Source organism: Artemia sp. Qi Xiang Cuo, chromosome 10 (genome assembly GCF_049724085.1).
Source record: "Artemia sp. Qi Xiang Cuo chromosome 10, ASM4972408v1, whole genome shotgun sequence".
NCBI classification, from domain to species: domain Eukaryota; kingdom Metazoa; phylum Arthropoda; class Branchiopoda; order Anostraca; family Artemiidae; genus Artemia; species Artemia sp. Qi Xiang Cuo.
This window is the reverse complement of record NC_142803.1, coordinates 19,464,742-19,608,920: the sequence shown is the minus strand read 5'-3', so window position 1 is coordinate 19,608,920 and position 144,179 is coordinate 19,464,742. Positions and strand designations below refer to the sequence as shown.

At 35.4% G+C, this 144,179-nt stretch overlaps 4 protein-coding genes across 6 annotated transcripts; 1 reads left to right on the top strand and 3 right to left on the bottom strand.

The window, feature by feature from the left end:
• Positions 1-3,741: 3,741 nt before the first annotated feature.
• LOC148947551 (NFATC2-interacting protein-like) lies at positions 3,742-44,701 on the bottom strand. 2 transcript variants are annotated; one of them, XM_089096148.1, is made up of 6 exons: positions 44,597-44,701; positions 28,450-28,756; positions 22,154-22,415; positions 20,495-20,581; positions 14,066-14,213; positions 3,742-6,783 (listed from the first exon to the last, which is right to left on the bottom strand). In XM_089096148.1, exons 2-6 carry the CDS (start codon positions 28,752-28,754, stop codon positions 6,494-6,496), a joined length of 1,092 nt encoding a protein of 363 aa, XP_088952274.1. In that variant the 5' UTR covers positions 28,755-28,756; positions 44,597-44,701; the 3' UTR covers positions 3,742-6,493. The 2 variants fall into 2 exon arrangements, with proteins under 2 accessions (XP_088952274.1, XP_088952273.1); XM_089096147.1 differs by having other exon boundaries at positions 44,570-44,699.
• Positions 44,702-50,234: 5,533 nt separating this feature from the next.
• LOC148947550 (uncharacterized) lies at positions 50,235-62,643 on the bottom strand. Its single transcript, XM_089096146.1, has 4 exons — positions 62,562-62,643; positions 60,057-60,467; positions 54,638-54,780; positions 50,235-50,461 (listed from the first exon to the last, which is right to left on the bottom strand). Exons 1-4 carry the CDS (start codon positions 62,616-62,618, stop codon positions 50,365-50,367), a joined length of 708 nt encoding a protein of 235 aa, XP_088952272.1. The 5' UTR covers positions 62,619-62,643; the 3' UTR covers positions 50,235-50,364.
• A 5,096-nt stretch (positions 62,644-67,739) lies between these two features.
• LOC148947549 (uncharacterized) lies at positions 67,740-68,063 on the bottom strand. The gene has a single exon (XM_089095931.1). It carries the CDS (start codon positions 68,061-68,063, stop codon positions 67,740-67,742), a length of 324 nt encoding a protein of 107 aa, XP_088952057.1.
• An 8,062-nt stretch (positions 68,064-76,125) lies between these two features.
• Positions 76,126-126,433, top strand: LysRS (Lysyl-tRNA synthetase). 2 transcript variants are annotated; one of them, XM_089095301.1, is made up of 9 exons: positions 76,126-76,268; positions 97,422-97,542; positions 99,813-99,978; positions 102,828-103,108; positions 106,208-106,616; positions 109,671-109,930; positions 113,258-113,470; positions 117,050-117,193; positions 126,294-126,433. In XM_089095301.1, exons 1-9 carry the CDS (start codon positions 76,237-76,239, stop codon positions 126,369-126,371), a joined length of 1,704 nt encoding a protein of 567 aa, XP_088951427.1. In that variant the 5' UTR covers positions 76,126-76,236; the 3' UTR covers positions 126,372-126,433. The 2 variants fall into 2 exon arrangements, with proteins under 2 accessions (XP_088951427.1, XP_088951426.1); XM_089095300.1 differs by lacking the exon at positions 76,126-76,268 and adding an exon at positions 76,295-76,664.
• Positions 126,434-144,179: the final 17,746 nt, after the last annotated feature.

Sequence of the window (144,179 nt, the reverse complement as noted above, 5' to 3'; positions counted from 1 at the left end):
CTCTTGACTATGAAAAAGGGCAGTAGCCTTTTCAATTTCAAATTGAATCGGTTCTTTTTTAAGTTTCTACGACAAATCTTTTTATAAGAACTTTACATGCCCCCAGGGCATAATTTACAAAACTTATCCTGAGGGTTGGAGCAAGGGACGGGGGGAGGGTCATCCTCAAAGACCTAATTTAGAGAATTTTCACTACGTTGTAAAAAGTGAATATCTAAAAATTTTGATTGGATGTGTTTGGGGGTTAGTTGCCCTCCAATCACTTTCGACTATTAAACAGGGAACTAGCCCTTTCAATTTCCAATCGAATGAGCCCTTTTTGAAGTTTCTACGACAACCCTTTCAATAAAAACCTTATATATCCCCAGGGTATAACTTACAACCCCTGCTCTGAGGGCTGTGGGGGGATTATCATCCTCAAAGACAGTATTTACAGAATTTTCAACTACGTTGAACAAAATGTTTTTCCGAGAGGATGTTTATCTGAGAGGACGTTTATCAAAATGTTTATCTGGTGTGAGATGAGGGTTAGTTGCCCTCCAATCACTTTCGTCTATCAAAAAGGGCACTAGCCCTTTCGATTGAATTAGCCCTTTTTGAACTTTCTACAACCCATTCTATAAAAACCCTATATGCTCCCAGGGCATAACTTACAACCCTTGCCCTGAGGGGTTCGTCGTCCTCGAAGACATAATCTCCAGAATTTTCAACTAAGTTGAACAAAATAGTTTTCTCAAAATTTTGATTGGATGTGTTTGCGGAAATGGTGGGCGTGAGGAGCGGGGGTTGGTTGTCCTCCAATCACTTTCGACTATTAAAAAAGGCACTAGCCCCTTCAATTTCTAATCAAATGAGCCCTGTATAAAGTTTCTACGACAACACTTTTTATGAAAACATTATATGCCTCCAGGGCACAACCCTTGCCCTGAGGGCTGTGGGGGTGTATCCTCCTCAAGGACATAATTTCCAAATCTTTCAACACCGTTGAACAAAATAGCTATCACCAAATTTTTATTGGATGTGTCTGGGGAAATGGTGAGCGTGTATGGGTTGTTAGTTGCTTTCCAATCAGTTTCAATCGACTATTAAAAAGGGTACAAGCCCTTCCAATCAAATGAGCCCTTTTTGAAGTTTCTGTGGTCACTGCTTTGATACGAAGTGTCCTGGTCTAACAGAAAAAGCAAATAAATAATACATTGTGCCAGCATCGTTCTTCACTTGGGCAGTGCTATTGCACTGCCTATAAATAGAGAATAAGTGATATTTTTACAGCGCTATTTGGTCTATTTAGCTACATTAATTAGGCTAAAAAAACAAGATATTGTTTTGCCTAAGGGAGAAAAAAGAGAAGAAAAAAAAAACACACATGAGGAATTAATAAATTTGGATTCTGAACATACCACTTTTGTTACATTTGATATTTTCCTTTATTTCTAGTTCAGAATAATTAAGGGCTGCCGCAGACAGGGCCGGATTGACTAGGTGTGAAGCTCGATGGGAATTTTTTGTGGGGTTTCCTCTATATATTAAATTTCAAGCAAAATTCAAATCCAGCATATAAATGGATAAATAAATATCAGTCGTAACCCGACAGATTTCTAGGAAAAAATATTGCGAGACACAAACCGCTATGCTAAAGGTAACATGAAAATGCAATATATATATATATATATATATATATATATATATATATATATATATATATATATATATATATATATATATATATATATATATATATATATATATATATATATATATATATATATATAACTATCGTGTGTTGATTTGTATTTAATACACGCATTGAGTCAGTAAGAGAGTGGCGCTCTGCTCAGAAGGTTTAACGGACAAAACTTTTGCAAACGAATCATATACAAATTTAAACAATATTTATTTACTAAAATAAATAAATGATGTTGATTATCGACAGGAAAGAGAATTCACTTCAAAGCACTGGTGTCAAATATGGCGTTCTGAGGCGTCAATTTTTCTTTCAAAGCGCCTCTAGAGGTTAGGGTTTCACTGAACATTTTACTTAACAGATAAATCGTTAAAAAGCCGGGTACAAGTAGCTTTTCGGCGCCGATTTATCAAATCAACGTCAAACTGTACAGAAAACGGCAGCGATTTGAGCTTGAAGAAATTTCTAGTCTTGGGATTACAAAAACGGCGACGAATCTCATCGTGATCATAATCATAAAAAAAAAAACAAATCTTATTAGACCCCAAATCAGTTTACTTCAATCGTTTACTTCTCTTCATCAGCAAAATCCAAAGAACTTCATAATTTGATAATGAAAAAAAAAACAAAATTCTGTAAAAAGTTTATAATCAAAAACAATTTTAAAATTTAAACTTAATTTTAAATAATAAAAGAACTTGATAACAATAATAATAAAATAACTAAATAACAAGTTGAGATCAATCACGCAACTATTGATAAACTACAGCCGACTATTCGTATACATTATGTTTAGTTTTGAAAATCTCGCAAAAAGGGCACTGTTTTTGTACTGCTATCGTTTACCCATTGAGCTGCTGAAATCGGTGCCGGAAAAAAGCTACGTGCGTCCGGCTTTTAGACCCCAAATCAGCAAATCCTTAGTTTCCACGTAAATCTATGACTCATTGTCAAACCTAGATGGCCTTAAGTATAATAGAAAAAAAGAAGAAAATTACCATTTTTGAGAACTCAAATATGTCATTAAACAATAACGTCAAAATTTGTGATTTATATAATTGTATAATTCGTTAAAGAAGCTTATCTTCAAGCCAGTGTACAAGCAGGAACTAATTTTGTCCTAAAACACCCCTCCCTTCTCAACTGCGTAATATTTAATCTGGAATTCCATTTTACAGCAGGAAGTCAATGTACAGCAGGAACTTATTTCGTACTAAAAAACCCCCTCCCCCTCTCAACAGCATAATGTACAATCTGGAATTTCATTTTAAATTCCTTGTTAATTATTTATTTTATAAGCATATATTGGTGTTAATATTAACTCTTGACATACGATTAGAATTGTTTATATGGTTGCACTGGTGTATTTGTACGAAGTCAATTTTAATGCATTGACGGCATCTATCTTACTTCAGATCCTTGTAAAATAGATGGCATAAAACAAAAAACAGTGGTCTTAACAAAAGTATATTTAAAATCATGAATATTCCAAGAGAGAAATATATAGTATTCTGATACAATCAAAGAGCTATCGATGAACAGTAAAATAAATAAAAAAAAAGACGAAGAAGAAAAGTTTCGCAACTTAATATAGCCTAGAATCTAATTTTTGTATAAACAATGCAATTAAAAAAAAAAAAAAGAAAAAAACTGAAATACATTTTGCTATTTTTGTTTATTCAAAACCTAATTTCTTTATGCAAAAACTGATGCAAAAATAGTGGAACACAAAAAAAACGAAATTTTGTACACAAAAAATATTTACTTTCCTTCTAATAATAATATCACACACACATCTCTCTCAGTCTCTGTTAATCTCTCTCTCTCTCTATATATATATTATATATGTATATATATATATATATATATATATATATATATATATATATATATATATATATATATGTATATATATATATATATATATATATATATATATATATATATATATATATATATATATATATATATATATATATATATATATATATATATATATATATATATATATATATATATATATATATATATATATATATATATAATGATATTTTCGCTTTAGGTATCTAATATCTCTACTAGTGGTAACTAGAATCTTAATTTTCAGATCAGACGTTATTTAAGATCAGAAAGACACACAGACAGAAATAATTCCATTGAAAAAAGAGGATCTGTATAAAAAAAAAAATAAACAAATACAACTTTAATAACGGTATATAAACAAGAAGGCTTTAATTATTTTGACAATTTTTTTCCAGCCATATTAGCAAATTTTTCTATTTTGATTTCAAAGAGAAGCAAAGCTAACATTCACCCCCATCCAAGGGTGCCAACTGACAAAAATGGAGGGGAGATGGGGAGTATTTTTTCAACTTTTTTAAAATGAAAATACCCAAACAATCTAAAGTCTACGGGGAGGGGCTGGGAAACATTTTTGTCCCCTGCACCCCTTCGCTTAACTGACGCGGCCTTAATTTTCCTGAAGATATTTTTCCCACCAGGAGACATAAAATCTAGCTCAATAGTTAGACATCGATAGCGTCAGAAGCAACCCTTAACCAATATATATCAACATAAATGCAAAAGAATTGCATATAGAAATATATGGTCCTAGCAACAGGAAATATTTTATAGAATGATTTGTCAGTCTGAAGGAAGTCACCCAGAAGACCACCTATCTCACACTAAATTAGAAGTTCTTATTTTAATTATTACGGTCAAAGTCATGTCGGGAGGGGGTTAGTGGGTTGAAAAAGCCCCTTCTCCCCCCCCCCCACAAACAATTTTTACCTCTTTTCGTAAAAGTAACAAAAATACACGTAAACAAATTTTGATGGGTTTTCTAAAGTGTTTTTTTTTTGTACCAGCCCCCCACCCCCCTATTCCATCCTAAAATCCTGGATACGCCCTTGATAATGGTTGACAGGGAAACAGGTCATGTCGAATTGGGTCTTGGCTAAGACAGACAACTTAACCCACCCTTCTATGATTTGCTACCCGTTCATCATAGGTCGAACGTGCACTGTGCTAGAATCACATCTCTAGAGAACGGGAGTTAAATTTTAGGAGTAAGAAATTTGATATCCAGGCGCAAATAAATTTAAGAATTTAATCTAATGAGCGAGACAGTATTTTATCTTAAAAGCGAAAATTCAACAAAATTTATCTGTTCTGGATCCATCTTAGGAATCGTTTTCAACAGAAAGAATTTAATTTGAAGAATGAGAAACGAGACAATATTTTATCTTAACAGGAAAAATTAAAAAAAATTTTTTTTGTTTCAGAATCAATCATAGGAACCATTTTAAAATAAAAGCGACATAATTCACATAGGCCTACATAAATGCACACTAAAAACAAGAAGAAAAATATCACAAAGTAAAGACAAACGTGAAACCTCAAATTAACATTAGCCGCAAAACTCTGATTATAATTATTATTTCTATTATTTTTGTTTATTAGTGTTTTAGTTTTGGTTGAAAATAAACATAGCCATTTATCAAGAGCTAGGATTAAGTTTCTTTTCCCGTTTGTTAGAAATGAGGGATCAAGACTAAGTTTAAGATATCAACTTCCTCAGATTGCGAATAAATACAAGTTATTTGAATTAGTAAGTGAACCACCGTCACTATACATATATAAAAATAAATTGAAAAAGATGGTCCCTTCAGCCTACAGTAGCGGGGATTGATTGTATTATTGATTTATTTATAAATTTCTAAGTAAATCCCATCCCTATCTCCGTGAGTTGATAGTTAAGTTATGTTTTCTTCGTTATTTTTTTTCTTCTTTAAATTTATTTTAAAAATTGTTATGTTCTTATCAATTTTTCTCTTTCTTTTTTGAAGCTATGTTAGCGGGAATTGTAATTTCTTTTTCCTATTATTTTTTGATAAAGGGGACATTACGAGATTCCTCTCATCTAATTTTTATAAAATGTATGCATATGTTTTCGTTAAATAAAAGTCAAGTCAAGTACCTGAAATGTTTTCCACAAAAAAATAGGGTTCAAAAACACATTGACCAGACCAAACCCAGAGGGTACTAAATTTACCCCCCCCCCCAAAAAAAAAAATTGCCCAACTCGTAAAAATGTAACAAAATGCATAAAAAAATTGAAGTGCTTTTTAAAGTTTTTTTTTGTTTGTAACCGTACAGAAACTGAGTCTAGAACAGTACCAGGTCTAGTACATTAGTGATAAATTCTTCTTTTCTTTTTTTTTGGGGGGGGGGTGGTGTCGAAGGTTATAAGCCTCTAAAAAAAGCTACCACCCGTAAATGGATTTAGCAAGACCCAAGGTAAATCGGTTAGAGCTTCGGAGAAGTTGCCAGTAAGAGGCTTGGATTGACTATTACTAACAAAATTACAATAAATGATAAGATAATGATTGATTTCAAAGATATTGATATTGATTAGATGTTGTTACTGATTGGTTGATTTCAAGAGTTATGCCGTTTCAAAGGGTAAAAATCTGAACACTGACATGAACTAAGATCAGAATTTGGAAAGGGTTATTCCATTCAGTCTTACCACGATTTCATTGTCGATAAAAAAATCGGCATCAATCAATTGATTGTGCTGTAACAGAAACAAAAATTTTGCCATAACAAAGACAGAAAATGCTGTAACAGAAACATAAATTTTGCCGTAACAGAACATTAACAGAGATAAGACTTGCAAATCTAGTCACTTTTGATAGAATCTAAACCTGAAACACACAATTAATTTTGGCACCATCAATCTGAGTCGCTCAGAGAAAATAGGAAAAGCGCAGCCCCAACCCAATCCCTTCCTAAACAACACTAAAACTAAACATTATATGCATCAATGCATTCACCACCATCAAGTTCAAGGTCATTGGCAGTCAAATGTTCATCTATTACTTCTCCGTCAAATTCAAACTTCACTTTTGACTTTTGTTTTCCAGTCACTTCTAAATATTTGTTTATGAGCACACTCATTTTTTCGTATTTAAGCATTTTCACTTTTACCTCTTGCCTTCTTTGGCCACATTGCACTTTCAGTTCAATTTCATCAGGATCCCTGGTATCAGTTTCGGCTCTTTGACAAGAAATAGGTTCATCGATCACACCAGCAACTTTGAAAAACGAAACAAAAATTAGGCTGAAGAAATCATAGATCAACATAAACTACTTTAAGACAGTGGCCACTTTCCAAAACAGTAATGATGATGATGAAGACTGTGACTACTTTCCAAAAAAGTAATGATAATGATGAGGACAGAGGCTTGGTTATCCCCCGCTAGTAGCTCTTATATTATTGCTGCTTATGCTACTACTAACAAACCACTACAACACCAATGCACATGAGGTCAACTTCAGTGGTGGTTCTGGCCTCTCTTGCGCCCGCGGAAAAATCTTGATTAGTACCCCCCCCCCCTGTATAAAAAAAAATTTCAGGCGAAATTAAAAAAAATATATTTATTAACACAATTTGAATACTAAATATCACAAAAAATTCAATTAATTAAATTAATTTTTAAGGAATGGCGATGAAGATATGGGAAAAAAAAAATTGATTTGAATTTGCTTATAGTTACTGCCAACTGCGCACTCTACTTTATTTTAATAAAATTGAATTTCAGAAACTACAATATTTTTATAACCGATAGATTATTTATTTCAAATATTGCGCCCCTAAAATTTCTCCGTGTGGGGCAAGTGCCCCCTCTGCCCCCTAAAACCGCCTCTGAGCTACATACATCCCTCGTCCAGCCCAATATATTCAAAATCTCCCTTTTTACAACCTCCCAAGATGTTCCGATTTCCCTTAAATCTTCCCTTACGATCTCCTCCCAACCTCTACAAAAAGTGTAAAAAAAACGTATTAAAAAAACTCTAACATTAGTTACCTTAATTCTGAGGCATTTTGCAAAATGGGCCTAAGTGCACTTTTCCTAATTTTTCAGGAGAGCAAAATGAAAAAAAAGGGACAATGAAAAACTCTCTCTCACAAATCAGAATTTAATAAAAGTTAAAACTTTGAAGAGTGACTCCTAGTTAACTTTTTGATCGGAATTGACTGGAAATATCCTAATTACTGAATTGTTCATTACCTATAAGATAAGGGACTTGCACTCTTTTTTACGCCCTTTTGGAACAATTTATAACTCGGTCAGAATGAAAGAAAAGCCCATTTTGAATAGAACAATCGATAAATTTCTGAGTTCTTTCGAACCATATGCATAACTTATTTTCAGATAGGGTGTACTTCGGTTATTTTTACAAAACGCCACAGAATTCACACTTTGTAGCGAAAATAGATCCGATTCTGAATCTTTTCCTAAGCAGTTGTACTAGAAATTGTCATTTTATCTGATAATCTTTACAAGAAGAAAACAACAACAACGAAGTGTACAATAGAAATTCTACTAAGCCTTGAAATAATAGTTGGTTATTTTCTTTTTCTTCTTCAATGTCAAAGGTCAGTTTCAGTTTCATCATGGTATTTGCGGAGAAGAACTTTCTGCTTATTCTACTGGAACAATCGACTCTTTACTTGTTTCTTAAATACATACAAGGGGAAATGAAAGAATAGCGGAGAGACTAGCCTCCTGGAATACCGAAATTTACAGAAACCAAAAAATTTACAGTATTCAGGATAATATATTTTTCTAAAAACAAATTTTTATTCAAAAGCTTACAATATGAGGTAAGCTCCCAGGCTGACTGATTTAATTTGGGTATACACAAAAATACTATGATATCCTTGGCCAATGTACATCTGCCGGCAACCAAAGTTTTGCTTTGAAACAACATTTTTCTGGGTCTTAAAAAAGTACTTGTAATTGTGAGTACAAAAACTTTTCGAGCAGTTGAGTAGCCTTCAGCTTAAATAATAATAATAATAAAATCACCCTGGTTAAATTGGAACAATTTATGTTTCCACAACTTTGAGAAGAAACTTGGTGTCAGCTGTTAATTGTTTACCAGTCGTTAACTGCAGATTCTGGGGAGACTTAGTCTTCACGCTAAATACGGTCGTGTTGATTCAACATTTTATGCAGGCATTCGAACTAGGAGTTTTGTTTGGATTAACACACATTTGGAGAATTTATTATGCTGATTTACTCCAGATTTGGAGCTTGAGTAAAATTAAATAAAAAATAACAAATTTTATTAACTGAAAGTAAGGAGCGACATTAAAACTTAAAACGAACAGAAATTATTCCGTATATGAAAGGGGTTGTCCCCTCCTCAACGCCACGCTCTTTATGCTAAAGTTTGACTCTGTCTCACAACTTTATTTTTTAAAACAATAAAAAACTTTAGCGTAAAGAGCGAGGCGTTGAGGAGGAAACAGCCCCTTTCATATACGGAATAATTTCTGTTCGTTTTAAGTTTTAATGTCGCCCCTTACTTTCAGTTTAAAAAACTTGTTTTTTTTTATTTAATTTCTGATCGTTTTTTAGTTAATGCAGGGGATGTTTCCCCCCTCTTTAAAAAATCGAGTAAATTTTCTCAGGCTCGTAGCCTTTGATGAGTAATACTAAACTTAATAAAATTTATATATTTAAAATCAGCATTATAAACACATTCTTTTGATACATTTATTGACATCAAAATTCCGTTTTTAAAATTTTCGATTACTATTGAGCCGTATCGCTTGTTTTTTTATTGTTTTTTTTTATTACGTATATGAGGGGGTTCCCCCCCTTAGTCAATACCAAGCTCTTTACGTTAAAAGTAAAAAAAAAAATTGATTAACAAACCCCTGAATCACAAAGGCCGTTTAATTAGAATAGATAGCTCTTTTGAAAGCACTAAAAAAAAAACTGTAGCGTAAAGAGCGAGGTATTGACTTGGGGAGAACCCCCTCACATACGTTATAATTTCTGTTCGTTTTAAGTTCTAATATTCCTTCTTACATTTCAGTTGAAAAAACTTGTTTTTTTTTATTTAATTTCTGATCGTTTTTTAAATAATGCTTGGAAATCCGGCGCCCCCTTCATAGAAATGTCCCTTACCCCAAAGAAACATCCTCCACGGAAATATTCTCCAGATTAACCCCCTCCTCTAGCCCCCCCCCTCCAGAAAAATTCCTTCCTGAAAATGGTTGTATACTTCCCAATAACCAATAAATAATGCTGGCAAGTCCGGCGCCCCTTTCATGGCAATTTCCCTTCCCCCATGAAAACTTCCTTCATGAACAGATCCTCCAACATACCCACCGACCCCCCCTGACCAACCCAACCCAGAAAAAAAACCAACAAAAAAATTATGTATAAATAACCAAAAACAATACTAAATTTTTAAAATTGGTAAATTTCAAAAAATTTATCCCACCCTCTGGTTACTTCGGGGGATTAAGTCATCATAAAAGACATATTTATCATATTTTCGACCATGCTGAACAAAATGACTATCTCAAAATTTTGATCGGGTGACTTTGGGAAAAAAAATGAGCGTAGGAGGGGGCCTACTTGCCATCCATTTTTTTTTTGTCACTTAAAAAGGGCACTAGAACTTTTAATTTCAGTTCGAATGAGCCCTCCCACGATATTTTAGGACCACTGGGTCGATACGATTACCCCTGGAAAAAAAACAACAACAAAACAAACAAACAAACAAACAAATAAACACGCATCCGTGATCTTTCTTCTGGCAAAAAATGTAAAATTCCACATTTTTGTAGATAGGAGTTTGAAACCTCTACAGTACGGTTCTCTGATGCGCTGAATATGACGGTGAGATTTTCATTAAGGTTCTATAACTTTTAGGGGGTCTTTCCTCCTATTTTTGAAAATCAGCCAAATTTTCTCAGGCTCGTAACTTTTGATAGCACCAAACTTGATGAAAGTTATATATTGCAAATCAGTAATGATATATGATTCTTTTGATGCATCTATTGGTATCAAAAACCCGTTTTCTAGAGTTTCGGTTACCATTGAGCCGGGTCGCTCCTTACTTACAGTTCGTTACCACGAACTGTTTGAAAACTGAATGTTTGCGATACTCAATTTGTAGAGAAACTTGCTAAGGAGAATCAAGCACATCCAATTTCACAAAAGGTTGTCATTGATAACTTGCTTTAAAAATGTTTCGTCTCTGAAGGGTTCATGCTTACAAATAAACAAAATGCTGCTTTTCTGCGAAAAAATACAACTGTTGTCTACACAACACAAACAAAGAATAATATGATACGGCCATAGGGGTTGAAAGAACTACTAGATCTGTCTAGCCTTTAAGTTTAGTCATGAAAGTCTTGATGTGGCAACATTGAAGAGGTAGTTAAGCAGGGTACGCAGCTGTGTTTTTGTGTTAAAACAAATTTATTTTTGTGTTTTCATCCGTTTCAAAATTTAGTAAATTTACAAAGACAGACCAGAGTGGACAGTTTCGGCAAAGAGTATGGATATCTTGTAAGAGTGGAAACTGGCACTATTGTCAACAAAAAAATATCAACGCCATCTACCATTTGGTAAAACTCCGCATTTTTTCCAGTGTACTAATAAGAATAATTGATTTAGTTGGTGACATTGGTAAAACTAGAGTAGTAATAAGTGCATTATCAAAGTTTCTGGAAAAAAGGTTATAAAGCTTAAAAAAATTCTGAGTAGCCTACTGCCAATGCTAAATGGCGGTGAAAGTTTTTTTTGTCAACATTAGGGCTAATTTCCACTTTTATAAGTTACTCATACTATTTGGGTTTCGGAGCAATCAATTGTAGTCATGAGAAGGTTCTAACATTTAATTCTAAATTAGTTCTGTCGTGAGCAGACTACTACTACTGCCAACAACTCACCGCAGCACCAAGCCGCCTGCGGTCAGCACAGCTACGGAAGTTCCTCCATGACTCAATAATAGTAGGTAGCCTTCGCTTCGAACTTAGCTCTCTGTTGGCTCTGTCTGTAAAAACAAAGCAGCGGAAGTATTTAGCTCTCCTCTCCGATCTACCATGCTCCAACCTCACATGAGTTGGAGCATGTTGTTGATCCAACCATTTTAACTGGATCAACCCCGTTATGATCAAACACCAAGGGTTCGATTTGATATTCAACTGAGGCATATGAAACAAAATTCTTCGTGCTGAAGTAAATAGGCATAAGCGGTATTCACACAATCCAAAGTCTTAATATGATGAAGTCGTAGAAAAGATAAAAGCCAGTAATAAAAAAGTAAAAAGCTAAAGCAAAAATAAATGAAGAGAAAATATAAGGCAGCTGGCAGCTCGCACACACGCCGGGATTCTATTACAAAAAAAGACGACAGGATGTGGTTCTTCTCTATCAACTATGTTTGATGACCCAGCATCAGGTGAAATCCTGCTAAGGCTAAAGGCAAGTTAGCTACGAGTCTAGCCTTCTCTCTATGTATGTTAATAAAAACAAAGACGCGGGAGGATATAGCTCTCCTCTCCGATCTACCATGCTCCAACCTCACATGAGTTGGAGCATGTTGTTGATCCAACCATTTTAACTGGATCAACCCCGTTATGATCAAACACCAAGGGTTCGATTTGATATTCAACTGAGGCATATGAAACAAAATTCTTCGTGCTGAAGTGAATAGGCATAAGCGGTATTCCCACAACCCCAAGTCTTAATATGACGAAGTCGTAGAAAAGATAAAAGCCAGGAATAGAAAAGTAAAAAGCTAAATCAAAACTAAATAAAGAAATATAAGGCAGCTGGCAGCTCGCACACACGCCGGGATGCTATTACAAAAAAAAGACGACAGGATGTAGTTCTCCTCTATCAACTATGTTTGATGACCCAACATCAGGTGAAATCCTGCTAAGGCGAAAAGCAAGTTAGATACGAGTCTAGCCTTCTCTCTATGTATGTTAATAAAAACAAAGACGCGGGAGGATATAGCTCTCCTCTCCGATCTACCATGCTCCAACCTCACATGAGTTGGAGCATGTTGTTGATCCAACCATTTTAACTGGATCAACCCCGTTATGATCAAACACCAAGGGTTCGATTTGATATTCAACTGAGGCATATGAAACAAAATTCTTCGTGTTGAAGCGAATAGGCATAAGCGGTATTCCCACAACCCAAAGTATTAATATGAAGAAGTCGTAGAAAAGATAAAAGCCAGTAATAAAAAAGTAAAAAGCTAAATCAAAACTAAATAAAGAAATATAAGGCAGCTGGCAGCTCGCACACACGCCGGGATGCTATTACAAAAAAAGACGACAGGATGTGGTTCTTCTCTATCAACTATGTTTGATGACCCAGCATCAGGTGAAATCCTGCTAAGGTGAAAGGCAAGTTAGCTACGAGTATAGCTCTCTCTATATATATATTAAAAAAAAAGATGCGGAAGGATATAGCTCTCCTCTCCGATCTAAGATGCTCCTACTTCACACGGGTTGGAACATGTTCTTCATTCACCCATTTCACTTGGTTGAATCAGCTGAAAATACGTGTACATATTTGTATGCACGTGTCGTACGTCCTGTAAGGCCATTGCTGTCTCAAAACTTTTCAACTGATTTCGCTAGTGACACCAATCGATACTCTGGTTTGTAATATGCATCCATAAAATAGTTTTTTTCGCAGTTAATGTATTTATAAATTTTTCGATTAACTGGTTATTGAGATAGCTAAGAAATAGACATAACCTTAGAATCAGAATTACATCCAGAAACCAAATATAAAATTCATTTCCGTCGGAATGTTTCTTTACCCCATCCCTTAATGGTCAGATATATACCCTGAATTGAATATGTGCAATGAATTTTCTATTGTTTTGATGAACCGCTAAATCAATTGAATAAAAACGACATATGGAAGACTCGGTATATATAATTTAGGAAACATATCTGACCATTAGGGTGGAATAGGAAGGTTGGAAACAGTGAATTTCCAACGGAAATGAATGATATATTTAGATCCAGGATAGAATTCTGATTCTAAAGGTATGTTTATTCCTTAGCTATCTCAATAAGCAGTGGACCGAAAGATTTACCAATTTGTTCTGGTCAAATAATTTAGAAATAAATACAGTATACAAATAAAACATATGTCCTTTGCATCAAATTTATTGTTAAAGTAATCCCCAGACCGGTGGTTCGACTCCCACTAAAAGCAGTTTTTTTTTACAGCACATTTCCATTACTTGTTTGGATATAGGACAGCTACCCTACTACAATCATTTATTTCTTTAATAATTTTGGTTCATTTCTGGGTATGTTTCTAGTATTTCTAGCATAAGCATTGCTTCAAGATTAAAAAGAAGTATAGTTTTGTATACCCCCCCCCCCCCACATGCCTAGGCACAGCAGAGGGGGAGGGGCTCTTTTCTTAAGTTTGATCTAGGTTTCTTTTCGTAATATGCTCTATGACATTAAAAATATGCACAAAACCCAAAGTGATATAAGCCTATTATGTTAAATAGAATCAGACTTACCCAATATATCCAATACTGGCATAAGACCAATCGATTGAGGCGTATCAGTGGCATTAACAATTGTGTCTTTCAAGGTCATCAGAATTCTTGAAACTGGAACAGAGGCTTTCTCCGCCAGCTCGGTAAAGATGTTTACAAAAAAATCAGTCTGCAATAAAAAATGTGAAAACTAAAGTAAGATTTGGTAAGATTAAAGATGGCGAAATTCAATTATTCCAGAACTCGATAAACATCCATACTCTAAAAATCAAACATAACCTGGCTTGACATAAAATCCATTTCCAATTAATAAAAAAAACTTGTCTTTTTGCACAATGGAAAATTTTAAACCAATTGGAAAAAATGTACAGCACGAGACTCAGAGTTCAAACTCAGCTGTAGCAACATGTTGCAGGGCCCTTAATTTGCTTCCGGTAATGAGATTATACTTTTGCTTATTAGTTCAATATTCTTGCATATTTTTGCATTTTGTGTTCCAGTAACAAACAGACAGAAGAAGAAGACAGAAACAAACAGACAAACAGAAGAAGAAAACAAACATAACAGAAGAAGCCATCAAACAAACAGAAGAAGAAAATGCCAAATTCAAAAATTTTAAATAAGACCAAATATTTAGATTAGATAAGAAATTACAATGAGAAATAATAAAAATTGAAATTTCAGTGTGTAATCGAAGAGCCGTTCTCCTGTTTACGTATTTTTGTCTAAATTTGTATGACATAGAGCTCTGCTTTAAGCACTGACAGACACTGCTCTTCTAAGGAGAGGAAAGCCTGATTCCTACGTAACATTCCTGTTATAAACCCAATGAACATGAACGCCAAAGCCGAGGGAGAGGGATTACTCAACCCCCCAAGAACCCTTGTTTTTTTTGGGGAGGGGGCGTCAGTGAATTGGGTCTTGACTGAAAAGGGTTTATCTGAAAATTTTCATTTCACGGCAACAGTTTATTGCCGTTCATGGCAACGCAACAACGCAATTTATTCACGGCAACAAATCAAGAGCTAAGTTTATTGTGATAATGCATCTGCCATACTACATATTCCATATCTTGTTTTCGATCCATTGGCTAGAAGAAGAAGAAGAAGAAGATCATAAGACCCCAAGCAAAGTCGAGTCATAACAAACATTCCTTTGTGGGTGCTAGCATTCCATGGCTTGGAAGGTTATATATTATTATTCATGTTATATATTACAACTATTATTTATTTTACATACATTTAATTATAACTGTTATTTATATAATATGTTATTCTTATATATTACAGCTTATCATAGGCAGCGCAATAGCACTGCCTAAGTAAAGAACGAGGTTGGCACAAAGTATTATTTTTTTTCTCCATACCCGGGCACTTCGTATCGAAGGAGTTGTCGTAGAAACTTCGAAAATGGCTCATTCGATTGGAAATCAGGAGTGGCTAGTGCCCTTTTTAATAGTCGAAAGTGATTGGAGGGCAACTAGCCCCCCCACGCCCATCATTCCCCAAACACATCCAATCAAAATTTGAGATAGCCCTTTTGTTCAGCGTAGTTAATTTCCTGATAGAAAAAATGTTTTTGAGGAGGACACTCTCCCACAAACCTAAAAGGGTTTTAAGTTATGCCCAGGGGGCATATAAGAACGATGTTGGCACAATGTATTGTTTATTATTTTTTTTCCTTTAGACCAGGGCACTTCGTATCGAAGAGGTTGTCGTAGAAACTTCGAAAAGGGCTCATTCAATTGGAAATTGGAGTGGCTTGTGCCCTTTTTAATAGTCGAAAGTGATTGGAAGGCAACTAACACCCCTTCCAATCCCACCATTTCCCGAAACACATCCAATCAAAATTTTGAGATAGCCATTTTGTTCGGCATGGCTGATTTCCAGATAGAAATTATGTTTTTGAGGAGGAAACTTCCCCACAGCCTTCAGGGCAAGAGTTGTAAGTTATGCCCTGGGGGCATATAAGGTTTTCATAGTAGACGCTGTCTTAGAAACTTTAAAAAAGCCTCACTGGATTGGAAATTCAAAGGGCTAGTGCCCTTATTAATAGTCGAAAATGAGTTGGAGGGCAGCTAGCCCCCCCCATGTCCATCATATATATATATATATATATATATATTAGAAAGTTTTGGAAATTATGTCTTTAAGGATGACAACCCCCTCCCCAAAGCCCCCAGGGCAAGGGCTGTAAGTTATGCCCCAGGGGGCATATAAAGTTTTTATTGAAAGCGTTATCGTAGAAACTTCAAAAGGGCTCATTCAATTGGAAATGGAAAGGGCTAGTGCCTTTTTAATATTTGACAGTGATTGGATAGCGACTAACGCCCCTCTTACGCCCGCCATTTTCCCAAACACATCCAATCAAAATTTTGAGATATCCATTTTTTTCAGCGCAGTTGAAAGTTCTGGAAATTAGGGCTTTTAGGATGATAACCCCCTCAGAGCCCTCAGTGCAAGGATTGTAAGTTATGCCCCGGGGGCATATAAAGTTTTTATTGAAAGTGTGGTCGTAGAAACTTCAAAAGTGCTCTTTCTTTGAAATTGAAAGGGCTAGTGCCTTTTAATAGTTGAAAGTGATTGGATAGCGACAAACGCCGCTCTCACTCCCACCATTTTCCCAAACACATCCAATCAAAATTTTGATACATCAATTTTGTTCAACGTAGTTGAAAGTTCTGAAAAATTAGGTCTTTTAGGATGATAGCCCCCTCAGAGCCCTCAGTGTAAGGGTTGTAAATTATGCCCTGGGGGTATATAAGGTTTATGTAGAAAGTTATTGTATAAAACATAGGCAGCGCGATCGTGCTGCGTTCTCATTCGATTGGAAAAGGTCTAGTGCCCTTTTTAATAGTCGAAAGTGAATTGAGGGCAACTAACACCCCTCTCTCGCCCACCTTTTCCCAAAATACATCCAATAAAGATTTTTAGATAGCCAATTTGTTCAGCGTAGTTGATTTCCAAATAGAAATTAGGTTTTGGGGAGGGGACTCTCCCACACCCCTCAGGGCAAGGGTTGTAAGTTACGCCCTGGGGGCATATAAGGCCTTTATAGAACGCGTTGTCGTAGAAACTCCAAAAAGGCTCATTCGATTGGAAATTGAAATGGCTAGTGTCCTTTTTAATAGTCGAAAGTGATTGGAAGGCAAATAACATCCCTTCCATGCCCACCATTTCCCCAAACATATCCAATCAAAAATTTAAGATAGCCATTTTGTTCCACGCAGTTTAAAGTTCAGGAAATTCTACCTTTGACTAGGACACACCCCCAACAGTCTTCAGGGCAAGGGTTATAAGTTATATCCTGGGGGCATATAACGTTTTTATTGAAATCTTTGTCATAGAAACTTGAAAAAAGGCTCATTAGATTGGAAGTTCAAAGGGCTAGTGCCCACTTTAATAGTCGAAATTGATTTGAGGGCAAATACCCCCCCCCTTTTCCCCAAACATATCCAATCAAAAGTTTTAGATAGCCATTTTGTTTCACGTAGTTTAAAGTTCAGGAAATTATACCTTTGAGCAGGAGACTCCCCCCACAGTCTTCAGGGCAAGGGTTATAAGTTATGCCCTTGGGACATATAAGTTTTTATTGAAATCTTTGTCGCAGAAACTTGAAAAAGAGATCTTTCGATTGGAAATTAAAGGGATAGTGCTCTTTTTAATAGTCGAAAGTGATTTGAGGGCAACTAACCCCCCTCTCGCACCCACCTTTTCCCCAAACACATAATTTGCACTTTACTGAAAAAATACAAATGAATGTGCATTGTTAGTTTAATATACATATACTGATATTTAGTAATCAAAATGTTAATATTATTTGATTTATTAAAGTTATAAAAGTAAGAACATTTATACTTTTTTCAGTAAATTGCAAATTATGTTCTGGCCTTGGGAAGGCATAGTTAATTTCTGTTCGTTTTGAGTTTGATTCGGTTATTTATTGTAATTTCTGTTCGTTTTGGATTTCATTTATTTATCAATGCTGATTTGCGGTAGTTTCACGCTTCGTAGATTATTTGATTTTATTTTTGCTCATTTTTTGTTTAATGGAGTTTTTTACTTTTCTTTGAAAAACTTATTTTGTGGAGAAAGTTTTTTTTAATTAATACTATATATATGACTATTTTTTATATTACATGTTACAACTATAATTTACATTATATATATATAATTAAAAAATAACTTAATTAATTCTAGTTTATTCTTAATTCTCCTTAATTACAATAATAATTAATTACAACAATCCTTCTTAAATTATTCAGTAAAATATATTAAATATCACTCAAAGGTTAAGTTTATTCGGATCCAAAAACGAAATTTTCCAAAAAATTTTACCATTTCATAACTTAATTAATTATAATTTATTCTCGATTCTCCTAAATTATAATCAAATCAATTACAACTATTCTTCTTAAATTATTCAATACAAGATATTGAATATCACTGAAAATGAATGGAAATAAAAAAAAATAAAAATCTCGAAATTATATAACATAAGTACAAATAAAATAAAAAGTAATAAAAATTAATGGAAAAAAAAAAAAAATTCTCTAAAGTATATAACATAAGTAAAAATAAAAAAATAAGTAATAAATATGAATGAAAAAATAAAAAAAAAATGCTCGAAAGTAGAGAACATAAGGAAAACTAAAATAATAATTAATCAATCTTAATGGAAATAAAAAAAAAATGCTCGAAAGTATATAATATAATTAAAAATAAAATATTAATTAATAAAAATGAATGGAAAAAAAAAAAAAATTAAAGCAAGTATTGAATATAAGGAAAAAGAAAAAAATAATTAATCAATCTGAATAACAAAAAGATTGATACTTCCATACATCTCACTCTCTACGGTACAGTAACTATTGTTTCTCATTGCTTGACGATTGAATCGTCTCACTTAGGAGTGATTTAATAGAAGTTTCAAAATAAAGTATGTCTTAGCCTGTTACCCGACGCTAGCTACAGTATGGGTCAGCAGGTTGAATGCTATTGACCTTAGAAGCTTGGTGAAAATTTTTAGATATAATTGTTCAACCAAAAAAAGAAAACATTCATAAAGGAGGTATTCGAGGAATATCAGGGCTGGTTAAAACTCATCTTAATCAGAAAGCATTACACTGTAGTGAAGAGGACAGAAACAAGTGAAATATAATCTAAAGTACATGCAGTAGCAGACGAGTAAATTCAAAAGCATTTTCAGAGGAATCCAAAATTTTTGCATTTGCCATTTAATATTGGATTTTGCCTTACCTTTGGCTCTCAGAAATCTCAAAAAAAAAATCGGCCCTAGAAATATTTAGCGCCGCATCGTCATCCACTGTGCAAGTGGCGTGCCGAAGCCTTTGCTGCGGTGGCGCGCTGAAATATTTTCGGCAGCACTCCGCCAGCTTTCAGCACAACTTAGGGGACTAATTAAAGGGGCGGGATTGCCATGAAGGGTATCTCACCTAATGCGTTTCCAAAATATGACCAACTGAAAATTATTGCGTACTTCCTGATTAAAAAAGGCGGAGCATGCCTACCTTTCAGCTGAGAAGTTGGAGATGGGAAGGAAAGGGATATTGAAGGGGCCATAGGCAGGCTTTAAGATTAAAAAATTATCCTGATTGATAAATTTCCCTGGTGCACTTTCACCTGTTTGAACAAGATTTTTGCCTTTGTGCTAAAAAGCTGGTCAAGTTATTAGTGAGATTCATGGGCCACCTTAGTTGTTGCATCATATAATAAAAACCAATTAGAAAATGTTCCGTTTAATTCGCTAAAAATTTCACCCAGAAAACCCATTAGGTGACATGTTCCGTTTTACTGGCTTACAATTTCACAGAGGAAAATTCACTCCAGCTCCCGGAAACAAGGAGTCATCCTAAGATGCAAAAGCCTCCTCCCTGACGAGTCCATTTTTTACACTATTCACGTCATGTATCAGACAAGTCATGGAATATGCGTGTCCTCTTTTTGCTGGCGTTCCCACTAGCCTCATAGCTCCTCGACAAAGCGTCAGAACCGAGCAGTTCGTTCAGCAATTTCTGCAAATATGATGCCATCTGATGAGGTATCAAGACTTGTTCCAGATACAACAAAGGCTTTGCGATCAACTCCCCAAAGTATAGCTCGACAGGACTATCTTGACCCCGAAAAGACTACTTGAAGACAAATTTCGCTCGACGATCCGTCACCATGTGGAATGACCTCCCAGCAGGGGTAATCCCGGAAAATCCTTCTCTTGAGCCATTCAAGAGGAGGTATAATGAACACCTCATAAGCAATTAGCATGGTAATTACTAGGACTAGCGGCATATCATCACTTGTGACAAAACTGTGTCACAATAAAATTTTGCGATATGCATCAGAGTTTGTTTTTCACCTTCCTCTGAGAATTTCTATCACACAAAAAACATATTTCCAATGACATCAGCAAATCTTCTTAGAAATAATATCTTACCTTTAGCATTTTAATTCTTAATATGTCATATTTCCAGCGTACTTTAATCGTCAATTCTTCTTCATCATTTAAAGAGTTCACAGAATCCTAAAAGAATAAAATTTCACTAAACTAAAGCATCACTTACAGTTTAACGGCCACCCTAAGAATTAAAAAACTTTTTTGAGGGGGTGGGGGATACAAAAACAAGATAAAAAAAATTCACAAGACACTTCCTAATCGGCACCACAAACCTTATAACAAAACAATTTGAACAAATGTTGCATTCCATTTATACTCCGAGAGTTCTTATTTCTTAGTCCATTTATTAATTTACTCGGTTAATTATTAATTTATGCGGTTAAGGTTAGTAGCTAGTTCCGCATTGAATCAGGAGCTAGGCAGGGTTATGTTCTATACCAATTTATGGGCTTTCTCCAAAGGAAAATGGTAAAGACTACAAGAAGGCATAGAATCAAATAGGAAGGTAAGACTCTTCTAGACTTAAATTTTACTGATGATTATATTGCCCTAGATAAAATTGGTAGTAAAATGAATGAATTTTCGGAGGTTTTGAGATTCCTCAGCGTAAGAACAGGTTTGAAAATTAATTTTAAGAGGACTAAGTTACTTAGACTAGGAGTAAATGAAGTGAAGAGGGGATGGTGCGTAAAGAGAAGATTGATCAAGTAGATAGCTTCACTTATTTGGGCAGCATTATTAGTAAAGATGGTGAATGCAGTGAAGATCTCAAGAGATATAATAGCCAAGGATTTTGAACCAAGAATAGAATATTGGAAGCTACAGTGGTAAACCTGATTCGTATTAAATCAGGAGTTAAGCAAGGTTATGTTCTTTCCCCATTTATATGGATCATTTTGATGGAGTTACGGCGGCTGGCGTCTAACCCCTGGAAAACACGCCTGGGACCCCCCCCCCACAAAAAAAACATCTCCGTGGAAAATACCCCCCAATCTGTGTGGAGGGCCGGCGGAAGACCATTAAATCGGATTATGCTACTGCCATCTATTTTTAATTACCCCAAAATATGCAGAGATTCATAGAAGAACACCACAGAGCATACACCCAGAGTAAAAGAAGACCTTACTGAATGGCCCAGTAGCTGCTTGTAGCAATTCCCTTGTGAAAGTACCTTTATTACCAGTTCTGGGGAATAAACTTTCCCATTTTACATCTGAAAAGTTCCAACAAGATTTTAAAACTCTTCACGAAGCCAAGGGGCGTGGGTGGGTGATCATAATTCTAGTCTGTGAGTCCACCAAAAAAATATACGAAAATTCTTGCCTAAACAAAATATAGATAAACACACATACACAATCAAAATCAAACCACCCCTAGCCTTCCAAAAATCCGTGATCCATCTTTAATGGAATTTTCAAAGGCCCTGAAACATTTTTTTTTCCAATCTAAGCTCCAGCTACTTTATGTATTCTCAATGTATAACGTATTACAAATTCCTTCCGCGAAAAAAGATCCACTCGAAATAGTCACTTTTTAAACCACTAAATAAAGGAGCGAGATAAGCCTTTCGGTTTCATAAATAACGATAAAAAGGGGGATGTCTTGCTCTCGCCCCTTCCATACGAAAGATAACCTTACGAGGGAAGACAAATAGCAATATCTTTTTTAATTACAACTTTATACTATTTCCTTACTTACATCGAGTTCATTGTTTGATCTATGGCCCAGAACCTGTTCAGCCGATGCTATTGTAGTTGCAAATCGTGCCCTATCCTCCGTCATCCTCTTAACAGGCTGATATGTACCTCTGTTTGATTTCTCTCTTCCTTGACTTATTCTAGCACCCTGAGATTTTTGAGACCGTAAATTTCTTCTTGATTTTACTGACTGATGACCATTCGTGATATCTTCATCTTGATCTACTTCAATGACTTCAATTTCGTCAGTTAAAGACAAATCACTGAAAAGAAAAATCTTACTGAATTAATCGGAAAACAAAGTAATAACAACAGTAACAACGTCAGCAATAACAACAAAATCAACTAAAACGACAGTTCTAATTAAAACATTAATTAGAATGAAGACCATGTCATTATTTGACAAAAAAAAAGTCGTGAAATGTTAGAAATAAAACTGCTTTATTTATTCAATGTAAAAAATTAAATTTATTGTTTACCTTAAGGTAACCTTACGGTATAGCAGTTACCTTAAGTTTACCTTACCATTGCTTACCTAAGCAGTTACATTAAGGTAAGCAGCTCCTAGGCCAAAGGCCAAGGAAAATGAACCAAAAAACTACGTAATATCGATAAAATAGCCACAGTTTGGTTAGATCATGATTAGATGATTAGTAAGATCTTAGCTGAAACAGAATAGCCGTGGCCAGCAAAAAAAAAAAAAAAAAAAAAAAAAAAAAAAAAAAAAAAAGGTTTAACATTCAGGTTTAACATTTAAAGATAACAACTATCTTTTATTTACAAAATACCCAACTGGGTACAATGCATATAATCAAGTTTTGTACATTATAATGCTCAAAATTTCTTATGGACCGAGTGTCTGTGTTAAGGTATTCTGACGGCTGTAAATCGATAAGATTTTTGTTGTTGCATTTGACTTGCAAGTTTTTTTTACATTAGCTCGCAATTTTGTAGTAGAGACATGTAATATTGCGTCTAAATGTATGTCCAATAACCGACAACAGTGTTTTTGTTTTCGATAATTCAGAATTGAAAAAGTTTACTCACAAATATATGTACTACCAGTTTAGTAATTAATTGCAATTAATTGCTGAGCAATTTAGTAATTAATTGCTCAGGAAACCTTTTTAATTCCTTGTAGTTTTCAGAAGGCAAACTTCCATAGAAACCCTCCAAGTTGGGTTTTTTCTTAAAAGTTATTTCAAGTGTGGTATCACTTTGCAAATCTATCACCTTTATTTGTAAATCAATTGGAAAATTACTGATATCCACTGTGAAGGGCTTTTAAAAAATATCCATCTTACATGAGATCTTTGTGAAATCAGGAACCCAGGTTTTTAAACTCAGTTTGAAGTTGTATTAATCCACTTTTTATTTTAGTATTTTGCCAAACAAAATTTATACAAGCTTCTTCTACTGCTTTCTTGCAATTTGGAATATAATCGATGTAAATATATATATATATATATATATATATATATATATATATATATATATATATATATATATATATATATATATATATATATATATATATATATATATATATATATATATATATAAATATATATATATCCTTGAAATGATGAATATGTTTCAAAAATAGATCTTGACTAATCCAACTGGATAATGAGACTCCACCTGCTGAGTTTGCTGGAGCGCCAGTTTGCATGTGAGGCTGAACATTTTTCCTTGGGAATATAAATTAAGGTGGTAAATACTGACTGCTTGCAGAAATAGTCCCGACCATGGTCACAAGGATACCTCTCTCGGATGATGTTGCCTTGCACCATATCACTTGACCACTCTCCCTAAAAACTTTAGGAGGAACGTGAACTGTGGTCACAGAATTTTCGTCATATTTGTATATGTCACTTGCATTAAAATGAAGCTTTTCTAGAACTGACTTCGGGTTTGAGAAGAACTGTTCAATGTTGACTCTGTTAAAGCTCGTTGCATAACCCAAGCTTGTGGGTTCAGGCTCGAGTAGTAACAGCTGTGGTCTTTGAGCTTGAAAGCCTACCAGCCAGTCTGTCCCTGTCTTTTTGGCATTGCTCCAGTTCTGAGAATTGTTGTTGCTATAGCAAAGTAGTTGACGCAGTCAAAGTCATATGCACTGGCAATTGTAGTTACAATTAGTTAGGGTCGCGGTTGCAATCAGTCACATTCACAAATATTTGCAGTTGCAAGTAGTCACGAATTCAAACAGTTAAAAGCAGTCACAGTTTGAAAGAGTCACAATAGTATTAGTAGTAATTGTATAAGTAGCGGTTGTAGCAGCCGTCAAAGGTTCAATTTATTGCTTTCAGCTGTTTTTCAAAAATTGTTCATATGCCCTTTTGACAACCTGCATGCACAGAGTACATATTGAGCTTGTTCAATCTACTTTGCAATATCCCTTGATAGTTTTGCCTTAATATCCTTAGCCATTCCATACATATTGCAGATAGACCATTTCAACATTCATACTTAGTTATAAATACCCCTCAATAGATCCCTAAGTTTCAACTTAATATCTTTATCCGTTCCTAAGATACCATAATATGCTCTGAAAGTTCCAACGTACCCACTTTTTTCCTGGGATATTGCCCATACACCCTTTTGACAATCTGGATATGTATTGTATCATTTGATTTAGTTTTACTCCCCCTCTAGTTTCCCTGAAAGCGGACACTCAATGCCTATTCTGTTCCTGAGGTATTGTACCTATGCTCCTTTGGCAACCTGGATGTACTTAAACCTTTTTGAAAAACAAATTACCCTTGACTTGTTAGATGGGTTTCATCTGGTATATGCTGGGAAATGTCCCAGTGTGTACCGTGTTTTCCTGTCCCACTATATACCAGATGACACCCATCTGCAGAATCAAGTGTTATTGTTTTCTTCTGAATGTTTTGCCACAAGAAGGCCACATAACATGACCAGATAATTTGGCTTTCATTTGGTACCCCAACTCTAAATTTTACTGAAATAAAAAGGAATAAACAAAGAAAATCAAAAAAAAAAAAATTTGGGTGTATTTCCCCAACTTTGAGATAGGTTTGCTCAAAAGCAAAAATTGTAACATACCAAAAAAATTGGTCTGGACTGGATAGTTGAAAATCACACTAACTATGCTAGATGAGGCTTACAGATTTTTTCGAGAACTCTATATTGCAGAATGCTAGATGGCACCCCCTTTCACTTCGTTGTGTATTGATATGGTAAGTAATATGGTCCGTCAGATGCGTTGCAGCGAGGGTCTTGCGGGCCGCACCAATACGCCTCGTGGGCCGCATGCGCCCCGCGGTCCACGTGTTGCCGAACCATGATTTAGAGGAAGGGGTCAAAAAATTGTGCCCCGGTTTATGTTATGTTTGCGTTATCCTACTTAATCTATTCTATAATGACTGACAATACTGTTTAAGCAAGATTTACTTCTTTTGAGCCTGAACTTAAGTCATGGTGTGTGCTTGTTTAAGTATGAAAATTCAGCCAGACGTATTTTTCAACACCAATACGAGTGGAGAAACGCAATGTATTAAGCGCAAATGATAAATGGAGTATAAAAAGGGCTTCCTGATTTGTATAATTTTGTTTACTAGATAAAGAACTAAACTCCAGAAGTGGATCCTTTACTGCAGCTTGTTGCAGCCAGAAACCAAATTAACAGAAACTGTCTGGACATGCAAATCGAACTAGGCCTGCATTGGAGCGCTGCTTTGTGAAATCGTTCCTCATACCGTGAAGTTTGTATCCAGTATGTCCAAGTCCTTAGGAATTGACGAAAATTTGCGTTATTCCTACTTAATCTGTTTGGATTTTTCTTGACACTTAGTTATCCAGCTAATATTTCTTCATCGGTATTCCATTGGTATTTTTAGGCTAAATTTTGCTTTTGGAAGAGTTTTGACGTCATAATCATTAAATACTGGTTCACAACACTGCTTAAACAGGATATGCTTCTTTTGAGCCTAGGGCCTTGCTATGCGCTTGCTTAAGTATGGACAGTTAGCAAGACATACATGTGAATTCACATGTATGTCTTGCTAAACGTCCATATATATATATATATATATATATATATATATATATATATATATATATATATATATATATATATATATATATATATATATATATATATATATATATATATATATATATATATATATATATATGTATATATATATATTTACATCGATTATATTCCAAATTGCAAGAAAGCAGTAGAAGAAGCTTGTATAAATTTTGTTTGGCAAAATACTAAAATAAAAAGTGGATTAATACAACTTCAAACTGAGTTTAAAAACCTGGGTTCCTGATTTCACAAAGATCTCATGTAAGATGGATATTTTTTAAAAGCCCTTCACAGTGGATATCAGTAATTTTCCAATTGATTTACAAATAAAGGTGATAGATTTGCAAAGTGATACCACACTTGAAATAACTTTTAAGAAAAAACCCAACTTGGAGGGTTTCTATGGAAGTTTGCCTTCTGAAAACTACAAGGAATTAAAAAGGTTTCCTGAGCAATTAATTACTAAATTGCTCAGCAATTAATTGCAATTAATTACTAAACTGGTAGTACATAAATTTGTGAGTAAACTTTTTCAATTCTGAATTATCGAAAACAAAAACACTGTTGTCGGTTATTGGACATACATTTAGACGCAATATTACATGTCTCTACTACAAAATTGCGAGCTAATGTAAAAAAAACTTGCAAGTCAAATGCAACAACAAAAATCTTATCGATTGTATAAACGACAATAAATGTAGTAAAACTGTACATGAAGCGTCTTATTTTCAAACCTAAAATATTTGTAAATAAATATTGTAGATGTACTCTACTTATTATAGTATACCTACAATACTAGACTACAGTGTAATGACATGTGACCTAAGTGCGGCCTGTGTAATATCCCAATATAAACTTGTGGCCCTTTTACAACAAACGGTTGTCGACCCAAGCTCTAACCCGAAAATTTCAAGTCCCCTTAACCCCCCTACCCTCCAAAAAAACTCACAAATTTCAAATCGATACCCTAACTGTGAGACAAACGAGGAGCTACTTTACGAACTAAGTTTTAAATTTATCACTTTTTAATAAAAAATACTGACGGTATGCAGCCTCTTCAAACTGAAAGCAATACTTACTTGCCTTAAGGCATTAAAACATATACTTTCTCTGGTTATCAAAACCAACAAATGGAGGTTAAAAATTCACCAGAGCAATTTGCAATCCAGGGAGCAAGATCCCGTCATTGTTTTCAAAGCAGGGATTGGCTAGGCCCATTATACGATTTCTTTGAGATTGAGATAAATGTACTATATTCATATTAACCTCAAGACGAGATTAACCTTGGTGTTCCACAAGGTCTTTATACACATCTAAAATTATTCCTTGTTAAAAAAGTCTTACATGAGAAAAGGATTACTTAAACAAATCTCATAACATATCTTTATTAGATAAAAAGCAAGCTCTGGATCCTTTAAAAGAAAGTAATTTTGAATTTTGAAACTCCTCCCACTGTGAGGCAGACCTATGTACACTAATGTGTACAAATATGTATTTATACTGAACCAAATAGTTAAACTGTAAGTAAGAAGCAGTCCTTGTCAATAGTAACCAAAAATCTATGGCTCAAAACTGCATATTAAGGCCTAAATATTCCTTCGTTAGGAGCTCTTTAAATCACGAGGGGGGGGGACTCATGCGGCACCCTTCAGTTATTTGGAACAAATGTGTAATTTTGGTGAGCAGAGGACAGCTCTTTACTTATTGCTAAAGTTTGACAACAGAGGTTTACTGACTTCCTTCCAAGAGATATGTTGAAGGAGAATACTTATTCCATGAGTGAGTACCATTGTTAAAGCACTGAAATTGTCCTATATACAATATACCCGAAATCCCTGTTGTTTTCACCAGAGTTTTAATATGTTATATATATTGCTTATACTTTCAGTGAAGTATATGTTAAACTTTAGAATAAAAAAAATGGAGAGTTCAGGAAGGCAACACTTACCATCGTCTAAACTATAAAGTGTAACTCCTGCTTGTTTTTAAGCTTTCACAATTACGGTAACTTTTTTCATTAGAGTTGGACATTTATTTGAAACAACTTGACCACCCTCTATTTGCTTAAGCCCTTAAAATTTGTGTATTTTCAAAATTCCAACTAAAGTACTTTTTCCATTTATAAAAAAGAAACAAACATCAAGAACTAGCACCATTTTAGACTTCAATAGCAACAGAAATATTTTCTTGCGCTTTTCCCTCCTTATTTCATAATGCTGAAAAATGTATTAGGTTACCTTCTATTCCTTGGACAGCTATACAAGGTCTGTATTTCATCTTTGGAATGCTCTTCCATGCTACTTTCTACAGGGGAACTCTCTACTTTCTTCTTTTTGCTTGATACATTTTTATATTTTCCTCTTTTGTTTCTTTTCTTCCTGTCTGTAGTTTGGCTTAAAATTTCATCTTCACTCAAATTAGACAGTTCCAATACTTCACTGACGAGTTGAAAATTATTGTCAATTTCCTCATGTCTTTTCAATATTGCCTGGTGCTCTTTATTAGTTCTTTGGTACAAATCATCATCAGAATCTGAATACATTCCTATTTGAAAAAAAAATGAAATACTATATTAACAGTTTAAAAAAAAATTGTAGTCCAGTAAAATTAGGCTCCCATGGGAATGAGTGATAATTAGCCGGAAACTCATACACACCTCCAAATACATGCGTGCGCAACACTTGTTCCAAAAGTTGGCTCAAAAGCCTCATGAAATTTGATAAGTTATTTCAGCACAAAGATCACAAAAACTCCAAGAAGCCCCAAACTTAAATTAGACTAAGCACTCTACACACTCTTTATCTGGGCCTGGCTTTCTTCCATAAAAAAAAGCAACAACAAAAAAACACGTATGACAAAGGGATTAGTTGCAGCCTAACAGACTTTAAACTGTGTCTATTACCGACTTAAAAATAATTAAAGGATGACTTAGAAGACTATGGATGAAGATGAATGCAGCAAAGTGAATTACAGAAGCCAATGGCAACAATATCACCACCGTATTTTGTAATTCGTAGCTTTGTTGTCTTTTGTAAATCACTGAGCTCTTATCACATAAGAGCAATAAAGATGAACATGACCTGCACACTACCAAAGTAAAGAGCAACAGTAATAAAATTGGCAAGGTTGAAAAGGTTTTAGTTAACAAGCAATCCTTTTGACACTGATGCATTAATTGGACTGCTTGACAAATGGTACCCACTCATGGTTCAAGCATCCATAAGCAGTGATGCTTGAGTTGGTTGTTAGGCAACTGGAACCCTTGTGAATGGCCTGCACTGAAAGGTTAAACAGTCAAAGCACTATGAAACAAGTACTTTACCCTCAAAACATAATTGTTCAAGAGCAAACTTAAAAGAAAGCCCTTGAGTGCATATCATGTGAGTGGCAGAGACAAAGTTAGTATGGTAAGGATCAACAATGTCTAATTTCATCTTCATTCAGAAGCAAGGTGTATATTTCTTACAGTTTCCACAGAAGCAATGAAAAGCGCAGTGCTACAGGTCAATGGATTAGGAGACAGAATAGTTAAAATGAGAAAACCGAAAACTAGGTTGACACCTGCAGCTCATAATTACTTAGTTTCCAGGAACTACAGACGCCTAGGGGCACTACTGTTCCCCTAGTAAAATTATCAAACAGTTTGTGGTAATAAACTGTAAGTAAGGAGCAACCTGGCACAATAGTAACCAAAACTCTAAAAAACGGAATGTTGATACCAATATATATTTATCAAAAGAATTGGATTTTTATGCTGATTCCAAATCTGTAAGTTTCATTAAGTTTAGTCTTACCCATCAAGGGTTACAAGCCAGAGAAAATTTGCCTGATTTTTGAAAAAATGGGAAAACGCCCCCAAAATGTCATAGAATCCTAATGATAATCATACCATTAAATTCAGCATATCAGAGGACCCTGCTGTATAGGTTTCAAGCTCCTATATACAAAAATGTGGAAATTTGTATTTTTTGCCATAAGAAAGATCAGGGATGCATGCTTATCTTTTTTCAGGAGTGATCATATCAACCCAATGGTCCTAGAATATCGGGAGAGATCTCATTCGAACGGATATTAAAAGTTCTAGTGCCCTTTTGAAGTGACCAAAAAATTGGATGGCAATTAGGCCCTCTCCCATGACCCTTTTTATCTCAAAATTGTCCAATCAAAATTTTGAGATATTCATTTTGTTCAGCATAGATAAAAGGTCGAAAAACTATGACTTTGGAGATATCATGACCCCCCCCCCCAATCTTTGGTGATAGGTCTTTAAGTTATAAAATTTGCCTATTGTTTACGAATAGTATTTGCTATTGGGAAGTATGCATATACTTTTGGGTGAGAGGTGGGATTTTCCACATGGGCAATTTGTTGTAGGGAGGGAAGTCTTCAGGGGGTGAATTTTTCAGGTGAAATTTTATTCTGATGAAATTTTGCCAGAATTCTTATATGAGATTCTTCTTATGTCTTGCTTTCTCTTTGTCAATTCAATTTTACGTGTGGAGATGTTAAGGGTAAGTTCCCGGGGTAAATTTTAACCAGGATTCAATTGTCTAGAGCAGTAGTTCTCAAACTTATTTAGACACTGTACCCCTTTTTACCCACAAAACATTTTAGGTACCCCTTCTCAGTTACCAATAGGCCTACTAAGTAAACTACAGCTAAAATATTAATAAAATTACCAGTCTTAGAGTTAAAGGGTTAGTCCTATTTTTTTGTTGGCTTGCTGTGTAACCCCTAAAAATTTTTGCGTACCCCCAAGGAGTATGCATACCACAATTTGAAAACCACTGGTCTAAAGAATAAATCAGTCAGGAGGAGGGATTTTTCCATGAAGGTGTAGCCAGATTACCTAGCATTATTTAAAAAACAATAAAAAATTAAATAAAAAAAACAAGTCTTCTCAACTGAAAGTAAGGAGCAAAATTAAAACTTAAAACAAACAGAAATTATTACATATAGGCTATGTATGTATGTATGTATGTATAAGTTTATTGCCCATCATAAATGTAAAATACAACAGCTGATTGAGCATAAAGAAAGAAAATGGAAAGAAACAAATAAATTCTGACAAATACAAACAGAACCAAAACAAAGAGGAACAGACAAGAAAAAAAATATTACAAATAAGGGCAATTATATGTAAGAACAAACATATTATCAACGACGGACAATTTCAGAGGTGCTTTCACCAATAATCCGCCTCTGATATCTCTCATTTCTTTTCTGCACCGCGGACACTGGACTTGCAACTCCATACCGCGAGGATAGTGAGCTGTTATTAGTCCAGAGAGGCAGCCTTAGAAAATATTTTGCATACTTGTAGAAACACTTCCGTATATCCCTAATATCTGAAGCAGTAAGAAGAGACCAAAATGCTGCAAGGGCAAGTAGATGCGGAATAGCAAATGCATTATAAACGCTAGCTAAGATACGGCGGTTAAATTTAAACTTTAAACGCAACTAGTAAACCATACGCATTCCTAGCATTTCTAGCAAAAAATCTTTCAAAAGTCGACACGTGGCGCGAAGATTTGACCCAATCGGTACACCAAGATACGTCAGTGTATCTTGTGCTTTAATAACATGTTCACCTAACTGAACATTTGTCGGGCAATCTGAACGGCGATTGAACACCAGGAACTCAGTCTTGCTCTCATTAAATCGAAGACCAATACGTTTATACTCCCTACCGAGAATTCCAAAATTTTCCTCAATTCCAAAGGCTGTTCTACAAATATCAAGGATGTCATCCGCATAGTTAGCTAGTGAAACAGCAATACCTTTAAATATACATGTGGTTAGAACGTTCTGTTGTGGCACAATGACAGTATTATTAAACAGGGGGGGGGAAGTAACAGCACCCTGTCAAATACCCTTTTTTACTTGAATTGAAGGAGTAAGTTCCACTATACCAGGTGAGATGGTAACCTTAACTCTGGCATTTAGCTTTTTATACATATCACGTAGGCATATAGATTTGATGACAGAAATATTAACTCCACGCTTATAAGCCGTCAATAAGATATGTGGAAGTACACCCGTGTCGAAAGCTCTAGATACATCTAACCCAGCAAAATATAATACCTCATTATTTTCATAGACATGTACAAGTAAATTAGAAGTCAAATGGCGAGAATAGGTATGGCCTACTCCTTTCTTGAAGCCAAACTGCTTATCCGGTGTATATGACTTATCTGACATCTCGTTCTTAATTAGTAATAAAAAACTTTGCATAAAACTAGTAATACCATGATTGGCCTAAAAAAGACGAACATTGGTCCTTGGACTTTCCCATTTTTATTACTGGGGTTATTACTTCAGTATTGAACAGATCAGGAACTATACCACAACAGAATATCATCTGAAAGAGAAAGGATCAGATGTTCAATCAGGAGAGGGGACCCACATCTTAGATGCTGTGCACAGAGGCCATCAACACCACGAGAAGTTTTCGTTTGTAGCTTAGAAATGCACTCAGTAGCCGCAGATCGAATACCAATAAAACTGATCTCATCAGTTGATTGGCGTAAGCAACCATCAAGCTCCCTTTCATATTGGTTTGACAATGATGGATCAGGCTCAGAAAATTCACTTTTAAAGTAAACATCCACTGGTCACTGGTAATTTTGAAAGCATTATAGGCTTTTGAATTATCTCTTTTGAGCAGTTTCCATACGAAATTAGGTTCACTTGTGGCTTTACGTGATAGTTCCGAAACTGATTTAGCCTGGTGTTGCCTAAGTACTTTCGCACAATGTCGCTTTCTTTTCAGACGAATTTCATTTACTAAACCTTGCCGTGGTATACCACAGTCCTTCCAGACATGAAACCAGAATTTCGATTTAGGACAAGAATCAACGAGGTCAGGGTTACCTGACCAATCATGCTTCTCAGTTCCAGGACGTACTCTTCGTATGGGTAAACTAGCACGCTCAGCAGCGTGTAGAGCGTGAACGATCTCTGCACAGTAAACATTCAACAATATTTGCTTCTCTGCAAAGGTTAATAGTTTTTTTTGGAGAGTAGATGAAACGGCACTTTGACCTTTTTCAAAATAGAGTCACTGTCAGCCCGGAACATAAACATATCTGCACGAGCCCAGTCAGTAGTTTCATCCCATTTAGTATCATTGTCTGGACTTGGATCACTCGTTGCAAAAAGTTGAACAAGGAATATATTACTAATAGGCATATGGTCTGAGGTTTGGAAAATAGAAATAAGTGAGGATCCTAAGTCTGGTCTTATATTCGGGGAACACATGAAAAAGTCCAGAGAAGAGGTACTGCCAGAGTTATGGATATATGTGAAACATTGGGTATTCTCGACCGCCAAGAGCTGAGGGCACATACTATTCAGAATATTTGCACGACCGCTACTGTCATCAGAAAGGTTACAGTATATATCACGAGCAAGGATTACTGCTAGGTTTTGCACTTGACAATCAGACACGAGGGAGCTGAATAGGTGACAGGCTTGATCAAATTGTTTTTCTGATGTAGCATTATGGTAATCGGTGGGTAAAAACACTGAGACCATCACATAATTCTGAATTTTGACTGCCGTAAAATAGTCACTGTCGCGAAAGTGTTCGGGCATGAGGACGTTTCTAGCAAGAATAGCAGTACCTCCACTCGGCCGACCAGCCCCGTAGTGTCTAGCGGCACGACTTATTACGACAGTAGAAGCAGTCTTGCTCAACAAACATAGACTGTCGGCAGTGAGAAGGTGCTCTTGTAGGCAGAGAACGTCATTCGTGTCACATAGATTTTTGATTACGGGTGATTTCACTGAGACGCCTCCATTAATATTCCAAAATATAACAGGTAGATTTGTGCTCATTTTAGGGCTACCATAAATTTCTGTGTAACAGAACATTTGTAGCTGTAACAAGGATGGTCAGCTTGGCTGCTCAATGCACACTTCATTTTATTTTGACTGAGAGTTTCTAACTTGTTCGAATTCCCTGTCTACAAACAGCGTGAACAGCGAGTAAGAGCTTTACAGTGCTGGGAAATATGTCCATAAGCTTGGCAGCTGTAGCAGCGAGGAGGGAGAGGGAGAAACTTATCAATGCGGATTCGCTCGTACTCGATTAGCACTGACGAGGAAATGGCTACTAATAAGTCTTCTCGACGAGAGAACCGAAGCTTGTAGGATCTAGTTTTGCCGATACGGGAGACTTCGGTACAGTTAGTTATCAAGTTCTGCAGCTGACCGTCAGAAACGAAACGGGCAATTCCATAATACACTGGAACTTCTATCTGTAGGCTTAGCGATTTGTCCTTATATTTAATAGCAACAGCTACAGCAGTAGCTTCATTTTTATCACTTACGACGAGGCGCCAAGTATCTTTTCCCGGTCTAAGCTCAGTTATCGCCGACATCCAGTCACCACACAAGTTATCAATAACAGTTTTGCGGTCCTCGGGGTCATTCAGCGTTTTAGGTGGATTCTTTAATATAACGGCACAAGAGGATTTGCATGATTGTGTGGGGGCTTGAGACAAAGAAGGCAGCGGGATGCACTTCGACAGGACGTAATTATCGAATTTGACACATAGTTCGTTAACTTTACGAGTAAGTGTAGCACCTGATTCCCCTGCGATAACTGGTACTTCGTCAGGCTCGTACAGCACGAAATGGGGTAGAGGTATTTACTTTTCATCACACTTTTCAAAAATTTAAAGCATGTCCAGACAGTTATCAGCGGCTTTCTGTCGGTCACTTGGGGGATTCATGCAGTTTGCATAATTCCACAATATTTTCTTTGCTTCCATTTCCAAATCAGTGCTAAAAAAAAGTCTGCACCAGTTTTCGCAATATTGGCGTGAACAATCCCCACAGCCCAGACACGGTATAAAAAGTTCAAGATTGGAGACCATACAAGCTGCTGGCTCAGCATTATATGTAGCAAACAAACATACAGCAGGTATCTCACTTAGTCAAAAAGAAGGTTGAATAGCCGCACAGGGATCACCGGGAGCAAGGGAAGCGTGGAGACCTGCTCACCTGTCCCCTGCAATTTAAGGCTAATTAAAACCGGCAGGTACCAATACGGCGCTTCCGACAGGTTGTCTCCCCTCTTCTGCTTGGTCCCAGGCGATCCACGCGGTACTGTTGACACATACCTTAAGAAAAGTTTGGAATTTGCTCTAAATTGACTGAATTCTAGTAATTTGGCTAATCACAGCGGTCAAAATAACCAAACAAAAGATAAGCCAATTATAAATAAAACTCTTCAAATAAGAGTCCACTGGGAAATCACTCATAATGTAAAACAGGGTTTTATCCAAAAAAAGAGTTCTTTATACCACACGCTCTAGATCAAGACTGATATGAGATATGAGGGGGGTTGCTCCTCCTAAACACCTTGCTCTTTAAATTAGGGTTTGAATTCTGTCCCAATTCAAAACCCTAGGCTACTCACCATAGTAAATATACTAACAGACAACAGTAGAACCTATTCTAAATGCTGTCAAATCTTGGACACAGGATCTTAAAGCAAGAAGAAGCATCCAGGTCACAAACACACTTAATCTCAGACAAATGCTTTGAAGCAGAACTATTGTATTTAAGCAGGGTAGGTTGAAGGGGCAACTGTTGTTTAAATTTAAATGCTTTTCACAATGATGTCCAGAATTTCCAACATATTGATTGACACTGATGGAGCCTGATCTTGGATGACTATTTAAAGCTTTAGTCTAATATTGGAAAAGACTGTCTAATCTTGGATGCAGGATTTAAATATTAGAACAAAAGTATTCAAATCTCAGACAGACTTAATCTTTGACAGATTTAATTCAAGATAGGTGCTGTAAATCAGAATAAATGTAATTAAATAGAGCTAGAGCAAAGAGGTAACTTTTGTTTCAATATAAATGTTGAAAAATGAAGATTGTAGTCAGCCTCCTGCTGCAAAATATATTAACTAGAATGATTGTGCATATCAGAGACAACGCTATAGCGTTGCTTCTAAGTAAAGGTCATACGGCTCTAATGTTTTATCATTTATTTATTAATTTTTTTCTCCAGAGGCACTTCATATGGAAGGGGTCATAGTAGAAACTTCAAAAGGGGCTCATTCGATTGGAAATCGAGAGTTCTAGTCCCCTTTTTAAGAGTCAAAAGTGATTGGAAGGCAACTAACATCCCTTCCACGCCCACCAATTCCCCAAACACATCCAATCAAAATTTTCAGATGGCAATTTTGTTCAGCGTAGTTGATTTCCCAATAGAAATTATGTTTTTGATGAGGACACTCCCCCACAGCCCTCAGTGCTGTGGTTGTAAGGGTTGTAAGTTATGTCCTGGGGGCATATAAGGTTTTTATAGAAAGCTTTGTTGTAGAAACTTCAAAAAAGGCTCATTCGATTGCAAATTCAAAGGGCTAGTGCCCTTTTTAATAGTCAAAAGTGATTGGAGGGCAACTCACCTCCCTCTCATGCCCACCTTTTCCCCAAACACATCCAATCAAAATTTTGAGATAGCCATTTTGTTTAACATAGTTGAAAATTCAGGAAATTAGGTCTTTGAGGATAACAACCCCCCCCCCCACAGCCCTCAGGGCAAGGGTTGTAAGTTATGCCCTGGGGGCATATAAGGTTTTTATAGAAAGTGTTGTTGTAGAAACTTCAGAAAGGGCTCATTCGATTTAAATGGCTAGTTCCCTTTTGGAAATTTATATGGTTAGTTACCTTTTTAGTAGTCGAAAGCGATTGGAAGGCAACTAACACCCCTTCCACGCCCACCATTTCCCCAAATATATCCAATCAAAATTTTTATATAGCCGTTTTGTTCAACGTAGTTGAAAGTTCTGGAAATTATATGTTTGAGCAGGACACAGTCTTCATTGCAAGGGTTATAAGTCATGCCCTGGGGGCATATAAGATTCTTATGGAAGGAATGCTTGTATAAACTTCAGAGAGGGTTCATTTGATTGGAAATTGAAAGTTTTAGTTCACTTTTTAAGCGTCAAAAGATATCAGAGGGTAACCAGCACCCCCCCCCCCCAAACCCCCTCTTCCCAAATGAATCAGATAAAAATTTTGAGATATCTATTCTGTTAAAAATAGTTCAAAGATCATATAAAAAAAATTCCGGTGTCAAAACAACCCCCCAAAGCCCAGAGGCAGACGTTGTAAGTTATGCCCAGGGGGCATATATGGGTCTTATGGAAGGAATGCTCTTATTAACTTCAAAGAGGGCTCATTTGCTTTGAAATTTAAAGTTCTAGTTCACTTTTTATGATTCAAAAGAGATCGGAGGGCACCTAGCCCCCCCCTTCCAAGCCCTTTTTCTTCTCAATCCAATAAGAACTTTGAGATAGCCATTTTTTTAATAGTTCAAAGACCATGTAACAAAAACCCCGGGGAAGACACAGCCCCCCAGGGCCCAAGGGCAGACGTTGTAAGTTATGCCTGGGGGAATATATGGTTCTTATGGAAGGGATGCTCGTAAAAACTTCAGAGAGGGCTAATTTGATTGGAAATTGAACGTTCTAGTTCAGTTTTTGAGAGTCAAAAGAGATTGGAAGACAACTAGCCCCCCCCCCCACGCCCCTTTTTCCCAAAATAAATCCAATAAAATTTTGAGATAGCCATTAAGTTAAAAAATGTTCAAAAGTCAGATAAAAAAAAGTCAGGTGACAGCACAACCCCCCAGGGCCCGGGGGCAGGCGTTATAAGTTATGCCCTGGGGCATATATGGTTCTTATTAAAGGAATACTCGTATAAACTTCAGAGATGGCTCATTTGACTGGAAACTTAAAGTTCGAGTTCACTTTTTAACAGTCAAAGGAGATCCGAGGGCAAGTGCCCCCCCCCGCGCGTCTTTTTGCAAACCCAACTGATGAAAATTTTGAGATATACATTTTGTTAAAAAAAAAAATATTTCAAAGGTCAGATAACAAAAACTCCGGTGTCAATACAGCTCCCCAGGGGCCAGGAGAAGGCGTTCAAGTTATGCCGTAAGGGCATGCATAGTTCTTATGAAAGGGATGCTTTTATAAACTTCATAGAAGGCTTATTTGATTGGAAATTGAAAGTTCTAATTCACTTTTTAAGAGTCAAAGAGATTTAAGGGCAACTAGCCCTCCCCCCTCATTCCCTTTTTTCCCCAAACCCATCTGCTACAAAATTTGAGATAGCCAGTTTTTTAAAAATTGTTCAAAAATTAGATATTGTTCAAAAACTCTGGTTCCAACACAAACCCCCAGGGCCCAGGGGGTAGGCGTTGTAAGTGTTGTCCTGGGGCGTGTATGGTTCTCATGAAAGGGATGCTCGTATAAACTTCAGAGAGGGCTCATTTGATTGGAAATTGAAAGTTCTGGTTCACTTTTTAAGAGTCAAAAGATATCTGAGGGTAACTAGCCCTGTCCCCCCACACACACACCCTTGTTTCCCCAAGCCTATCCGATAAAATTTAAAAATAGCCATTTAATTAAAAATAATTCAAAGGTCAGATAATAAAAATTCCTGTGTCAATGCAACCCCCCCCCCCCCCCATGGCCCAGAGGCAGGCATTGTAAGTAATGCTCTGGGGGAATATACTCGTTTTTATGGAAGGGATGCTTGTATAAACTTTGAAGAGGGTTCATTAGATTGGAAAGTTCTCGTTCACTTTTTATGAGTTAAAAGAGAGATTGGAGGGCAACTAGCCCTCCCCCCCACGCCCTAAATGCATCAGATACAAATTTTGAGATAGACATTTTGTTAAAAATAGTTCAAAGTTCAGATTAAAAAAACTCCGGTGTCAACAAACCCCCCAGGGCCCGAGGGTTGGCATTGTGAATTATGCCCTGGGGGCATATATGGCTGTTATGGAAGGGATGCTTGTATAAACTTCATAGAGGGCTCATTTGATTGGAAATTGAAAGTTGTAATTCACTTTTTAGAAGTAAAATGTCATCAGAGGGCAGCTTGCCTCCCCCCAAACTCCATTAATTTTTTTCCCAGAGGCACTTCATATAGAAGGAGTTGTTGTATAAACTTCAAAGGGGGCTCATTTAAAATGGGGCAAACTTTTTTCACTTTGATATTGTTACTATGATACCAGTTGTGATATTTTGATGAACATGTGATCTTTTTTTAAGTGTGATTTTGAAAAAATGAATTTTTAAAAACTTGAAGCTTTTTGAAATAAAAAACGAACAAAAATTAATAAAAAAAAAACTTTACGAAAAATAAGTTTTCAAAGAAAATTAAAGGTTCAAACATAAGCTCATTAGATACAAATACCTTTTAAAATTCAAACTCAAAACGACCAGAAATTACTATTAAAGAATAAATGAAACCCAAAACAAACAGATATTAAATAAACAATCATAGGAAAAATTATACAACAAGTAATAATATAAACGAATAAATAGATCTTAAAGCGAGTAATGCTTAGATTGAATATGGAAATTAAGCTTAAAAGGAAAAAAAATATTTTGCTATTGAAGTATAAATGAAACTAAAAACGAACAGAAATTAAATAAACAATCAATGCAAACAAACATACAATATATATTAATGCAAATTAATAAATAAATCTTAAAACAAGTGAAACTTAAATTGAATATGCAAATCAAGCTTGAAACAAAAAAAAAATCACTACAAACAAGAGTTTGGGTATCACCTCCTTCTCTCACTGTAAAAAGCTAAAACCTACTGCGTCATTGGAGCTTTACTGAAAACTATATGCGTCTTGAACAGTCTTGGAAAGTGTAAACAACATCATATTGAATATTTGATATATAATGATATTAGTTGTTGAAAGATTCATCAGTTCAATAATTTATTTCACTCTAATTTTATTTTTATTTTCAATACTGAAAGAACTGGAAAATAAAATAATTGTAATATAATTCGTTTTCAGTGAAGCGCCAATGATGCAGTAGGCTTTTGGTTTTTATTTACAGTTAAGAGCGCAGTATCCAAATTCTTGTTTGTAGTGAAACTATATTTGTCTTGAACAATTTTAGAAAGAACCTGATATTGTAGCAGGGCTACAATATCAGGGTTGGTCCTTATAATTAAATGTCTAAGCTCAAGTACGTTTAAATATCCTAATCCTCTTGTATTTAGTTGTAGAATCTTCATTTAGTTTCTGTTTTGTGTGATCTGTATCTTGTTTTTCCTTGGTCTAGGCACAAAATCTTCATGGTCTGCCCTTGTTTTTCTGACACTTCTTTTAGGTTCTTCTTGGTCAGCTTCTAATTCTGACTCTTCTTTCCCTCTTAGTTGTTGTATCATGTTTTTTAGTAAGTCTCTACTTTCAGGGTTGCTATGCTTCTTGTGCATAATTATTGAACATAAAGATATGACCAGCTTTGTTAGCTTGTCGCCTGCTTCAGGTAATCTTTTTGTTTCTTCTGCCTTTTGGTTGCATGAGTTTGCCCCTCATACACAACAATGTTATTTGGAGCAGATTTCTCCACTATCCCACTGGCAGTCACTTGGCTATATGATAAAGTGATATTTGTGCGTAACTTATTAGAATTTCCTTTGTAAAGGGTACATTCTTTGTTCTTTGCAGCATGTTCCTTTAGACAATTTGAGCATCTTTTCTTGGGAGCTGCCTTATTTCTTTCAGGGCAATTTTTAAAGTTATGTTTTTCTGAGCAAATCAGGCAGGTTTCTACTTCCCAGCAATTTGCAGCAACATGGCCAAATTTTTGGCATTTAAAACATTGCCTTGGGTTAGGGACATATTGTTTAACATACATAAGGGCTCCCCAAACTGACATTTTTTCAGGGAAGCTAATCTCATTTTTAAAGTAAATTAAAATCATATACATCATATCAGAGTTTTTTTCATTGAGGACTTTAGCATCTTCAACATTTGGTTGGCTTTTTATCTCCTCTAGCATCTCAATTGTACTTGCAAGTGCTCTTGGAAGGAAGCATAGTCCTCTTCTTTTAAGAGGGAGCCTTGGGGATCTGACTTAGCTCTCTTTTCAAAAGCTAATTCCGTACCATTTGCCTTTAATTCCTTCAGATCTATAATCTTTGCAGCTATTTTATCATCTTTTTGTATGATCTCAACTGCTCTACTATGGGTCAGAAGAGGTCTTATATAACCAAAATATCTACTTACATGTTGGCATATAAGTCTCCCTACAAAACCTATACAATTCCTAGTGAGTGGGCCCCTATCTGAACTCATCAACTTGCACCATGCCAAAATTGAACATTCTGGAGATGTCATGTCAAAAATCAACCCAAATCAACAAGTCAACCCAAATAAAAAACCCTTCCCAAATACAAAAGGGAAAATTTGCCAGGTCACTCTATAATGCAAACAAAATACACAAAGCAAGGCTAAATCAAATGGGAGCACTAATCACGCTAGAAAATAAAGCAACAGACATCCACCAGAAAACAAATTAAAAACAAAGACTAAACACCACAGAAGGCTATTACAAGCCTAAGGAAAATTTATGAGGATAAACAGCTATATATAAGACCTAAATGGGCTATTAACCACAGTGGGTATCACAATAAGATCCTGGTCTAGGCCTACTTGGATTTCTGGTACAATAGGCTACATCAACAATTTCAAATTATTTATCTCAAAACTAGTCTAGCCTACTAAAAGCATTAGACACACCTAGATGATAAAGCAGAAAAACAATCACTGTAAAGAATTTATACCACAGACACCAAGCACTATTAAGGCTGTAATACAAGCCTAAAAGTAATTTAGGAGGAACTCACTGAGCCCTGGTGCAGTATGAAACACAAAGGGTATCACAGTAGAAACCTAGTTGGATCTGGAAGATTCCTGATGCTTTACATCTGCTATTTATTTGTTTTGCCTCTGTAGGTCTGATAGAATAATAAATATTTAATAATTAGCCCTTTGTTCAGTCATCTTCTTTTCTTCTATAATCCTAATTAATATATTTTGCAGCAGGAGAACCTTTATCATCACTTCTTTCCCTGTTTTTCTTAGAAATTCCTGAATACCTTAGAACATGTGTGTTAACAGAGTTTACACCCACACCCCCCTAATGTGCAAATATATACTGATAATTGAATTTTGAATCAAAATATAACCTTAATTTGCACATTAGAGGAGTGGGGGGGGGGGTATATAGCCTACTCTGTCAATATATAGGTTCTAAGAAATTCATAGAATTACATATATTTACTGGGATTATTTTGCATATTATGATGTAATAATTGTTTTCTTAACGTGTTTCCTTATATGGTTGACTGCTCATACATCTACACCAATTTCATTTATGAAAGAAATCTTTAATTAGGATACTGTGTGAAATCAGACATTGACTGAGCATTGGAAGCCTAACCATAGGCTAGCTAAACAAGCTAGCTAAACAAGGAAAATCCTAATTTCACCAAGTAATTCATTTTCAAAAGTAGTTTCCATGTAGCACCAACCTTTTTGTTTTCAGACCAGTACTCTTAAAGTACTATTTAGTAGCAACAAGGGTCAACCAATAATTTGTTTCTTTTCATAGCCTAGTAAATCTATGAATGGTTCACAGTTTCAGCCTATCATGAGGCCTGGATTTGGTAATTTTTTTATTCATATTATTGACTTATGAATAAAGTAAACATACCACTTGATGCTTTTTTATGCTCTTTCCAAATATAATAATCATTTTTGTTAGAAATGAATTTTACCTCCAACCCCTACATAAACCAATTCAGGGTATATATTTGCACATTAGGGGGTGGGGGTAAATTTTATTTCTTATGTAAATGAGGGGTAAGAATAAACTCCCCTTATGTGCAAATTTATACCCTGAATTGGTATATATAGGTGTGGGGGTAAAATCCATTTCTGACAAAAATGATCATTATATTTGGAAAGAGTATAAAAAAGGCATTGAATAGTATGTTTACTTTATTCATAAGTCAATAATAGATAGATAGATCATGTATTTCCAAAGCCAATATGAATACCAATAAAATTACCCTGAATTTTATACAATGTTGGGTAAAATTAGGCTATACTTTAGCTACTTTTGGTTATGTGCACTGGGTTGAGAATTCTTTGTCCCAAGGGGTACGGGTTTGATCCCTGGCATGGCCAGTTATTTGGGTTTGGGACGTGGGTCAGTGGTTGACCCAGCTCTAAATGGGTACCCGGAGAAATATGGGGAAGGTAAGCAGGAAGGGTGTGCAAAGCACAGGATGGCTGGCCCCCAGCCCCTGATTGCACTTCCTGGCTGAGGGCCATGAAACAGAGATCAGCACCACCAGTTTGGACCTTAAGGGTCTAGTGCTGTCATACTTACTTGCTTACTTTTGATTATCTTGGAAAGGGTTAAGTTTGGAAAATGAAACTTGCAGGGATGGGTCTACAGGCTAATGCAGCCTATGTCCTGGGAAGGTATTTTGAAGTGCATATCTCCATGCCTTCTCTCTCTAGAGGGTCCTGAAATTTGCCTACATGACAGTTTTCATATCTTTAAAACCTTATAAATTGGGATTGGGCAAAGTTGTGAAGCTGAAAACAATTTTGTTGTACTTCATTTGTGGAAGATCTTTTATAACACAAAAATTTTTAAAGGTCAAGACCCTCTAGAGGGGGAAGGAGTGGAGGTAGGTACTTCAAGATACCTTCCCAGAACATACTTTAGCATGTAGACCCATCCCTGAAAGATTCATTTTCATAATCTAACCCATTTCCAAGATAGCCAAAACTAGCTAAAGTATAATTTTACCCAATGTTGTTATAGATATTGGTAAAATTCTGCTTTAGCTACTTCTGGCTATCTTGGAAAGGAGTTTGGTTAGGAAAATGAAATTTTCAGGGATAGATCTAAGGCTAAAGTATGTCCCGGGAAGGTATTTTGAAGTATCTACCTCCACTCCTTCTCCCTCTAGAGGGTCCTGACCTTTGATGACCTTTAAAAATCCGTGTGTTATAAAAGTGAAACCTTGTAAAATAGATCTTCTGCTTAAAATGAAGTCCAACAAAATTGTTTTCAGCTTCACAACATTGCTCAATCCTGATTTATAAAGTTTTAAAGATATGCAAATACATTTCCGAAATTTTGAAAATTAACATTGATATGGCTTAAACTACTACTCAAATAACAGGAATTGCATTTTCGGCACTAAAGCCAGAGAAAAAAAATCTTATAGCCTAACAGAAAATTAAGGTTAAATTTTGTTTTGTCAAAATTTCAATAGGTATAGACCTGTCATGTAGGCAAATTTCAGGATCCTCTAGAGGGAGAAGGAGAGAAGTACTTCAAAATACCTTCCCAGGACACATTTTAGCCTGTAGACCCATCCCTGAAAGTTTCGATTTCCTAACCTCACCCCTTTCCAATATAGGTAAAAGTAACTAAAGTAGAATTTTACCTAGATATTCAAACTTATACAAGAATTGAATTACCTGAATGAGATGGGAAATTTGTCTAACCTTCTATGTTTTTTGAACAGCCTAGACCATTCAGAAATATGCATGAAATTTGAAAGTATGATTTACAAGTGCCATCTGCAGAATCAGTTTTTATAATCGCTGCTGCTTAACCCTTGTTTGCAACTATTCTAAGGTTTTGCAATTGCTTTCTGTTTGAATTTGCATGGTGATGCAGAACACCATCGTCGGAACATTCTCTATAGGAGGACAATTACAGGAGAGCGTAAGATCCAGATCTATGGACAACGGCCTCTGCAAAGGAATATATCAACCCTTTCGGGGTACCTCCAAGACCAAGACTGGGAATCTTGCGGTTAATTCTATTCCTACTTGAGGAGTGGCAAACATCAAGGAAATTATAGCTTATAGCTATAAATTATAGCTTGTTGTTTAGTAAACAACACATTCGTTTAAGTCTGTACATTCCCAAGGGATTCTGATTAATGGATATTTCTTTTGTGCTTATTCTGTTTTGGTGGGCGTTTTCAGGCTTATAAACCTTTTCTTCGCTAATTTATCTGTAATGGGTTGCCTACCCGTAATAGCATAATATTTGTAGGTATGTATAAATAATTAGTCAGATGTGACTCGCGATTTTGACTCTTGTCGATAGAAGAGTATCACCAAGTGCTGAAAACCATGTTGTGAGCAAGATGGGCCCAGGATTGCACAAGGCCTCCATTTATACTAGAGGTCCCAGGGACTCCTTGCTATCCGAATATAGGCTGGGTTGGACACTTCGGTGAATAGTTGAGAAGATGTGTTGGTCTCCGTCGTGTGCTTGTATCCGGGACCATTGCTTTTCCTGAAGCCAAATACTTTTAATAATCTAAAGAACATGGAAAGTGGAACTCGGAATATTACAAGGTTAAAAATAACTATCGTATTGAAATTTTGACAGACTAACTCAGACGATTCGAACTTCCACTGGAAGCTGAAATTTTGGAAGGGTAACTGCCTCCCGGGAAGTTTTGATGTTGGTAGACTCCAGGATGAGAATTTGAGAGAAACTTTCCAGGAACTGTTGAATACTAAAATGAAGAATTTAAAATCTGACAATGAGGAAGATAAAAGGTAAAGAAGGTAAAGAATACCACATTGAACTTTACAGTCCCTACCGGCAGTGCTGATTTCTGTTTCTAGGCCCTTCAGCCAGGAAGTGCAATGTGTTGTTGGGGGCCAACCACCCTGTGCTTTGGCACACCCTTCCTGTTCACCTTCCCCAGATTTCTCCTGGTACTCATCTAGAGAAGGGTCAACTGTGGCTGAGCTTAGAAAATCACGCCACTGACCCCCGTCCCAAACCAAACAATTGGGTACACTAGGAAAAGAACCCTCACCCGATCGGACAAAGGATCCTAAATCCAGAGCACCAATCCACTCGGCTAGGATGGCCTGTGTAAGGTATATGGAATATTTGTAGAAAAACAATTTGTGAAGTTGCTGATGGTGTCTAAGGGAAGAAAGTTAGGACCACAGCTAGGAATATTAGTAAAAAGCTTTATATATGATAGAAGGAGAAGACAGGAGAATAAATGCAACTAGACGGCATAATAATCAAATATTGCCCTGTTGTGTAAATAAATTGACAGGGATTAGTCAATCTTGATCTCTCCCAGTTAAAGATAGGAACAGGCCAAAATTAGTGATAAAGAAAGAGTTAAAAAGAGACGGGAAGAAGATTTTGAGAATGTGCTAAACCGAGATAGAGTTGCCGGAAAAGATATAAAGAAAAACGAAAATGTTTGAGATACCTTGGATGGGAAGGAAGATTTGTTTTGTAAGGAAGAATTAGCGGCAACACTAAAAGGATTAAAAATGATAAAGTTCCAGGTGCTGATATTGTGGTAAATGAATTTTTTAAATAGGACATCTCTGAGGTTAGAAATAAATTACTGAAGATTAAGAATATGATTTTTGAAAAATGGGAAGTACCTAGAGATTTTAAGACAACCTTAATTAAACCACTGTATGAGAATGGTGATAAGAGTGAATGTGGTAATTATCAAGGTATTAGTCTTGTCTCTGTAGATAGCAAATAGCTTAGTAATATGATACTTTTTAGACTGGGAGACACTGTAGGCAAAGTTTTAAGAGAAGAACAGTGCAGTTTTCAAAAAGGTAGAGGATGCGTCGACCGAATTTGCACTTTTAGGCTAATAATTGAGAAGTACCTGAGTTATCAAAGATCTTTGGTCCTCAGTTTTATAGATTATAAGCAAGCGTTTGATTCTGCTGATAGCAGAGATTTAACAAAGCATTTATCCTTGTATAAATCCTTTGGTAAGAAATGAGGTTAGCAGCTGGTTTCTTACTAAATCAGAAGTTATGTCGGGTTGTGTTCTCTCCTCCCTTATATCGATCATTTTGAAGGATTTTGTATTAAGAAGCACAGGAAAGACACTGGGAGACCTTGAAATCAAATGGAGATGAAAAACTCTCTTGGACTTAGATTCTGCTGATGATTTAAGTATCCTAGATGAAAGTGTAAGCAAGATGAATGAACTTTTAGAGGTTTTGCGAGTTCAGAGGACTAGAATAGGTTTGAAAATAAATATTCAGAGTCCCAAGTCACTAAGGCTAGGAATAAGTGTAGATGAAAAGGTTACAATGGGTAACAAAAGATTGATCAGGTAGACAGCTTCACTTACCTTTGTAATATTATTATTAAAGACAGTGGGATGCGTGGAATTGTTAAAACTAAAATAACCTAGGCTTTGGTTGTTTCTTTTTTGCAGTTAATTTTTTTTAAAGAATAGAAAGATAAGTCTGGAAACCATGATTAGAATATTGGAAGCTACAGTGATGACAGTGGTCAAATAGGGCTCTGAAGCAGGGGTGCTCCGAAAAACGAATCAAGATTTGCTAGATGTTTTCCAGAGAAATTTCCTATGGATTGTTTTGAGTACCCGGCTGACTGACCGTATCTCAAACGGTAGGCTGGACGATAAATGTGGTTCAATTTCGCTTTCGAGGGCTAAGGCTAAGGAAAAGTGTGCTTCAATCCTGCTTTCTAGGGCTATAATGAGAGAAAAATTGAGATGGCTAGGGGTTATTCTGTGGATGATAGATTGCCAAAGATACGAGTTTTCAATTTTTAATTTTCAATTGAACAACTTTTCAATTAACCCTCTAGGTTTTGAATAGGCTGGGATGGAGGAGGAGCACGTGTAGCTCTGTTGGCCTCAGACGGCTTGATGCCGTGGTGAGTTTTTAGTAGTAGTAACAGTCATAATAATTCTGAATAGTGAATACTTTTCTTAAGAACTTAAGTTTGTGACTAAAATCCCGAGATCCTGTGAACAAGGGAAAAAATTGCAGCCATAGCATATGAGAAAATGGGAACAAACTAATTTATTCGATTAAACATGCTTAGATTAAGGGTAAGAATGAAAAAAAAATAGACTACTCATTAATTAGTGCTTTTGGAACTACAATTATCAGAACATCTTGGTCCTTAAGCATATTGATCCCTTGTAAGACAATGGTTATCATCATAAAAAGCTGATTAAAGACATTTTAAGTATAACAGATATATAATTTTTTAAACCATTAAGGATTGTTTACCATTCAACCGACTTAGTATTTACTTCAAGACGATTGTTCGAGCCAATTTATAATGGAATAAATTATAATTTTCTTTACAATTACCACTTTAATTTAATGAAACTCCTACTGCTACTACCACTACTAAAAACTCACTGCGGCTCCGATCCGCCTGAGATCGACGGAGCTATAGACACTCCTCCTCCATCTCAATTTATTCAACACCTCTCTTTTTACATGCTCCCAGCAAGTTTCCATTTCCCTTTAAATTTCTTCTTGCGACATCCACTCACCCCACTCAGGGACGATCTGCTTTTCATTTGGCCCTAGATAGAGGGTTGACAGCCCTTTTACAAACCAGCAAACAATTTACAGTCAACCATTTTTTGCCTGAATATACCCCCCACTAAAAATCACTCAGCGTCTACGTCTTACTCATACGTCTAGGCGTACCAGAAAACCTTATGATTTAGAAAGTTACAATACTGCATAGATTGTTGATCACACGGGACTAGAAAATAAAAAAAAAACAGAAAGGTACCAAAAGGACAAGAACGCAGTAAAAAATATTCGGTCTATTTCGATGAGATAACCTCTCAGTCCCAGCCTGCTAAAGGAAAGGGGTAGGGTGGCGTCCTTTATGTATTTAACCCTTTTATTTAATTCAGTATCGTATATAACTTGCTAAACATACACTATAACATGCATTGTAAGTTTCAGCTTAATGCTCTAAGGCGTTACTAAGATAATACTGTTATACCTTTTTGACAAAATACATAAACGCAGGGTAATTTCTGTTCTGATTTACCTTAGCTTCTCTCTCAATATTCCTTGAAATTTTATCCTTCAGACCTTTTGCCGAAAATTGTAAGCACGTAGAAGGACTACTTCAGCCACCCAACCAAAGCTAAGAAAATTCTTAGAATAAATAGGAACAATTTTTCTTATGTCAATGCCCGTTTAGCATTACCTCGCCAAACCAAATATGAATCATAACAAATAAAATTAAATTATAATTATTTTTCCATAAACTTCAGTTTCGGAATTTTTCTTCAAATTAAAACAAAAGATATATTTACCTAGATATTAGAATTTCGTTTCGTTTTTAAATTAGCTTTATGGTTTTAGTTGCTTCTTCTCTCCCTAATAGACTTGCATTTTCCTTCTCTCTATGTCTCCTTGGACAAAAATTATGTCTAAAGGACAGAAGAGAAGTTATAATTTAATTTTTATCTGATAACAAGACTTACGTAAATAACAAAGGACCTGTTTGATCCCAATAAACTTTCGTCTTGAGTTTAAATTGATATTTCAATAGCCTCAAGTCAAACTAAATGTAATCCTAAGGTAGATAGTCTATCCTACTTAAGATGTGAGAAATTCCAAAAAATGAAAGTTTTCACTCTTCTTACGGCTATGTTACTGTGCCTAAGATTCATATCAGGAGATAAACCCCAAACCAAAAACTCTCCATCCCTCGTTAAAGACTAACCGGCCCAGAGTTGATCTGAAAGTTTGAAATAAACAAACATGTTAACATTGCCCAGCAGGAGCTTTAACTTAAGTGAGTTAGGGTGTTGATGTCAGAACTTCTCGGTTTCATTTTGTTGTTACATTACACGAAGGTTAAAACTCATCTTTATGCAGAATTTTTTTCTTCCTGCCGCCAGACTTTGTTTTTCAAAACATAAAGTAACATGTCTATAGCAAAACATGTCAGCTGCTAAGTTGTTTAGCCATTGGAATAATTGGCAATCATTGGTCCAACCCTTGATTTATCAATTTTGGCCTGTAGCTCATGAACAAACATCAGGTATTCGAAACATCCACAATGAAAATTGTGTTTTATGCCTTTTAGTTCACTCAAATAATCTACAAACTGCTCATAGCCAAAATATAGAAATAAACTAGGTAAACCAATCTTGAAAAAAAAGAAAATTTCGCAGTTTTGTTTAATACTAAAAGTACAAATAACTCAAAAGAATCTTGAGAAGCATGTTCAATGCTTACTAAAAAAAAAATGATTCACTGAGATAGTTTGTTAAGGCGAATAGAGTCTAAGACACAGTGAACGAAGCACTAGTAACTAAAATACTTCAGAATTTACTTTTATTTTTTATAGAGGTCTGTAAGTACAAACATTTATTTGAAACTTTACATTCACAGCACATCGAATATGTTCACGATAGACTAGTTAGCTATTAAAAAAACTTCCACGTTGGTCAATACTTGAGTTGTGAAGATAGCCATTGAAGGATGCCCACAACGGTTCCTGACATAATAACAGGTATACTAACTGCTTTTAATATGTCCCATAAACTGAAAAAGAGATGGAATCAAAAGCAATTATTAGCAGTTCTTGTATTATTATAAAATCGTTTAAAGGTTAACAAAGTGCCTAAGAATAGTTTCTATGAATTCTATTAAATGATAACAAGTAACATATAATTGCTCTCCAACTAGAAACCTTAGGAATGAACTTGATTCGTAATAGTCTATTCTCAATAAAATTGTCTGGTGTCTTTTAAATAAAACTGATACGACTGCCATTATTGACTGACCTATACGCCTACTGGCTTTAATTCGGTCTGAATAAGTTTTTATACAGTCTACATATTGTTTTGAAAGATTACTAGTTTTGTGAGTGCACGGAAAAAGGAAAATATTCTTAACAGATGTAAAATCCAAAATCTCTAATAAAATTTACGAATATCAACTGGAATCTTCTTTTGTACAAGAGAACGTCTTCAAAAAATCTCTTTCGAACAGAGTGGGATTCAATATATATTGTCTTTGCCATAAAAGCAAGCAAAACATCTGAACTAAATAAACAAATATTTTCAAAGGTGAATTCCTTTTAAACATGAATGCTGCCAGGATTTGAGCTAGTGAACATAATGTTCCTCCTACAACTTTCTCATTGGTCTCCATAAAATTTTAATGGGCTTGCAGTTTTGTCTGTATGAAGATGGTGAAATCAAGATGATGGAAATGGCGAAGAGAAGCAAAATCGAGTTGAAGGTTGCGAAGAAAGTGTCAGTTACATTTATGAAATTTGATATACAGAAGTTCCGTGATAAGACTATTCGTCAAAAATATAATCTTGCGCTAGAAAATAGGTTCGCAGCTTTGAGCCTCGATGACTCGGATGAAACAAGTTCAGCTTGTCTTTGCAAATCACTATCGGAGTGCCTAAAAGGTGTTGCAGAGGAAGTTCTTGGATATAAGAAAAGAAAGAAATAACAGTGGATTAGTGAAGAACTTGGCAGCTGATTCAGGAAAGAACAAATCTGAAAGCTCTTGTTAATAAATCCTCACCTATTCATTCATCTAGTCTGCCTAGCGATAGGCAACACTGTGATAGTTTAAAAAAAGCAGTATAAATGTGCCCATAAACAAGTGAAAATGTCGTCCAGGAAGGACAAGAGAACATGTGGTGAGAACATAGCAGCTGTGGCAGAAAGAGCAGCCAGTCGGGTTGATAGTAAAATCACCTATATGCTAACTAAGAAGCTTTCTGGCGCGCAAACAACCCCTTGCCCCATAGAGGATAAGAGTGGTCAGCTGCTTACCAATCAGGTAGATGTCCAGAACCGTTGTAGTGAATATTTCTCAGACGTTCTAAACTAGCCGACACCCCATGAGCCACTGTTGGTCCCTGATATGTCTCAATTAATTTGGATATCTATTTGGACCCCATCCTCTGTCAAGAAGTTATAATAGCCCTGAAGTTGATGAAAAATGGGAAAGCAGCTGGATGTTTTGGAGTCCCTCCAGAGCTGTTGAAATATGGGAAAAAAACTCTAACTGGCCCACTATTATGCTGCTTGGTAAGATGTGGGACGACGAGGCTGTCCCTCTTGACTGGAATAAAGGCATTATCGTGAAATTCTTCAAGAAAAGTGAAAAGATATCATGCGATAACTGGGGAGATATCACACTCCAGACAATTGGAAGTAAAGTTCTATGTCAGATTATACTTAGTAGAATTCAGACTCAAGTGAACTTAATTTTAAGTGATGAGCAACATGGTTTCCGCCCAAATCGTTCTTGGTGTGACTTAGCTTACGTCTTCTACTGGATGAATCAAACAAATGACGAACTTCTTGAAATTAACGAACGTTGAATTAACGAACTTCTTGAAAGCATTTGACCCTGTGCAGCGAGAGGCAATGTGGAAAATTCTCCAAGCGTATGAAATGCCTCCAAAAATTTTTGAATATGATTAAAGCCCTGTGTGCTGCACAGGTTTGTGCAGTCAAGACGGAGAATGGGCTGTCGGAGTGGCTCCCTTTTGGGTCTGGTGTGCTTCAAGGATGTTTACTATCTCCAATATTAATCGCAATACTTATAGATTTTCTGCTTTGAGCTTGTCACTTTAGAAGAGGCATTACACTAAGCCCCAAGCGTCAAATACACGACTGCGATTTTGCTGATGAGATCGCTCTTGTGGCTCACTGCGAAGAGGATATTCAACATAACCTGTATGAGCTAACAGCAAAAGCTTTGCCTATGGGCCTGAAGATAATGTTGATAAAACAAAAAGTATGTCAAACGGAGTTGTGACAACCATTTCAGCTGGTATTCGATACGAAGGCACTGATATAGAAGAGGTCAGAGAATTTAAGTACCTCGGTAGTAGAAGTACCCAAGATGGGTATTGTGATAGAGAAGTCCTGCTACGCACAGCACATGCAGATGGAGCATTTTCTCAGCTGAAGAATATTTGGAGATGCAGAAACTACTCTCAGAAGTTGAAGTTGTGACTGTTTAGGAGTAATGTACTCTCTGTACTTCTATATCGATGCGAGTCCCGGAGCCTAGAAAAGACCTAACCTGAGAAAAGACTACTTGGCTTCGGGAATAATTGCCTGCATAGAATCCTTGCGGTGCATTGGACCAATAGAATAACGAATGCCCAGATAAGGGCTGATACCGAACAATCACTGGTGGCCGACGAGATCAGAATGAGAAGATAGAAATACTGGGATCATATGACCCGCATAAGCGAAGAACGCCACTGATACGATTTATGGTGTTGGACCCCACCTGGTACTGAAGGAGTGGAAGACAACGCAGCACACTTAATTGATCCTTGGAGAAAGAGGCGACGAGTCTTCAAACCACTCTTTGGTCTTTGGCACAAGATCGGTCAAGTCTACAGCTTATTTAATAGCCCCTCTCCAACACAGAGTTTGTATTAGTTCTAAACCTCTTTCACACCCAAGCGAGTACCTCCTATCAAGTTTAATAATGGTACAACAGTCTTTACTGATATATGTTCTTATTACACCGTCTTAGACCATTCAACTTCGTTTTTCGAGCTGCATCACTCTTGGATGCAAGAAAGCAGTTATGTTGAATCTTTGATGAGTAGAGATCAACTCTTAAGACGAACTATGAAATTAAAATCCATTAAAAAACTATATTTGATTTTTAACAATAAATTATGACTAGTCAGTCCCAACAATAATTTCAGTAATAGTATCTCATAATTAAAAAGAATGAAATCGGAGAGCAGTAGATTTCTTAAATATGTTATGGATCTAGAAAAGAAGGAATTGGTTTGACACTAGTAGACAAATTAGTGTTGATATAGACTATTCAAACTAACATCTTCCCATTTCCATTCCTTCTTCTGTAGTTCACGCCCGACGTCGAATTTAAGGAAAGACTCACAATTTTTGTCAAGGGGTTTGACCAGAGAAAAGAGTGCAGAATTTTGAAGGATTTTGACAATTATATTGAGACTCATACCTTTGCTAAATCTGAATTTATGAGGTTTTCAGGAATTCAGAAAATTCGCTTTTAATTTGAGAAAAAAAAACATCTTGATGTGGCTCAAAATCTTTATCAAATCCATATAATTGTAACTTATAGACCTAGAGTCAAAGAAAACTATAGACTACTCAAACTAAAGTTAAGGAGCTTTTATTTTATAGTTAAGGCAGATACTTGGAACTGTTTCTATATAATTTTAACGTGTTGAAACATAGAAAGAGTGCAGATTAGAGACCAGAAATACCTTCCCAGGACATAATTTAATCTTTGGAATCTTAAAAGTTTACTCTCCTTACTCAAATACTTACTAAGATAGTAAAATGCCAATCCTTAGAATCTTCCTAAATTATGTACTTAAGCAAATTAACAAACATTTCAGCCAACATAGGCTTCGGTAAGCCTAGAAAATAGTGGGTCTTTAGAAGGAGATATGTTAGAACAAAATGAGAGAAATTTTTAGAATATTAATTCTATGCTCATTTTCATGATTTTGTCCACGTTTTGATAATATATATATATATACATGCCACATATACTCTAGTTACCCACCACCAATAAATTATGTTTTCTTCCTCATTTTTATGATGGATATTTAAAAATATATAATGAAATAAATAAAAAGAAAGGGTATTAAAAAAAGTAGTATTGCTTCTATCTGAATATACTCAGATAAAAAGGGCAAGTAATCATTTAAGATCGAGAACAAATCCATACTTATTGGGATCCGAGGCAACTTCGAAAGTGTCTATCAATTTTTCACCATCTGACTTCTGAATAATTGCATTCTTTAGGGGGACCTCTTTGTAGTTTGTATCCAGCGATGCCAGTTTATCAAGGACCGAAAAACCATCTAGTACCTAAGTAAAATAAGGTATTGAAATTCCATATATTTATAGAAGGAAATAATAGGGTTGCTACCAAGCTGGCAGCCTTTACATAGTTTTCGTTGCAATTTTTACATTTTTAAACCACCAAATAGTTAATACTTGATCGATGATACTTTAATTATCTAATTTACAATCAGTTGAGTCTTTTTCAAAATCTGACAAAAACAGCAAAATGATCCTCCAATGCCATTGCTGGCACGCAAAGCGTCGGCTGGACGTTTTTGTTGCTGCATATTTTTTTTACAGGGATAAGTAACAAGTCTGTTTATGACCCTTACTGCAGTGGTGATAGATCTCTGTGGCCCATATTGACAGAAAGAGCACCAATCTATTCTACTACCGCAGGGTCTAAACATGAAAGTTAAATTTTTATTTTAACTTCAATTCTGTCAGAAACTAAAAAGAGAAGCCTCTTTTTAGTTTCTATAATTATATAATAATGTATAATTGGTATGTAATTAGGAATCTTGGCCAAAAACACTGCTCTGAGAAATTCTTAATAGCCTTTCTTGTTGCAAAAACAGGAATAAAATAAAGTTGCTGCATAAATTGAGTTGAAAAAAAGGAGAAATTTTTCTTTCAAGGAATATAGAGTTAACTTGACTGCTGCTTTTAAACCACAAAAATACATACCCATGAAATACTTACTATAACCTTGATTGGTACCTAGAATTTCTAGCCTGAACCGCCATTAAATCTGATTTTATTAAGTAACTAAGGAACCAGGATACAACATTAAAAACATAACAAAAATCAAACATACTCAACAAGGATATTATAATTTAGAAAGATTAAGCAGTCACTTTGAACGAAGCTGTGGCGAAATGAGTTCATTTGATCGTAAGCAGAATAGCAGTGCAGTCCAAGTAAGGTGCCACCTAGTTAACCTAGTAAATGTAAGTTTTCCCTGAAAGGGAGTTTTAGATTTTGGGGTTCCAACTTTTTCCGTTGGAAACTTAAATTTCTAGTGATAATTTTATGAGAAATGACTGGGTGACAATAAGCCCCCTCCTTTGTTTTTCCTTTATACCAAACCCTCATTTATCCCACCAAGATATCTGATAAAAAATTTTGATAGCCATTTTGATGTAATAGTCAAAAGATCCCATAAATATGCCTATGCGATTGACATGACGCCCAAAACCGATGTGGTAAGATTTATAAATCATACAAATCGCCAATAATATAAACTTTGGCCTTATAATCAAATGGTATCATTTCAAGTAAGGTATGCAAAGGGTGCGAAACTTTCAAGAATAGTATTATTATTCTAAAGGATTACAAAAATTTGTCGGAAATCGAGTGGGTTCTGAAACTCAGACATGAGTTTAAGTAGGCCTGGGGGACCTGTTAGAGAAATAAAACAAAAAAAGAAAATAATGTCCACCAAAACAGGCCTGATAACGACCCAACAAAATTTCTCCACCCAATTCTCATGAAAGATTAACTTTAGACGAGGTCTCACAATTACTCAGGAGATGAATTCAAAATTATCACAGATAGCATAGGAGAAAGAAAAGGGGAAGGACAGTGGAACTTCAAATATTGTTTTGGAGAAGGGGATAAATATGCTGTATTTCGAGTTTATTAGGATTATATGGGACAAGGGGGGTTGATTTAAACTTTGAATTCTAACATCGCTAACGAACAGATAAGATCCTAACATATTATGCCTCGAATATGCATCAAAGTTTTAGTGCTATGAGTCCAGTAGGGACAAGAATTCCCTTATTATGAAATTATAAAGCAAACCAAAAAACACTATCTCACTAAACTCACTAAACTCACTATACACTATCTCACTAAACTCACTAAACTCACTATCTCACTAAAAAACACTAAACTCAGCAGCTTAGAGGAAGAAAGTTAAGGTTTCAAGCATTGTGTGTTTGAGGGGAAGAGGGGTATACACACTGTCTACAGAAGGTTATTCACTAGGGAAAACTAAATGGGAAACTTTGTGCTTCAGGGTAAAAACAACAGTGTAGCTATAGTGTCCTAGAAATGACCTTTGAGTTAAAGCTGAAACCTCAATGCAATTTTAGAGAGGAGGGGCAAGTGAACTTCGAGTTTTGATTTGGGGGGAAGAGAGAGCAAAGGCATCTAGAGATTCGGTCTGCAATATCACTGAAATTTTTGGCACTACGAACATGTGTTAGACTAGAATCAATCCAAGTGAAGTATAGATACAGAACCAAGGAAATGATATGCGGCAAGGCTATCAAAATACCGTATTTGCATTACCTCATAAGCAGCTTTGGAGATTTAATTAACATTCTTAGGACGTGATGGGGGTCAAATAGACCTCAAATTTTGACTTGGAGGGAAGGACAGAAGAAAGTTGAATATCTAGGTTATCAAAACTTGGATATGTCAGGAACAGCAGTTGGAGATTGGGCAGAAACTTTCGGCATTTTGGCGTGGGAAGAGGCAAGAGGTCTACATATTTTGTGAATAGAGTGAGGAGATGTGGGAGGTAAAAAGAAATTAAAAAATCCAATCCTCCCAAAAAGTTTTTAAGTATTGACCCTAGTGGAATTTTTAATGCATAATATCTCAGGAAAGACAACGAGGATTCAGTTGAAGCTTCGAACCCAAAGCATAATAATCATTATGCTTGGGGAAGAGATAAGAATAGAAATGTTTTTGTTTCCAAATTTCTCGCCTGAAAAAATACTGGAAATTTTCTTTGAAAGCTTGAAACGTTAGTCCACCAGCTATTTGGTCAAAGGTTCCTTTGTACACAGATAGGCTTGGAAAAAAAAATGTTTCACCTGAAGATAGGACAAAAAACTTTCCTTATCCGATATTTCAGAAAAATATAGATCTTAATTACAAGGATTCAGGTTTTAGCTTTGGCAGTTGTCCTCTGGGGGAGTATTTTAAATTTAGGGCTGATGACTAAAAATTAATGAATTTTTCTGTTCCATTTGACATTTTTAAATCCACTTCAAGAATCTAGATACCTGTGGGAAAACACTTATAGCTAAAGTCACAAGAATATACATGGGATACATATACATTACTTTTATTTAGTCGGGCTTACATCTGTTTCTTAGCGACAAATGGGACAATAACGCAGTTAGGCGTAATTTCAAATCATCGCTCAGCGAAAGTTTTTACAAGTTTTACAACATTTAATAGCAATAGCGTATTGAATAAGTAGAATCATTAGGCTCTATTGAACGCGGTTCGAGTATCAAAACACGTAGTTTCGATATCAAAACGCAGTTCGAAATCTCACAGAAAGAGAGGTAAAATGAAAATAAAAAGTCCTGCAAATCCATAAAACCTTTGGAATAAATCACAAATATTGCTGGCTTATACTAATAGTGTTTATTTTACCATTAAGTTTAATTTCATATTATAAAAGTACGGCCTAGCACTTTAAAGAGGCTTTTGAGATTTATAAATACCAAAATTTAGTTCTAGGTTTAAAAGAGACATGGGTGACATAAGAATAATCGACTCGTATTTTGGTTTTCTCAAACGAGAAGCTGATAGTTTATTCATCATTTAGGTAAATTTTGTACAATTCTCATATTCACAAAATCAAACTCCCAACTCCCAAAATCAAACGCTCCCAACTCATTCAGATCCAAAGGAGCTATTGGAAAAGAAGCCGTAATTAAATTTAATTTAAATTAAATTTAAACAATATCTGTCATGTTTTACCTCATTGTTGAAGATCAGCTCATTTAGAAGATCAGCTATATTTTGGGTGCCATTGACTTCTTTCCCGCCACTTGTTGTTAAACTGCAGAATTTCTTAGGGTTCAACTCACTCTGGTTGACGAGTCTTCTCTAAAAATTACGGTACAGTTGTTTGGTGAGATTCCTTAATTTATTTTGGCCTTTGACATATTTTTCATAATTGCCTGGCTTATCCTTTTTTATCAAATGCCATCTTTTTAAGTTTCTTTGTCCTCTTATGCTAGCTGTCATGAATGGTAAGGTCTCAGGTATGGGGGTAAAACTTTCTTTTGTGTTCTGCTGCCAAGTTTCCATGAGTAGAGCCCAGAATTTCTCCCACTACTCGTTGATTCCACCCTGGATGGTCAACTCCCAGTTAATCTGCCTCGACCTGACCCTAATCGCCTCGTAGTCTGTAAATATTTTTATGTCTATTTCTAGTTTTGTGTTTATGTGTAACTAAACATTTATTCCAGGTGAGCAGCGTTGAATTTTGCTAATCGTAGATATTGGTGAGTGACTCACTAGGCTTTAAAATTTTTTTAACTTTGGATTTTACCTGTTTGTTATTTTTTTTCGGTTCTATGTGGTGTTTGGTTTACAGATTTCAAATTCATCAAACTCTGGCTCGTATTTTCTTTGGCTTTCCAACATAAATTTTGAGGCAAAATTTATGCCATATATGTGGCAAAATATATATATTTTTCGAACATATATTTTTAATGGCAAATGACCACTAAAAATAAAAAAATAACAAGCTAATAGACTGTGGGGTAAACAATAAAGAAAATTCGGTACTTGTGCATTATATCCTACACAGCGCTATAGACAGTACAAGGAAATACAGTACTCTTGCATAATGTGGGCCTCTCGGGTTAACTACTATAGAGTAGGCAATGATAAAACCCGTTTTTCACATCTTTACCGCTATGGACTAGGCAAAGATAGCGTGCTTTTCATTGCGTATACGATATTAAAATGTGTTTTTTTTGTGGTATAAGAGGGGAGCTACCTAGGTTAGGTTACGTATGTAATATATGCTATGCTTTACCCCCCCATCCCCCTAATGTGTAAATATATAGCCCAAATTAGTTTCTCAACTATTATATATTCATCCTATTTTATTTTATTTCACCAGCATAAACCAAAATTGACTTTTTAGAAAGGCCCGCATAATGCAAGAGTACCGGAAATACTACAGAAAACCAATCAAACGGGTATTTGCAATGGGTAAATGGACTGCAAAGCGTGATTTCTAAATGCGTTTACGATATTTAAACTGTTGTTTTTTTGGGTTTAGGGGGGGGGGTACCCAGGCTAGGTATTTAATATACGCTATGCTTTACCCAAAACCCCACCCCACCCCCCTAATGTGCAAATATGTAGCCCAAATTTGTTTCTAAACTATTATATATTCATCCTATTATATTTTATGTCATTAGCGTTAATCAAACTTGACTTCTTTCGTGTTTAGGATGTAATGCACAAGTATCGAAAATTCATTAGCAAAGAAAAACATTCAGAAATTAAAAAACTAAAGAAGTATGGCGTACCTTTCCAAAAGCAACATGTTTATGATCTAGCCAAGGGGCTGCAGATGTAGTAATGAAAAACTGGCATCCATTTGTATTGGCTCCTCTACTCGCCATTGCAACGATTCCTGGCATTGTGAAATTTACCTTAAAGCTCTCATCAGGGAAAACAGTGCCAAATATGCTAGTACTCCCACGGCCATCTCCGTAAACCACATCACCTCCTTGAACTAGCGAGTTTTTTATCACTCGATGAAATTTTGAGCCTGTGTAACTTTTTCCTTCAAAGCCCTCGGTGGCTAATGTGAAAAAATTATTTACTGTTTGAGGGACTTCTTTGCCAAACAGACCAATTTCTAGATCTCCCAGGATTTCCCTGTTGATTGTTATTGTGAATATAACTCGATGGGTGACTTCAAAGTATTCGACTGCCTTAAAATAAAATTTTGAATTAAATACAAAATATCAAATAATTATTATTTTTTTTCATTTCAATGTTGGTTTTGGTTGAAATTAATAGCAACCTTACTGCGGTTTGGAGGGAAAAATTTGAGAAGATAGACACAAAAAACATTTGGAAAAAAAGGACCAAAAGTGCAAAGTTCGCAAAAATTATCAAAAATTGCGATATTTTACGGATAAATACAGGCTTTGAAAACTTTACAGGTTTTTCTTACAAATGTTGGTTATAAAATATGGAAATTTTTACGAAATATTGACCAAAGTTTTCACTTCCATTGAATGCTCCTGACAGGCACTCTTTGGTGTGGGCAGTATCATGCCATGGCGTAGGTATTGTCATGTGTAAGCCATTCAAATCTGCTAATTTAAGAAAGCAGTTTCGACCTTTGGACTTTTGCTAAGATTGTGTAATTTTAGGAATCAACACATACTAGGCTTCTTAAACTTGCACGGGAATGGCTTGCATATTTAGTCACTCGTATAACTGAAACTGATTGACAAACTTCTAAAAATATATTTCGCTTCCGGTCAAGCACAAATGACACTAGCCGTTAGCAGTCTAAGCAGTTTGAAGTTTGTCAAAATTCTAAAAATATATATTTTTTTTTCGGTCAAGCGCAAATGACACTAGCCATTAGCGGTCTCTTGCGTGCAGTGAACTCACTCTTAATTATGATTAAATAAAAATAAAAAGTTTTTTCAATTGAAAGTAAGGAGCAACATTAAAATCCCCTAATGTACTAATTTAAGAAAAAAGATTTGACCTTTGGACTTTAGCTAAGATTGTGTAAATTTGGGAATCAATGCATACTAGCCTTAAACTTGGACGAAAATGGCTTGCATATTCAGTCATTTATAGAACTGAAACTGATTGACAAGCTTCTAAAAATATATTTTACCCCAGAATATTGAGAATACAAACAGGTAGCAGAAAATAAAAAAATCTTTCTGGATTGTTTTGGAGTGTTCTTATGGGTTTCCGTAGATAGTGCAGTAGCGTAACCCAAGTAAAGACTGAAATATTGTCCATGTACTATTTTTCCCCAGGCCACTTCTGGCCTGGGGAACTTCAATCTATAATCTAGTACCGTCACAAAACTTGTATCTTTCATACATATGCTGGTACTTAAAAATTTGAAACTCAACAATATATGAAAACCACAACAGTTTCTGAGCTCGATTTAAATTCAGTACGCTTTAAAGCGATGGAAGGCCTAGATAAAAACTTCATAAGACAAAACCGCAGGCTGAAACTCAGACTGCAGATTGAGACAGTTTACTGTAGTGCAGTCTTATTTAGTCAAAATTATTGTTGCATGGCATAAAATGGTACTTTGTCGTGCTTTAAGAAGGGCGCCACATATTTTAATATCCGTTTAATAGCCCCTCTCCCCTTCTTTGCTACGCAATGACGACGTTCAATACGATTCTCTGCATTCCCGTTGGGCTGGAGACCATTAACTGAGCCACGCTATCCTACTCAGCTAAAATAGTTATTGTGTTGCTTAATGTGGCACTTCATTGCGCATTAAAAAGCCATTACACCTTTAAGTTTTTGTTTAAATGCACCCACCCATGATACACAACGACCCTAGAATTAATACAATCCTCCCTGGGGAAAAAAAGAAAAGAGAAGATAGAAGTAACACTACCCGTGTTAAAATTTTTTTATTGTATTTGACGGTATTTTTGAAGGATCTTAGCCTCTTATCCGAAATTCCCGGATATTTCTTTTCTTAATTAATTGTATTTTTTAGTTGAATGTGAATGAAAAGATACAATTTTGGAGATGGTGTGCCTGGGAAATATGTTTACCTAGACGGCTCCTTTAACGTCAGACGGCTCCTTGTTTTTCTAATTTAGGCTATCAAAGAGTTTAGTTCAATTTTTAGCATAGCTGCAACCATGATTGCAATGAAAATAACTTACCTTATTTGTTCCCCTTTAATTCCCCGTTAATGTCCCTTAAATGTTCCCCTTAAATAACTTGCCTAATAATTAATTAATGAATTAATTTCTTTAGGCGAGAGTACTGCCTTCAAAAATACAACTTGAACAACTTACATTGGTATTTTGTAAATTCGAAAAACAAAAAATTAGAACTATTAATAACAGTTGCATGACCAGTAGCTAATCTTTAATATCCCTTGAAATACTAAAAGCTCTTCAAAACACTGTAAAATTTTCTACCGTAACCGTAAGGCTTCAGTCACTTTTTTGGTTTCACAGTAGCGAAGAAAGGAAAGATTTGTGCCTTCATGCTGGAAGCTAAATGGAAAGATGAATAACTGGACTGAAATATGTGTTTATTAATGAGTGTATTTTAATACGTAGCACAAATTATACCAAGTATCCACCTCAACAGCCCCAAGAGGCTACAAAACACGTAAATGTTGGGTGTAGTGAGAATTACAAATAACTTTTCAGCAAAAAAAAGGTTAACGTGGAAAATAAAAACGACAAAAAATAGAGAAAAAAAGGTGTGCAAGAAAAGAAATCTTAGGCAGTAGTGTATGCAAGACCTTACTCTGGAAAATTGTATAGGAGTTTGAACCCTCCCTCCCCTAAATGATTGCGCGACTCGTAGAAATTTAATAAACATGGATACAAACACATCAACTTTCAGCTATCGGCTATCAACTTTTTGGGACAGAGGCTCTATTTTTGTCCCAAAAGAGTGAAAATGCTATGGAACGAAAATTTTCAGATAGCTCATCAATTTGTCACAAAATCATCAACTGGAAAAGAGAGACTCCTTTAAAAAAAAAAATTAAAATCTCTTTTTTTGAAGTATTAGCTCGCGTCTCGTTTATTTCTAGTACTTTTTTATAGTTACGCATTATATTAACCTCATAGCTCAGCGTTTCTTCGGTACCAAGTCCTAAAACTAACTAACAACGAGAAATAGAAAAATACTTGAAAGCCTGTTTAATATTTTGGCGGTGCCGAGGTAGAGTCTGCCATTATTTGAAACTATATCTAGCGGAGTACATGTGGCAGGCGGCAGTGACAACAGAAGGCAGAGATCCCTTCAAAGAGATTCTTACTGACGTCTATGCGCTCTATGAGGCCTGTTTTCCATAATTCTCTTATGTAATTTCCATAATTTTGTTATTAAAGTATTATGTTTTCTTCATATTTGTTATATTTCAGTAGTATGCTATTAAGCACTCCGAGCGGGTCCATGTCCCGAAACCGGTTTCCAAAAATTTCGAGAATTTCAAGAATGATGTGTTATCTGTTATTGCGTAATCATTCATATTTTCATCTTTCCAAAAACGTGCAAACTGGTTTCCAAGAATTTCGCAAATTTCAAGAATGATGCGTTATCTGGTATTGCGTAATCATTCATGCTTTCGGTGAAACAACACAACGAATAAGGGCAGGCCCATATACTGACTTCAGAGAATTTTTTGGCATGTTTCCGAGAATTTCAAGAATGATGTGTTATCTGGTATTGCGTAATCATTCATTTTGTCGAAGAAACAATACAATACGTGTGTGACAGCCCTCACATCTGGTGCTTTTAGATACCAACTGAGCCAGCAACACTTTTAGCTTGTAAGCAGTAGTTTTCCATTGAAAACTTCCATCTAATGTATGAATTGAACGTGAGACCTATTGTTTCCTATGGTAAAAGAACGACACTTTACCTCACTATGCTAACAAGTCATTGATGAAATTATGTTCTTAGAAAATTCTAGGCGATCAATGTATTGTTTCATGGACGCTGGTCAACTAGTGTTAAGCGTCAGTACATCGTGACAAGTTATTTGCGCAATCGATCTCTCAGTTAGATATATGGTAAACGCAATCATTGATTTGTTTCCGGGCACCTTTTTTGCATCATTCCGGGAATATGCATGCCACGGTGATTTGAGATGCTTGCTGTACAGATGTAGGCTATTCTTTTCATGGTCAATAATTCTTGTTTCGATCTCCAAAAATTGTAATGACTACAACCGGGCAGGTATCAATTCTGTAATGTAATGGTCCTGTGCACATCTGTTTTCCATTATCGAGGTTTGCGCATGAGTTAGGGTCCCCACATGACCATTCAGGACCCTATTTTCCCCTCCAAGACCCTATGTCCCCCTTCCAGGTACCCATCTCCCCTCCAGGTTCCAAATGCCCCCTCCCCTAAATTTTTTAAACTTTGATTTTGTCATTTTCTTTTTTATTTATAATTTGTTTTAATTTTCTTAGGCTTGACATTTTTTACACACAGGAACACACAGGGCACACAAAAAGCACATTAAACCTGATTACTGTGACCAACAAAAAAGATTCCAACTCTTGCAAGTTCTCTGGTATCAAAGAAATCCTTTGACAACCTTCCATTAGGCGTCTGTATTTCAACATCCTCTTGATAAAGAGCACTACCTTTTTCTTGTGACAGTAAAGGCTGAGAGGTATACCTAGGTGGTTGCATAAAAAAATAAAATAGTTTTGACTATAGCTTCTTGATTCCATTTATTGCTCATAAATCTCACAGCCTCCGGTTAAAACAGAAGGTTTCACTGAAATCTTTCCCACATCAACTCATAGAACAAACGGATATGGTTCAAAGTGTCTTCTATGTTGATCTATAAGAAAATCGCAATCTTACCAGTTTCCAAACATACTTCAACAAAAATCACACTGAACCTTGTCACTGTGGCCAGTAAAAAAAATCCTACTAATGCGAGTTCTTTGATTTCGATGTAATTCTTTGACCACATTGAATGTCCTTAGTCTAACAACCCATTGAATGTCCTTAGTCTAACAACCTTTCGTTTAAGAGCACTGCATTTTTCCTGGGTAAGATTTTTAGGATGATGCAGTTCACAACTTCTTTGTCATGATATCTGCATATCATGAGAGCACTGCATATCATGATTCCTAGCCATTGAAAATGGTTTCTTATATTACTCCAGTGTATAATTAATCTTGATCGAAAGCATACAATAAACCAACTACTATCAATTGCCAAGCACAGGGTACCAATAAGACGCTCGCATAAAAAAATAACATCCTCTTAGACACAGATAGAGAGAGAGAGAGAGAGAGAGAGAGAGAGAGAGAGAGAGAGAGAGAGAGAGAGAGAGAGAGAGAGAGAGAGAGAGAGAGAGAGAGAGAGAGAGAGAGAGAGAGAGAGAAAGAGAAAGAGAGAGAGAGAGAGAGAGAGAGATTAGAAATCAGCCGCTCAGTCACAAAGACAAAGAGAAAGAGAGACAGAGACAAAATCAGCAAAAAACAAACAAAGACAGGTACAAAGACATGCACACAGACGCTCAGTAACACAGACACGATTGGAGAAATAGAAAAAACGCACACAAAAACCCAAAGTCAGACACACTTACACAAAAAGATAGGCACAGAGACATGCAAACAAACGCTGAGTCACAAGAAAAAAACAAATTCAGACACATAAAGACAGGCACAGAGACAAGCAAACATACGCTTAATCAAGCAGGAATGGTGGGAGAGAGACAAGAAACACCCAAAAAACCCAAAGTCAGAAACATAAATAAACAAAAACAAGTACAGAAACATGGAAACTGACGCTCAGTCACATAAGCAGGGTGAGAGTGAGACAAAAAAACAACAAAAACACAAAAACAGACACGCAAATACACAAAGACAGGCAGAGAGACATGCAAACATGTGCTCAGTCACACAGGCAAGGTGGGAGAGAGACAAAAACACACACAAAAACACAATTTCAGACGTAAAACACACAAAGACAGCCATAGAAACAACCAATAAGATGCTCAGCCATAGAGGCAGGTTGAGAGAGAGACAAAAAAAAACACACAAAAAACTCAAAGTCAGACACACAAACACAAAAAGACAAGCACAGAGACATGAAAACAGACGTTCATTCACACAGGCGCAATGGGAGAGAGACAAAAACACAAACAAAACACATATTCAGACACACAAAGACAGATACAGAGACATGCAAACAGACGTAGAGTCAAACAGGCACAGTGGGACAGAGACCAAAAACCACAAACAAAACAGAAAGTCAGACACACAAACACAAAAAGACGGGGACAATAACATACAAACAGACACTCAGTCACATGGGCAAGGTGGGAGAGAGACAAAAAAAATGCCAAGTCAGATACACAACAACAGACACAAAGACATGCAAACAGATGCTCAGTCACACAGGCACGGTGAGAAAGACACACAAAGACAGGACAAGAGATATGCAAAAAGTCGCTCAGGATAACTAACACGATGGGAGAGAGACAAAAACACAAACAAAAACACAAAGTCAAACACCCAAAAACACAAAGACAGGCCCAAAGATATGTAAACAGACGCTCAGTCACACAAGCACGGTGAGAAAGAGACAAAAATACACACAAATCAAAAAGTCAGAGAGCACAAACACAGGCACAGAGACATGCAAACAGACGCTCAGTCAGACAAGCACAATGGGAAAGAGACAAAAACACAAACACAAAGTCAGACACACAAACACACAAAGACAGGCACAGAGACATGAAAACAGAAACTCAGTCAAACAGGCACGGTGGGAGAGAGTAAAAAACACACATAAAAACACATAGTCAAACACAAAAAAGACAGGCACAGAGACATGCAAACAGACGCTCAGTGACACAAGCAAGGTGGGAGAGAGACAAAGCACATACACAAAACCACACTTTCAGACAAATAAACACACAAAGGCAGGCACAGAGACATGCGAACAGACACTCAGTCACACAGGCACGTTGGGAGAGAGACAAAAAAACACACGCAACAGACAAAGTCATACACACAAAAACAGACCCAGAGACAATCAAACATACGCTCAATCACAAAGGCATGTACTTACTTGTACTTGTATTTGTTACGGGAAAAGACGCGGACACCCCACCCGGCATCTATAAGACTACGTATAATGAACTCCCATTTATTGCGATCTTGTGCCAGCTCTTCAGCAAACCGGAGCCATCAGCTCTCCCACTATCTGTCAAACTTTCGAAATCCACCAATGGGGTGAAGGTTGTTTTTGGCAGTTGTCCACCAATTCTTAAATTGACCGCCAGGTCGCCTGTGCCAATCTGGAGACGGGGTGGCTATAAGCACTTGCCTTATGATGCAGTCATTGGGTCTTCTAAGGACATGACCAAGCCAACGCAGTCTTCTCTGTTTGACAATCATGGTGGCGGGTTCGATTTTACAGCAGCGGTGGCGCACATCAAGATTTGAGATTCTGTCGGAGTATCGAATCCTTAGAAGATTTTACAGACAGCGATGGTCAAAGACTTCCAAATCATGGAGATGAAGCACCTTCAGTGGCCAAGTTTCAACTGCATAGAAGAGAATACATCTAACGGCCACTTTATACACAGAAATTTTTGTCTTCACGATGATCTCCCGCCAGATCCACAAATGGCGGTGAAGTTGTGAGAAGATGGCTTGGGCTTTGTTGATCCTGTTCTGTACGTCAAGGTCATAGCCTACAAAAGGGTCTATTATTGAGCCAAGATAGGTGAAGCTGTCGACTTTTTCCACTTCTTGTCCGTAAAGCACAAGCTGATAATCCGACTGTATGTTTAGGTCCATGACTTTAGTTTTGGCCGTGATGATTTTCATACCCAGTAGCTGAGAGCTCTCTCTCTCTCTCTCTCTCTCTCTCTCTCTCTCTCTCTATCTCTCTCTCTCTCTCTCTCTCTCTCTCTCTCTCTCTCTCTCTCTCTCTCTCTCTCTCTCTCTCTCTCTCTCTCTCTCTCTCTCTCTCTCTCTCTCTCTCTCTCTCTCTCTCTCTCTCTCTCTCTCTCTCTCTCTCTCTCTCTCTCTCTCTCTCTCTCTCTCTCTCTCTCTCTCTCTCTCTCTCTCTCTCTCTCTCTCTCTCTCTCTCTCTCTCTCTCTCTCTCTCTCTCTCTCTCTCTCTCTCTCTCTCTCTCTCTCTCTCTCTCTCTCTCTCTCTCTCTCTCTCTCTCTCTCTCTCTCTCTCTCTCTCTCTCTCTCTCTCTCTCTCTTCTCTCTCATTACATTTAATGTAATGTGGTCAAAGAATTTCCTCGATACCAAAGAACTCCAAATACAGGATTCTTTCTTGTTGGCAACTGTGATCAGGTTCTTCGTTCCTGTTGTGCAGGTGTGGTTGGAAACTGGATAAAGGGATATGTGCTAATAGGTAAACATAGAAAACACTTTGAAACGTCTTTTTGTTTTAGGAGTTAATTTGGAATACATTACAAGTAAAACCTCTTGTTTTGACTGGAGGCTATGACATTTGTGAGTGATACATGGGATCAAGAAGCTATAGTCAAAACTATATTAATTTTTCTTTGCTACTACGATGGTATACCTCCCGACTTTTACTGTCACAAAATAAGTAGTACTCTTAAATGAGAAGATGTTAGACTACGGACGCTTAATGGAAAATGGTCAAAGGATTTTTATTGTTACCAGAGAATTTGCAAAAGCTGGATTCTTTTTTATTGGGCACAGTGACCAGGCTCAGTGTGCTTTTTGTATATCCTTTGTGTTTCTGCGTGTCAAAAAAAAACTAAGTCTAAAACTTAAAACAGAATCTAAGTCCAAAAAAATCGAATTGGGGATATGGAGCAGCACCTGGGGCCCTGTAGGGGAACTTTTGACCCTGAAGTTGGACTTAGGATCCTGGATGGGAATGTGGGGACCCAAACTCAAGTGCAATCCCCAGTAATGGAAAAACGATTTGGACAAGACCATTACATGACAAAAATGATAACTGCCCGGCCGTAGTCATTACAATTTTTGGGTATCGAAACGAGTTTCATTAACCATCAAAGGAATACGTCTGTCCAGCAAGCTATTCGAATTACTGTAGTTTACATATTCTCAGAATGATGCCAAAAAAGGCGCCCGGAAACAAATCACTGGTTACATTTACCATATATCCAATTGAGAAATCGATTGCGCTAAGATTTTGTTGCGATATAGTGACACTTAACACTAGTTGGCCAGGTCCCAGAAATAATACATTGATTGCCTAGAATGTAATTCTAAGACCATAATTTCGTCCATGACTTGTTAGCTTGGTCGAGTAACGTGTTGTTATTTTAGGATACAAATTAATGGGTCTTCCTTTCGATTCATGAGTTAGACCTATATTTCATAAAATCAATGGAAAACTGCTTAGAAGCTAAAAATGTTGCTGGCTCAGTTGGTATATCAAAGGAGCAGATATGAGGGCTGTCACAAAACATATTGTATTGTTCACCGACAACATGAATGATTACTCAGTACCAAATAACGCAAAATTCTTGAAATTCTCAGAAACATACCAAGAAATTCTCAGAAACTAGGATATTAGCCCACCTGTATTCATTGTATTGTTTCGCCGAGATTATAAACGATCACGCAATACCAGATAACACCTAATTCTTGAAATTCGGGATATTTTCGGAAACCGGTTAGCACATTCTTGGAATGATGACAATATGAATGATTACGCAATACCAGATAACGCTTCATTCTTGAAATTCTCCAAAACCGGTATTGGGATATGGGCCTGCGCGGAGTGCATACTAGCATACTACTTATTTCATTAGGATTAACTTAACTGCATTACTTGGGCGGTGTTGATATTATACGTAAATACCACAAATTTAGTCAAGGCTAGCAGGCTACTGTAAAATCAAAGAAACACTTTTAATGGCTCATTTTCTACCTGCCTCTTATAAACTCGTCGTAAAGTGCCTCGTCGTAAAGTTCGTCGTAAGTTTCTCTCCATCGTAAAGTGTCATAAGGAACCTCCTTGAGTAGAAAGGCTGGAAAGCAGAATAAGGGTAACATTTAATTATTCGTGGTGTAAAATCCATGACAGGAGCTTTACAATCCCCCCTCCCCTTTCTCCAGTTTGCCAAACCCCCTTCCATGCCCTTTTAGTTTCCCTCCGTCCAAACAAGTTTGATAAAAAATTTTAAATAGCTATCTTGTTCAAATAGTCTAGAGGCCAAATAATTATCCTTACGGGTGATAACATAGTAATCCCTGTAGCTTTTGAGAGGAATGCCGAACATAATCAGACACACAGTGTATGTGCTGGTTGTCAAAAAGTCGTATTAGCAATATATAGGGAACGGTTGAGGGTATTAAGTTGAAACGTTCAGGAGAAGTTGAAGAGCTACTGATGGACAACTAGGTACCTTGTGCCTTTTTAGATGCGCGCCTTCCTCTCCCTCGTCAATATTCTTAAAGGGTAATTTTGATCAAAACAATAAAAAGGCCTTTGAAAGTTTCAAGCTATAAGCTATTACAGGGATATAGCTGTTAAGCCCTTCAACCAAGGGCAAAGCTAAGGTTTGGAGTTTGGAAGGGTAGAGGCACTGCAATGGTTTTGAATTTGAAGGGGCAAATAAAGGATATGCTGAAAAAATTGTCAAGCGTGCCGACAAATGGGGATACATAAGTTAATTTAATCAAATGTAAATGTTACTAGATTTAACTTGATTTGTTAGAGAATTCTAAAACACAAAAACCAACTGATTACAAAAGAACAAATCTTAAAGATGCATACACCTTTGTTTTACTTTCCACTGGTTACTCCAACTCAGCAGCTTTGTCTTTCTAGGTGTAGTAAAGCATAAGTGAGTCAAGTCTATCATCATTCATAGTTGACCTCAATCTGTTTTTAACCATTTTCGTCTTATTGAAGATCGGCTCACCAGCTGAAGTCAAGGGCACGGTTCTTATAAAAAACGAAAGCTCTATTGACATGAAGAAAAGGAATCTTAAGCTCTTTCGCAATAGAGAAGAGCTGTCCAAAATTCTGTTTATTAGTCTGAGTTGGCTTTAAACGTTCCTAGAAGATTTCTATTTCTGACTTTTGTGCTTCTGGTTGTATCGGCATAAGAGGAAAATCTACCGCTAACTTATTACATTTCGAAGTGTTTAGCTTTGCTGCACATTTGAAGATGGGCAAAAGAAGCTGCTGAAATCCGGCACGCGATTCCTGCAGCTCTTTACTTAATAAAGCTATTGTCATTTGAATTTTGTAGTATAATAGCCGATCATGCCTTTATTCTTGGTTGCTTCTGTTCTCACTCCTTCATCAGGAAATCTACTTGGAGTGCGAAAAACAACTTTTTTTTCGTCAGAGGAATAACTGCCGACTTCGTCAGAATGCCCAAAAGGATCAGTGAGAGAAAACAGTGCTGTTGCAATCGGTATAGAAGCTTCAACTTGACTAACACGCTCTCTGTTGCTGGTACATAGCAGATCTTCAAATAAAGAAGTCGCTTTCATGTAATGCCATGTTGATAAAATATCCAAGACAATCGACTGAAGATCTCTTATTAGGGTGCTGGTCTGGTGCATGATATTCCTCATGACCATTAACTCAGTGATGAAATCTAGCCGCATAATTTTTGATTGAAGTGACTTCCATTTCACTTCTGTTTCACTTTCGACATTTGTTGAGTCTCTTATGTCATATCAGAGACCAGCTATTTCAGGAAGTGTGCTCCAAACTGCTTTAAGTGATTCGTGTCTTACCGACCAACTCGTGTCTGACAGTCGTTTGAGGCTAAGCTACCCTTCTTTTGACGTAATAGCCTCTTGCTACAGGTTGATCCGCTTAGTACCACTTGTGAAGAAAACATACAGTTTTTTCAACACGTCAAACATATTTTTGGTCAAAATGCATTCCTTGCAACAATTTTCGACAATAATGTTGTATCGATGAGCAAGGCAATGAATATATGGTATTTCTTGCCTAACCAGACGTGAAATATTGGCCTGAAATTCTTTAAACCTCCCCAACATATTGCTTGGAAAGTCATATGACTGGAATGCTAACTTTTCTAGATCTACTTCAAACTTCTTGAAAATTTTAAAGATTTTTTCTAGCTATGTCAGCTCCTTTTTGGGAGGGGCAATTGATAAAGAAAAGGAACAGTGCCCTTACAGTTCCATTTGAATTAAAATTCCTCTTGGCTCACAGCTAGTGTAGTATCAGCAAAGATACCATAGAGTTTCGATCGCTTTACTTCATCAATAACCTTCGTTAGATCTTTTTGCCTGCTATGCTTTTAAAATAATTTTATAAGAAGCAGCTAAGGTTAGGAATTAGATGGGTAGCTTTCCTTTGTGACACTTTAGCCTTCGTGCCATCTCCGCGTTATGATATCCCAGTAACTTGACAAGCTCAATAAAGTTGCCCCGTCGTGACCTTTTCCTTGAAATGGGAATCTTTGTTTAACGAGTGTGATAGTGACCTCTATCACCATTCTTACGATTTTTCGATTTCTTTCTATTTCTCTCTTTTCTTGATTACTGTATCTTTGCTCCGCTTTTCTTTTTTGAATAAATATGGGAGCCAAGCCTAACGGCAGGTAAAAGCAACGAGATCTGGGAATGAAGCTTTAGGGTTTTTTTCACTCAATGTGGAATTGAAGTAAACTTGGCTTTTCGTCTTTAATGCGCATCTTGTGGCATTAACGCATGCCTTCACAAAATGCCATCTCTCTCTCTTATCTACCCCTTCCTGTTGGAAACAAAGCACAGGCAAAGCAGCAAGCCTGTTCTTTCTCAATGCTGTACTCAGGTGAGGGCATTGGTACCTGGTCTTGATAAAACGGTTTTGGTGTTTAGGTGTTAATTTTTCGTCTAGTTGTTGTAGACCGCTTTCTCCTCAAGCTCGCTTTATTGAAAACCAGGGAATGCTCACTTTGGTCTACGAACTTGAAAAAAAAACTGACGGAAATAATTCCCCAGATCCAAGGTCTCAGTCGCAAAGATGACCTCTTCAACAAAGGCCGCTTTTCTTGATTGTCTCTTAAAGATCCCTTGCTTCTTTACCTTTGTTGACGAAGAGTTAAATTGCTTACAACAGTTCAAAAGCCTTCAAAAAAACCCAAAACTTTGATGAATTATATCATTCTCCCACAAACTTATGACAAATATAATTGAAATCAAGTATTTTGCAGGCATCAAGACATGGCTAAATGTAGAAAAAGCCAAGACAGATAGTCTGAGTGATTGAGAGGCAAATCTGGGATAGGCTCTTTTTAGGATTGTATAAAAATGACGTCATTCCAGATATAATTCATCAAACTTTTGATTTTCTATTTTAAGGCTTTTGAATTGTTTTAATCCCTTGTTAAGATATATATAAATATTTTTACAATTACCTGTTTTTTCTATCTTTCCGCAATTTAATGTCTTTTCTTATTGCGGTCTATTCAAAATATTTGAATACGAAGTCCAATTTCTACCAAGATGTCTACAAAGCTTCAAACTTTTAGTTTTCTTTTTTAAGGTTTTAGAATTGCTATAATGTCCTGTAAAAATATATACAAATATTTCTGCAATTACAATTTTTTCGTCCCTTAGGCAATTTAATGTCTTTTCATTCTGCAATCTATTCAAAATATTTGATTATTACAGCAAGTCTGATTTCTAACAACGATTTCTACAAAGCATTACGCTTTTTTTTAAGTTTTGGATTTGCTGTAATCCCTTGTCAAAATATGTACAAATTTTTCTGCAATTACCAGTTTTTTGCTTTTTAAGCAATTTAATGTATTATTGCTCTTTAAGCAATTTAATGTATGTACATAAAAATGACGTCACTCACATAAATATATTTTTTTTTCCAAAATTAAGACTCTTAATTAATTTTCTCAAACTTTTGACCCAGTTAAATCGTTTTTAGACCAGAATATACCAGGATGCCAAATTTCCCGAAAAAATAGTTCGAGAAAATTGTTTTCGAGAAATCATGCACACATAAACAAATAAATATACAATTTTATATATATATATATATATATATATATATATATATATATATATATATATATATATATATATATATATATATATATATATATATATATATATATATATATATATATATATATATATATATATACACACACACACACACACACACACACATATATATATATATATATATATATATATATATATATATATATATATATATATATATATATATATATATATATATATATATATATATATATATATATATATATATATATATATATATATATATATATATATATATATATATATATATATATATATATATATATATATATATATATATATATATATATATATATATATATATATATATATATATATATATATATATATATATATATATATATATATATATATATATATATATATATATATATATATATATATATGTGTGTATATATATATATATATTACAGGGTGCGTCCAAAAAGTAATGACACTTACTGTATAAAGAGGAATTTATTTATCCAGCATCTCAAAACACTTCAAAATAGTTCGCTTTGGCGTCGATGCATCGCTACCTGCGGGATTTCCATGATTCAGAGGCTCCCTCGAAGTCAGCTTCCAAAATGCCTTTCGAAGAGTTGGTTATGGCTTTCTGGATGGCGGAAACGTTACAATGTTGTGTACCATCGACTTCCACATGTTAAGTTACTCCGCTATGAATTACAGACTCGACCGACGATTGGAGTCCAAGAGTCCTTTAAATTTTGACACGTTCTCTTCCGTTGAACTCGCCGAAGGGCGTCAAGATCGACCTTTGTCTTGAATTCTCTCCCCCCTTCTTTGAAGTCCTTGCGCCGACAAAAACTTGGGCTTTCGACGTGGCATGGTCTCGGTAAGCCTCCTCAATCACGGTAAGACTCTCTGAAGCAGTATTGCGCAAGAGCAAGCAGAATCCCAAGAGATCGCTGCTCTGTCGTCCGCTTCATTCTTTACTTTTTATCCTGTGACCAAAATTAAAAAATCCACTTTGCGAAACTATCGATCCCCCCTCTCGTACTGTCCAGAAGTGACTATCGCGGGGTGCGATGCTTTGGCAAAACCCCAATCACCGATACCACCTATTGAGAGCTTGTATATGTATATATATATATATATACTTTATTCCAGAATTATTCCCTGAATTGAATTCTATTGTCTTGAGAATATTTTCCCTATTGTTTCTAAGTGTGTTTGTTTAATACGCAGTAAACTCCAACCGACATGACCTGTCAAGTGAGTTTTAAACCGGATCGCATTAATTTGGCGTGTTCTAACTTGCACAGATTAATTTGGAGAAAGAATTAGATCGGGAAAATTGAAAATCCCTTACGCTTAAATTAAAATTACAGCTTGCCAAAAGGAGGCCGACGTCTCGTCGGCTTCGGATTGCTTTGGAGATCGTTGACAAAAAGAGACCGTCGAAGCAAAGTGTTGACACTGAATACCGAAGGTTTGACGCTTAGAGAGAGACCCAATTTTAGCTGAGCCCCTGCTTTTAAATGGATAAGGACTGTCTTGAGTAATTGAATAAATTTAAATCTTATACTAACTAAAAACAGCCATATCTCTATATATACTAGGGTTTCATAATTCAAAAATCAATTGGTGCAAGTTGGAAATGACATCGGCTGACTATTTCCAAGCAGCGCTTTCAGGGTAATTGACCAACACAAAAATAAGCAACGTATGAAAACAAGTGAACAAGAGAAGATAAAACAAAATAAACATATCTCGTTCACTTAGAAAAACAAAACTTTTACTCTTTGTCAAACTCAAGAGAAATTTGAAATATCTCATGCGAGTTTTCTGTAGAGTTCAACACGCGCTAAAACAATCAATTTCAATTGAATGGCCGCCCTAGTGTCGAGTCAAATCTGAATCCTTTGTCTTAAAACGAAGCTCTGCAATAAATCCCAGGAGTATTTGTAGAAGAAACTGTTCCATTCCTTACATCAGCTAAAGTTTAAAAATGGCAGAGAATGGTGAAAACCTTTCAAAAAAGTGAGGTTTATTTCATTTTAAAGCAATTTATTGATCAATCCATCTATTTCAAGGCTAAGGCTTGCTGTTATATTACCTTGATCCTGTGGAACAGACAGATTACTAGCTTAAAAAATCTTATGTTTTTATTTGATGCAAGCTCTTGCTTGTCTTGTCTGCTTCAAAAATGCTTAACTTTTTGGCCACTTCTTTATTTTGTCACTCAAGAAACAAGCTTCTTAAGGTATTTGAATCTGTGAAAGTGTTGAATCAGTTTGGAACAAATTCATGTTCTACTTTACTGTTGCCTACAAAAGTCTGGGTGCCTACCAGAGAACCTTTGTGCTCTATTCATAAACTTTCCCAAAGAAACTTCCACATTGCAGCTATTGGATATTCTAAGAAAAAATGGAAAAGGTGTGAGCTGATTTTGTTAAATCATTAAGTTTAAATTCCTACAAATTAGGGTGTTTTAAAGTTAGTCTAGCCTACTAGCCTATAGAACCTTGTCTAGGGTAATACAGAGGGTAAATATTTTGCTATTAATATTTTTGACTTACAAATTAAGTGAACATACCACTAGATGCAATTTTTATGCTCTTCCTGAACATAATAGTTGCTTTTCTAGTAAATTCAATCTTAGTCCCTTTTAGCCTAGGACCCTTGAAAATAATATTATCATTCCATATTTGGTAAATTATTTGCAGTTCATATTATTGACTTACAAATAAAGTAAACATATCAATCAATACTTTTTTTATGCTCTTTCCAAATAGGGTGAACCAGGGTAATTTCAGACACTTTGACCTGTTTTTTGGATTCAAAAAATTCCTCCTGCCAGCAGACTTAAAATCTCGTCATAAAATCAGATTTGTATGAAAGTTCAGACTGTTAGCTTTCATACGAGAGCTAGAAACTTCCGAAATTCAAACTATAAAGGGGGTTGGTGACCTCATTTGAAATTTTCCCACTGTGTCTGGAATTAGCCACCAAAATGTAATTCCGGACAAGGTCAATATCTTTGTACCTGAAGGAGTAAAATCTTGCTTTGGTTGGCGGTATGAAGAACATCCCAAATCTATCGATTTCTTCCAGCTTGCATGATGCTGAAAATCAAATCCATTTTCAAGTGTCAAAATGGATTCTCACAATAATTTGATAATAAAGTGATTATACCACCACGAGCCAGCATTTAAATAGTCTTCTGAAGGAATGGGGGATCTGAAGACCTGGGCCCTCATCTCCTGCAACTACAGAATTCATCTGCTAACTTCCTTGAAATTTGTATATTAAAAATAAGGTAAAAATAATAAAAAAGACGACTTTAAATACTGATAAAAGCAAGTTTAAAAGCAAAACACAGAGGAACTAGGTGATCACTGCTTTTTTCCATAGCTTTTCTTCCTTTCCTTGTGGCGTTTCACCATTTTGTGATGCTTGCTTATAGTGAAGGGTCCAGTACCCTTCAGAGTAAGTGGCCCTCCCAAGATAAACTCTTCTGCAACGTCTGTGATGTCATTGATCTTGGACCAGCTAAACTTGTACATTGCTGCTGAGTTGAGCTTTAGGAACTTCATCCTAATGACCCCTTCATCAACAAATTCCACAATTCTGCCAAAATAAGGTGAGTCGTTGTAATACACAGCATAATAATGGTCAAGCTTCATTTTGATCTTTTTCTTGCTAGGGCCAGGTGGATCGAGGTCATCAAGAACACACGTCTCTTCAATAGAAATGTCATCATTGGTGTCAGCATATGGTATCTCGGGCTCGCTTTTAGTGTCAGAAAAGCGAACTAGGGAGGTCACTTCTCGTGAGAGCATCATCTTTTTGACTTTGGCACCAGAGGTCTGGGTCTCACTGGTTTCTTTTGCTTTGGTTTTCTTTCCTACACCCTTTTTCCTGTCTGCCTTTTACTTTTCCTTCTGCTGCTTCTTAAGTTGCTCTAAATACACCTTAGAAGTGATCACTTCAGCAGCTTTCTGAGTGATCTTTTTCCTCTGCCCTGGTTCACTTCTTGGCTCTCTTCTTACACTCTCTAACAGGAGCTCTTCAAAGGTCTTCTTCATTGGAGTTGGTGGTTTCTTCTCAGGGGAAGAAATGTTGATGTTGACGGTCAGATTTTCACTTTCACTCTGGACTCTAACACTAATCCTATCAGCTGTTGACTTCTCTGTTGGTTTCTTTGCTTGTTCTCTTTTCTTTTCTTCAAGAAAGGCATTGTAAGCCCTGAGTTTCTGCAGGTCAAACTGCTCTCTGTTGATTTTTGCACGGTTGGCTCTCTGGTACGCTAGGATCATAAACTCCAGTTGATGCAAACGCTTTCTGGATTAGAACTGGATCTGCTTGTTTCCAAATTTCACTTATCATCTTGACAAAATCTGCTTTCTGTAGCTTCTCTCCAACATTTTTCCTTGCCCATTTGGTTAGCCTTTGGTCATACGTGGTTTTGAAAGCCTTGAAAATGCCAATGTCTAAAGCTTGAAGCATGTGCGTTGTATGGGGTGGCAGCTTCAGAATCGTGATGTTTTCGTTCATTGCAAGCTGCACAACTTGCAGCGACAAATGAGAGCCATGACTGTCAACAAGAAGCAGAACTGGACGTTCTTGCCCAACGCTAGGAATGAACTGGCCTTTGAACCAGTTGTAAAACACGTCAGCCGTCATCCAACCCCTTTCTGTGGCAGCATATGAAGTGTCAGGCAAAGCGTCATCGGATGTCCAAGTGGACCACACAGATTTGCCTTTGAATATGATCAGGGGGGAAGAATTGCCCCTGCAGTGTTGATGCAACCAAGAACTGTTGTGTTCTCTCTCCCTGTTCCAGCAGTTTGGAAGAAACTTGGCGAGTTCTTCTGTCCCACAACTTTGGTTCTCAAAGGATCAGTACAAAAGCTCGTCTCATCCAGGTTGTACATCAAGTGGGGCTTATTGAGGAGTTCAAGTTCATTCAACATTTCTGAGAGAAGATAAAAAAATCCATAGATCAAGAACAGATTTTTGGCTTTGTATCTTGAATTCTCGTTGGTTTCAGGCTTCTTGAGACTAAGGTTGTGTTGTTGTTTGAAGTATTTCCACCAGTCCTAACCAGGAACACCGTCATTGAAAGTAGTTTTCATATTATTCACCTTCACATATTCGCCTACAAGAGCAACTATATTGGTTTGGGATAGTCCAACACCCCACTCGTCCATGGTTTTGATGCACTTTGCGAGTGTCACTTCTTCATCTAAATCCAGTTGTGTTGGTCTACCTGCTCCCACTTTCGACGATGTCGCAGTCAAATGGTCCGAAATCGTCGACTTTGGAATCCCATACTTTGCTGCTGCAAGTCTGATTGTCAGCCAACCCATTTTTACCTCTGCTAACGCCTTGTCCAGATCTTCTGGGCTGTACTGTGTCCTCGGCATCTGAAAGTTAAAGCAAGGGTAAGTAAAAAGCATAAGAAGAAAAGTTGTTCGCACTGAAAGAAACCAAAACTAATGAAAGTTACAGATCATCAGCCCTAAAGAAAACTATTTTTCCTGAAAATAGTTCAGTAATCTCATGCTAAATTGCTAGAAACTCGAGACTCTCTGATAGAAAAGGTTCAGGAGGCAGAGGTCAAAATTCAGTGAAAAGGACTTAATTGTATCACGTTTTCCCATGTCCGAAAATACCCCTCTGTGTCCGGAATTATGCCTCACCATCTGTCCGGAATTACCCTGTTTGGGGTCAAAAAATGGGTAATTCGGACACCTAACATACGGCTAAACCGTTAGAGATAAAAATCTGCAAAAAATCACACTATTGCCCTAATTAAAACCCTTTTGAATGGCAAAACAACAAAATCCATAGGTTACACCGTTCACCAGCAAATGCAAAAAAACTGACACAATACGTGCTTTTTCATCGAAGTTTCTCTGACCAACTCCGGTTCAAGACTGACTGTATCCCCCACGTGCTTGCTGTTGTCATTCGGATATAGTGAGTCATAAACTGGTCTTGGCACTACCTCTGTGATTTTTTCAAAAGAAATTTAATAAGGGGCTAGCAAGATAAAAGGGGGTGTCCGGAATTACCCACTGTCCGGAATTACCCTGGTTCACCCTATAGGCTAATAATTTTTATTGGAAATGAATTTTGGTAAATTTTTACCAAATCATATTTTAGACTTACAAATAAAGTGAATATACCACTTGATGCCTTTTTTATGCTCTTTACACATATAATCATTTTTGTCAGAAATGAATTTTAGCTCCCCACCCCTAGGCCTATATATACCAATTCATGGTATATATTTGGGTAAATTTCTACCAAATCATATTATTGAGTTAGGAATAAAGTGAATACACCATTTGATGCTTTTTTTTATGCTGATTATGAACATAATAATCATTTCTATTGGAAATGAATTTGAACCCCCCCCCTATATATGCCAATTCAGGGTTCGGTTAGGTTGTAGAAATATATACCCTGAATTGGCATATATAGGGGGAGGGGCTGAAATTCATTTCTGATAGAAATGATTACTATATTTGTAATCAGCATTAAAAAAGGCATCAAGTGGTATATTCACTTTATGCATAAGTCAATAATATGATTTGGTAGAAATTACATACATTTGCACATTAGGGGGGTGAGGGAAAGTTTAATCTTACCTTGCATTTACATCAGAAATAAAATTTACACCCACCCCCCTAATGTACAAATATATACCCTTAATTGATATAAATAGGGGTTGGGCTAAAATTCATTTCCAACAAAAATGATTATTATATTATTATATTTAGAAAGAGCATAAAAAAGGCATTGAGTGGTATGTTTACTTTATTTGTAAGTCAATAATATGATTTGGTAAAAATTTACCTGAATTTTACCCCCCACCCCTATATATACCAATTCAAGGTCTTGCAAAAAAAATTACCAGTTCAGATTATTGACTTACAAATAAAGTGAATATACCACTCAATTCCTTTTTTATGCTCTTTAAAAATAAATTAATTACTTCTGTTGTAAATTCAAATTTACCCACCCCCCTAATGTGCAAATATATACCCTGAATTGTAACCACACAAAGAAGTTATCAACACTAGTTAAGTTATTGAAAAGTGGTTAAAAACAAATCACTGGTTTATAAATAAGTTGTTCAAGAGTAACAAATTCCATAAAAACGTATACTTAACAATTCAAACCTCATTTATTAGGCAACTCAAATATAAAACTTTTTCCTACCATTTCAAGTTTTTTAAACGCTTTGCTGTCAAAAACTCTTGGTATATTCCAACTCAGGGTATATGTTTGCACATGAGGGGTGTAGAGGTGGGTAAATTAGAATTTGCAATAGAAGCAATTATTATATTCATAAAGAGCATAAAAAAAGGATCAAGTGACATGTTCATTTTATTTGTAAGTCAATAATATGAACTGCAAAATATTCACCCTATATTTTTTGGATATGAAAATGGGGTATAAAATTTGTTTTAATTTTACTATTTCATTGCAAATCTATTTTGTAAAATTTGTATAATCAAGGGTTGGCTACAGTCACTTAAATCACTTTTTGTCACTTTTATTATAGCTTAAGATGTTCTGTCACTTTTCCTTTGAAATTGTTGCTAAAGTCACTTTTTTTGCTGTGTTAAAATTTGTTTTAGTCAGTGCTTATTTCATTAAGCTAGAAAGGTAATATAAAACATATTAGACAACAGGCTGTTAGCTGTTGGAAATTAGTAATGGCAAAATGACACATGAGTATAAAAAATGCAATATTTTTAAATGTAATTCCCTAAGTAACATCTTTAAATGTTTACAGATTAACTTTGCTAAGTTGTGCATTTATTTCTTATTACAAGCTTCTGATTGTGCCCTTAAACCTTATCAGTTGTACTGGTGGATCCAGGGGGTGGGCAGGGTTTTTTTTTACTTTATTATTTTATTCTTATTATGAATGATAAGAAGAAAAAAAAACAACAAATGAATAAAAAATTAGTATATTAACCTCTTCATCCACAGCCAAACTGGAGGTCAAATATAAGAACAAAGTAGTGATTAGAACCTATGCAAACCCTGTGCCTCTTAATAGTTAATTTTTGTCACTTTTTATGAATGGATAAGGCACTAAAGTCACTTTTCTTGCACAAATTGTTGTGGCCAACCACTGTATTATTCAGCAATATAGTTTTGTCAAGATTAAGTTGAATAAAAAAAATTCAAAGCAGATCCACCATGTTTTCTTCTTATTCTGTTATGCTGCTTAAAAACTGTCATTTCACCTATATGTTGAAAAATATCAAAGCCAACAGAAGAAACATGACAGATAGAAAAACAGAGAAATTGTTTCGAATTTTTTATCCAATTTAATCATGATAAATCAATGCTTATGGCTTATTTAACTTAAAAAAATGGATGTATAATCAAATAGTAAGTTTGAAACCAACATATTACACCTTTTTTTATAGACAAAAACAAGAAATTTTTTGGTTATTTTCAAGGGTTCAAAAAGGGCTTTAAATTTGAATTTGCAAGAGAAGCAATTATTATGTTCTTAAAGAGCATAAAAAGTGCATCATATGGTATGTTCACTTCATTTGTAAGTCAATTAAATGAACAGCAAATGTGGTAACAGCAATTAAGCAGAAATAATTTAATATGAAATAAAATATTCAGGACACAAAATAAAATCATGGGTTTTGGAAATACCACTTTACTAAGATAAAAAGTGAAATCAAACTATTAAAAATACCACATATCTTAGAAAACAATCCACATTCAAGGATATTGAGAAATAACCACTTCCTTGCTATGTACATCTGTGGGCTGGATTGATGTGGTTGACCTGTGGTATAAAAGATACATTTTATGGGATCGAGTAACTATTATGGATCTATATTGATTGCCAGGCCAACCTCTGTTCCATTTATTTAGAAATACCTTGGAATGTTGCAAGTGTCTTAATGTTTTGTAGTTTGTAATGGTATTATATTATTGTATTTGTTTATTCTGTGTGGCAAATGGTCCCAGTGGCATATTTATAGCCAGACCTTGTACTTTTGTGTGTTGTGTTAATAAAAGTATTATAGTGCACCAACCCTCTATATATAATATTTAAGCTTCTTGTAAATTTCCTGTAGGTACACTTCAGATAATTAATCAGGCTGTCCATAAGGAAATGCTACCCAAGTTTTAATTACCTTAGGACCATAACAATACCCCCTCCAAGGTCAAGGTTAACAACCCCTTATAAAAAATTTACCTTAACTTGCACTTTGGAGCAAAATAAGGTCCAATATTGGATCTGTTGTTGAGATGGCAGTTAAAAAGCACTCTACACAAAAATATAAAAAAAACAGGGTTGTGACTATTTTTACAGCCTAGTTACATGCCTTCCACCTAAGAGTGTGCTAGGATAGATGCAATTTAAGCCGACTTGGTAACAGTGACCACAGTTAGGTATATTACCAAAACTTACTTTACTACACAAAATTATGCCTTATCCACTAATTTAGCTAGGTTAGGGAAAAAGTTAATATATTAGTTGAAGCCTTTTCTGTGTTATTTTTAAATCTAATAATTGTTTCCAAGGGAAATTCCTTATTTATCTCTTGAAGTGGCCTGAAAGAGTAACTTGTCATTTTAGCCTAGTTTTAAGACTTGGATATAAGGTTAAAAAACTAGTTGGAAGCTCAAAATTCAATTATTTCTATTACACTTTAGTAATATATTCCAAGGGTATTGAATTATTCCAAATGCATAAAATCTAAGTGAATAAAATTTTGAACTTGCAGTTAGTTATTTCAAATCTCAAATGTTTTTCTGGCATCTGTATTTAAGGGAACTTTTTCTGTTCAATAAACTTTGCTGTAACAGAACCATAGCAAAAAAAAAAAAAATAGATATCAGGAAAAAATATGGCATTTTAGAATATTATGAGTTTTAATTTTTACAGAATTATATTGTTATAAATCAGTGCCTTTGGGATTTTTTACTTTTGAATAACTTTTAAGCCCTTGTCTTGTGATAGTCACTTTTATATGTAATGCATGTCCAGCAAAACAAGGGAACACCCTGTACAGTTGCTAGTCAGTGGTGGTGTGGAGCCATTAACTCAATTGCATCCCACTCTGTCATCCATGGTTTAATAGACCAACTCTTAGAGCAATCTTAAAGGCATCAACAGAGGGAGCAATGACAGCATTATCAAGAAGATTGTTGCTATGGAAAATCACTCTATTGGAGAAGTAGTGATTGCAGACTCTGGCTGGTACCCTCTTCCAGGACAACTTTTTATTATATCTAGAAAGAGCAAAAAAGGCATCAAATGATTTATTCAATTTCTTCCTAGTTAAATTATAGAAAAAGGCAAAAATTTACCAAAATATCTGCAGCGGGCCCAGGCTTCTAATCTTGGTTAAGATGTTGGTTTCAGATATTTGGGACTGGTTAATTGTTTAGACTAGGCTAGTTAACATCAACTAAGTGCAATCTAGGATAACATTTAAGCATAAAGAAAAGTTCCCATTACATCCTAACCTGTACAATTATACCAGTTCACAACACTTGCCTTAGATTGAATATATCTATGATAAAGTCTGTTTGATTTGGATACTCTGAATAAATATCTAATGAATGACCACATCCAAAGGAAATAGGCTAATAAAATGAAAATGCTAAATTTCCTGTTGAGAGGTTTCTCACTATTTTAAGAAGCAGTTTAGTTGGGTAAATGAAACTTTCAGGAATGAATCAAGAACCTAAAAAATACTTTGGGAAGACATTATACTTTGGGATTGCATAAGTAACTGGTGTATACATATCTAAAGTTTAGCAGAAAAAGTTTTCACCTTTGTTTTATGCTCTTGCTCTAGCTTTTGGAAATACAGTTCCTTTTATTTTAATAGGATTTTAAGACACAACAAGACAATTCCCTAAATTTAAAAAGTAGATTTACACATTTTTAAAACCTGTTAAATCTAGATTAAATAAGGTATAAGACTCAAAAACCCTTTGTTGTGGCTCATTTGAGCAGTAAATCTATTTCTTAAGTTTTCACTTTTGTAAAAATTTTTTTTAAAGGTCATCAAAGGCCAATGCCCTTTGGAGTAGGGAAAGAGTAGAGGTAGGTATTTCAAATATCTTACTATGGGATAAGTAAGGCCCTGAATCAATTTCTGATTTTTATTTACCTTGCTCAACCTCTTTCTAAGATGAAGAAAAGCCCCTAATGTAGAATTTATTAATGAAAATAGTCTCAGCCAATTCCTCATATATGTTTTTTCCAAAATATCATGACCTCTTTACTGACAATCCCCCCCCCGGCCCCTGATATAACCTTAAATGGTATATTTCTTATTATCTTTCATCTCATGATGTACCATGTCTCCTTTGTTAAAATGGGTTCCTTGCATTATTGATGTGTGAAAACCATTCTACCCAAGTGATTGCAATGGAATTGTTAGATAAAATATTAACTAAAATGATTTAGAAATGTCAAGAAGGGTGGAAGGACACACAATAATGTGACCAATATAAACATCCTCAATATTATAAAGCAAGAATTCCATTCCTTAAATTGCAGCTTGGAGCAATCTAAGGATTTCTCCTTGTAGAGCTGCAGAGTTGATGATTTGGAGTTGAATTCAGGATTCTTTCTTTTCTTCTTCTATTTCACAGCAGGCGGGCTTTTCAGTAGTTACTATTTAGCCCTTTTCGTTTTGATTCACTCTGTGGTCCACAGAGCTACTGGCTTGGTTGCCTCTTATTTGTTAGATATTCTCAGATATCTTTCAGTAGATCTTTCGACTCAAGGAGTTCAAATATAAGATGATAGATGTAAATAATTTCTTAGACCACACTGCTTTTCCATTTACAAAAAATTAAACAAGAAAAACGGGTTTTAATTTCTATAAAGCAGTGAATACAAAACACTTAATTAAACAAAAATTCTCTGAATATTTTGGCCCCACATCCGGGAGCCTTTCTCAATGAAAAAAAAAGCAAAAAAATTTCTTACATCAACATAAAAACATACTAAACAAACAAAAGAAAAAATATAAAGAAATAGGAAAAGAAAACTCACATATTAAATAAACAATTCCCTTCACTGGTGTATAAACAAAATCGAATGCTTATATTGATTGGAGTTTTCTTTTCTTTTTGATATATTGATTGGAGTTTTCTTTTCCTATTTATTATATTTTTTCTTTTTTTTGTTTAGTATGTTTTTATGTTGATTTCTTTTTTGTTTTTTTGTTTTTTTCTTCCATTGAGAAAAGCTCCCGGATGTGGGGCCAAAATATTCGGAGTATTTTTGTTTAATTAAGTGTTTTGTATTCACTGCTTTATAGAAATTAAAACCCGTTTTTCTTGTTTAATTTTTTGTAAGATGATAGATGTCGATTTCTATGCTCTGTGTGCAGGTATAATTGGCTAGGCTCTTGGCTGATAGGGAAGTTTTGTGGTGTTTGAAGCATTTTAACAGTTTACAAAGCAAGGTATGTTATGCAGACATCAGCATATTGCATTCAAACAGGCAGTGGTCAATTGTTTCATCATTCATATTACAATACCTGTAAAGAGGGGACAGGGGAACTGAACCACTTGAATTAAGAAACTGGTATGAGAATGCAAGAAAATTTAGTCCATTTGTTCCAGAGCAAATTCTGTGATAAATTTTAGAAAAATACTTATTGGGAAAGGGGGAAAGAATAGGATTATTCTTATTATCATAATATCTGATAGTCTCCATTGGTAAATATCTCTAATGGGGATTGGTCTCCCACTTGGCTGGTCAATATTTATAACATTTTTTGCTATTTCATCTACCTGATGATTACCACTTATACCAGAGTGGCTTGGAATATACTGGAGATAAGTTCTTATGCCACTTGAAGCAAGATTATCGATAATACTAAGACAATGATAAGTGTCAATATCCAACTTATACTGAGGAGCTGAAGACAGCAACTCAAGGCTTGACAAAGAGTCAGCATAAACTATAATATTATTTGAATTAGCAATCAAAGGTTGGTTTTCCTTAAGGTGTTCTAATGCCATGATTATGGCATTTAACTCTGCAGATATTATAGGTACATTATTATGCAATCTCTCACCCATTGCAATTTTCAGGTGAGGAAGGAAATCACCACTTGCTACCTTCTCATTCATTTTGGACTCAATAACAAAGATTTGGAAATGGTTTTTATAAGTAATTGTATTAAGTTCAGCAAATTTTTTCTGGACAAAAGCAATGGGGGTTAAATCTTTTTTCCACTTTGAGAAATCAGTATTTATTAGGGGGATTGACCAATTCCATGGAGGAGATTGGGGGAAAGTAGGTGCAATAGACTTTGTGGGTACAGGGAACTTCTTCTGAATATTGGCATACTCATCTGCAATGCCTTGATACATGGCTGGATTTCTTAACCAATTATGTAGGGTGTGTGAGCTATTTGATTCAATTTTTGTAAGATTGTTTATCAAGAAAAAGCTACATCTCTCCCTTATTGTGGTTAATCCACTCTCCATAAGCAGAAACTTGGTGCTTGTGAGTTTCCTAAGACCAAATATGAGACGTATTATATCATTTTGTATTGTTTCAATTTTTTGCATCTGGGTCTTGCACATGCACCATAGATGATGAGCCCATAGTCAATATGGGGTCCTATATGTGATTTATAAAACTGGAGTAAGGTTTTCTCCTTACAGCCCCAGGGTGTGGAAAGAAGTCTTTTTAGTATATTTGCTTTTCTATAGCATTTTTTTATTGTGTTTGAAATGTGGAGGTGGAAATTAAGTTTTTGGTCAAGCATGAGACCTAGGTAATTAATATGATTACCTTCTGGAATAGTTGTTCCATTTAGAGTTAGTCTTGCATTAACATGATTTCGCTTTTGGTGAAATTGGATTATTTTTGACTTGGTAGCTGCAATGGGTAAATCTGAATGTTCAGAGAATTTTTCAAATGGGAAAAGTGACTTTTGCAGCTTTGACTGTGCAATCTCAAAGGTGTTGCCAGATGACCATAGTACCAGATCATCAGTATATTGTAGATTCGTGTGGGGGAGGCTCATGTCCCAGAGATATAGGGCAAAGAGGAGGCAGCTGAGGACTGGTCCCTGAGTAGGCCTTTGGTTATTATATTTTGGGGTGAAGAGGGTGAACCTACACAAACAATGAAACTTTGCAATTCTATGAAAGATTTTATAAAAGATACTAGCTTGGGGGGTAGTCCAAGGTTTGCAAGTTTAATTAAAAGGATTTGGTGGTTCACATTGTCATATGCCCCTTCAAAATCTAGGAAAGCTGCAACTAGGACATTATTTTTTGAGAATGATTCATTTATTGCATTTGTTAACAATATGAAAGCATTTGTTGAGGAATGGTGTTTCCTGAAACCAGTTTGAGTGTAAGGGATAATATTATTTTTTTCAACAAACCAGAGGATTCAGTAATAGATCATTTTCTCCATTATTTTCCCCATCACAGGAGTAATCATTATGGGCCTATAAGACTCAGGGTTATTTTTAGGTTTATTTTTCTTTAGGATTGGTAGGAGGGACGAACATTTCCAGATATTGGGGAACATCAATGAAGCACAAATATGATTATAACAATTTAGAAGTTCCTGTTTGTATGAAGGAGTGAGATTCTTTATCCATGTAGGGTGTATATTGTCATAGCTGCTGCTAGTCTTGGTCCTAATATGATGTATTGCATTATTCATTTCCTGGATTGAAAATAGGCTGGTTATATACTCGGATCCTGGTTGTGGTTGGTAACTTGGGTTTATAGGAATTGGGGACATTTTGCTACATTTATTTCACGTTAGCTTATTAACAAAAAGAGAGGCAAATAGCCTAGCTTTTTCTTTATCAGTATGATAATGGGTATTACTATGTATAAGCTGATGCAGAAGTGGGTTAGGGGACATCTGATTCCCACTGATGTGACTTAGCCTATGAGACTATGTATAATTGGCTCATGTGTTTCTCTGGAGAGATTATTTGCAAAATTATTCCAGCAGTTATATTTAGCATTTATTATAGTCCTTTTTAGATTAGATTCTGCTTGTTATTTTTTTAAATATGTAGTAGGTGATGTTCTTTTTTAAGAATGTTTCCTAGCTGCCTTTTTTGTTCTCCATTTATTTTGGCACTCCTTTGTCCACCATGCTTTGGGAATGTGTTTAGGGAAGGTTTTCCTGGGTGTTGTCCTGGGGATAGCATGATTAGCTGTATTTATTAGTAAAGATACCAAAGCTTCAGGTCAGGTCAGCTGTTGCGTTTGAAATGCATGAATTTTGGGTGAAACTTGTAATTTCATCATTTAGCTTATTTTGGAACATAGGTCAATTTGCTTTAGTGTTGATATATTTGGAGGTATGTGATAGGGTTTCAGCAGGTTCGTTTAGGGAGCAAACTATGGCAAAGTGGTCAGCACATAGACTATCAATTTTATTTATATAAATTTTGTTCAAAATATGTAATGACACAATTTGTAGGTCAACTGTAGAGAAACTGCCACTTTTGGTGTTGAAATATGTATTCAGGTTTGGAGGGGTAGCAACAGCTAATTCAATATTATTTGAAGTCATATGCTCAATGAACTTACCAGCTTTATTTGCTGGTTTGTTCCCCCACACAAGGCTGTGGGTATTAAAGTCTCCACAAATAATGATATTTTTCAACATATTAGAATTATCTTTATAGCTGAAGAAATCTATGGCATCTGTAGTTTGGCCATTAGGGTTATAAAAGCTTATTATGTAAGTTTTTGTATTATTCAGCCAAACACTGATACCAATTGCATCAACATCATTTACAAAATCTGGAAAGTTGATGCCACAGAATTTTAGATTATTTTTAACTATTAAAGCTACTCCAACTCCTTTTCTCTCTGATGATCTATCCTTTCTCAGGATAGTATATCCCAGAGACTTAATTTGTAGATTTTGGGTTAAATGAGTTTCCTGGAGGCAAGCAATATTGATGGATTTATTATTCATAAAAGATATTAGTTCATTTAACTTATTTTCTGTGAGTGATCTTACGTTCCACTGGAGTATTGATATGTGTTGTGTTGTGATTTATTTTTCATATGACTGTGTATCAATGTTCAGCTTTGTTAATAGTAAAGCAAGATATTTTTTTGCTTGAATGAGCATATGATCAGGGATGTAGATTTTTGCCAATTCTGCAAGATTTTTGTTTTCTGTAGTTGATGTATATTCATGGCCTGAACTGCATTACAGTTTAGAATGAATAAGCATATATTTGGGGATTGCATGTTTAGTTGTGCATCCTGTTTGTCAGTTAAGGGATTAATTCCTGTTAGTGTTTCTGGTTTGTTTCTTCTTTGGAGGGGGGGAGGCTGACCTCATCTCACTGGACAAGGAGGCTTGTTGACTTGATGATTCTTTCTGATAAGGATGTGAGCTAGGGGGCTTAGAGAATGGTGTTTTATAAGGGGTACTTGATGCATGGGGAGCGTTTGACTTGGGGGTTTTGGTTGGTTTCATTATGGGCTTTATTTGGTATGGTTGGGCAGCATTTGCTTCCATAGCTGCAAAGGGGTATGGAATAGCCTTTTCTTTGCTATTTGGAGTGTTAGTGCTCTTTTCTTATATGCAGGGCATAGTGATTTATTGGTAGATTCATGTGGGCCTTTACAATTGATACATGTAGGCTGAGTGTTGTTGCAAGTTGTCAACTCTTTAGGATGGGATGCTTTACAATTACTACAGGCTAGAAGAATTTCATTGCATTTGTTTGTTGTGTGTCCCAGTTTGAGACACTTCCGACACTGGATAGGCTTTGGTTTGTATTCCTTGTTTGGTTTGATTTGCCCAAATAGGAATAACTTTTCTGGGATATTAATTTTTCCCTTCAGTGTAAATAAGAAAGATCTACTTGTTTCTAGGCCATTAGAGTTAGGTTTACCAAGTTGGGAAACATCTTCAACAGGGATTGTGTTGCCAGCCCTATCTGAGAGCCCTTCTTTTAACTCCTGAATGGATATTTCTGGGGGAACATTATATTCTAATATTTTTTTCGGGGATTGTGTTGGGTTCCATTTAGATGCATTAATTGGGATATTCAGAAGAGATTTTAGATTAACTATTGTATTTGCTGATTTCTGATCTTGGACAGCTATTAGCAAAGATCCATCACAGTGAATGTTAAGAGAGAACATTGATTTTAACAATTTGAAAATTGCAACTCTTATTGCAATAATCTTTTTTATTTCAAAGGGGGTATTAGGAGAAATTTTGAGGTAAATTCCTGAGTTTTGGGAGGGAGAATCTTGGGCAGGGGGAGGGGAAATACTTTTGATTGGGGAGATTTTTTTTCTTTTTTGGAGCTTCTAGAAAGGACCTCTTGAAACCCATTATCATCATTTATAATGACATTAGCCCCTACACTGATCATTGTCCTATTCTCAGAATTAGAGCTATCATGTGAGCTTTGTGATAGTGGGCTTGACCAGCGAAGATGGGGATCAATTTCACTAGTATTTGGGGAAGGATCTGGGGGCACTTTTTTTTAAGGGGGAGTTCTATGCATTGCCTATTGGAATAAGCTTGAATCTAAACAAGAAAGGATATTACTATGATAACAGACCCTCTGCACTCTACTGTGGGGAAAAACTTCACCATCCACAAAAGAAACACCACAGTATGGCCCTGAGGAGGATTTTGATGACAATTGGTTCAGTACAACTACTGATAAATCGAGATAATAATTCACAGGAAATTTATTTGTAAATTTCTTTATTTGTAAACTTCTGTAAATTTCTAAAGTGTTCTTTAGTGACCAGGTGCACTGTGCGGATTCATGGCTTCCCAGTTAAGCTTAAACTCTCTAGAGGACCAGTCAACATCCAGTCTTTGTTTAAAGATGTCCAGAGATTCAGTAGTAACAGTTTTTTCAGAGAGTTTATTCCAAATGTTGATGATTCTTGACGAAAAGAATTGAGTGCAGACTCTGGATAGGGTAGGCTGCTTAACAAGTTTCAACTGATGACCTCTAGTTCTTGAGTTAGGACCAACAGTGGGAAATAATGCTGGGAGTGTATTAGCTGTCATGAACTCATAGGTTAAAATGGCATCACCTCAATTTCTCATGTATACAAGAGTTGGTAGTCTCAACTTTGCTAGTTTTTCAGTTTTGTATGTATGCTAGGCTATATTAGCACTTTATCTAGGACCATCAGAGGGAGGAGGGTGCATTTTTAGAAAGCAATTATGATATTTATAAAAACATGAAATAACGAAAGTGTTGCATGGAGTAAAAATATAATTGCTTACTAATTATTCAATACTTACTAATTGCTTGCTTATTAAGAAAATTTAGACAAATTTAGTGGTGAAGTAATTCACTTTTTTTTTATATTGACTTAACAGTTGAATTCATTATTAGCTGTCCAACTTCTAGCTATCATACCCCTAGCCCTAGATTCACACAGCTACAATTTTAAGCACAAACAGTTTTTTTAGCTTTTGTCTGATTTCATCTGAAGTTAATGCACCATAACCATCTAACAACTTTTAAAACTGTTTCAACTGATAAATTAAAAAATAATTTTAAAAAAAATGATGGTTTCCTCATTGTAACCACAAGGGGTAATAGTTGTGGTAGTGACTTCTAATAATTCTTTGATGTCTTTGTTCTGAATTCTTACATCTTGTTCAAGTTTACTAATTAGATAAAGCTAAAGGAATGACCTTCAAGCAGTTTGGCAATTGAATTGTCATTTGGCACTGGTCTTGTTGCCAAAAACTCTACAGACAAGTCAATGGGACATCTTTACAGTCATTTTCAACTTCAAGCAATATGTACCACCAGAAGTAGGTCTCTATATGAAATCAAGCACAAAATAGTCTAAAAAGTTATAAAAGCAATAAAGTTATAGTTATACTCTACTGTTGTTAATGTGGATAATAGTCTTTCTTTTCATTTCATATCTAAATATTTTTTCCCTTGGATGAGCTTTGGTTTGAAGGCCCAGAAAGTCATAAACATAATGATGCTACTTTATAATTCTTTCATAATTCATACTGGAACTGGTTAGTTCTCAGCAAATAGAAGTGGTTGCACATTGTCAGTCATAGTAGTACAATGTTACCCATTTCGGAAATTCGGTCACATTTCTTGTGGTCGTCAGTGTTCACAAAAGGACAATCAACAATCTTGAATTTCTTCTGTAAAAATCTTTCTAAGAATGCAACACAAATATTTGGAGATACTTGGAAAATGACAAGTACAGTATGAAGTAATTGTATTTGGGAACTAGGCTACCAACTTATGTGATTTTTTTTCTTCAATTTCTTAGCTGTAGTTTTTTTTGTAAAGATATTAATGATAGAATCTCGCCAATTTAAAATGAACAGCAAATAAAGTTTTTGCACTTGGCACTATCTTTATGAAATTTTGTAAGACATGGCCAGTTTTGCATGTGATTAGAATTGTTCTCTGTTTTTCCTTACTTTTATTGTAGTCAACTAGAAAATACAGACCTTATTACTTTTAAATGCTTTACTTAACCAAATGCTAGGAGAGAAACTGCAATCAGATTGCAAATTAAATTTTTGTGCTATGCTTTAAAATTTTTTTGTACCCCCAAAATAGTTTTGGATTAGAGAAATTTGTGTTATTCAAACTGTAATCAAAGTCAGCTTGTGATATAAAGGCTACACCACATTGGAAAACTTATGCTGTGTTCCTGTTTAGTGTTTTATGGATATAATAAAAAACTTAATCAAACAACAAAAAGTGGTAGAAAACTGTTTTTAACACTGTAGAGGAATGCAGTTTGCTGACTTGTTTGTAATTTTGTCAGTAGAATGATCGCTCATGAAAAGATTGCTGCAGGACAGGTCATTTTTGTGGAAGTCACTTTTGCAAAACATATATTGGAGTAGGACATTCATCTCTGCAAATACTTTTCTTTGGATTGAAGATTGCTCTTCCAAGTTGAATAGCTAAATAATTTTCTGTATCTATACAGTCATTGAGAGCTAATGAAGTCCTATAGCTATCTGAATTGCCATATTTTGAAGCGTTTCAATCATTTTACATAGTCAGGTGTTGCAAGTGGCATAGAGATGGATACCATATTCATTTTAGGATCATATACACAGTTAATAAAATTCAATGACAATTGTGAGAATGATCCCTATTTGCAAGCTCACAAGCCTTCTCACAAGAACTAGTCCCATTAAAATCATTTGTGAATAATTTGAGTTGATACAGACTTTTTTTTTTATCTGTAAGAGTGAAAAAAAATGAAGGGAAAGAAATCAACAGTTTGTTTTCTCTTTTATCAAATCTGTAAAACAAATATTTAACTCTTTGCTTTTACTACTTTGTTTACATTGAGTGCCAAAAGCAAAAGTTCTTTTTTTGCATAGAGAAAACTCGTAAGATCAGTACTAGGATTTTCATACTTTTTAGTTGCAAACAAACTTGCTACAAGGCCGATAGCAAACTTACTTCTGCTTAGGCTGGCCATATTTCAAGGCTGCAGTGGAATTGACTCAAAAACAGCATAAAAAGAAAAAGGACTGTGTTAGTGATGTCGCTTAGTTGCAAGCTTTAGGTCTTAGATGCAGAAACTGTCAAAATACAAAATAAGGTTTATTGCTAACAAATAGCTGATTTGTTATTTGCTTTATTAGTAATACTAGCAGTCGTAGCACTTTTTAATAACTCCTATCTATGTAACTAAGATATAATTAGCCATTAGGTCTGTATGAGATGGATTTCTTATTTGGTACTCAGTGAAACACCTTCCATAGATTGCTGTAGTTGCCGTCAATTGAAGTTCTCACCTTTGTTTCGAGGCTCCTTAATCAAAATTTGTTTGTGAAGTAGCTTTTTTAACCATCCAGGTTCTGCATCAAAGGAAGCAGAACATGGATCATCCATGTTCTAGTCTATTTTGTTGCTGCATTCAATGCTCACAGCTATAAGCGAATCATGAATTTCTGAGCATTTAACAAATTCCTGTTGAAAATTCTATATCTAAGAGAAGGGCAACACCCACAGTTACTGGTTCTTCTAGCTCTCTTTTACTTCTCTCTAGTTCTGTGGGATGACATCCTTTGGGCTACTTCTTTATTAGTTCACTAGATATTTCCCAAGGAACCATTTGAATATGAGCCAATTAAGATGAATTGACTTTGAACTTATTTTAACTGTCACTTAAAACTTTTAAGTAGTTCCTCTGTATCAGGCTCTCCAACATACATCTACCAAAGACCTCCACCAAATATATGTTTACGTTTTAACGATTTGGACAAAAATTTTGGGGGTTGAAACCCAGTAGCACCTTTTCTCCTGGATATGGCCTTGCTTATAATAGTGAAATAAACCTTAATGCATGCAACTGAATGGTTTCTGACGCATGCGTTCTCTTCCTACGTCTATTGTAGTGTAGTATCTTTGGTAGTATACATCAGTTTGTTTATGTTCTCCTACATGAGTGGGGTTTCGATTATATTGGGTTAGCCTATATGATCTATGCTTAATATGCTGTAGGCACATACACACGAGTTTCCTCTAGAGGACCAGTCATAAAAATAAGTTTCAGGGTGGCATCTGTAACAATGATATAGAGATGAATTTTTTTTGATAAATCTTATAAGATGTTCTCAGAAACTTCAGACAATTTAGGAATATGAATAGTTGGGCCCCTAGCTCTCTCACTCTTCTGTATTTGTCCCTGAATTGCTTAGGAAGGGAACGTATAATGTTTTTGGAAGGGAGTAGGAGAATTTCCAATGAAAAGAGTGTAAAGAACACTACTTCCTCTCTTGTAAGAGATAGGCATGGGTATACCTAGGTTCTACAGCCACTTATTGAGCTGGGTTATCAATCTTGCCTTTTTTTATTGCGTTTTCTCCCCCCATTTTTTTTAGTAAATTATCCCTTTTTCCACCTTAAAAAAAGGTAAGTAACATTATTTGGGTAGTGTGCCTTGAATGAGCTAAAGTATGAAAAGCTGCAAGAAAGTAATTCTTTTTTTTTTTACCCTTTGAATAAGCATCCAATGTTTGTAAAACAAAATGAATTCTAAAAGTTACAAAAGAAGTTGAAAGGTGACATTAAAAAAAAAAAAAATCTGCAAGTTTCTTAGTTATTTCTTTTTCTTAAAAAAAAAACAAACTAACAAAAAGCTGGTACTTGTATGATATACCCACTACCGCTCAAGTTATTCATGCATTGACGTACTGTAAACTGGTTTCTTTTGCTAGTTTCTTTTACCTTAGCATGAGAAAAGACAAAGAGAAGTGACAAAATAGATTATTAGAATATTATTCTAAGTTTGGGCTATATATTTGCACATTAGGGGGTGGGGGTAAAGTATTTGGACAGTTTGAAGTTCGAAAACAATTCTTACTTCATAATATGCATAATAATTGTTTCTAACACATTTTGCATGCAGACCCGCTGTACTTTACCCCCACCCCCTAATGCGCAAATAAATAGCCGAAATTTGTTTCTAAAATATTGAATTTTTGTCATACTGAGGTATATTTTATTAGGATTGACCTAACTTCATTTCTTGAGTGGTAGTGCGTATATCATACAAGTACCAAAAAACTCTATTGTAGTGTCAATGCTTAAGATGAAGTTTCTGTAATTTCTCAATTAACAGGCAAACCAAGTATTGCCTTTTGAGCTTGCATTTGCATGACACATGTCCTCATGTTTGAAGATGGTAGGGATATAGGGGTTGATCTTGTACTTCTTAAGGGAGCAGTTTATGTCAAAATCCAGCCAAAGCTGGTTTCCTGGTTTTTCCATTGTAATTTGACTTTGAAAATACGAAAGGCGTTATGTGACATATAAGTAAAAAATGAGCTATATATCAATTCTCCTAAAATCAAGCAAACTCAACTGATGAGTTTAAACAGAATACACATATCCTCTTTTGTTCTTGAGATATTCTCAATTATGTAATTCACTAAAAATGCATAATAACCAAGTTTTGACCAGTTTTGTAGTGCAAAAAGCATAAAGTGCAAACTTCCACAGCCACAAAGAAACAGTTTTTTGCTTCTCATGAGCATTTGAAAAATGTCTCTGGACCCCTTTTGCATTTCCACAACCAATCAAAGTTTCTAGTTATAAATCACTATAAGGACAAAATTAAAGCTTCCAACTCTTTTTCTCATATTTGTTTTTATTTTAGTGAATTGAAAAGGCGACAGAAAGCAGAAAAGAAACTTGCAGAAAAATTAGCCAGAGAAGAACAAGCTGTTGAGAATGGACCAGTAGTGAAGGGCGTCAATGAAGAAGAAATAACCCCCAATGTAAGCAATAACTTTGAAGTTATTGCTATTAATTATTTGTATGATAATAATCTAAAGAGCTTAATATTCAAAAGTCATTCAACTGGCTCTGGAAATGTACTAAATCAATGCTAAGAAGAAAATTATCTAGACACTAATAGAAATTAGAGTATTTTTTTTTACTTTAGCTACTTTTAGAGCAGTGGTTCCCAACCGATTTTGGGCCTTCCCCCACCTAGGTATTTCTAAAATTCTAAAATTATTTTTGAGCTGGTGGCAACCCTGATTGTATATCTTTTTTGTTCTTTAAATGCCTATGAATGTGAAGCCATTTAAATGAACAATATTTTTCTTTTGAAATGCAGGCTCTAAAGTATAGTTATCTGAAGGGTACAGGTCCTGTCCATGATATACCAAAATATTTCCATGCCCAACTGATGGGGCCTGCATCCAATGTTGGGAATAACGGTTTTAGAGGAAGGATTTTCAATTATCTTAGGTTTCAGGATTGTATTTAAGAATAAAAGTTGATAAACAATTGGCAAAGAAATAAGCTACTTCTTAGTTGTACATTTTTTTGTGTCATTCATAGCAAATAAGCTTTTTGTATAGAAAAAAAGGTAATTATCTATTATTATTAAAGACACTTGAGAAGTAAAGTTTGGTGAATGCTAATGAGATAAAACAAAATATGATGAAAATAGAGTGGTTTAGTAACAAAACTATGAAAACTACCACAAAGAATTGGGGAAGGGGGCCGCCCAGAGCGCGTAGAACCTAACCTAACCAAAATACCAACAAAATATTTAATTAAAAAATGCTATAATATGGTTCCTTAACGAGCCGAAGGCTATTGTCTGGTATAGACAGCGTGAAAAACCGGGTATTTGCAATACAAGTTCTCGAGTGTGTTTTATATTTTAGACAAGTACCAACACAAAACCTGGAGATGTTTGAATATAAAATAGTGCACGTTTTTAAACGGGATAGAAGGGGAAATAATGTATGCATCGGTAATAAAACATCCCAATCTGATTCGAGATAAGTTGTTTCATTTTTTGCTCTTGTGAATGTAAAATAAATGTGAATATAAACATAAGCAGAAATGAATCTGATGTATGATTAAGTTTGTTGCTAAGTTTGAATTTTATCTTGGACTTGCTTCCTCAGTTGCTTTGAAGCAACTGAACTTGTTATTTCCCATAATCTTGCAATTTGTCAAATTTAGTGATAAATCAAAACCCCAAGAGACAGCAATTCAGGTTAAAGATTATTTGCTATCCCAACCCAAAAATACAAATAAAGCCCACTCCCCCACCAGTCTTGTATAATTTATATATAAAAATTTCCAAAGAAAAAATATTAACTTGGTGTCTTATTCATTGATGGAAAGAAGAATTTCCAATCACATGCAAGCCCACTGCTGGAAACAAGAAAGGGACCCACTTTCTAGAAGAGAATTTGTTCCTTCTTAAAGACTTGATGGAATATGTGACTTTTTAAAACACTTCCAACTGTTAAACACTTTTCAAAACTAGTATTTTCAAGCATGAGATAATTAATAGTTTGACTAGCATTTCGAAACTAGGTGGCATGGTTAGAGTAACACCCATTGAGGAACCTTGGCAATTAATTATGGATCCTCATAGAATAGAGACTCAGTCTACTATGCATTGTCTCCTCTTGGGTATTTAAATCATGGTAATAAGAAAGATTTTATTTTGTAATATATAATTTTTTAAGGAAGGGGGGGGGGCTAGAAGATGGTTTTCTAGTTGTCTAGCTATGACCGCTTAAGTGGACAAGGATTCGAATGAAAGAAAAGTATTATTGTAACCTGATTTTTGGAACAATTATGACTCCCTTTATCAAAACAGAAGTAAGCCAGATGACGACATTGTTGCCCGATGAAGGCAAGAAATTTGATAGATAGAGCAGAATTCAGTTCTTGTCAGAACCTAGGCTATGTTTTGCTAGGTTTGAGAGTGAAGTAAAACATTAGAGAGCGAGATCAACCTATTCCCCCCCCCCCCCCCTAAAAAAGCCATGGAACCTATTTACGCTTATTTACATGTAACTATTATTGCCAAATAATAACTATTACATCTAAACAATATTCCAAAATATTATATTTGGAAACAATGCTCAAAAACTTAATGATCTTATCACATTGGAGTTTTGTTTTGTTAATAAAAGGATAGGTCAAGCCCTCTCCCACTTTACCTAGCCCCTTTCAACGTTGCTCCGTTTTAGATGTTATAGCCTATAGCTCCGAAATTTGCATTTTTTAGGAATACTTGCGATTACGAAGTGCTGCTATTCAAGGCTTTAAAAGTACTGGCACTTTTCAGCCCTACCCTCACAAATTTGACGTCACCACATCATTAACAGAATTTATTGAGAAGTACAACCAGTTAGATGTTGGACAGTCTTCAGAAGAGAAAGTGTCAGTTGCTGGTAACGAAATGTTTTTTTTTTTATTTGCTCATTAGACTTTAGTAGGGGAGAGGATTATCTAGGTAACCATTACATACATCATGGTCAATATAGCCCTGTAAAAGCTGGATACTTAGTGTGGTGAGGAATTGTTGGTTGCAGCTATTATAACAAGTTTTAATTTTGCATTCTGTTCCTTAGACTTAACTAGGAGAGAATACGGGTTTATATATACAATACATAAATTACAGTCATTAGTCATTCAGGGACTGGGCGCTAAACGCCCAGTGACTAGTAACCAGTTTATAATACATAAATTACAGTCATTAGTCATTCAGGGACTGGACGCTAAACGCCCAGTGACTAGTAACCAGTATATAATACATAAATTACAGTCATTAGTCATTCAGGGACTGGGCGCTAAACGCCCAGTGACTAGTAACCAGTATATAATACATAAATTACAGTCATTAGTCATTCAGATACTGGACGCTAAACGCCTTGTGACTAGTAACCAGTGAGAATCACTAGATGAGAAAATTTAAGTTCGAGCTTGTCAAAGGAGTTTAGATTTTTATTGTGTGCTCATTAAACTGTTGTAAGAAAGAATGTGGATTGTTATAATCATTTTTGTCAATTGTCCATTGTAGGAATAATTTATTTATCACCAAATTCAATTTGGCTGTTTATTATGTATATTTGTAACAATTACTATTGTAAACAATTATTTATTATGTAATATTTTTATCGGTGGCACGGAAGGGGGGTGTTCCCAACAAGTTCTGAGGAGAGGAAGGCCCCTCCCACCCGTCTGCAGATATGGCAACAACTAAGATTTCTTACTTTTCTTGTTTTTTCTACATTTGTTCCTGTATAAACATTTACTCCTGTATTCCCTAACACATCATATTACACAACTCCGGGCGTCAGTAACATCATATCAGGAAAGTCCAGATATGTTCTATTTTGCGTGAACAGAAAGTACGAAATATTCGATGCGACGTTAGTTTTGGAAAGTATTATTTCATATAATTATTACAGACATTGAGTGTGTTCTAGACCAAACTCTTAGCAATCCCAGAATATTTATGTCTACCTCTTATGAGAGCATTAACAATTGCTATCTTTATAGCATGTTGGCAAGAGCGATCTTTCGCTCTTGCGTTTCTCCAACGATGTTTCTCCAACGATCTTTCTTTGGATGAAGAAGCTTGTAAAAATTTTCTTCTTTATCATATATGAAAACTCTGTCACATGAAAAACGTTATCATTGTTACGCGAAACGTACGGACCAAGAACCCTCTGCTCCATTATTAGTAAACCTTTTGGAAATTTGATCTTCGAATAAATCGCCACAAGATGGGACCATGTAGACAACCAGTTCGGAATCGACAAACCTTTGGGTATACAAAATGGATGGGTAACTTTTTGGACGTTTTAAAAGCGCCGTCGGATATTTTGGAAAGGCATTTGGCATTTGATGTCAAATCCTGTGACATTTGATGTCAAATCCAGTGCTCATCCTCATCGGATGAGCATTGACATTTCCAAAAGATTTCGACTCCATAATAGATTTGCCGGCTATTCTTTCTCTATTGAGAAGCGGGATAAACCATTTTCTTTTTGATTTCCTGTGGAATTGGTACGACAATGAGTCAATGCAGGTACAGCTACGTAGTCAGTTAAACAATATTATCGCTGTTCAGAAAGGCAAAGCTCTGTCATCAGCCTGCTCTTTTCAATAATACCATCCGAACAATAGAAATAATATAAAAATATACAAAATAATGCTCCATGTTCGATTCAGCACAATCCTGATGTTATTAATTTATGTTGTGATCACGATGTTCCTCTAATATCAGACGACCTCCAAGCTCTATAAAATATAGTGGATATATTTTTTTCTGACCTTACTGAGATCAGTCTCAAAGTAGCCACATCGAAAACTGGGTTTCTTGTTTACGTTTTGACTGAGCAACCTCCCGTAAGTATCAACGTTTACCCAGCAACTATTTCCGCATCGTAGTCTCTTAAATAGTTAGCCATCTGAATCTAGTGTTAAGGCTTCTAAAGAACTTGCTATCTCAGCATTGAAAGAAAAGCTGAGAAAATTGTACGGGCTGCTTGCTCGAGTTGAAGGCCAGTTTTATGAGATGACACTGGTCAGAGTTTACAACCCTTTTTTCGTCTCACAAGTCTTCTTTCTGGTCCCACTGCGGATTCTATTCACATAATTTGGTGGTATTATAATTCACATAATTCAATTTAAGTTTCACTTGTTTTAAGATTTATTTATTCATTGACATTAGTATCTATTGCATGTTTGTTTGCATTAATTCTTTATTTAATTTCTGTTAGTTTTGGGTTTCATTTATACTTCAATAATAATTTTTTTTTTCGTTTTAAGATTGATTTGCATATTCAATTTAGGCATTATTCGCTTTAAGATTTATCTATTCACTTATATTCACTTATACTACTTGTTGTATGTTTTTTTGCTATGATTGTATATTTAATTTCTGTTCGTTTTGGGTTTCATTTATTCTTTAATAGTAATTTCTGGTCGTTTTGAGTTTGAATTTTAACTGGTAATTGTATCTGCTGATCTTAAGTCTAAAATGACCTTTACTTTTCTTTGAAAAACTTCTTTTTCGGATTTTTTTTAAATTAATAAGAAAGAAATAACATCTTATAAGAAGGTGGGGTAGTAGCTATCATAGAACCTCTTGTTATGTTCAATTTGTTCATGCTTAAAGTGTATTTAATATTTGAATTTGTACAAGCTTCTTGTAAAGTAAAGATTTAGCAGGTTTATCTTGTATTTGATTTATATTTAGCTTGAGTTTGATTCCATTTGTTTTGCTCTTAAGGACGGATCCATGCTGTTCGAGAGTCCGGATCGAAGCTAATATTCTATGATCTTCGTGGTGAGATGACTAAACTGCAAGTAATGGCCGACGCTAGAAGCTACCAATCACCAGATTTGTTTGCTGAGGATGTTGCAAGAATAAAAAGAGGTGATATTATTGGATGCGTGGGTTATCCTTGTAAAACCAAGAAGGGTGAGCTCTCAATCCGTCCAGAAAAGATGGAATTACTATCACCGTGTCTTCACATGCTACCCCATCTACATTTTGGCCTTAAAGACAAGGTTGGCTTTTTCTATGACAAGTGTTTATCCTCTTTTTCTTGCTTCGCTGTAGTACTTTTCCTGTCTTTCTATTTGACAGCTGATCATGATCTTGAAAATCCTAACACCTTTGCTGCTGAACATTTCGATACACTGGAATGAAACTATCCTATGTTCTAAACCGTTACTTTTCAGGAGTCGTTAAAGGTTTTTTTTTGAAGTTTTTAAGGTTTTTTTTCCAATACTTCAAAAATAGGGGAAGAAGCGAAGTTTAGAGTTTCTTAAACAAGGTCAAAATCTACTGTTTGGAAGTCCAAATAAGGATTTGGAATAGTTTCAGGGTGCGATAAAAGCAACTTTGCAAACTAACTTTTCAACATAGGATAAGAAAAAAAATTGGAATACATCCAGCGGCATGGTGCTGCAAATTTGGATTCAGCGCAAAATTTTCGACAAGATGGACTACTAATTCATTTTTTCTATTTTTGGACGTGGGATAGTTTCAATTGGAGCCGATTTTGAGGTAGGATAGTTTCATAAAAGTGTAGCGATTTACTTTTAAAATATATTATAACTCAGAAAACAATCGTGTGTCCTACATAACCGGTGTTTCTTAATACAGGCGAATATTTCCAATTGTAAAGTCAGTAGGTTTCTTGGTAAGTAGAAGGTAATTCAGTGGGTAAGCAGGAGTTTCCTCTCAAGTACACTACGATTTTGAAAAAAGGAAATTAGGAATTGCAGTCACTGGCAATTTTTTCAAGGTTGGAGTTCACTCCCCACGCTTTTATATCTATAGAAGTTTTATCTATCCCTTCGTGGAATATTGTTGACCAATTCATTTCTTCAAACCAAAGTAAAGAGTCACATTAAACAATTGGGTAAATATGGGGGAGTTTAAATTAATGACTTAGCTAAGAAATAGACATACTTCTAAAGTCAGAATTGCATCCTGCATCCAAATATAACATTCATTGATGGGTTCTGAATTCTCCATAAGTCACTTTATTCTCTTAATTAACTTAATACTTTGTCCAAACAAGAGAAAACTCGTGGCATATATACAATTCGGGGTATATATTTGCACATTAGTGGGGTGGGGGTAAAAAATAATTACATCCTGATATATACTTTGTCCAAACAAAAGAAAACTCGTGGCATATATATAATTCAGGGCAGGCACGTACGCAGGAATTTGTTTTGTGGGGGGGGGGGCTAATCGTTCAAACCCATTATTCTGTGAGAAAAATCAGAAAATTATGGGAAAATGAAAAAAATCATGAGATTTAGGGGGGGGGCCGGGCCCGGAGGCCCCCCCCCTGCGTACGTCCCTGATTCAGGGTATATATTTGCACATTAAGGGGATGGGGGTAAATTAATGAATGTTATATTTGAATTCAGGATGCAATTCTGACCAAAGATGTGTCTATTCTTTAGCTAGGTCATTAATTTAAACGTCTCCTTATTTTCAGTAAATTGTTCTCTATATGAGGGAGGCTGTTCCTCTCTTCCGCTCCCGCTCTTTATGCTATAGTTTATTTACTGCTTTACTGAAAGCATTTGTAGACACAATAAATATAGTTAATAGGAAATTGCACTTTTTTTTACCGATTGGCTTCCAAACATTCGGCACTCCAGTCTGACATTTTTGAAGCTTAACTCGCTTATTTGATTCTGATAACAGTGTTTGTAATTTCAGTGTATAAGTCTCCTTATCTGAGTGGTTTGAGGATGTATAAGTACCAAGGACACTAAAAATGAAATTGATTAATAGGAAACTTACGCAAACATATACGTCTCTACAAATTAGGAATACCCTAGAACCCAAAAATAAAATAGGTCGTCACGGAACTGTAGAAACTGTAACTTTCCTGATTGCTCTAGCAAAACAGAATCACTAACAAAAATCTCAGAAATATATTAATGTGGATATTTGTAAAAATCATTCAAAACTAAGTATTTCAAGTTATTAGTTATTTGTCTTACCTACCAACACGTCTTTTTAGAAATTAATTTAAAAAACTTTTTCCACAAAACATGTTTTTCAAAGAAAAGTATTGAGCTCCATTAAGCCAAAAATGAGCAGAAATAAAGTCAAATAATCTTCGAAGCGTAAAGGTACCCCAAACCACAAATTAGTAAATAAATGAAACTCAAAGCGATCAGAAATTACAATAAATGACTAAGTCAAACTCAATTTACATGAAGTGAAAAAAAATACCGTAAATTGTCAGTTTAATATATATATATAGACATTTATTCATTAAAGTTTTAATATTTTTTTATTTATTAAAGCAAAAAAGTGGAAACATTTAAAGGGTATTTCGTTTTCAGCAAAGTACAAATTATGTTCTGGTGTTGGGAAGGTTCGGAGTTTATCAGCCCTACTCGTGTTAATTTTTGCTCGTTTTGAGTTTGACTCGGTCATTTATTGTAATTTCTGTTCTTTTTGAGTTTCTATTATGTATTAATAGCAATTTGGGGTAGTTTTACGCTTGGACCTTTATTTGACTATATTTCTGCTCATTTTTGGCTTAATGCAGCTCTTGACTTCAAGCTATTATTGGATACAAATTACATGTCTGTATCTGAATTAGGAGCTGAGCTATTTTTATTTAAATATAGTTACATTCCAAGTTTTTTTTTCAAATTGTATCATTTATAACTAAAAAAATACACGTAAAAATTGGAAACTTCGCAAATAAACTAACTTTAGAGCATATAATAAGTATACAGAATATCCTGTTATTCCAGAAAGGTTGGGTCGACGGCTGTGAGATCTCATAGGGATTCACTCAGTATCTTTTAAAATATCCTTAGTTTAAAGTTAAATTGGATAAAAATAAAAATGAAACGAACAAAATAAAAAATAAAATGAATGAAAAATAGCGGAATAAAATGAATTGAAAATGTGTATAAAGAATAATTATTTAACCTTTTATTATTATGTTTTATAAAATTTCTTTTATTTTTGTATCTTATGGTATTTTTTACCGTACGATGTATATTCCGTAAATACTTGTTATTTCAAGTTTGAAGTATCAGTTTTGGAAGGAAAGTCACAAAAAGCGTTTTAAGTACTTTTAACTTTAGTTTTCATTCATAGGTGTTTCATTTTAGGAAACACGCTACAGACAGCGGTATCTCGACTTAATTATCAACAATGAAGTCCGTCAGAAGTTCCACATTCGATCTCAGATTATTTCGTACATCCGTCGCTATTTGGATAGATTGGGATTTTTGGAAGTAGAAACACCAATGATGAACACCGTTGCGGGGGGTGCCACTGCCAAACCGTTTATTACTCATCACAATGAACTGAACTTGCAAATGTTTATGAGGATTGCTCCCGAATTGTACTTAAAAATGCTAGTCGTTGGCGGTATTGACAGAGTTTACGAAATTGGGAAACAGTTCAGGAATGAGGGTATAGATTTGACGCATAATCCCGAGTTCACAACTTGCGAATTTTATATGGCCTATGCTGATTACAATGATTTAATGAAGATAACTGAAGATATGCTGTCTGGTAAGCCGAGATCTTCCTTGAGTTTTCTTACCTTGAATTCCTTAATAGTATTTTTACTTTAGAATCTTGGGTGGACGAAGGGACGTATTACTTTTGATGTGGATGGAAATTTTTTCTTACTTTTGATCTTCTACGTGCCTGAAGCCATCACAATCTGCATAATAGGATTCTCTGACCTTTAATACTTTGAAATAGTTTAGCCTATATAATTAGAACAAGAGAAATATCATCATTCAAAATTTCCTAGTAGCATTTGACGCATAATCCCGAGTTCACCACTTGTGAGTTTTATATTGCCTATGCTGATTACAATGATTTAATGAAGATAACTGAAGATATGCTGTCTGGTAAGCCGAAACCTTCCTTGACTTTTCACTATTTTTTTTGAATTCTCAAAATCGTAGTTGTGTAATGCGCTTCAATCTAGTAAAGAGTGAGTTCTAGCTCAAAGAGTATGGTTAATTTACAAGAGTGAAAACTAGCGCTTGTTGACAAGAAACCTTCAAACCCATCTAGCGTTTGGTGGTACTTGCATTTTTTTTATTGTAACTATAAGAATAATCTATTTAATATGTGTAGTTGGTAAAATTAGCATAGCCATAAGCGTTTGTTCTCCGTTCATGACAGAAAATCGATTACAAAGCTTGAAAAATGCAAAGTGTCGCCAAACCATAGATGACGTTGATTTTTTTGCCGACACTAGCGCCAGTTTCCAATCTTATAAGTTACCTATACTATTTGGAGCCCATAATAAATGAAAATTTAGAAACGTGTTTAAAAGAAATTGTCAAGTGAGGAAGAGTCGCTCTTTGAAGCTGATTTAAGAATGATATGCTATGATATCGATTAATCCTAATGTTAACAGACTGTTGCAAAAACATATTTATGGGAACTTCGAAGAATAGCCTGAAATATCACAAAAATGGTGTCGCATCAGTATGAAAACTGCATCAATGGAATCTCCTTAGCCAAAAACCTCATTTAGGAGAATTACAGTCCCACATCTTGAATAAAGGTGAAAGAGAATTTTCCGTATGGGAAGCAGTAATGTGTCTTCCTTTTTTTCTTTTCTTTTTTTGATTCCAGTGGTGAGATATGCGATAGCCTCTGCCTACTATTTCCCTCAAGAAGAAGAAGAATTTAAGTGCTATATCTAGAGCTTTCTGCCATTAAAAATACCTAATATTAAAATAAAACGGAATTTTTGATAAAAAAAAAAACATCTTCTAATACAAGATGATGTAACACACGTATCTTTTGACAAAAAGTTGCGAAGTTGCTTCTCAGGGGTATCACGTTATGCTGCAAAAGTCTTACTATATTTTTTTTAACATTAAAATGCTGTAAAAATGATTAAACGTAGATATTTGCATAAAAATTAAACATATTTATCTAGTTTTTGTGTGTGCTAAAAAAGTTAACTTCGTGGATTTTGGAAGATGGGTGGGGGGAGCGGGACTTGGTACCTTTTTCGTTGGATAATTAGGCAACATCTGAAGTGTTTGATCGGTTTTTTTTTTACTTCAGATTGTTGTCGCAGTCTGTTTGTTGTCTCTGTTGCTTTTTCTGCAGATTTGGCAGTTATTTCTCTTTCAGTTCTTTTTGTTGTTATTTACTTTCTGTCTAGTAAGTTTATTTCCGTTATCCCTTTTATATTTTGCAATCTTCTTAAAAAAAAACAAAAAAACTTCATGCAATGAAATAACTATACATAATGACATCACACTTAACTAATTACAATGAATTAAGTAGTAAAATTCTTACACTTTGAATAAAAGTATTTTAGAACAGGTTGATGTCCATGTGTCGACTATGGGAGTTATAAACCATTTGTTTCTTTTTCTTTCTCTCCGATTTATTTCTTTCATCTCTTTAATTTCTCCCATCTTTTTGTCTCGCTGTGCAGAATTTTTTTTTCGCATTATATAACCTTTCTTATTGGTCGTGCTTTGAATCTTGGGTAGGCTATTGACTTATTCTTATGTAGTGAGTGAGTTCTAGACAATATCGAAAAAAGTAATTAGTTAATAGTTATTAGCTGATTAATAACTTCGTTGGAAAATACCTTGAACTTACCTGAAATATTTCGTTGGAAAATACCTATCGTTAAAACATTACGTTTTTATTTTTGTGAAATGATTGCCATACAGAGAAAAAAGAGACATTTGCCAACAAAACTTTCGGTAGAATTTTAATAATTGTTAAAACGGGGTAATGAACTCTCAGAAATAAACTGACCCGTTTCTGTGGATCTTGAATTATGCAGGCTAATCTTAGTTTTGACAATATTTTTGAAGAAACTAAATTTCAGCTCGTGGTGGAGGGCAAACTGTGGTCGGGGGGGGGGGGGACAAACCGACGTCTGGAAGGGGCAGCTGCCTCCCTGCTCCGTAAAAAATTTCGCCCCTGATCCACTGTTGAGGCCAATCCAGATTCTGTTTAAAATATGGAATTCTAATTTCCAGAGTCTAAAATATGAGTGACATTGGGGTAGTTTATGGCTGGATCATGATCGATGCTGATGATACAGCTTTTATATGCTGCGATGACTCTGAGAAGGCTTGAAATAATAAAATATATATAATAATATAAACTTATTACCCATAAAAAGCAAAAACAACCATGCGGAGTACAAAAATTTGAAGAGAAAAGAAAGGAAAAAATAACGCAAAAATAACTTTAAATTTTATGAAAAAATTAATTAACCTACATCAGGAAGGAAAAAAAAATGCAAAAAGTAATTGAAAGTTTTCGCGTAATGAATATATAACTTTTAATTCGGTTATATCTTGCCAGTTAGAATACCTTATTTATGAGCTGCGTGCTTGCCTAGATGCATGTCGTTGAAATAACCTATTCGAAACTTTGTTAAACACTATAAAATGACCCACGATCTTCAGTGGCTATATTTTGATTCTTCTAATTTTTAAATTAGAATTTTAATTTTTAGATTCTTCTAATTTTCTTAATTTTTGCTTCGTCTTTCGGACACTCAAACCACTTGGTGTTATACTTCAGGTTTCTTTAAGCTCTGATTTTGTACCTCCTTTTTAGGTATGGTCAAAAGCATTCTCGGAACATATAAAATAAATTACCAGCCAGAAGGTCCAGATGGCCCAACTGAAGAAATTGATTTCACTCCGCCATTTAAGCGAATGAGTATGTTTCCGGAATTGGAAAAACGGCTTCAAGTGAAACTGCCACATCCCAGTACTTTAGATACTCCTGAAGCTGTGCAACTTCTAGATCGACTTTGTGTGAACCATCAAGTAGAATGTCCATCTCCGCGAACTGCCACACGGTTGCTAGATAAGGTTAATGTCATTCCTGAAATCTGTCTACTGTAGATTTTTTTAATTGACGTTTGTCCTCCCCCCCCCCAAATAAGAAAAGAAAAGAAACACTCAATTGAATCAATTTTTACATAATAATATACCTCATCCTAATGATGAGGACGACACAGCAACGCATACTCTTCCCCCTCCATTTGTCCCTATTTAAATGCTTATTTTGAATAATAATTATGCTTCTCGTACCTTAAGAAGTAAGTTTAATTAATTCCCTTATTGTGCGAACCGAAAAAACTGATTGAATAAAACTGAAATATGCTGATTGATTTTGCTAATTGACGCTTGCTCCCCCCCCCCTACAAAAAAAGAAGAAAACAAGGTACCCTTGAATCAATTTTAAATAATCTTATGCATCATCCTAATGATGAGAATGACACAGCAACGCTTACGCTTCACCCCTCAGCTTTTCCTTATTTAAATGTATGTTTTGAATAACAATTATTTTTAATAACAGGCTTTGGAAAAGGGGATTACTTTCAACTATTAAAAAGGGTTCTAGCCCTTTGAATTTTTAATTGAATGAGCCCTTTTTCAAGTTTTTACGACAACGCTTTCTATAAAAAAACCTTATATGCCCCAGGGAATAATTTACAACCATTGCCCTGAAGACTGTGGGGGGAGTGTCCAGCTCAAAGATATAATTTCTGGACCTTTCAACTGCGTTGAACAAAATGGCTGTCCCAAAATTTTGTATGGATGTGTTTGGGAAAATGGTGGGCGTGGAAGGGGTGTTAGTTGCCCTCCAATCACTTCCGACTATGAAAATTGGGCACTAGCCATTTCAATTTTCAATTGAATGAGCCCTTTTTGAAGTTTCTACGACAACGCTTTCTATAAAAAAAACTGTATATGTCCCAGGGCATAACTTACAACATTTGCCCTGAGGGCTGTGGGGGGGGGAGTTGTCATCCTCAAAGACCTAGTTTCCAGAACTTTCAACTACATGAACAAAATAGCTATCTCAAAATTTTGATTGGATGTGTTTGGGGAAAAGGTAGGCATGAGAGGGGGGTTAGTTGCCCTCCAATCGCTTTCGACTATTAAAAAGAACACTAGCCCTTTGAATTACCAATTGAATGAGCCTTTTTTAAAGTTTTTTACGACAACGCTTTCTATAAAAATCTTATAAGCCCCCAGGGCATAACTTACAACCGTTGCCCTGAGGGTTTTGGGGGAGTGTCTTCCTCAAAAATGTTATTTCTTTCTGGAAATCAACTACGCTGAACAAAATGGCTATCTCAGAATTTTTATTGGATGTGTTTGGGCAAATGGTGTGCGTGGAAGGTGTGTTAGTTGCCTTCCAATCACTTTCGACTTTTAAAAAGGGCACTAGTTATTCCAATTTCCAATCGAATGAGCCCTTTTTGAAGTTTCTACGACAACTCCGTCGATACGAAGTGCCCTGGCATGAAAAAAAATAATACATTGTGCCAACATCTTCTTTACTTAGGCAGCGCGATTGCGCTGACTATGATAACAATTATTTTGAATAAGAGGCTTTGGAAAAGGGGAGGGAAGAATCCATCAAGAAATAGAATTAAGCATCTGTTTTGGGCATCTGAAACTGTAAACAAGGGTGTCTTTTCCTTTAGGGTTTGGGGTATCTGAATCCTTGGGTATCCAGAAATCTTTTCCTGGGGTATCTGAAATATTAGACAAGGGTCAGGGTGTGGGGTATCTGAATCCTGTGGTATCTGGCGTATCTGAATCTGGGGTATCCAGGAAACTTTTCCTGGGGTATCTGAAATTGTATACAAGGGCGTCTTTTCCTTTAGGGCATAGGTTATCTGAATCTTGGGGTATGGGGGGGGGGTTATATAGGAATCTTTTCCTGGGGTATCTGAAACTGTAGACAAGTATGGCTTTTCCTTTAGAGGCATCTGAATCCTGGGGTATCTGAAATCTGGGGTATCTGAAATTGTAGACAAGTCAATACCTCTTTTCCTTTAGGGTGTAGGAGGGAATTAGAATATACAGACACATCCCAAATACCAACCATGCAGATGTTTTTTTTTTTTTAGCAATTGATTGGTGTACTCCTGCGAAACGGGGAAAATTGTAGAAAACTACTACTGCAGCGCGAAGAGTCTGAAAAAAAGAAAAGAAAATATAATCAGCACTGGGGAATGTCATTTAGCTGAGGCGGCAACAGTGTTTAAATGTAGCATTTTCATCTTTTAGAGCGCGTCCAGACTATCCACTTTCTTAGTAAATGTAACGGAGATCTCGGGGTGTAGACGAGTACGAATTCTTTTTTTTTTTTTTTTTTTTTAAATCGGTAAATCAGAGGGTCTGAAAATGGAAAAAATAGGACAAAACGATGGTGTACACTGTCTTTCTGGAAAAAGGGACACAAAATGTAATGGATAAAATTTTATTGTGATTTAGAACAGAAAAGACTATATATTCCTACTTCCTATTTTCAATCCCAGGTTTCCAGAAAATGGGTATTCCGAACAAGCTATTAGTGATAAAAACAGATGAGAATACCGAAAATTGGCAAGAAACTTTGAAATTTAGGATTAAGGGCTGTATTTTTCCGTTCTATTTTTTTCGGAGGGGGGGGGGATATCTTTGGAGTGTTGCTTTTTTTCCCTTTTCGCCCGAGTTTTAGGGTAAAACGTACCACAAAAAAAAGCAAACTCTAGTTACAAAATATTTACAAAAATATAACTGATTTAAAAAAATACTGAATTTTTCTTAAAATAGCAACGATTTAACGTATTACAGGCATCAAATTCACTGCTAATTTTACTTTATTTTGGTAGAAAAGATACAAATAATTTCTTAGACTACCCACTGCTTTTCCATTTACGAAAAATTAAGCAAGAAAAACGGGTTTTAATTTTGATAAAGCAGTGAATAAATACAATAAAATAAACACTTAATTAAACAAACACACTCCGAATATTTCGACCCCACGTCCGGGAGCCTTTTCAGGAAAGATACCGCAAAACATCATTTTTTCAATCACTTTACGATGCCGTTCTAGTGACAACACTGCGCACCTGGCTAGAATATATGTATACTGGAACAAAATCACAGTTCATATATCTTACTAATCTTACCTTAATTACCTTCTATTACCTTATTTACCATACTTACCTTATTACTCTGTAATTAAGTTTACTTAAGTCTTATAGCTCGTTGGTCACTTTATAGAAGAATAATTTATAAAACCAACAGTCATCATTGATCATCCCCTTTCGTAATTACCTTAATTACCATGGTAATTACCTTTTACCATGCTTACCTTATTACACTTCAATTAATCTTACTTAATTCTTATAGCTCGTTGGTCACTTTTTAGAAGAAGAATGTATAAACCCAACATTCATAATTGATCATCCCCAAGTTATGAGCCCACTAGCAAAGTATCATAGATCTGAAAAGGGCTTAACTGAACGATTTGAGCTTTTTGTTAGCAAGAAGGAAATTTGTAACGCTTACACAGAATTAAACGATCCGTTCGTACAGCGAGAAAGATTTGCTCAGCAAGCTAAGGTAATTATTTTCTTTTTGAATATGTACATGTCGATAACTCTCGTTTTAGTAGAATACAGCTATTTCAATTTTCCCAAAAATAAATAAGAGTTCCAAATTGGACAGGTCCTTTTATAAGACAGTGAAACAAAAATATATACAGAGCCTCTAGATATTTCGATGACACTAATCGGTCATCATCATCAGTAGAGTTACTACCGTATCAAAACAAACAATTTTTATCCTAAACAAAGTAATCACTTCAGGGTCAAAGCATGTTACCGAGTCCGTTGACTTAAAAAGTTCACTAACTGTTCTTGAATTCTGTAATACTGCGTTGGATAAAGTTAGTACAATTTTCTTCAAAATTGTAGGTCAAAGCATGTTACCAGTCCGTTGACTTAAAAAGTTCACTAATTGTTCTTGAATTCTGTAATACTGGGTTGGATATTCTCCTAATTAAAAATGAAATACTACCGAATTTATAGGTGCTAAATTTGTCTTCTTATTCTTCTAATAGCAAATGAAATGTTGCTGATTCTAAAGTTGGTCTGTCATTCCCATATATACGACGCTGATATTTTTTTCCAAGATCACACTGTCTTTTCCATGACGAAACAGATAAGAGTTCCAAATAGGGACAGGTCCTTTTATTAGATAGTGAAACGGAATATATACAAAAGCTCTAGATATTTCGATGACACAGTCGGTCATCATCATCAGTAGAGTTACTAATGTTCAAAATTAAAACAATCTATATTTATACTAAACAAAATAATCACTTCAGGGTCAAAGCAAGTTACCGGTCCATTGACTTAAAAAGTTCACTAACTGTTCTTAAATTTTGTAATACTGCGTTGAATAAAGGTGGTATTTCTTCAAAATTGTAGGTCAAAGCAAGTTTCCGGTCCGTTACCAGAGCCTTTGTATATATTTTTGTTTCACTGTCTAATAAAAGGACCTGTCCCTATTTGGAACTCTTATTTATTTTGTCATAGAAAAGCAGCGTGGTTTTGGAAAAAAATACCAATATTTCCCAAAATTTCCGTCTTAATACCCATAGCTTTAGTAGCAGTAGTATTAGTACCGGTAATGATCGTAGTAGCACTAGCAGTACTAATAGTATGATTAGAAGTAGTAGCATTAGTTTGCAAATGTTGTCTTTTGGTTAGTTCAACATCCCCCACAACAAGCCCCGTAAGTTCCAACTTCACACACCAAACCATTCCTAAGATATTGCTGATTCGCCCTTTTGACAACCCGCATGTAGAAGGAGTTGGGTATTTGCGAATAAGTACTTTTAATGTTCAGGTTAATAAAATGAAGACATTATTGTCTCATAAGATATGGCATGGTTGAAGAATCTGTTATTGATATTCTCATTGGAAGATGATGCTTCTTGCGAGGGCCGAAGCCCCTGGTCGCCGACTGTAGTGGTAAGATACTAACGAATGTTTGGGAATTTTTAACATTTTTTTTTAACTAAAATGACTATATTTGAGATTTGGGATCCGATCAGAAATCAGAGTTTTTAGTTAACTCCAGAATGTTCGTTTTTTGAATTCTGCCTGAGCAAACGATGTATGACGTCATGCCAATAAGCATATGGGGGCTGAAGACCAGAGCGAATCAAAATTTTTGGGGTAATTGACCAATTGTGGAAACATTAGATGCAGGCCTTTTTAGCTAATGCCAGTAATATACTAAGTTCAATACGCTCCAAGTTTCAATCCTAATTTATTTGTTCTTTTCAGTAATCTTGGTTATGATTGTAATTTATTTTCTTTTTTTATGTTATCTGAAATAAAATACATAGCTCGAAATAAAGATTACTTTAAGTTAAGTGCAAATTACGTTCAGACCTTTATTTAGGCACAGGAGGCGTTAGCCGTACTCCTCTTTGAGGTAGTTCCTTTTCGTTTTGGGTTTGACTCGGTTATTTATTGTAATTGATTATTATTTATTTTATTTGATTATTTATTGTAATTTCTATTCGTTATGGGTTTTACATATTTATGGATAATCATTTATGGTAGTCTTTCTCTTGAAAAAATTACTTGAATTTATTCCTCCTCAGCTTTGGTTTATTGTATCTCTTTACTTTTCTTCAACAAACTTATTTTGTGATTTTTTTTATCATTTCCAAATAAATCTTTTGAACCCAAACAAACGGGTTAAACATAAGCAGATGAGAGCTTGACAAAATATGATTATTGTTGTTGTGAATTTTTTTTTTCTTTTGTCAACTAATGAACGAACTTTAATCTCAAAATTAAAGAATCATACAAATTCACCACCCAGGAACCTTCTATTCCGAGACAAGTGTCCTGTGGCCATCTGGCATTCTAATGAGTACAGCTGTCAATAGCTGATATATGCATGTAATCGGCCCAAGTGCTTCTACGCGAGTGTAACTATGAAACGTATTTACTACATAATTATCTTCTTTATGCGTACGGAACTGCCACCAAGTGAGATTTTCTACAAAATTTCGAAATTTGGCCAAATCAGAAAAATCGTTAGGAATTGGGAAAAAAAAGTCTGCGTTTTCTTTTTTTTAGGCCACCCAACTGCTCCAAATAGACTTATTATATGTTTTTGGTCACGAAGTTTATGTAATATTGTTTTTCTGGCTTTCCTTCATATAGGCCTAATTTATTAACTTGATTTATTATCATTATTTCTAATTTTTTGGTCGTTCCGACTGATGCTCAAGTATTTTTGCAATTTCTGAAGAAATAAAGAAGAAATAGGGGTGTTCACAAACCTTAGTGAAAATCTTTTTTTGTAATACCACTTAAAGCTGCCCTGTTTTGTGTGTGTGTGTTATTTCTAATTTTGCACGTTTATATAGTTTTCCAAGAAAAACAATAACAAAATTGCAATCGTCATTATTCTGATAATGAAAGTAGATGAAGCAAACAAACTTTTTTAGTGTTTTGGCGAAACATCCCTCTGAAGCTAAGCGAGAAGCGATTGGTTAATGTGTTTTGGCGAAACATCCCTCTGAAGCTAAGCGAGAAGCGATTGGTTAATGTGTCTTGGCGAAACATCCCTATGAAGCTAAGCAAGAAGCGATTGGTTAATGTGTTTTGGCGAAACATCCCTCTGAAGCTAAGTGAGAAGCGATTGGTTTAATGTGTCTTGGCGAAACATCACTCTGAAGCTAAGCGAGTAGCGATTGGGTAATGTGTTTTGGCGAAACATTCCTCTGAAGCTAAACGAGAAGCGATTGGTTAATGTGTCTTGGCGAAACATCCCTCTGAAGCTATGCGAGAAGCGATTGGTTAATGTCTTCTGAAGTACTGAAATTGATTTTTTCTTAGACAGAAAGAACCTTGGAAGTCAGAAAAGTCAGTTTTTTTTTGGAATTTCTTTGGTTGAACCCCTGTGTATATTTTATCATTATATTGTTCTTTTCCAAAGTAAGAATTATTCCCCTCCTCAAATATAAAAAATTCTTGGCTGGATATTTCGGCTTTTAAATCCAGCAATATTTAATATTCTGTTCAATTGGAACTTGACTTATTTATTCATAATTAGAATTTTGCTCCTCGTTCTTCTCTTCTTTTTTTCAATTATCCAATGCATATTTTTTAGGACAAAGCTGCTGGAGACGATGAAGCGCAAATGGTAGATGAGAATTTCTGTTCAGCCTTGGAATATGGCCTACCCCCAACTGGTGGCTGGGGTATGGGTATTGACAGGGTTGCCATGTTCCTAACGAATTCAAACAATATTAAGGTAAGATACCAGCTTTTGTACTTTTTCATGCAAAAAAAGTATTATCATACCTAGATGCTTAATAGATTGTTATTTTGCATGAAATGTGGTTATGGTTGTTTTTTATGATTAAATAAACAACGCATTTAAATTTACTAAAATTAAACAATGCAGACAGTGAAAGTAAACAATGTATTCAACAACAAAATGTAACAATATAGACAGTGTCTTTTTATTTAAAACTTTCACGCCTTTGTGGGGGTCTAAAGCTCTGTAATTTTTTCTGTGTTTCATTTAAATAAATTGATTGATTGATGAATTGTAAAAGTAAAGTAAGAATGAAGACAGTAAAACAGTAAAGAGCAGCCGAGGCAATATTCTATTTTAGTGGCTCATCAAGCTTATACGGCAGCAGTCATCACAGTTCTTCCTGGAGCCTTCTTTCGTGAATAAGGACCATTGTTGCATTGTGCCATATCTGTGGGGCGCGACCCGTGGACCAAGTGGCTGATAACTACATCGGGGTAGGAGTCAATAACATCTGCAGAGACAGTATTTATAAACTACGCTGTGACACCATCTGGTCGTGCATTGTTTCACTTAATTCCATTACAGTTTTGAGCTCTGACTATATTTCAGTATATCAGCCATAAGGTCATAGACCTTATAGCTTAGAACTTAATATGGCAGTAGATAGGGTGCCAGGACCAACAATTTGAAAGGAGTTTGGGATGGTTAGTTTTGTCGTCACTTGTGGGTTTAATGTGTCTTCAGAGTTTTCCCTTTACCATTAGTCTCATTTCGTTTCATTTTCATTTCGTGAATTTTATTTACCTGTTATAGACTGTTATGTTATGTTATAGACGACTAACTTTTACTAACTAGTTTGAAAAGTCAAACCACAGAGGGGCTACTTGTAAAGGATTTTATGGCACAAAAACTTTTGTTTCTTTATTGGCTTAAATTAGATACAATTGTGTTTTAGAAAGGCTTTCCTTTAGAACGGTTGTTCCTCTCTGTGTGTATAAATAATAATTTAATTTGCTTACGAAATAACGTCACAGGTGTGCAACTTCTGGTACTCCGTTTTGCAATCCCTTCACTTCTTGTAGTGCCTCTTTTACACCTGTGACGTTAAAATAACGTCACAGGTGTGCAACTTCTGGAACTCAGTTTTGCAATCCCTTCACTTCTTGTAGTGCCTCTTTTACACCTTTGACGTTAAAATAACGTCACAGGTGTGCAACTTCTGGAACTCAGTTTTGCAATCCCTTCACTTCTTGTAGTGCCTCTCTTATTTCTCACACAACTCCCTTTTTTAAACGTTGGTGCGTGTCCCAACTGCTGTGATCGGACTTCTTGTTATAATGTGACGCTTGATGTGACATATTTTTGGCTTCTGTAACTTTTTTTTTGTCGTTTTGTGATTGTCTTCTTTGTGACCTTTCATGTCACAAAGGAGGATTGTATCTTTGGTGATCCAAGTCTTATTGTCGTGGGACTTTCCTGCTTCGGACTTCATTTGCAGTCTCATTACGGTGGTGGCGCATTCAGCCAGATGACTAATTACGATAAATAAAAGTTCAAATAGGGATAAAATCCTTTTAATAGACAGTGTTCCACAAACAGTGATAGAAATTCACAAAAATACCAGATATTTTGGTCACATATAGAGTGGCCGTCATCAGCAATGTTTTGTGTTTTTACTGAAGTTTTACTGCTGATGACGGTTACTCTATATGTGACCGAAATATCTGGTATTTTTGTGAATTTCTATCACTGTTTTTGAAACCATTGTCTATTAAAAGGATTTTATCCCTATTTGAACTTTTATTTACCCTCATGGAAAGGCAGTGTGGTCTCCGAAATTATCTAGATGGCTAATTTTATCAATGATTGTGAGAGGAGTGGCCATATTCAGAATGTCTTTGAATTTTGTTGACAGACGTGTAACGCCCACCGTTCACGTCAGAATATTCAGTTCTTTTGCAGTTGTCCTCCCAAAGACGATCCTGTCACGATGACATATCGTAGTATCATAAAATTTAACCCAAAAATGAAATAGTTTGGATTAGTCTGAAGTTGCTGATATATTAAAACACATGCATAAAGAACGATGAATACGAAAACTTTATGCTGATGGACGTGGCTGGAATTTTCAACAAATAATGTAAAACACTGAAAGGACTAAAACATCCCACTTCCCCGGGAACTGTTTATACTGCTTGTGAATCATGTAACATTTCACAAGAAATTACATGCTTGTTTTATTGCATTTGTAACTATTAAACCAGGACTTGAATATATGGTTAAAAGCTTTAAATAACAATAATATTTACTGCAGCGATAGCCAGCATGCATTTGCTTTTCTTTTTAATATTATTTCCGCTTGCGGTTGCTTGTATATATGCGTCAGTTGGTCTAGTTATAGGTAGAAGAATGAAAAAGAAAAGTTTCATCTTCAGTAAAAAGGAATCCCGTGGCTTATTAGGTTTTTGTCCATTATAACATTTTGGCAATGGTCAAGTATGGTTCTACAGCGTGGGCGCTCCAAAAGACGGAGGAGAGTCCGCTTCTGCACGTTTTCCAGAGAAATTTCCTGTGGATTGATTTGGGTACCCGACTGACTGACTGTAACTCAAACAGTAATCTGTAAGAAAAAACATCGGTCAATCCCGCTTTCTAGGGCTAAAATGAGATAAAGGTTGAAATGGCTAGTACACGGTCTATGGGTAATTTATAACAGATTGCCAAATATTGTCCTTGTCGGCCAACCGTCTAGGGCCAAATGAAATGCAGGTTGTCCCCGAATTGGGTGGGAAGATGTCATAAAGAAAGATTTTAAGGAAATGGGTACTTCTTGGGAAGGTGTTAAGAAGAAGATGTTAAATAGATGGGGAGGGAGGAGTAGGATGCGTAGCTGTGTGGGCCTCAGGCGACTTGGTGCTGCAATGAGTTGTTAGTAGTAGTAGTTGCCATGGGCGGAAACATTATTGCTCATAACGTTTTTGTTCATTTAGAATTTAAAAATTTTTTTAGCAAAGGAATAGGGAAAAATCCGCCCACGGCTAGCACTATCGCGAGTTGAAAGAATAGTTGCAGTCTCTTATATGCTTGTGCAACGATCTTGGGGTCTTGCCCGTTTGGTGAAGTTTTTTGGAGTCTCTTAGCAAAATTACATTGGTTTGCGTCTTCAGTATGAGGAAAGAATCTTAGGGATAAAGATGCAAGCCTGTTTACTATTTCATAAACTCCTTGTTCTTCCATTGACAATGATGGTCTTGAAACCATTAAATAGGTTTCTAAATTCATAAAAGGGTCTCATCCATTTTGGAATAAATTGTGAAAATGCTTGACCTCTGTCTAAATCTACTGACAGTTTTGGTTGAAAATCCACTTTTCTTCTTGAAAACTCGTTGCAAAAGTAGTAATAGGACCAAAAGAAACGGAGCATTGAAGAACCCAATTGAGCTGTGGCCCAAGCTTTGATCTACAGTATTTATTCAAGATAAACAATATGATAAGATCAGCTAGTATTGACTGAAGTTATTCAATACTGATGAAGTTATTCATGTCTGCTCTCAATCTTATGAGTGAGGTTTTATGAGTGATACATGTGGAAGAAAAAAGGCAGACTCCATTGAAGGTTCAACCGGGCAACTGAGATCGACACAAACTGTTCCGAATAAGTAGTTATGTGCTAAATAAAAGGAGGGTTCCAACCTTTTACCAGAGTATACCACAATTTTACCCAAACAATTTGTTTTATTATTATTAGCTAGGTGGTAATATTAAAAAGTAAACGATTATATTAGATGGTAATGGTAAATTAATATTAAATAGTAAATTAATAGTAATAGGAAATTAATAGTAAACGGTAATATTTTTAGGTAAATTATATTTTTTATATTAGGTAAATGGCGTGAAATCAATGAAAGATCAGTCTCAGTTGGTAAAAATGACCATCCAGTCGGTAAAATCTCCCCCCCCTAAATAATTTGGCTAAGGATACCTCTGACTGGTATAAATAATTTACTCATTCTACACAAAAAATCAACAATAAATAGAGTAATAGTACATATAATAATGTGTAAATTAAAAATATTAATGGTTGTGAATTACCAATTAAGACGTAGACCATGCTAGAGATAATCGCACATAGAATTTTAGACCAAACTAAGTTTTTTTGTTTTATTCCAGTCAGCATTCCCAAAACAGTGCTGGTAAGCAAACCCAAAGGGGCCAGTTAGTAATACTGTTCATTTTGAAAAGCTTGACCTGAAGTATACTGGACCAAATGTATTAATGTCTGTAGGACTGATTGTGTACCTGTTTAAGATAAATGTAGTTATCGTGAACAAGACCTGAAATACTACTACTATTAACAACTCAATGCAGCACCAAGCCGCCTGAAGCCTACACAGCTACGTGCGCCCATCCTCCATCCCAATATATTACAAGCCTCCCTCTTTACCACCCTCCTAAGAAGTTCATATTTCCCTTCAATTTGCCTTGAAGCTCATCTTTCCTTACGACATCCTTTTCATTTGGCTTTAGACGGTTATTATAAATAAACAAAACATGGATGGGTACTTACGTAGTATTCAGAATGCACTCGAGAAGTTTGCTTTGTTTGATCCGAGTAAACCGGTTTTTCTCTCGCATTTGGTTATAATTAGCTTATTGTTTCGTAAAATAGACTACAATGCAGGTCTATTTTATTTAAATATCAAATATATTAAGATGGTTAGGTACTTAATACAATGCGTTCTGGGCGTCCTGCTTTCCATTATCTTGAGTGTGTTCTGGATAATACGTAAGTACCCATGTTTGTATCTTTAACTTGATTAATGCATAATCTTTTTCGCTAAATTTCTTCACGAAATCCTCCCAACCCATTCGGGGAAGACCTCCTTTGTTGGGCTCTAGACGGTTACTACGAATGAAAGAAAATATGGTTGTATTTTATATTGATTAATGCATCATCTTTTACTGAACGTTCGAAGAGCACACAATTTTGCCGTCTAATTTTAATAGGAAAAATATGAAAAACAAGAAAATCAATACTTGTTATAAGTTACAGTCATAATGTAATGTCATAAATCAATATTAGTCAATGAGCATTCAATGTAATAAAGACAAAAAGTGTACCATGTTCCTTCCAGATCCACTACTCTCATATACGGACATATAAGCAAGCCTCAGCTCAATTATGCTTGCACTCGGTCTCTGACCTCCTTTGAACAATAGAGAGAATGCTCCGTGTCCGGTCCCCATAAGACCGAATCATCGTATGACTGTTTTAAATGAGACCGTACCTTATGTTACTGAATTTTGGTTGATGAAACTGAGCCTAAAGTCTTCTCGTTTTCATTGTTTCTGCTTTTGGCTGTTTGACCGGAGAATAAATTCTTGCCTTGATGATATATTTGACTAAAATGTTTTCTGTGTTGATTGTTTTTGCGTTTTGCGGTTTGATTGTAGAATAAATTCTCGTCTGACAATATATTTGACTAAAATGTTTTTGCGCTTTGCCTGTTTTTGCGTTTTGCGTTTAGACTGTAGAACACATCCACGACCGACAATATATTTGACAGGAATGTTTTTGCGTTTTGCGGCTTGACTGTAGAACATATTCTCGACCGATAATATATTCGACTGAAATGTTTTTGCGGTTTGACTGTTTTTTTGCGTTTTTCGTTTGACTAGAATAGATTATCGTCTGACAACATATTTAACTAAAAGGTTTTTGCGTTTTCACTGTTCTTGCATTTTTCGGCTTAACTGTAAAAAACATTCCTGTCTGACAATTTATTTGGCTAAAAATTTTTTGCACTTTGACTATTTTTCCTTCTGGCGCTTTGACTGTAGAGTAAATTCTTGTCCGACTATATGTTTAACTCGTTTTGCGACTTGAATGTAGAAAGTATTCCTGTTTGACAATTTATTTAACTAAAATGTCTTCGCCCTTAGACTGTTTCTGCTTTTTATGGTTTGACTGTAGAATATATTCTCGTCGGACTGTAAACTTGACTGTAATGTTTTTGCGTTTTAACTGTTTTTTAGTTTTGCGGTTGGACTGTAGAAACAAGTTCTTGACCGACAATATATTTGACGTGAATGTTTTTGCGTTTTCACTGTTTTTGCGTTTTTTGATTTGACTTTAGAAAAGATTTCCGTCTGACAATTTATTTGACTAAAATGTTTTTGCGTTTCTACTTTTTTTGGTTTTGGTGGTTTGACTGTAGAATAAATTCTCGTCTGACAATATGTTTGGCTAAAATATTTTTGCGTTTTGACTGTTTTTGAGTTTTGCGATCTGACTGTAGAATAAATTCTCGTCCGACCATATATTTGAAATTTATTTTTTGCGTTTTGTTGTACGATTGTAGAACAAATTCTCGTCGGATAATATATTTTGAACTTAAAATATTTTTGTGTATTTTTTTTCTATCCTTAAATTGTTTACTGTCAAAAGGCCTGTCAGACGTCAGGCACAAAAAAACCGCAACTTATACTGCTTTTTGAGGACTAGAGAAAAGTAGTTTGCCCTCTTCTCCCAATAGTTAAGTCCAGAATATAAAGGCCAATAAACTAGTAATCTGAGGAAAACTGTTGAAACGCCGATTTGACCTCATTTGGCCTAAAATAGCTGAAAAACTCAAAACATAAGATTTATTACCAGTTCTGATTTATATACACCAAATGTTTTGGTATTAAATAATTTCAATGTATTGATGATCAGTTATTTGCTTGAGTCACCTGAACTTGGTTATTTGATCACGGAACTAAGTTTAATCATAGGGTGTACATCATTTAGAATAGAAATGTCAAAGATAGGACCTGTGGCCTAACAGTGGCAACCAGGACATTGGGATGGGGTCCAGAACCTGAATTAACAGTTCTTGTACTTTGATACTTATATAACTACATGTTTTGTAAGTTCATAAATTATGCTAAAAGCAATTTTTAGCACAACAAATTAAAACATAAAGTTGTAATGTTTTCATTCCTGCAACAATATATCTAGCAGGATGTCTCCTGCTAGGATGTATCCTGCATTCCTGCAGGAAGTATCTAGTATTCTCACAATTTCTCTGAATAGCAAAAATTCCTAAATTAAAATCAACACTACTATCACAGGATAAAAAGTTTTGTTAGTAATGGAGATGTCTGCAAGGATCAAGGCCGTATCCAGGGGGAGGGGCTAGGGGGTTTGAACCCCCCCCCCTGAAATGTTTGTCTGACTCGCAAAAACGTAACAAAATTGGACATAAACAAATTTTGTATGCGTTTATTGAGTTTTTTTGTGTAACCCCCCCCCCCAAAAAAAAAAGAGTAAAACCCCCTCCGAAAAACATCCTGGATACAGCCCTGGGAAGGATTAACTGATCCTTCAAGGTGATCAGTTATTTGCTTCAGTATAATGAATGTCCTTAAATGTATTTTAGAGAAATCAGTTTAATTGGCCAAAAAGGTAGTATTCCCTGGAAAAACATTCCTTGTTTTTCTTTTTTTTATTAATGCAATGAGCTGGTTAAGTGCTCTTAGAGACAACAGGCTTATACTTTTTTGTATTTATATTTTTATAGTTTGAACATTTCGAAGAATTTAAAAGATTATTGCCACTACTACCTTCCCCTTGTAGGTAGAAGGGAGTTTTATTAATGCATTGAGCCGATTAAGTGCTTTAGAGACGACACGCTTATACTTTTTGTATTTATATTTTTATAGTTGGAACATTTGGAAGGATTTAAAAGATTATTGCAACTACGACCTTCCACTTGTAGGTATAAGGGAGTTGCATGGAAGGTTTAAACTTAAGAGGATTCGATACCTTACATTTCCTTTTGTGAGCCTCAGCGTCGGCTGACTGTCTCAAAGGCAAAGAGTCCTTTAATGAATTCTCCCTGGGAACTACATGTCATTGAAATCTATTGAGAATTCGTGATTTGATTATGAAATTTGATTTAAAAGAGAATAGAATTGTGTCGGCAAAGTCTTGAATCAAACCGGGTTGCACCTTAAAAAATTCAAAGAGCTGTCAAATTAATCAAATAGCATTTTTTTTAGGTTATTTTTGGCATTTTCCTAGCAGGTATAATAAAACGTTCTTAGGGACAACCTTTCCTGAATTTTTGAAAGAAAATTCAGCTCCGTTTGATAGAAAAAACAAAATTTACACTTCCTTATGATATAAGCTTCCCTAAAATTAAATCTACGACACAAAGCAAGAGAAGTTACAAGGTTTTTCTAAGATTTCAGGGAAAGTAGACGTCGGCTTTTAGTTTTCTGCCGTTTATTCGGACCGCTTATCCAAGCTCTACATGCTATGGCAACACCGCCCAATTAATTCTAAATAATTTGGCCATACAAACTAAAAAAGTTTATAATGGACGAGATAGGCTGATTCTTTGTTGTATCGAATCCCCTTAATGAAAGGTTCTGTCTTATGTATGGTGATATTAATAAACACCCGGTCGACTTTGTGGCTTGTTTTGAGAGACCTGACGGATTTAAGATTTGGTATCTTTACTGTTTATCACGCCCTAAGAGCAAAATTCTCCTGCTGCTCGAACATAATCCAAGGAAATCGCGATTAAAGATTCTGAATATTACTTTTGTACGCTCCATGGTTCAGTTATAATTCTGTTAACTCAATTTTTTCATTCGGTCGTTAATGGTAGTGGAAACAAATAAGCGGAGAAGATAATTTTGTTAATATGATGGTTTCATCCTTAGGAAAAGTACTGACGTGTTTTTTTGTGAAGAAATAGAATTTTTTCTGGTGATAACCAACATATTTTTTTTAAGACATAAATATTGAGAAGTGCAACGTAGGCTATTCATTTTCTTTTACCTCAGCTGCTGAGAAACTGCAAACTGCATTAGTATACCATTTCGAATTGACCATTCGGAAGAGCGGAAAAGAATATGCTGAGTGAAAGATCCCCATAATTTAAAAATTTTGCTCTCAGTTGGCGTTATGCTCAACTGGCTGTATTAGTTTAAAAATTAGTAAGAAGTTTGTTAGTACTATTTATTTTCAAGACAACAGATTTATTCATTGAACTTTCTTGTATATGTTGGATGTTTATTTGGAATATAATTTTCTTTTCAGGAAGTGTTGTTTTTCCCTGCAATGAAGCCCGAAGATAATAAACCAAGGGAACATGCTCAAGAGAACGGCCAACTGTAGAAAAAAAAATCTCAATTCCTAACGTTTTGCTTATTGTCACGGGAATAAAGAGCTGATATATACATTTTTTACTTTTTTTTTGAAAAATGTAGGTGTAATTTAAAAATTCAAGCTATTAAATTCTTTGAAATTTGTACTTGTGATTTACCAACTTTTCAAATCGTACGTTCGTATTTTCCTACATTTTATATTTTGGGTTGAACAAAGAGCCTGGATAACTTATAAGAATGGGAACTGGTCCTATTGTCGACGAAAAACCATCAACACTATCTAGCATCTGGTAACAGTTGGAATGTTTTCAAGCTTTGTAATCGTTTTTTTTTTGTCAGGAACTGAGATAAGACACTTACTATTACCCTAATTTTACTAATTACACTAATTGAATTAATTATTACATTCTAAAGAACCCAAATGTCGCCAAGTGCTAGATGCCGTTGATATTTTTTTGTCGACTCTAGCGCCAGGCCCACTCTTAAAGTTACCCATACTGTTTGGGTTGAACTGCTATTTTTCTATTAGAAATCATTTTACGGTACAGGCTATGTCCTCCTTATACTGGAAAATTTCAGTCGATATTTTGCCAATTCGCCTATGCTCTTCAAATTTCTAGTTTTTGCATCTTTAGGGTTCGAAATTATCGCGAAATAGGGACTTTCTTTAGTTTTGGGACGGAAGAAATAGATGAACTAGCTGATTTCGTTATTAAGTTTTTTGAGGTCAGCTTTCTTCCTGTCCAGGCTGCTCCGTTTTCTGGTGAACAGAGACTCTAGGTTTTGTCATTTTAGTTTTTCTCTACTTGGTTTAAACTTTGAGTTTTAACCTGGTATGAATTTGAACTTTGAGTTTGAAGTTTGAACTTTCCTTAGGATACAAAACAATGTAATTATGTATATTATGTTTCTACAGTTGCTTGATGTAATGAACTGCTGTGAATGAGCTTCCAAACTCCATTTGATTACCTGCGAGTTGACAAACTCGTTGTTTTACATTTGACAAAGGGACATTTGACAAACCCTCTTTTGATAACCTACGAGTCACTAGTTTAATGCAATCTTCCTGGGATTAAACTAAAGACAAAATTTTTTTCAACTGAAAGTATGGAGTTTTATTAAGAATTAAAGCGAACAGAAATTATTCCTTATATAAGGGGGTTATCCCCTCGTAAATCCTTTACTCTTTACCCTAATGTTTGACTTTTTCTAGAAATTATATAAGAACAGTTGCTGAAACACATACTATCCAGTGTAGATGGGGGTTTGGTTCTGATTCCTGTTCTGTAAACATCCGGTGAAGAGGATGATGTAAATTATGCTCGGGTCTAGTGTTACGGATATACATAGCCACGAAAGGATTTTGCTAGGGTTTTTAATAATGGAAAGTTTAATAGATAGTCCGACTATTGATGAGACCCTTGTGCAGTTAGGTGTAGAAAATGAAACATTAGAGTATTGCTAATTACTAATTAGATTGATTAAATACTCTAATTACTAATTAGAGTACTGGTACTCTAATTGGTTCTAGGCGAATACCCCCCGGTGAATACCCCAACGGAAAATACCCCCCCCCCCCCGCGGCAAATACTCCCACGGAAAATACCCCCCGTGGAAAAAAAAACTCCGCGAAAAATACCCCCTCCCCCCGTGGAAAATAACCCCTGTGGAAAATACCCTCCCTCCCCCCCCCTAAAAAAATACCCCCCGTGGAAAATAAGGCTGTCCAAATTTGAGAATTTTATTGGAGTTTTATATTTTTAATTTCCGTAGGGGGATGGAATTTTGGTACTTGTGTATTATGCGCCACTCACTCAAGTTTACGCTGTGTAAAATTTGAGAACACACCGTTTTTTTGTTAGTTTCTTCGTTACTTTTGAAACAAATTTGCGCTATAGATTTGCACATTAGGGGGGGGGGGGGGTAAGCATAACGGGTCTGCATGCAAAATGTGTTTGGTACAATTGTTCTGCATATTAGATAGATAGACAAATAAGGGTATTTTAAAGCCAAATATTCGGCAATGAACACAGTAAAATAACATAAATGAATATAGTGAATGGGGGGGGGGGAGTTTAACCTCCCCCCCCCCCAAAAAATGCCCTCCCCACGAAAAATAACCCCCCCCCCTCTCCTTTGGAAAGTAACCCCTCGGAAAATACCCCTTCCCCCCACCCTGTGGAAAATAAGGTTTCTAAATTTGAAACTTTGATTTGAGTTTGTTTTTAATTTTGTTGAAAAGTGCTAAGGAACGGGAAAAGGAGGAATTTACACACCAGAAGTGTCTTAAAAACTTAAAAAAAAATCACACACAAATCAATTTGTGTTGAAAAGGCTTTCATATAATTTTCTGCAATTTTTGGCAGGAGCAGGTGCCAAATTAAAAAAAAAATTGAAGAAGAAAAATAATTTAGGCAAAAAATCATCAAAATTAAGCTAAAACATATGACACCAAAAAGTTTAAGAAGGCAGGGATATCCTTTGAAACGATAGTCGGCTTTGGTAACCAACATATTCTAAATTGTTTACATATTTACGAACAAAAGCGTTGCAATATTCTATAAGTATGTTTTTCCTATCTCCTAAGTGCACAACAACCACCAATCATAATTAACAAATAAATGAAACCCACAACTAACAGAAATTATAATATATAGCCTAGTCAAACTCAAAACGAGCAAAAAGTAAAAGGAGTATGACTGACAACACCCATGTCTTCTTCAGACCAGAAATAACTTGCACTTTACTTAAAAAAAAGAAAAAAAACGTGTATTGTCAGTTTGATACACATATTCTGATATCTATTCCTTATAATCTTAATACTTCTTTATTTGTTGAAGTCAAAAAAGTGAAAATATTTAAAATGTATTTTGTTTTCAGTAAAGTGCAAATTACTTTCTGATCTTGAGGAGGTGTGGGGGTTGTCAGCCCTACTCATGCTAATTGTTACTATTTTGAGTTTGAATAAGTTATTTATTGTTATTACTGTTCGTTTTGGGTCCAATTGGTTTATTTATGGTGATTTGTGGTAGTTCTACGCTTGGAAAGTTATTTGAATTTATTTCTACTCATTTTTGGCTTAACGAGGCCGTGGGCACCGGCTTTTAAAGTGACAACCAAATAAATACCATCACTCCTGGGAAAAAAAATTGATCATAAAACACAAAAAACATATCCGTTCAGGGGGAAAATACAGAAATATAGCATTCCGTCTAGGGGAAACATTTCTGATTATAGTGGCTTCATATATCAGCTCATGGGTACTCCTGCAATGCAATCAAAAGTTTTTGGCATATGTTTACCGAAATCGTCCCTTATTAAGTTGTTTTCCTTGCGTCTTTTCTATAATTATACAAACTTTCTTGTGTTCTAATAACTATACTAATTACTAATCAGTCAATACATATTTAAGATCACCATAAAAAGCTGATTCTTTGACTGAATGATATCAATAGTTAGGCTCTTATACTTTCGTTATTGACAAGTATCGTTATTTACTTAAAATTCATTACTATGTAGAATTTGTTTTTTTTTTTTTGCTCCATCCAAATCATATAGAAAATTGTTTTGTGGAAAACTTGTTAGGGGTCACTCAGTCACAAATTAGAACTTATATTTTTCCTTATTATGGGTCAAAATCTATTGGCAGGCAGACGTGTAAATCTATTGACGTGTTAGTTCGAAATTTTCGAAGAAACACTAAGGAAACCGAAACACTAAGGAAACCGAAACACTAAGGAAACCACCAACAGGGGAAATGCCAGGAGAGCTTTCTGCTCTCATATAAGGCTGTAAAATTACAAAAACATGTATCGGAAAGAGAGACTACTTCCGGAATGCAGGTTTGAAACACAAATTTGATGGTCTGGCTCACTATAAAAACCTGGGCTCAAAGATTTTCGAAATGGTATCAATGATTAGGAGGCATATAAAAACAGTTTAAGCTTATTCATTATTCGTTCATTGTTGTCCTCCAATCACTTTGTTCTTAAAAAAAGGCACTAGACCTTTCTATTTTCAATCGAATGAGCCCCATCCGAAGTTTCTACGACAACACTAAGTGACCGGGGGGGAAAAATCATACGTTGAAGTCTATTAATTTCTTCATTCATTGCTTATTCATTAGCATCAATCCCGGGTTTAAGAAAAAACAATTTAACCATTAAATATTAAATGTGCCTATGTTTTTCTTTGGACATGTGAATTAGATGAAGTTTGAAGATAATGTGCAGCAAACTATTAGATCTCATCTGTCTGTTGAGATATTAATTTCTTTGTCGTTTCTTCTAGAATATGGGGCGCTGTTGATGGCTTTTTGTTTCTTTTTGCGAACATACAGGAGAAATTGTTTAGGTGTTATTTAGTCACAAATTAGAACTTATGTTTTCCTTATTATGGGTCAAAATCTATTGGCAGGCAGCCAACAATGGGGCAACCAACATTTTTTCCATAGTTTTTCCCTATTCTGCTTTTTTCCTTTGGTTTCCTTATAATTATTAAATAGTCTAAATTTTCCAGGTGGGGGCCATGACCCCCCCCCCTTCCCCCACTCAAGTTTATGCTGTGTAAAACTCAAGAAAAAAACCGGTTTTTTCGTTAGTTTTTTCAGCTTAGCGCGAGACAAGACAAAGAAAAGTGACAGAATATATGGGATATATATAATTTGGGCTATATATGGGCATATAAGGGGGGGGGGTAAAGCATTTGGATACTACTTGACCCGGGGGGGGGGGGTTCAGAGGAGGGGATTACGTGGGAGGATCTTTCCTTGGGGGAAGGGGCACTTCTATGAAGGGGGCGCTGGATTTCCCAGCATTATTTAACAAACGATCAGAAATTAAATAAAAAACAAGTTTTTTAACTGAAAGTAAGGAGTAACATTAAAACTTAAAACGAACAGAAATTATTCCGTATAGGAGGGCATTCGTCCCCCTAATCCATACCTCGCTCTTTACGCAATTTATTTTTTTTAGTACTTTCAAAAGAGCTATCTAGTCTAATTAACCAGGCTTTTTTATACAGGGATTGTGATTCGAACAACACTTGAACTTTAGCGTAATATTTAAACCCATAATACACAAGTAACAAAATTCCTTCCCCCTACCGAAATTAAAAAAATAAAACTCAAATAAAATTCTCAAATTTAGAAAGCCTTCTTTTCCACGAGTGGGGGGGGGGGTTATTTTCCGGGGGGTACAGTATTTGGACAGTTTGAAGTTAGAAAACAATTCTTTCTAGGTATGTAGCCACTAAAAAATTACAGAAGAATAGCGAGGTATCTGGAAATTTTATTTAAAAAAAAAAATCCCAGTATAAAGTAAATGTAATGTTTTATTTAAGTGTTTTTTTCCAAGTATTTTTTTCAATGACCATTTTTCCAAGTATTAAATACTATTATTAAATTATGTTATTGACAAGGATCGTTATTTACTTACCATTCATTACTATGAAAAATTTGTGTTATTGTTGTTTTTTTTTTTGCTCCAACCAAATCACATAGAAAAAAAAAATTTGAAAACATTGCTAGGGGTCCCTCAGTCACAAATTAGAACTTATATTTTTCCTTATTATGGTTCGAAATCTATTGGCAGGCAGCCAATAATGGGACAACAAAAATTTTTGGCATGGTTTTTCCCTATTCTGCTTTTTTCCCTTTGGTTTTCTTATAATTACTATATAGTCCCAAATTTCCAGGAGGGGGCCATGCCCCCTGACCCCCTGACAATACACGGTTTTATATTTTTATTTTATAGAAAGTGCAAATAATTTTCTGGTCTTAAGAAGACATGGGTGTTGTCAGCCATACTCTTTTTACTTTTTGCTCGCTTTGAGTTTAAACAGGCTATCTATTGTAATTTCTGTTAGTTTTAGGTTTCATTTATTTGTTAATGGTGATTTGTGGTAATTTTACACTTGGAAGATAAAAAAAAAAAAAACTCGTAGAATTTAGCAACGCTTTCGTGCACAAAAACTTAAAAAATTTAGAGTGTGTTGGGTCTCAAGGCCATTTATCTTTTGAAAGGATACCTAAACCTTCTTAAAATTTTTGTTGCCATGCGTTCCAGCTTAATTTCGATGAATGTTTGCCTATATTTTGTTTTTCTTCTTCAATTCTTTTTTTAATTTGGCACCCGCTACTGCCAAAAATTGCACAAGTTCATGTGGAAGTGTTTTCAACACAAATGGGTTTGTCTTTTTTTTCTACGTTTTTAAGACACTTCTTGGGTGTAAATTCCACTTTTTCCCGTTCCTTAGCACTTTTCAACAAAACTATAAAAAACTCAAATAAAAGTTTCAAATTTAGAAACCTTATTTTCGACAGGGGGGGGGGGGGTATTTTCCACGAGAGTATTTTCCAAGGAGGGAGTATTTTCCGCGGGGGTTACTTTCCGAAGGAGGGGGGGGTATTTTTCGCGGGGGAGGGCATTTTTTCGGGGGGTTAAACACCCCCCCCCCCATTTATGTTATTTTACTGTGTTCATGGCCGTATATTTGGCTTTAAAATACACTTATTTGTCCATCTATCTAATATGCAGAATAATTGTATCAAACACATTTTGCATGCAAACCCGTTATACTTACCCCCCCCCCCTAATGTGCAAATCTATAGAGCAAATTTATTTCTAAAGTAACGAAGAAACTAACAAAAAAACCGGTATGTTCTCGAATTTTACGCAGCGTAAGCTTGAGTGAATGGCGCATAATACACAAGTACCAAAATTCCATCCCCCTACGGAAATTAAAAAAAATAAAACTCAAATGAAATTCTCAAATTTGGAAGCCTTTTTTCCACGGGGGGTATGTTTTTTTGGAGGGAGGGTGTAATTTCCGGGGGGGGGGTATTTTCTGCTGGGGGTATTTTACGAGGGGTTAAACGCCGGCCACCACTCTAATTAGTGCCCCTAAAGGAATTCTCACCAAGGTTAAAAAAATTCCAGGAGGTAGGGACTATGCATTTGAAATCTGTGAGCGAGTTCAATTCATATATCATCAGTTATTAGAAGAAAACGCAAATCTCCTGCGCAACGAGAATGATAATCTTCAAAATATAATTAAATTACAGCAAAAATTGGAAAATAAAGACACAGTGGCCCCATCCTCCTCTGAAAATCATAGACCATACTCTAGCGTTGTGAAAGGTCCTGAAACCTTTAGTATCATTCTTAAGCCTAGTAGTGATGAGGGTATTGATCCGATCAAAAAAAGAGGGACCCCCTCCAAAAATTGTGCAAGATATTAGCAAAATAATCAGAAGAGATATCAGAAAATTCTCAGCTAAAAAATCAGACAAGGCCAAGAAGGTAAAATTATTGTTGAACTTAATTCAAAACAAGATTTGAACAACGCTCTTTGTGTTTTCAATGAAAATGCAGCAGCACTGAAATATACTCCGAGGGAAGTGAAAAAACGCCTGCCAAGAATGCTTGTGAAAGGTACTTCTATATTCAAAAGTAAATCAGAATGCAAAGATTTTATAGAACAAAGTAATTCAGATCTTACAAATCTCGTTACTACAGGAAAAACCTTAGAAGTGGTTACCATCGTGGAAAAAGAAAAAAGCTGCAGCGTACTATTGGAAATGAGCCCAAAGATCAGAGCAGAAATTTTAAAAAGAGGTTAATTTTGGGTTTTTGCGCCTATATTGCGAGAATTATATTAAGCTTATACGATGCACCAATTGTTGCCTTTTCGGCCACAAGAAGTCTGAGTGCAGGGGTTATTTAACGTGCTCTTGGAGTATGGGTGGCCATGATTACAATGATTGTACTAAATCTTTCACTAGCCGTCCGTGTTGTCGTTCATGCTATAAGCGACAGATCAAATGCGAACCAGATCCATCGTACGACTATAAAAACTGGCCCGGAAAATACTGATCAATTAAAAAAATTTAAAAAATCAATTAAAAAATCAAATTAAAAAATCAATTAAAAAAAATAAATTAAAAAAAAGATCAATTAAAAAAATATCGATTACACAACGTAAACGCAGATGACATCACATATTTATCATTTCTTCGGATTAATGTGCAACACTCGTATATAGCTTTATTAGAATTGTATAAAAATATTGATATGATTTAAAGCAGATGTTATTTTAGTTCAAGAGCCATATCAGAATAAAAATTTAAAAGTCTCCTCTGTACCATTAAATTACTGGTGTTTCTCTAAATTTGATCCTTCGAAAAAAATTTATAGCGCAGGAAGCTTTGTTTAAAATACGCTGAAAGCAGATTTACATTATATGATGTTTCAACAAATAAATGTATTGTAGTTTCCATGTATATTAACAAGAAGACCTTTACAGTTGTGTCAGCTTATTGTCCTCCTTCATATAAAAATATCTCCTTAGGTCTATCTCCGATTGAGACATTAGGAAATACGTCTGCATTAATTTTAGGTGGTGGTTTTTATGCCAGAAGTCTTTTTTGGCTTTTTAGTAACATTACGTACGTGAGAGGGGCTGAATTGGAATTGTTTTTCGCAAGTTTGCCATTAGTCGTAGTAAATGATCCATCAGTAGCAACATATACAAGAATGAATACTACAAACCCGGATGTAACAGCCGTCGGGAATCGTTTGTCCCGTGATATTTGTGATTGGAAAGTATTAACTTGCCCTAGTCTTTCAGATCACGGCTACATTTCTATTAAGCTAAGGTGTTCCACTCATGACTCCTCTATTATAAGTTTGACTGATCCTCGTTTCAATTACAAAAAAAGTGAATTGGAATGTATTTAGTAAACGCATTTTAAATGACATCGACGACATATTTGTCATGCCTTTGGAGATTGACAATTGTGTTGAAAGCCTTAAAAATATAATACAAATCGAGATTAAAATTGCAATACCTGAGAAAAAAAGCATCATTCTCAACAAGTATGCACGATGGGGGGTGGACCCCAGAATTAAGTGAATTAAGACGTAATTATAGAAGAGCAATTAAAATTTTTAAATTCACTCAACTAATGAGAATTATAATTCTATGAAAATGAAAAAATACTGTATTCAAATGAAATTAAAAATTCAAAACTTGGAGATTGGAAGAAATTTTGTACAAATAAAGGTAGCTTAGATCTCTGGAGAACAATACATAAAATATGCTCTAACCGCCCATCTATAGTATCAGTAGTTCATATTGCGAAAGATAATGGTGTGTTCGCAGAATCGTACCAAGAAGCTGGTGAGGTATTCTTTGACAAATGGTTTACACCCGATGACCGCTCAACGGAAACTTCTTATCACTGCCAGATTCGAAGTCAACTTGAATGTGTATTTGATAAAAACCGAGATAAATTGTCACCAATAACAATTGATTCATTACAAGATCCTATTAATTCTCTAAAACCATTGAAAGCTCCTGGCTTAGATGATATTTTCAATATAGTTATTTAAAAAGAATTTCATGTCTTGGCTCCCACTTTACTTAAAATATATAATGCTTGTTTGAATATTAAGTATTTTCCAAGGGATTAGAAAAATGCTAAAGTTATAGTAATTCCCAAACGAGGGAGAATTAATGTCCGTCTACCGTCTTCTTATCGAACCACCAGCTTGATACCAGATTTTGGCTAAAAATATTCGAAAGGATCCTATCTTACAGTTTGAATGATTTAAGTATTAATAAGGACTGGATTTCTAATAACCAGTTTTGATTTGTTAAAGGTAAATCAACAGTAGATGCTCTAGATAAACTCGTCACAACAGCGGAAGAAAATAATAAGTTGAAGAAATTTACACTCAGCCTTCTCTTGATATCAAAGGTGCCTTCGACAATGGATTGCATCCCGGTATTTTAATAAAGTTATTAGATTTAGGTTGTCCCACTCCTCTAGTTATGTTGATTAAAACTTATTGATCAGTTTAATATGGTGATAAAGCTGATAATATAACTCGTGTCCTTCAAGAATCGTGCCCACAAGGAAGCATACTCTTTCCGTTCTTATGGTCTATTAATGTGGACGATTTGCTTCGTTCAGAGTTACCGACAGGCTGTACAATACAAGCTTATGTTGATGATATCTGTATAACAAACCTTCTAAAGATGCCAATTTCCTAGAGCATACAGCAAGAAAGGTACTTACACTATTAGAAAAATGAGCAGATGAAAATAAATTAAATGTCGATGTTAATAAATGCGAAGCTATCATCTTTTAAAAAAAGAGAAATTCCTCTGATTAATCTTCGATTTTTAAGCCATAGAATACCAATAAGTGATAAAGTGAGATACTTGAGCTTAATTCTGAATAGAAAATTACTTTGGAATGATCATGTTGAAAGTAAAATATAAGTCGCCAGACAATATTCAACAAAATTGTTATATGCCGCCAGAACCACTTGGGGTCCTAAACCATTTGCCCTAAGAAAGTTACATAAAGCTGCTAATGAATCCAGCATTTTATATGCAATACCCGTATGGCTGTCAGCGCTGAATAGAAAGGAAATTATACAAAAGTCAGTTTCTGTCCAAAGAATTTCAATGGTTTTAATTTCCAAAGCTTTTTTATCCGGTAAAACTGAGATAATAACGGCTTTAGCGGGATGCCTTCCTATCGATTTTAGAGCCTAAGAGATATTTTTCACCAGATATCTAAAGAGAGGAAGGCCAAATTATTGGCTATCCCTCAATAACTTAAATAACTATAATTTAAATGATCCTACACATTATACGGACTAGAAAGTAAATTATATATTCGTTAATTCCCTTTCTAAACCTTACGCAAAAACCTATAGGCCTTTATGAAATGGTATGAGTAATTCTGCCAAGCTGTTAAGCCCTGGACCCTTCAGTTTTTAACTGCTCACACTGACCTTATTCAAGTCACAAAACTTACTCCTAAATACATACTGACACAAATTATAACTGGTCACTGTAAATTAAACTCATTTTTATGTAGAAATAATAACAGTAATTGTTCCAATTGTGATTGTGGTGATGAAGAGACTTTATATAATTATCTTTTTGAGTGTAAATTTTTTGAAAATGAAAAAAATTGAATACAATTTAAATTAGAAGGGTCTTCTTACTCTAATACTTCTAATATTAATGTTATCTGGTTTGTTAAAGAGACTTGGTATGCCGTTTTGGAAGATTTGAACCGAATAAAGAGACTGGATATTGTATATTTTTTTTCTCTCTTTTTTTTATATATGTTGTGTACTTATTGTTTTCCAGTTTCTTTGTGTTTTTTAGTATTTTGTTTGTGTTTTTGAGTTTCTGATATTTTATGCTGTATTTTGTAGACTGGATAAGGCTTAATCACTCTATGGGTTTAATCACTGAATAAAATTTATCATTCATTCATCCAGTGTAGATACACTGGGCAAAACTGGTGTTTTTACCCCTGCTTAAATTTGGTTTTATCTAAGAAAAAACTGCTTTATTTTGCCCTCACTATGTCCAGATTAGGGGATGTTCATCCTTGACTAAAAATTGAATTTCTGTGTAGATACTGAATTCTGGTAGAGGACAGCTAATTTGCAGCTGTTTGTCCTCACTGTGTACTGATTACCCTCACTGTGTTCATCCTTAACACAAAATTTAACATCTACGTATATCGCGGGTGCTACGTGCACACCTCGTATGATGGAAAAATCAAATTGTTCAGGAAACGATAAAAACTAATTTGTTGGTACGATTTTTAAGACAAAAATAACAAAAAAAAGCCACATGACTCAGAAAAAAATCCTTTATATGTAGATATTAATTTTAATTACCATCAGCAATTTGAAGTGGTATAAACAGCGTATACGAGGTGTGCGCTGCTCCTATTTGCTTTATACGAGGTGTGATAACCGACTTTCTTCGAAAATGCATATTATACGTAGTGCGCACAAGCTCAACGTGGTAAAGAGAAATTTTTACGAGTTGTGCACAAGTTCTTAAGGGTTAAAAATCTGTTTATGAGGCGTTTCGCCTATAATAGCATTTTATACTATACGAAATAGACTTAAAATCAGGTATTTTAATTTAAAACAAAATCATTCTGCTGTGCTAAAGAACAAAAATGGTTTACAATCATAATGCATCACTTAACTTTGATACTCTTGTAGAAAGCATGAGTGTCTCGTGGCAACACATCCAGCAGCACCATGAGGTCGCTTAACTTACATGCATCAAGGCTCAAGCATCAAGGCTACGTGAAGTAAACGTATTCGAATTTTCGGTTCTTTCAAAGCCTGTTTTGGTAGAATTATCCATTCGTCCTTATGTTTGAGCTTGCAATAAACAGATCTATCGAGACTGCATTTATAAGTAACGGTCACGGTGATAGTCGGGTCCCCCTTTTTACATCCCGGTCTATAATCAGGGCAATACTTCAATCCTGTGTAGTCCTTGAAAACAGTATTACTCACCTGTTTTACTTGATCAGGGTAAGGATTGCGCCTTGCATTCTTCATCTCAGATGTATACATACTTGGAATGTAAATTGCTCTATCTTTGCATAGGGTTTCAATCTACTGGGTACTCTCACACTTCATTTGAGTTTGCCCTATTTCCAGATACTTCTGCATTACTGTCACTCCGTGTATAGAAGCGAAATGGACACGTGCATTTGAAAGAATTCCGTTCCTGTTCAGATATGAACATCCATCGCTCCACATAATAATTGTCTCAGCGTTCGGGTATGACCGTAACACGTCTTCCAACCTGTCAATAACGCACGAAACAAATTCGGATGCATTCAACATCCCTTCAGTCTCATCCCACACTATATTTAATGCGTCAAAACTTACAAGATCGTAAGAAGCCCAATTATATACAACGAGCATCCGTTCCTAGTAGAGAGACGACGCCTTTATGTTCGGACAAAGCAACGTAGATTCAAGGTCATGAATTGTCACTACAAGCACCCCTAAACTCCCTTATGCTTTGTCCTTGTCACTGTTTTTTTTTCAATCCTAGCTTCTTCTTTCTTTAATATTTGCTCAGAATATTCCTCTTCGGCAAGATTCTTCAATTTAAATGCTATGAATCTGTCACACAGGTCCTTCTTTGCTTGAAAATCCAAATGTCTTTCTCTTTCAATAGTTGTCCAAAAAGTCATAGCTAACACTGTCAGCTTTTTCTTTCCCCATTTTCTCCCTTTAAAATAAAACACCTCTTTAAAAGTTCCAAAAGGATACTCAAAGTACTTTTTCTTGTCCCAAGCTCTACAATAGTGGGAGGGATTTTTGGAAGATCATTCAAAAACTTCTCTGCACTTTGCTTTCTTTTTGCAAAGTGATTTCCTAGCATTCAATTAAATTGAGGTTTCTGGGTGGTTTGGATCTTGTGATGGATGGATGCCGTTCTTCGCTGCCTGTTCAGACCAGTTCTTCACTAGCCATTCGCCAATGCCAAACGTACTCAAAAACATTTGCTTGCAAACTCTTAGCATCCCTACTGAGGTTTTCAAACTATATTTCAGGGTTCCTTATCTCCTAGAAGGGTCAAGATCAGCCTGCTTGAGTTTCTCACAATCGTCGTAAGTGACAAGTGTTGCTATGTAAACCTTCTTTTATTCCCAGGACATTTCATTCCAAAAGCTACCAAACAAACTCTGCCTTTCACCTTGAGGAATGATTGAAAATTCAAAAACTCTGACCTTTTTAGCATCGACACTACAATGTTTGTATTTAGGGCCAATTTTCAGTTAAGGGTTTAAATTTTTAATAACTTTCCACTTACCATCTTTCCTGTTCTGTACTTTTCTTCCTTCGTATTCCTTCCCTTGACATCTAGCATAATAATTTTTCAATCGGTTTTCCCCTAGCTTTGATCTGTCTTTGTTCCTGCTTTTTCTAGATTATGCAATACTATTTATCACTGAGCTTTCTGTTTCCGCTTCCAAATTGTTTTCTGGAATATCTCCTAGCGTTTCCACTTTCGGGGGTAGGTATATTTGGTGATAAAATAGCACCACTTGTATCCGCTGATTCAGCCAGTTCGAGTCGCAAAAATGCCATGTCCACCATATCGGACAAAGTCTATGCGCTCGAGGGTGGTGTGAGAGTACTATCACAAGGCCACAACCTGAATTCAGATCGAGTTGAAAGTGTAAATTATAGGAAGCTACTCGGTCTGGAGAAAGCTCTTTAGTTGTGGGAGGGGGGAGGGAGGGCCGTCTTCTGGGGAAGGGTGGGCCGTTTTTTCGTCAACTGCTCAATACTGCCTTTTTTATATCTAGTCATTTTACCGTCAAAAGCTAGGAACTGCCAAATTTTTTTCGTTGCGCAAAGCGGTAATTTTCAAGTTTTTATTTTGTGTTTTATTTTTAAGTGTTTATTTTATCTTGCCCCTGCCAACGCAGGTGCCGGCTCGGCTACTGGTCGCTGCGGGTGCCGGCTAGGCCACTGGCCGCTCCGGCTGCTGGACTGGCTTCTCACGTTCGATGGCCGCCCTATCGTGATAAAGTGCTTATTTTTTTAAAGTTGTAAATGTAAATGTAAATGTAAATTGTAAATGTAAAGTTGTAAATTGTTTAATGTCGTATATAGGTGAATTAAAGAAACCATGTATTCTATTTCCTCTTGAATATATATTCAACAGATTGAGGTTAGGATAGGTTAGTTGTATTTTGGCATTGCAAGAGTATGTATCAATTTAAGCCACCCTTCAGATCGTTTCTTTGAGGACCGTCCATTTCCGGCAAAACTATAGTTTTAACAAAAATCATTCAAAACTGTGATAAAATGTTCTTAGAAAATCCAAAATATGTCTATTATTGCTATAGTATATGGCAAGAATCCTATGATAAAATAAAGAAGATTGATCTGAGCATAAAATTTATACAAGGACTTGACGTCTTTACTAGTATTGCACCAAACTCGTGGTTGATTATTGATGATTTAACTGAATATATTGAAGAATGGTCGCGAGAAATTTTACGATTGTTTACTCTCGGGTCCCATCACAAAGAAATTTCTGTAACTATTATTCTCCATAATCTCTTTCATCAAAGTCAATGCATGAGAACACTTGTTTTGAATTGTACCTACTATATCATCTATAGATTTGTTCGCGATTCAAGTTCTCTTATAATTCTAAACAAACAAATCTATCCTGGCGAACCTAAATTTTTACTTTCCGCATACACTCAAGCAACTAATAAACCTTATGATTACATATTATTGGACCTGAATCAAAACACACCTGAAGTGTTGCGTGTAGTCACTGATATTTTCGAAAACGAGATTACTGTATATCTACCTGTGAATAATAAAAAAGGTCATTAGTCGCAATCATGACATTGAAAAAAGCTACACGTACAACGGCATTTATTTTCTGTGCTAGCCTATTCGACACCATGACTTAGAAAAGCAATACTCAAGCATGGTGTTGACAAGAAATTTATGAATCTCTAGTCAGAACTTTGTTTAAATTTAACGGAGGGTAATGTTCAGCTGTCAGATCGTGTTAAGCAACAGACAAGGCAACATCGATCACTTGTACGTGCTCTAGCTTACAAAAAGAAAACAAACAAAAGGAAAAAGGAAAAAAAAAGAAAACGTCTTGTTCAAGCGGGTGGTAATTTATTTTTAGTGTTACTACCGATAATCGCTGGAATTATAAACAATATTCTCTAGAAATGAATAAACCCTATAAATTGACGCCAATTGAACTTTTTCTTTCACCCAAAGAGTCCTTTGAAGATAATCTTGATAAATTTATTAACAATAAAACAATTGCTGATGATGAAAAATTAATTTTTCTTCAAAATGCTCTTCGTCGTGTCAACAAACATAAACTTTATCGTGAAAAAACCCGCTCAAAGTCAATGTCATTGATCAACCTTCTGAAAACGGTGAAACACCGAAAAAGGAAGATTTATTAACAAGTGTTGTCGACTTGCTGCCATAATCCTATCGGGAACAAAGCAAAAGACTCTTGTCGTATCTCACCAAAAATGAAAAAATTGATGAGAAAAAGAACGTAGTTATGATCCAGGGCAAGCCTTACAAATTAATTGATTTACCATTCGATCTGATTGCAAATCGTAAAAGAGTCGAATCCTTTGACAAGCATTTATATAATTCTTTAAATTCGTCAAATTTTCATAAAAGTCTTATCGGTTTCTAAATAAATTATAAAGTTTTCTAAAAAAATTCTAAAGAAATTAAAAGAAAATAGTCCATTAAAAGTAGAAGATGATATTAAATCTTTCTTGGAAAGCACACCTACTGGCAATTTGACATCGGTAACTAGACAAAAGTGAAGACGTATTGATTCACCCGGTAGTATACAAAAGGGTAGCGGACTGTTACGATGAAAATGGATCAAATTTCGAAAGGTATTTATGAAAATATTGGAGAGCTAGTAGGTTTAAGTTCTCCAACTACACTTTTCAAAGTCACTGGTATTGACACTAAAAGCGTACAAGAGCATTTGCAAAAGGAATCCAGTTATACTCTTCATCGAAATTATAGAACTAGAGGTCCTGACTATCGAAAAACTAAAGCCTTTTACCCTCCACATATATTACAAGCAGATCTTTTGACTCTAGACGCGATTCAAAGACGCTATAATAAACCCTCTAGGTATATTTTATTCACAATAAGTGTTTTTAGTCGGTAAGCATATGCAGCTCCATTGCAGTCAAAGAGACTCAATGAAGTTATTAAAGCCTTTGAATCCATCTTTCAACAAGATTTATATAAAAAAATTCAAACAGACCTTGGAAGTGAATTTGTTAATCCATATGTTGAAAAAGTACTAATTAAATATAATGCAATACTCTATCATAGTGAGAGTCCTATAAAGGCCGCATTGGCAAAATGTTTGATACGAGCTATTCGACTTTTAATTTCAAGATATTGTACATTGAAAAATACAGCTGTATTTATTCATGATTTAGATAAAATCATGCAAATATATAACCAACTTCCTCATCGATGATTGTTCAATACTAGCCCTAAGGAAGTTCATTATAGTGAGAGTACAGATTTTCTTAAACAAAATTCTAAAGAAAAGAGAGGAAGCAAAAATTTAGTGCTTGTGATCCTGTTTGAATCAATCGAACAAGAAAAATTTTTGATATAGGGAATAGTTTGTTGTCTACTGAACTTTTTGAAGTGTCAAAAGTCTTGGACACTAACCTTATAACGTGTCGTGTTCGTGATATAAAAGATAAAGAAATTTTTGGCAGATTTTATAATTAAGAATTGCAAAAAGTTAAAATAACTAGAATGTATCAAATTGAAAAGGTATTAAAGACTTATACACGCCAGGGTAAGCGACAGTTGCTTGTTCGCCGGCTAGGATACAACTCTGATTTTGGTTCGTGGATACCAACTGAAGACGTTCATAATTTCTGAAGATTTTATGCATTCATGAGCCCTCTATGCAAATGAGCCCTCCCCAATGTTCTAGAACCGTTTATTCGATACAATCGCCCGAGGGAAAAACAATCAAAACAAATTAACTCGCATCCTTGTTTTTTCTTCTGGCAAATAATACAAAAATTAATCAATTTTGCAGGTAGGAGCATGAAACCTCTAAATTAGGGTTCTCTGATAAGCCGAATCTATTGAATTGATTTTAATTAAAATTCTTTCACTTTTATTGGGTGTTTCCTCCTTCTTTCAAAATTCAGGCAAATCTTTATAGTTCCTTAGCCTTTTATGGGTAAAACTAAGCTTAATGAATCTTATATATTTGGAATGAACATAATAAGCCGATGATATATTGATTGATATCAAAATTTTGTTTCTAGAATTTTGGTTACTATTGAGCCTCGTAGCTCCATTCTTAGAGTTTATTACCACAAACTGCTTGATATGTTAGCATATAAATCCAAAAACTTAAAGAATAGGACGTTATCTGCACTTATTAGGTGTTT

Coding starts and splice junctions, on each gene's coding strand:
- LOC148947551 (XM_089096148.1), bottom strand. CDS start 28,754: ATGTATTCAGATTCTGATGATGATTTGTACCAAAGAACTAATAAAGAG. Junction 20,582..22,153: donor GATCAAACAATGAACTCGAT/GTAAGTAAGGAA, acceptor TTATTCTTTTAG/GATTCTGTGAACTCTTTAAA. Junction 14,214..20,494: donor TAAGAATTAAAATGCTAAAG/GTAAGATATTAT, acceptor TTTTTATTGCAG/ACTGATTTTTTTGTAAACAT.
- LOC148947550 (XM_089096146.1), bottom strand. CDS start 62,618: ATGCAACTGTTATTAATAGTTCTAATTTTTTGTTTTTCGAATTTACAA. Junction 60,468..62,561: donor CGAATTTACAAAATACCAAT/GTAAGTTGTTCA, acceptor TTTTATTTTAAG/GCAGTCGAATACTTTGAAGT. Junction 50,462..54,637: donor GTTGCCTCGGATCCCAATAA/GTATGGATTTGT, acceptor TCTCTTTTTCAG/TTTATGGGACATATTAAAAG.
- LOC148947549 (XM_089095931.1), bottom strand. CDS start 68,063: ATGGACCTAAACATACAGTCGGATTATCAGCTTGTGCTTTACGGACAA.
- LysRS (XM_089095300.1), top strand. CDS start 76,435: ATGCTTAACTTTTTGGCCACTTCTTTATTTTGTCACTCAAGAAACAAG. Junction 109,931..113,257: donor CCACACGGTTGCTAGATAAG/GTTAATGTCATT, acceptor TAATTCTTATAG/CTCGTTGGTCACTTTTTAGA. Junction 117,194..126,293: donor CGAATTCAAACAATATTAAG/GTAAGATACCAG, acceptor TTTTCTTTTCAG/GAAGTGTTGTTTTTCCCTGC.